Here is a 131914-nt window from a genome sequence, read left to right on the forward strand (position 1 = left end):
ACGGTAATAGTGACTTATGAGGCCTGCTTCCCTGCAACAAATAAGATGAGCAGTTTTCTTGTCAGCTTAATATAATCGTGGAGGCTTCATCAATGTTTTCTTTCTTCTTGTCAGCTTAATATGATTCTCCATAAGAGTTACCTTTACAAACATCTGTGGAGCCTTCATCAATTTTTTCTCTATTTTTCTTATATCTTTAATTTGCATCCATCATGCACCGGGCATGTTTGGGTAGTGCATGTTGAAAACTATGATAATAATAATAATAATAATAATAATAATAATAATAATAATAATAATAATATATCTCATCATGAGAAGGCTCTTCAGTTCAGTATAATCAGTTCAATGATCATACTTTTCTCTCCACACATACAGTCTTGCAATTTCACACGAAGAAACATTATTTTTAGTCTTGATCTGTGACAATGACATCATATATATATATATATATATATATATATATATATATATATATATATATATATACATATATATATATATATATATTTTATCCCTGGGGATAAGGGATGAAGAATACTTCCCACGTATTCCCTGCGTGTCGTAGAAGGCGACTAAAAGGGAAGGGAGCGGGGGGCTGGAAATCCTTTTTTTTTTTTTTTTTTTTCCAAAGGAAGGAACAGAGAAGGGGGCTGAATGAGGATGCTTCCTCAGAGGCCCAGTCCTCTGTTCTTAACGCTGCCTCGCTGACGCGGGAAATAGCGGATAGTATGAAAGAAAAAGAATATATATATATATATATATATATATATATATATATATATATATATATATATATATATATATATATATATATATATATATATATATATGGCCTGCTATCAAGATGAAAGGTTTATCATTCAAGATAAATAGCGTGGAATGTACTGTGGTGAGAGTAAGCTCACACAGTGTCAGACTGTGTTCACCTGGTGACACAGCAGTGAGTATCAAGTCTTGGCACGTCACAATGTGTTATTAGTGTTATTCCATGAACTACCTCTTACCATGAGACAAGGAGCCGCTCTTACGGAGGTAACCTCAGTCCAGAGGTTACATGGGGCTTGATACTCGCCTACATCACCACCTATATACTGGACCCGCTTTACATGGGGCTTGATACTCGCCTACATCACCACCTATATACTGGACCCACTTTACATGGGGCTTGATACTCGCCTACATCACCACCTATATACTGGACCCACTTTACATGAGGCTTGATACTCGCCTACATCACCACCTATATACTGGACCCACTTTACATGGGGCTTGATACTCGCCTACATCACCACCTATATACTGGACCCACTTTACACGGGCTTGATACTCGCCTACATCACCACCTATATACTGGACCCACTTTACATGAGGCTTGATACTCGCCTACATCACCACCTATATACTGGACCCACTTTACACGGGGCTTGATACTCGCCTACATCACCACCTATATACTGGACCCACTTTACACGAGGCTTGATACTCGCCTACATCACCACCTATATACTGGACCCACTTTACATGGGGCTTGATACTCACCTAGATCACCACCTATATACTGGACCCACTTTACACAAGGCTTGATACTCGCCTACATCACCACCTATATACTGGACCCACTTTACATGGGGCTTGATACTCACCTACATCACCACCTATATACTGCACCCACTTTACATGGGGCTTGATACTCGCCTACATCACCACCTATATACTGGACCCACTTTACACGAGGCTTGATACTCGCCTACATCACCACCTATATACTGGACCCACTTTACACAAGGCTTGATACTCGCCTACATCACCACCTATATACTGGACCCACTTTACATGGGGCTTGATACTCACCTACATCACCACCTATATACTGGACCCACTTTACATGGGGCTTGATACTCACCTACATCACCACCTATATACTGGACCCACTTTACATGGGGCTTGATACTCACCTACATCACCACCTATATACTGGACCCACTTTACATGGGGCTTGATACTCACCTACATCACCACCTATATACTGGACCCACTTTACACGAGGCTTGATACTCGCCTACATCACCACCTATATACTGGACCCACTTTACATGAGGCTTGATACTCACCTACATCACCACCTATATACTGGACCCGCTTTACACGGGGCTTGATACTCACCTACATCACCACCTATATACTGGACCCACTTTACATGGGGCTTGATACTCACCTACATCACCACCTATATACTGGACCCACTTTACACAAGGCTTGATACTTGCCTACATCACCACCTATATACTGGACCCACTTTACATGGGGCTTGATACTCGCCTACATCACCACCTATATACTGGACCCACTTTACACGAGGCTTGATACTCGCCTACATCACCACCTAAATACTGGACCCACTTTACATGAGGCTTGATACTTGCCTACATCACTTCCTATATACTGGACCCACTTTACACGGGGCTTGATACTCGCCTACATCACCACCTATATACTGGACTCACTTTACATGGGGCTTGATACTCGCCTACATCACCACCTATATACTGGACCCACTTTACACGAGGCTTGATACTCGCCTACATCACCACCTATATACTGGACCCACTTTACATGGGGCTTGATACTCGCCTACATCACCACCTATATACTGGACCCACTTTACATGGGGCTTGATACTCACCTACATCACCACCTATATACTGGACCCACTTTACATGGGGCTTGATACTCGCCTACATCACCACCTATATACTGGACCCACTTTACATGGGGCTTGATACTCGCCTACATCACCACCTATATACTGGACCCACTTTACATGGGGCTTGATACTCGCCTACATCACCACCTATATACTGGACCCACTTTACACGAGGCTTGATACTCGCCTACATCACCACCTATATACTGGACCCACTTTACATGGGGCTTGATACTCGCCTACATCACCACCTATATACTGGACCCACTTTACACTGGGCTTGATACTCGCCTACATCACCACCTATATACTGGACCCACTTTACATGAGGCTTGATACTCGCCTACATCACCACCTATATACTGGACCCACTTTACATGGGGCTTGATACTCGCCTACATCACCACCTATATACTGGACCCACTTTACATGAGGCTTGATACTCGCCTACATCACCACCTATATACTGGACCCACTTTACACGGGGCTTGATACTCACCTACATCACCACCTATATACTGGACCCACTTTACATGGGGCTTGATACTCGCCTACATCACCACCTATATACTGGACCCACTTTACATGGGCTTGATACTCGCCTACATCACCACCTATATACTGGACCCACTTTACACGAGGCTTGATACTCGCCTACATCACCACCTATATACTGGACCCACTTTACATGGGGCTTGATACTCGCCTACATCACCACCTATATACTGGACCCACTTTACATGAGGCTTGATACTCGCCTACATCACCACCTATATACTGGACCCACTTTACACGAGGCTTGATACTCGCCTACATCACCACCTATATACTGGACCCACTTTACACGGGGCTTGATACTCGCCTACATCACCACCTATATACTGGACCCACTTTACACGGGGCTTGATACTCGCCTACATCACCACCTATATACTGGACCCACTTTACACGGGGCTTGATACTCGCCTACATCACCACCTATATACTGGACCCACTTTACACGGGGCTTGATACTCGCCTACATCACCACCTATATACTGGACCCACTTTACACGGGCTTGATACTCGCCTACATCACCACCTATATACTGGACCCACTTTACACGGGGCTTGATACTCGCCTACATCACCACCTATATACTGGACCCACTTTACACGGGGCTTGATACTCGCCTACATCACCACCTATATACTGGACCCACTTTACACGGGGCTTGATACTCGCCTACATCACCACCTATATACTGGACCCACTTTACACGGGGCTTGATACTCGCCTACATCACCACCTATATACTGGACCCACTTTACACGGGGCTTGATACTCGCCTACATCACCACCTATATACTGGACCCACTTTACACGGGGCTTGATACTCGCCTACATCACCACCTATATACTGGACCCACTTTACACGGGGCTTGATACTCGCCTACATCACCACCTATATACTGGACCCACTTTACACGGGGCTTGATACTCGCCTACATCACCACCTATATACTGGACCCACTTTACACGGGGCTTGATACTCGCCTACATCACCACCTATATACTGGACCCACTTTACACGGGGCTTGATACTCGCCTACATCACCACCTATATACTGGACCCACTTTACACGGGGCTTGATACTCGCCTACATCACCACCTATATACTGGACCCACTTTACACGGGGCTTGATACTCGCCTACATCACCACCTATATACTGGACCCACTTTACACGGGGCTTGATACTCGCCTACATCACCACCTATATACTGGACCCGCTTTACACGGGGCTTGATACTCGCCTACATCACCACCTATATACTGGACCCACTTTACAAGGGGCTTGATACTAGCCTACATCACCACCTATATACTGGATCCGCTTTACATGGGGCTTGATACTCGCCTACATCACCACCTATATACTGGACCCGCTTAACATGGGGCTTGATTCTCGCCTACATCACCACCTATATACTGGAACTGCTTTACACGGGGCTTGATACTCGCCTACATCACCACCTATATACTGGACCCGCTTTACATGGGGCTTTATACTAGGCTACATCACCACCTATATACTGGACCCACTTTACACGGGGCTTGATACTAGCCTACATCACCACCTATATACTGGATCCGCTTTACACGGGGCTTGATACTCGCCTACATCACCACCTATATACTGGAACCGCTTTACACGGGGCTTGATACTAGCCTACATCACCACCTATATACTGGATCCGCTTTACACGGGGCTTGATACTCGCCTACATCACCACCTATATACTGGACCCACTTTACACGGGGCTTGATACTCGCCTACATCACCACCTATATACTGGACCCACTTTACACGGGGCTTGATACTCGCCTACATCACCACCTATATACTGGACGCACTTTACACGGGGCTTGATACTCGCCTACATCACCACCTATATACTGGACCCGCTTTACACGGGGCTTGATACTCGCATACATCACCACCTATATACTGGACCCACGTTACACGGGGCTTGATACTCGCCTACATCACCACCTATATACTGGACCCGCTTTACACGGGGCTTGATACTCGCCTACATCACCGCCTATATACTGGACCCGCTTTACACGAGGCTTGATACTCGCCTACATCACCACCAATATACTGGACCCACTTTACATGGGGCTTGATACTCGCCTACATCACTACCTATATACTGGACCCGATTTACACGAGGCTTGATACTTGCCTACATCACCACCTATATACTGGACCCGCTTTACATGGGGCTTGATACTCGCCTAATTCACCACCTATATACTGGACCCACTTTACATGAGGCTTGATACTCGCCTACATCACCACCTATATACTGGACCCGCTTTACACGGGGCTTGATACTCGCCTACATCACCACCTATATACTGGACCCGCTTTACATGGGGCTTGATACTCGCCTACATCACTACCTATATACTGGACCCGCTTTACACGAGGCTTGATACTTGCCTACATCACCACCTATATACTGGACCCGCCTTACACGAGGCTTGATACTCGCCTACATCACCACCTATATACTGGACCCACTTTACACGGGGCTTGATACTCGCCTACATCACCACCTATATACTGGACCCGCTTTACACGAGGCTTGATACTCGCCTACATCACCACCTATATACTGGACCCGCTTTATACGAGGCTTGATACTCACCTACATCGCCACCTATATACTGGACCCGCTTTACATGGGGCTTGAAACTCGCCTAAATCACCACCTATATACTGGACCCACTTTACACGAGGCTTGATACTCACCTACATCACCACCTATATACTGGACCCGCTTTACACGGGGCTTGATACTTGCCTACATCACCACCTATATACTGGACCCGCTTTACATGGGGCTTGATACTTGCCTACATCACCACCTATATACTGGACCCGCTTTACGCGAGGCTTGATACTCGCCTACATCACCACCTATTTACTGGACCCACTTAGCACGAGGCTTGATACTTGCCTACATCACCACCTATATACTGGACCCGCTTTACACGGGGCTTGATACTCGCCTACATCACCACCTATATACTTGACCCGCTTTACACGGGGCTTGATACTCGCCGACATCACCACCTATATACTGGACCCACTTTACACGGGGCTTGATACTCGCCTACATCACCACGTATATATTGGTCCCACTTTACATGGGGCTTGATACTCGCCTACATCACCACCTATATACTAGACCCGCTTCACACGGGGCTTGATACTCGCCTACATCACCACCTATACACTGGACCCGCTTTACACGGGGCTTGATACTCGCCTACATCACCACCTATATACTGGACCCACTTTACACGGGGCTTGACATTCACCTACATCACCACCTATATACTGGCCCCACTTTACACGGGGCTTGATACTCACCTACATCACCACCTATATACTGGACCCACTTTACACGGGGCTTGATACTCACCTACATCACCACCTATATACTGGACCCACTTTATACGGGGCTTGATACTCGCCTACATCACCACCTGTATACTGGACCCGCTTTACACGGGGCTTGATGCTCGCCTACATCACCACCTATATACTGGACCCACTTTACACGGGGCTTGATACTCGGTTACATCACCACCTATATACTGGACTCACTTTACACGGGGCTAGATACTCGCCTACATCACCACCTATATACTGGACCCGCTTTACATGGGGCTTGATACTCGCCTACATCACCACCTATATACTGGACCCACTTTACACAGGGCTTGACACTCGCCTACATCACCACCTATATACTGGACCCGCTTTGATCGAGGCTTGATACTTGCCTACATCACCACCTATATACTGGACCCGCTTTACACGAGGCTTGATACTCACCTACATCACCACCTATATACTGGACCCACTTTACACGGGGCTTGATACTCACCTACATCACCACCTATATACTGGACCCACTTTACACAGGGCTTGATACTCGCCTACATCACCACCTATATACTGGACCCACTTTACACAAGGCTTGATACTCGCCTACATCACCACCTATATACTGGACCCGCTTTACACGAGGCTTGATACTCGCCTACATCACCACCTATATACTGGACCCGCTTTACACGGGGCTTGATACTCGCCTACATCACCACCTATATACTGGACACGCTGTACATGGGGCTTGATACTCACCTAGATCACCACCTATATACTGGACCCGCTTTACACGAGGCTTGATACTTGCCTACATCACCACCTATATACTGGACCCACTTTACATGGGGCTTGATACTCGCGTACATCACCACCTATATACTGGACCCACTTTACACGAGGCTTGATACTTGCCTACATCACAACCTATATACTGGACCCACTTTACACGGGGCTTGATACTCGCCTACATCACCACCTATATACTGGACCCGCTTTACACGGGGCTTGATACTCGCCTACATCACCACCTATATACTGGACCCGCTTTACACAGGGCTTGATACTCGCCTACATCACCACCTATATACTGGACCCACTTTACACGGGGCTTGATACTCGCCTACATCACCACCTATATACTGGATACGCTTTACACAGGGCTTGAAACTTGCCTACATCACCACCTATATACTGGACCCACTTTTCATGGGGCTTGATACTCGCCTACATCACCACCTATATACTGGACCTGCTTTACATGGGGCTTGATACTAGCCTACATCACCACCTATATACTGGACCCACTTTACACAGGGCTTGATACTCGCCTACATCACCACCTATATACTGGACCCACTTTACATGGGGCTTGATACTCGCCTACATCACATATATACTGGACCCGCTTTACACGAGGCTTGATACTCGCCTACATCACCACCTATATACTGGACCCACTTTACACGGGGCTTGATACTCGCCTACATCACCACCTATATACTGGACCCACTTTTCACGGGGCTTGATACTTGCCTACATCACCACCTATATACTGGACCCACTTTACACGAGGCTTGATACTTGCCTACATCACCAGCTATATACTGGACCCCTTTACACAAGGCTTGATACTCGCCTACATCACCACCTATATACTGGACCCGCTTTGCACGGGGCTTGATACTCGCCTACATCACCACCTATATACTGGACCCACTTTACACTGGGCTTGATACTTGCCTACATCACCACCTATATACTGGACCCACTTTTCATGGGGCTTGATACTCGCCTACATCACCACCTATATACTGGACCCACTTTACACGGGGCTTGATACTCGCCTACATCACCTATATACTGGACCCGCTTTGATCGAGGCTTGATACTTGCCTACATCACCACCTATATACTGGACCCGCTTTACACGAGGCTTGATACTCACCTACATCACCACCTATATACTGGACCCACTTTACACGGGGCTTGATACTCACCTACATCACCACCTATATACTGGACCCACTTTACACAGGGCTTGATACTCGCCTACATCACCACCTATATACTGGACCCACTTTACACAAGGCTTGATACTCGCCTACATCACCACCTATATACTGGACCCGCTTTACACGAGGCTTGATACTCGCCTACATCACCACCTATATACTGGACCCGCTTTACACGGGGCTTGATACTCGCCTACATCACCACCTATATACTGGACCCTCTGTACATGGGGCTTGATACTCACCTAGATCACCACCTATATACTGGACCCGCTTTACACGAGGCTTGATACTTGCCTACATCACCACCTATATACTGGACCCACTTTACATGGGGCTTGATACTCGCCTACATCACCACCTATATACTGGACCCGCTTTACATGGGGCTTGATACTCGCCTACATCACCACCTATATACTGGACCCACTTTACACTGGGCTTGATACTCGCCTACATCACCACCTATATACTGGACCCGCTTTACACAGGGCTTGATACTCGCCTACATCACCACCTATATAATGGACCCACTTTACACGGGGCTTGATGCTCGCCTACATCACCACCTATATACTGGACCTGCTTTACACAGGGCTTGATACTCGCCTACATCACCACCTATATACTGGACCCGCTGTACATGGGGCTTGATACTTGCCTACATCACCACCTATATACTGGACCCACTTTACATGGGGCTTGATACTTGCGTACATCACCACCTATATACTGGACCCACTTTACACGAGGCTTGATACTCACCTACATCACCACCTATATACTGGACCCGCTTTACACGGGGCTTGATACTCGCCTACATTACCATCTATATACTGGACCCGCTTTACATGGGGCTTGATACTCGCCTACATCACTACCTATATACTGGACCCGCTTTACACGAGGCTTGATACTTGCCTACATCACCACCTATATACTGGACCCGCTTTACACGAGGCTTGATACTCGCCTACATCACCACCTATATACTGGACCCACTTTACACGGGGCTTGATACTCACCTACATCACCACCTATATACTGGACCCGCTTTACATGAGGCTTGATACTCGCCTACATCACCAGCTATATACTGGACCCACTTTACATGGGGCTTGATACTTGCCTACATCACAACCTATATACTGGACCCACTTTACACGAGGCTTGATACTCGCCTACATCACCACCTATATACTGGACCCGCTTTACACGGGGCTTGATACTCGCCTACATCACCACCTATATACTGGACCCACTTTACACAGGGCTTGATACTCGCCTACATCACCACCTATATACTGGACCCACTTTACACAAGGCTTGATACTCGCCTACATCACCACCTATATACTGGACCCGCTTTACACGAGGCTTGATACTCGCCTACATCACCACCTATATACTGGACTCACTTTACACGGGGCTTGATACTCACCTACATCACCACCTATATACTGGACCCACTTTACACGGGGCTTGATACTCGCCTACATCACCACCTATATTCTGGACCCGCTTTACACAGGACTTGATACTCGCCTACATCATCACCTATATACTGGACCCGCTTTACACGGGGCTTGATACTCGCCTACATCACCACCTATATACTGGACCCGCTTTACACGGGGCTTGATACTTGCCTACATCACCACCTATATACTGGACCCACTTTACACGGGGCTTGATACTCGACTACATCACCACCTATATACTGGACCCACTTTACATGGGGCTTGATACTCGCCTACATCACCACCAATACACTGGACCCGCTTTACACCACTGTACTACCTTGACTCTTGGTCTTGTGACTCAAGGTGTCAGTACCAGTCCTCAACACGACTGCTGACGTATTAGGTGTCAGTACAAGTCCCCTTACACAACTGCTGACGTATTAGGTGTCAGTACAAGTCCCCTACATGATTGCTGACATTTTATCTTCCTGGCAGGTTTACTTGACATGGCAGGTCCCACCATCCAGTAGTAAGACTCATTTCTCGACCAGCTACGACAACATTTCCTTTCCCAGTACATATAATGCTGCAGGTATTGTAGCTTCCACCAGTACATATAATGCTGCAGGTATTGTAGCTTCCTCCAGTACATATACTGCTGCAGGCATTGTAGCTTCCCCCAGTACATATAATGCTGCAGGTATTGTAGCTTTCCCCAGTACATATAATGCTGCAGGTACTGTAGGTTCTCCAGTACATATAATGCTGCAGGTATTGTAGCTCCCCAGTACATATAATGCTGCAGGTACTGTAGCTTCCCCCAGTACATATAATACTGCAGGTATTGTAGCTTCCCCCAATATATATAATGCTGCAGGAATTATGGCTTCCCAAGTACATGTAATGCTGCAGGCATTGTAGCTTCCCCAGTACATATAATGCTGCATGTATTGTAGCTTCCCCCAGTACATATAATGCTGCAGGTATTGTGTAGCTTCCACCAGTACATATAATACTGCAAGTATTGTAGCTTCCCCCAGTACATATAATACTGAAGGTATTGTAGCTTCCCCAGTACATATAATGCTACAGGTATTGTAGCTTCCCCAGTACATATAATGCTGCAGGTACTGTAGCTTCCCCCGGTACATGTAATGCTGCGGGTATTGTACCTTCCCCAATACATATAATACTGCAAGTATTATAGCTTCCCCAGTACATATAATGCTGCAGGTATTATAACTTCCCCCAGTATATATAATGCTGCAGGTGTTGTAGCTTTCCCAGTACATATTATGTATTGCAGCTTTCCCCAGTACATATAATGCTGCAGGTATTGTGGCTTGCCCCATTACATAAAATACTTCAGGTATTGTAGCTTCCCCCCAGTACATATAATGCTGCAGGTATTATGTAGCTTCCCCCAGTACATATAATGCTGCAGGTATTGTAACTTCCCCCAGTACATATAATGCTGCAGGTACTGTAGCTTCCCTCAGTACATATAATGCTGCAGGTACTGTAGCTTCCCTCAGTACATATAATGCTGCAGGTACTGTAGCTTCCCTCAGTACATATAATGCTGCAGGTATTGTAGCTTCCCAGTACATATAATGCTGCAGGTATTGTAGCTTTTCCCAGTACATATAATGCTGTGGGTATTGTAGCTTCCCCCAGTACATATAATACAGCAGGTATTGTAGCTTCCTCCAGTACATATAATGCTGTGGGTAATATGGCTTCCCCCAGCACATATAATGCTGCAGGTATTGTAGCTTTCCCCAGTACATATAATGCTGCAGGTACTGTAGGTTCCCCAGTGCATATAATGCTGCAGGTATTGTAGCTTCCCCCAATACATATAATGTGGGTATTGTAGCTTCCCCCAGTACATATAATGCTGCAGGTATTGTAGCTTCCCCAGTACATATAATACTGGAGGTTTTGTAGCTTCCCCCAAGTACATATAATGCTGCAGGTATTATAGCTTCCCCAGTACATGTCATGCTGCAGGTATTGTATCTTCCCCAAGTACATATAATGCTGCAGGTATTGTAGCTTCCCCAGTACATATAATGCTGCTGGTATTGTGTAGCTTCCCCCAGTGCATATAAAGCTGCATGTATTGTAGCTTCCCCAGTACATATAAAACTGCAGGTATTATAGCTTCCCCCAGTACATATAATGCTGCAGGAATTATAGCTTCCCAGTACATATAATGCTGCAGGTATTGTAGCTTCTCCAGTACATATAATGCTGCGGGTATTGTAGCTTCCCCCAGTACATATAATGCTGTGGGTATTATAGCTTCCCCCAGTACATATAATGATGCAGGCATTGCAGCTTCTCCCATTACATATAATGTATTGTAGCTTTCCCCAGTACATATAATGCTGCAGGTATTGTAGCTTCCCCCAGTACATATAATACTGCAGGTATTGTAGCTTCCCCAGTACATATAATGCTGCAGTTATTATAGCTTCCCCAGTACATATAATGCTGAGGGTATTGTAGCTTCCCCCAGTGCATATAATGCTGCAGGTACTGTAGCTTTCCCCAGTACATATAATGCTACGGGTAATGTAGCTTCCCCCAGTACTTATAATGCTGCAGGTACAGTACATATAATGCTGCGGGTGATGTAGCTTCCCCAGTACATATAATGCTGCGGGTACTGTAGCTTCCTCCAGTGCATATAATGCTGCAGGCATTGTAGCTTCCCCCAGTACATATAATGCTACAGGCATTGTAGCCTCCTCCAGTACATATAATGATGCAGGTATTGTAGCTTTCCCCAGTACATATAATGCTGCAGGTATTGTAGCTTCCCCCAGTATATAATAATGCTGCATGTATTGTAGCTTCCCCAGTACATATAATGCTGCAGGTATATTAGCTTCCCCAGTACATATAATGCTGCAGGTATTGTAGCTTCCCCCAGTACATATAATGCTGCAGGTATTGTAGTTCCCCATTACATATAATGCTGCGGGTATTGTAGCTTCCCCCAGTACATATGATGCTGCAGGTATTGTAGCTTCCCCAGTACATATAATGCTGCACGTATTGCAGCTTGCCCCAGTACATATAATGCTGCAGGTATTGTAGCTTCCCTAGTACACGTAATGCTGCAGGTACTGTAGCTTCCCCCAGTACATATAATGCTGCAGGTATTGTAGCTTCTCCCAGTACATATGATGCTGCAGGTACTGTAGCTTCCCCCAGTACATATAATGCTGCAGGTATTGTAGCTTCCCCACTACATATAATGCTGCAGGTATTGTAGCTTCCCCCAGTACACGTAATGCTGCAGGTACTGTAGCTTCCCCCAGTACATATAATACTCCAAGTACTGTACCTTTCCCAGTACATATGATGCTGCAGGTATTGTAGCTTCCTCCAGTACATATAATGCTGTAGGTATTGTAGCTTCCCCAGTACATATAATGCTGCAGGTACTGTAGCTTCCCCCAGTACATATAATGCTGCATGTATTGTAGCTTCCCCCTGTACATATAATGGTGCAGGTATTGTAGCTTCCCCAAGTACATATAATGCTGCATGTATTGTAGCTTCCCCCAGTACATATAATACTTCAGGTATTGTAGCTTCCCTCAGTACATATAATGCTGCAGGTATTGTAGCTTTCCCCAGTATATAATGCTGTATGTATTGTAGCTTCCCCCAGTACATATAATACTGCAGGTATTGTAGCTTCCCCCAGTACATGTAATGCTGCAGGTATTGTAACTTCCCCCAGTGCATATAATGCTGGAGGAATTGTAGCTTCCCCGATACATATAATGCTGCGGGTATTGTAGCTTCCCCCAGTACATATAATGTTACAGGTATTGTAGCTTTCCCCAGTACATATAATGCTGCAGGTATTGTAGCTTCCCCCAGTACATATGATACTGCAGGTATTGTAGCCTCCCCAGTACATATAATGCTGCGGGTATTATAGCTTCCCCAGTACATACAATGCTGCAGGTATTGTAGCTTCCCCAGTACATATAATGCTGCAGGTACTGCAGCTTCCCCAGTACATATAATGCTGCAGGTATTGTAGCTTCCCCCAGTACGTATAATGCTGCAGGTACTGTAGCTTCCCCCACTACATATAAGGCTGCATGTATTGTAGCTTTTGGCCTGTTTCATGAAATGTACCATCTTGTTTAAGGTGTATCCCTACCCCTCTCTCATATATACCACTCCAAAAACCCATGTACAACACTCACTAAAGTGTATTAATAGCAACTCCAACAACCCATGTACAACTCCCGCTAAAGTGTATTGCTGCCATAGTGTGTCAACAAGTCAGCCATCATAGTGTGTCAACAAGGCAGCCATCATAGTGTGTCAACAAGGCAGCCATCATAGTGTGTCACAACTTGGCCACCATTCTGTGTTAACAAAAGAACTGCCATAGTGTGTCAGCAACTTGGCCACCATTCTGTGTTAACAAGTGGATTGCCATAGTGTGTCAGCAAGTCAGCCATCATAGTGTGTCACAACTTGGCCACCACTCTGTGTTAACAAAAGAACTGCCATAGTGTGTCAGCAACTTGGCCACCATTCTGTGTTAACAAGTGGATTGCCATAGTGTGTTAGCAAGTCAGCCATCATAGTGTGTCAGCAACTTGGCCACCATTCTGTGTTAACAAGTGGACTGCCATAGTGTGTCAGCAAGTCAGCTATCATAGTATGTCAGGAACTTGGCCACCATTGTGTGTCAGAGTCAGCTGGCATAGTGTGTCAGCAAGTTGGCCACCATTCTGTGTTAAGTGGACTGCCATAGTGTGTCAGCAAGTCAGCCATCATAGTGTGTTAGCAACTTGGAAACCATTCTGTGTTAACAAGTGGACTGCCATAGTGTGTCAGCAAGTCAGCCATCATAGTGTGTCAGCAAGTCAGCCATCATAGTGTGTCAGGAACTTGGCCACCATTGTGTGTCAGAGAGTCAGCCGTCATAGTGTGTCAGCAAGTTGGCCACCATTCTGTGTTAACAAGTGGGCTGCATAGTGTGTCAGCAAGTCAGCCATTATAGTGTGTCAGCAACTTGGCCATCATTCTGTGTTAACAAGTGGGCTGCCATAGTGTGTCAGCAAGTCAGCCATCATAGTGTGTCAGGAACTGGCCACCATTGTGTGTCAGAGAGTCAGCCGTCATAGTGTGTCAGCAATTTGGCCACCATTCTGTGTTAACAAGTGGACTGCCATAGTGTGTCAGAAACTTGGCCACCATTCTGTGTTAACAAGTGGACTGCCATAGTGTGTCAGCAAGTCAGCCATCATAGTGTGTCAGCAACTTTGCCACCATTCTCTGTTAACAAGTGGACTGCCATAGTGTGTCAGCAAGTCAGCCATCATAGTGTGTCAGCAACTTGGCCACCATTCTGTGTTATTAAGTGGGCTGCCATAGTGTGTCAGCAAGTCAGCCATCATAGTATGTCAGCAACTTGGCTACCATTCTGTGTTAACAAGTGGGCTGCCGTAGTGTGTCAGCAACTTGGCCACCATTCTGTGTTAAGTGGACTGCCATAGTGTGTCAGCAAGTCAGCCATCATAGTGTGCCAGCAACTTGGCTACCATTCTGTGTTAACAAGTGGACTGCCACAGTGTCAGGAGGTCAACCATCATAGCGTGTCAGCAACTTGGCCATCACTCTGCATTAACAAGTGGGCTGCCATAGCATGTCAGCAAGTCAGCCATCATAGCCATTCTGTGTTAACAAGTGGGCTGCCATAGTGTGTCGGCAAGCAAGCCTCAGTGTGTCAGCAAGTCAGCCATCATTGTGTGTTAGCAACTTGGCCACCAGTCTGTATCAACAAGTGGGCTGCCATAGCATTCAGCAAATCAGCCATCATATTGTGTCAGCAGGTGAGCCACCAAAGTGTCAGCAACTTGGCCACCATTTTGTGTTCACTAGTGGGCTGCCATAGTGTGTCAGCAAGTCAGCCATCATAGTGTGTTAAGTGGACTGCCACAGTGTGTCAGCAAGTCGGCCATCACAGTGTGTTAGGAAGTTGGCCACCATTCTGTGTTAACAAGTGGGCTGCCATAGTGTGTCAGGAAGTGGACCTCCATAGTGTGTTAGCAAGTAGGCTTCTATAGTGTGTCTGCAAGTGGGCCTCCATAGTGTGTCAGCAAGTGGGCCTCCATAGTGTGTCAGCAAGTGGGCCTCCACAGTGTGTTAGCAAGTGGGCCTCCATAGTGTGTTAGCAAGTGTGCCTCCATAGTGTGTCAGCAAGTGGGCCTCCATAGTGTGTCAGCAAGTGGGCCTCCATAGTGTGTCAGTAAGTGGGCCTCCATAGTGTGTCAGCAAGTGGGCCTCCATAGTGTGTCAGCAAGTGGGCCTCCACAGTGTGTTAGCAAGTGGGCCTCCATAGTGTGTTAGCAAGTGGGCCTCCATAGTGTGTCAGCAAGTGGGCCTCCACAGTGTGTTAGCAAGTGTGCCTCCATAGTGTGTTAGCAAAAGGGCTCCCATAGTGTCATCAATAGGGTTTCCATAGTGTGTTAGCAAGTGTACCTCCATAGTGTGTCATGAAGTGGGCCACCATGGAGTGTTAGCAAGTGAGCTGCCATGGTGTGTGAGGAAGAGGACCACCATAGTGTATTAGCAAGTGAGCTGTCATAGTGTGTTAACAAGAGGACCACCATAGTGTGTTAGCAAGTGAGCTACCATGGTGTATTAGCAAGAGGATTACCATACTGTGTTAGCAAATGAGCTGCCAGAGTGCATTAGCAAGAGGACCACCATAGTGCATTAGAAAGTGAGCTGCCATGGTGTGTTAGCAAGTGAGCTGCCATACTGTGTTAACAAGAGGACTACCATAGTGTATCAGCAAGTGAGCTACCATGGTGTATTAGCAAGAGGACTGCCATAGTGTGTTTGCAAGTGGGGCTCCATAGTGTGCCAGCAAGTGAGCTATCACAGCATGTTAGCAAGTGAGCTGCCATAGTGTGTTAGCAAGAGGGCCACTTTTATGTTAGCAAGTGGGCCCCCATAAAGAGTGAGCAAGTGGGCCACTTTAATGTTAGCACGTGGGCCTCCATAAAGAGTGAGCAAGTGGGCCCCCATAAAGAGATAGCAAGTGGGCCCCCATAAAGAGTGAGCAAGTGGGCCACTTTAATGTTAGCACGTGGGCCTCCATAAAGAGTGAGCAAGTGGGCCACTTTAATGTTAGCAAGTGGGCCATTTTAATTTTAGCAAGTGGGCCTCCATAAAGAGTGAGCAAGTGGGCCCCCATAAAGAGTGAGCAAGTGGGCCACTTTAATGTTAGCACGTGGGCCTCCATAAAGAGTGAGCAAGTGGGCCACTTTAATGTTAGCACGTGGGCCTCCATAAAGAGTGAGCAAGTGGGCCACTTTAATGTTAGCACATGGGCCTCCATAAAGAGTGAGCAAGTGGGCCACTTTAATGTTAGCACGTGGGCCTCCATAAAGAGTGAGCAAGTGGGCCCCCATAAAGAGCGAGCAAGTGGGCCCCCATAAAGAGTGAGCAAGTGGGCCACTTTAATGTTAGCACGTGGGCCTCCATAAAGAGTGAGCAAGTGGGCCACTTTAATGTTAGCAAGTGGGCCATTTTAATTTTAGCAAGTGGGCCTCCATAAAGAGTGAGCAAGTGGGCCCCCATAAAGAGTGAGCAAGTGGGCCACTTTAATGTTAGCACATGGGCCTCCATAAAGAGTGAGCAAGTGGGCCACTTTAATGTTAGCACGTGGGCCTCCATAAAGAGTGAGCAAGTGGGCCACTTTAATGTTAGCACGTGGGCCTCCATAAAGAGTGAGCAAGTGGGCCACTTTAATGTTAGCACGTGGGCCTCCATAAAGAGTGAGCAAGTGGGCCACTTTAATGTTAGCACGTGGGCCTCCATAAAGAGTGAGCAAGTGGGCCACTTTTATGTTAGCAAGTGGGCCTCCATAAAGAGTGAGCAAGTGGGCCACTTTAATGTTAGCACGTGGGCCTCCATAAAGAGCGAGCAAGTGGGCCACTTTAATGTTAGCAAGTGGGCCTCCATAAAGAGCGAGCAAGTGGGCCACTTTAATGTTCGCAAGTGGGCCTCCATAAAGAGCGAGCAAGTGGGCCACCATAGTGTGTTAGCAAGTAAGCTGCCACAGTGTGTTAGTAAGTGGGCCTTCATAAAATGTGAGCAAGTGGGCTGCTTTACTGTTTGAGCAAGTGGGTCGCAATAGAGAGTCAGCAAGTGGGCCGCCATAGAAGGTTAGCAAATGTGTCTCCATAGTACAGCGTCAGCAAGTGGGCTGCCATAGTGTGTCTGCAAGTGGGCTGCCATATTGTGTCAGGGAGTGAGCTGTCATACTGTGTTAGCAAGTGAGCCTCCATAGGGTGTTAGCAAGTGAGCTGTCATAGTGTGTTAGCAATTGGGCCTCCAAAGTGTGTTAGCAATTGAGCAGTTATAGCATGTTAGATCATGGGTCTCCATAGTGTATCAGCAAGTGGGCCACCATGATGTGTTAGCAAGTGGGCATCCATAGTGTGTTAGCAAGAGAGCCATCATAGTGTGTTAGAAAGTGGGCCTCCATAGTGTGTCAGCAAGCGGGCTGCCAAATGTGTCAGCAAGTGGCCCTCCATAGTGTGTCAGCAAGTGGGCTGCTGTAGTGTGTCAGTAAGTGGGCTGCCATGGTGTGTTAGCAAGTGGGCTTTCATAAAGTGCTAGCAAGTGGGATTCCATAGTGTTAGCAAGTGGGCTGCCATAGTGTGTCAGCAAGTGGGCTGCCACAGAGTTAGCAAGTGGGCCACCATAGTGTGTTAGCAAATGGTCTTCCATTGAGTGTTAGCCAGTGGGCCTCCACAGTGTGTCAACAAGTGGGTTGCAATAGTGTGTCAGCAAGTGGGTTACCATAGTGTGTTAGCAAGTGGGCCTTCATAAAAAGTTAGCAAGTGGACTTCCATAGTGTGTTAGCAAGTGGGTCTTTATAAAGTATTAGCAAGTGGGCTTCCATAGTGTGTTAGCAAGTGATCCTTCATAAAATGTCAGCACATGGGATTCTATAGTGTGTTTACAAGTGAGCTGCCATAAAGTTTCAGCAAGTGGGTCGCCATAGAGTGCTAACAAGTTGGTCGCTATAGTGTGTTAGCAAGGGAGCTGCCATAGTTGTGCTAGCAAGTAAACCACCATAGTGTTAGCAAGTGTGCCTCCATAGTGTGTCAGAAAGAGACCTCTCTAAACCCTCCAAATATTGTCCCATTACTCTCACTTCTGCTAGTTCCACAGTCTTTGAAACTCTCTTAAACCCTCATTTTCTCAAACACTTAGAATCCTATTCTTTTATTTCAGACCAGCAGTATGAATTTTGCAGTAATAATCTGTGGTCCTCCTTCTCTTACTGATTTTGTTGAAACTTTCGTTGTAGTCCTTGACATCTCCAAAGCATTTGATAGGGTGTGGCTTTCTACTCTACACTCCCTTCTTTAGTTTCATTACTTCTCTCTCTTATCTAAAGCATAGTTTTCTCTTTTGTCATTCCATTACAGTAGTTGTTGATGGAGTAATTTTCCCCTATCAGTAATGGTGTTCCTCAGGGTTCTGTTCTAACACCTACTCTCCTCTCGGTAAATGAGTTTTTCTACTTCGTACCTTATTCACTCACATGCCGATGATTTCACTTTACATACTTCAATTCACTCTTCCTTCCCTTCTTCCTTTAACTCTCATTCTCTTTCATGTAATGATTATATTTCATTTCTCCATTTATACTTGTGCAATTCCTTGGAGTCGGGAAGCAGTAATCTTGAAAAGTTTAATAGTATTAAAACACAATTTATTCCCTTCATCTCTGCCTAAGAATCATTTGTTTCAAAACAACACATTTCTGCCTTGTAATATCATCATGTTAAGTATAACCTTATCTTCCACTTTATCCTTGAAATGCCACACAAGCAACATCACAAAGTCTGATTCCCAAAAGCTGGGAGTGTTGTATAAGTGCCATAATTATTTTTCTTGTGAGCAGTTATTTCATTTCTATAAGGGTTTTATATACCCAGGTATGGTATACTGCTCACACATCTGGTGTAGCATAGCCTTTACCTCTATCACCTATAGCAGATTCACAAACTTTCCATTTCATCAATTTTCCTGGCATCACCTCTCTGCAACCTCCCCTTTCCATATGCCATAATGTTGCTGCTCTCTCTTTATTCTGTAGGTCATACTTTGTCTGCATGTGTCCCCACCCACAAGATTTGGACCCACATCATGCACCTGTCCAATGCTTCCCAAGGTTTGTGTGTAGAGACGAGCCAATTGAGGCTTGTTGTTCCATTAAATGGCTGAGCTGTGGCATTTTCATCTTTACCTCTCCTTTTAAGCTTTCTCTAAGAGTCTGGTCAACAAACACATGCACAGCCCATAAATTTCTTTCTTTAAGAGTCTGGTCTACAAACACCTGCACAACCCATAAATTTCTTTCTTTAAGAGTCTGGTCTACAAACACCTGCACAACTCATAAATTTCTTTCTTTACGTGTCTGGTCTACAAACACCTGCACAACCCATAAATTTCTTTCTTTAAGAGTCTGGTCTACAAACACCTGCACAACCCATAAATTTCTTTCTTTAAGGGTCTGGTCTACAAACACCTGCACAACCCATAAATTTCTTTCTTTAAGAGTCTGGTCTACAAACACCTGCACAACCCATAAATTTCTTTCTTTAAGAGTCTGGTCTACAAATACCTGCACAGCCCATAAATTTCTTACTTTAAGAGTCTGGTCTACAAACACATGCACAGCCCATAAATTTATTTCTTTAAGAGTCTGGTCTATAAACACCTGCACAACCTATAAATTTCTTTCTTTTAGAGTCTGGTCTACAAATACCTGCACAGTCCATAAATTTCTTTCTTTAAGAGTCTGGTCTACAAACACATGCACAGCCCATAAATTTCTTTCTTTAAGAGTCTGGTCTATAAACATCTGCACAGCCAATGATTTTCTTTCTTTAAGAGCCTGGTCAACAAACACCTGCACAGGCCATAAATTTTTCTTTTTCTCTTACTTTTTTAATTCACTCAAGATTGACTTTAGTGGGGGCATGTTATGGAAATATTATGTCAGTCATAAAAAAAAAGTCATTATTAACTCTTATTAATATAGTCCTTCTTCTTCATTGAACTTCATAATTCTTCTGAGTTCACTAATCAAACACCAGCTCTACTTTCAGGAAAATCAATTCTGGTTACGAAGGGAAATGAGAGCCAGCATGGTTGTTGGGGCAAACAACTTTGCCCCCTCCTTGAAAGGTAACAACCCAGCAAAGCCTTGTCCCTCTCTTTTTTAACTTGTTAAAGAACCTACTAGAAAAACGAAACCTGCAGAGTGAAGCAAAATACATGTAGTTCATCATGTAATGACGAGCAAGTCAGGACGAGGATTTTCACTTAAAATTTCAAAAAAGTTGAGATGTGAAAAAAGAGAAGCTTGGATCTGGGCCTGCATGCCTTGATGATCCTGGTCCCAAGGTAATGACATCCCTTCCCCTGTTCCTTCTTCCCATCAGGCCTACTCGTTACTTTAGCCCTAAAAGCTTAACTTCTTTAAATTACAGTTTTAACTCTTTCCAGTGATCTTTGCCATATCTAGAAACCTACTTTTTTCTTCCAAACTGTACTTGCCATTTCCTGCACTATATTACTCAGAGCAACAGTAATTTACTTAACCTTCAGTACTTTCTGATATTTCTCAGGTTCCTTTACCCCATCAAATGTCATAACCAAGCTCTGTAAAAAAATTTGGGCTTCCAACTTGGCCATTTTCCAAATTCCTCTTTATGAACAACAAAATATTCCCCTGCGGAGAGCATCTGCTTTCACCTTGTTGCCATGCTTAAGACGATGTTATATCTATAGTAAATCTGTGATTAAAGCATGGATTTCACGAGCCTTCTCAATTTACATTTGTGCTCAGCAGTAAGAGACTTAAACCTATGTTAAACAAAACCTAGAAAATCAACAATTGCTCTTGCAACTTTAGAGTTTTTGGTATGCAATCAAAAGAAGGCTTCTCCATTCAGTTAAAAGTTCTTTTTATGTAGGTAAAATAAGGAAATGATTATTTTCTATCTATATTTTGTATGTGTGCTCAGTTCTTGCTAAACATGGAACAAATGTTTAAATTCCTACTTGGTAAACCGCAACACCAAAGAACATAAAACAACACAAGAAATGGTCCAGACAAAAATACCTGTTCTATCTTCACTACTGGCTTCGTAATCTAAAATCCAAATCGCTTAGCATGTAGACGTTCAACAATTACTCGATATAAAGACTCTCCACCAAGTGCTTGGTATATAGACACTGCACCGAGTGCTTGGCATACAGACACTTCACCAAGTGCTTGGTATACAGACAGTTCACCAAGTGCTTGGTATACAGACACTTCACCAAGTGCTTGGTATACAGACACTTCACCAAGTGCTTGGTATACAGACACATCACCAAGTGCTTGATACACAGACACTTCAGCAAGTGCTTGGTATACAAACACTTCAAGTGCTTGGTATACAGACACTTCACCAAGTGCTCAGTATACAGACAGTTCACCAAGTGCTTGGTATACAGACACTTCACCAAGTGCTTGGTATACAGACACTTCATCAAGTGCTTGGTATATAGACACTTCACCAAGTGCTTGGTAAAAACACTTCACCAAGTATTGGTGTACACACACTTCAGCAAGTGCTTGGTATACAGACACTTCACCAAGCGCTTGGTATACAGACACTTCACCAAGTGCTTGGTATACAGACACATCACAAAACGCTTGGTACACAGACACTTCATCAAGTGCTTGGTAGAAAACACTTCACCAAGTGCTTGGTATATAGACACTTCACCAAGCACTTGGTATAGACACTTCACCAAGTGTTGTGTACAGACACTTCACCAAGTGCTTGGTGTACAAATACACACCATGTGCTTGGTATACAGACACTTCACCAAGTGCTTGGTAGAAAACACTTCACCAAATGCTTGGTATGTAGACACTTCACCAAGCACTTGGTATAGACACTTCATCAAGTGTTGGTGTACAGACACTTCAAGTGCTTGGTATTCAGACATTTCACTATGCACTTGGTATATAGACACTTCACCATGTGTTTGGTATACAGACACTTCATCAAGTGCTTGGTAAACAGACACTTCATCAAGTGCTTGGTACACAGACACTTCATCAAGTGTTGGTGTTGAGACACTTCATCAAGTGCTTGGTATACAGACACTTCATCAAGTGCTTCGTAAACAGACACTTCATCAAGTGCTTGGTATACAGACACTTCATCAAGTGCTTGGTATTCAAACATTTCACTATGCACTTGGTATATAGACACTTCACCACGTGTTTGGTATACAGACACTTCATCAAGTGCTTGGTATACAGACACTTCATCAAGTGCTTGGTATACAGACACTTCATCAAGTGCTTGGTGTACAAACACTTCATCAAGTGCTTGGTATACAGACACTTCACCAAGTGCTTGGTAGAAAACACTTCACCAAATGCTTGGTATATAGACACTTCACCAAGCACTTGGTATAGACACTTCACCAAGTGCTGGTGTACAGACACTTCAAGTGCTTGGTATTCAGACATTTCACTATGCACTTGGTATATAGACACTTCAACATGTGTTTGGTATACAGACACTTCATCAAGTGTTTGGTAAACAGACACTTCATCAAGTGCTTGGTATAGAGACACTTCAACAAGTGTTGGTATACAGACACTTCATCAAGTGCTTGGTATAGAGACACTTCAACAAGTGTTTGGTATACAAACACTTCATCAAGTGCTTGGTATACAGACACTTCACCATGTGTTTAGTATACAGACACATCATCAAGAGCTTGGTAAACACACTTCAGAAAAAGCTTGGTGTACAGACACTTCAACAAGTGTTTGGTATACAAACACTTAATCAAGTGCTTGGTATACAGAAACTTCAAGTGTTTGGTATACAAACACGTCATCAAGTGCTTGGTATACAGATGCTTCAACAAGTGTTTGGTATACAAACACTTCATCAAGTGCTTGGTATAGACAGTTCACTAAATGTTTGGTATAAAGTCACTTTACCAAGCGGTTGATATACAGACACATCACGAAGTGCTTGGTACACGGCACTTTAACCATGTGCTTGATAAACAGACACCTCACCAAGTGTTTGGTATATAGACACTTCATCAAGTGCTTGATATACAGACACTATATCAAGGGCTTGGTATAGACACTTCATCAAGTGCTTGGTATACAGACACTTCATCAAGTGCTTGGTATACAGTCACTTCATCAAGTGCTTGGTACAGACACTTCATCAACTGCTTGGTATACAGGCACTTCATCAAGTGCTTGGTATACAAACACTTCATCAAGTGCTTGGTATACAAACACTTCATCGAGTGCTTAGTATATAGACACTTCATCAAGTGCTTGGTATACACACTTCATCAAGAGCTTGGTATATAGACACTTCATCAAGTGCTTGGTATATAGACACTTCATCAAGTGCTTGGTATACAGACACTTCATCAAGTGCTTGGTATACAGACACTTCATCAAGTGCTTGGTATAGACACTTCATCAAGTGTTTGCTATAAAAACACTTTATCAAGTGCTTGGTATACAGACACTTCATCAAGTGCTTGATATACAAACACTTCACCAAGTGCTTGGTATACACACTTCATCAAGTGCTTGGTATACAGACACTTCATCAAGTGCTTGCTATACAGACAATTTCATCAAGTGCTTGATATACAGACACTTCACCAAATGCTTGGTATACAGACACTTCACTAGGTGTTTGGTATACAAGCATTTTACTATGTGCTTGGTATACAAACACTTTAACCAAGTGCTTGATATACAGGCACTTCACCAAGAGTTTGGTATACAGACACTTCATCATATGCTTGATATACGAACACTTCACCAAGCACTTGGTATACAGACACTTCATCAAGTGCTTGGTATAGACACTTCACCAAGTGCTTGATATACAAACACTTCACGGAGTGCTTGATATACAATCACTTCATCAAATGCTTGATATACAGACACTCCATCAAGTGCTTGGTATACAGACACTTCATCAAGTGCCCGATATACAGACACTTCATCAAGTGCGTGATATACAAACACTTCATCAAGTGCTTTGTAGACAGACACTTCACCAAGTGCTTGATATACAAACGCCTCAAGTGTTTGGTATATAGACACTTCATCATATGCTTGATATACAAACACTTCACCAAGTGCTTGGTATAGAGACACTTCATCAAGTGTGCTTGGTATAAATGCTTCACCATGTGCTTGATACACAAACACTTCACCAAGTGCTTGGTATACAGACACTTCATCAAGTGCTTGATATACAGACACTTCATCAAGTGCTTGGTATACAGACACTTCATCAAGTGCTTGGTATATAGACACTTCACCAAGTGCTTGGTATACAGACACTTCACTAAGTGCTTGATATACAAACACTTCATCAAGTGCTTGGTATACAGACACTTCATCAAGTGCTTGGTATAGACACTTCATCAAGTGCTTGGTATACAGACAATTCACCAAGTGCTTGATATACAAACACTTCATCAAGTGCTTGGTATACAGACACTTCATCAAATGCTTGGTATACAGACACTTCATCAAGTGCTTGGTATACAGACATTTCATCAGGTGCTTGATATACAAACACTTCACCAAGTGCTTGGTATACAGACACTTCATCAAATGCCTGGTGTACAAACACTTCACTAAGTGTTTGGCATACAGACATTTCAGTATGTGCTTGGTATATAGACATTTTAACCAAGTGCTTTGTACATAAACACTCTCTAACTTCTGCTTGGTATACAGATCTTCACCATTTTAACATCATGTGAAAAGTACAAAAATACCTTCATAATTTGGGAAGAATATATATATATATATATATATATATATATATATATATATATATATATATATATATATATATATATATATATATATATATTTTTTTTTTGCTTTGTCGCTGTCTCCCGCGCTTGCGAGGTAGCGCAAGGAAACAGACGAAAGAAATGGCCCAACCCACCCCCATACACATGTATATACATACGTCCACACACGCAAATATACATACCTACACAGCTTTCCATGGTTTACCCCAGATGCTTCACATGCCTTGATTCAATCCACTGACAGCACGTCAACCCCGGTATACCACATCGCTCCAATTCACTCTATTCCTTGCCCTCCTTTCACCCTCCTGCATGTTCAGGCCCCGATCACACAAAATCTTTTTCACTCCATCTTTCCACCTCCAATTTGGTCTCCCTCTTCTCCTCGTTCCCTCCACCTCCGACACATGTATCCTCTTGGTCAATCTTTCCTCACTCATTCTCTCCATGTGCCCAAACCATTTCAAAACACCCTCTTCTGCTCTCTCAACCATGCTCTTTTTATTTCCACACATCTCTCTTACCCTTACGTTACTTACTCGATCAAACCACCTCACACCACACATTGTCCTCAAACATCTCATTTCCAGCACATCCATCCTCCTGCGCACAACTCTATCCATAGTCCACGCCTCGCAACCATACAACATTGTTGGAACTACTATTCCTTCAAACATGCCCATTTTTGCTTTCCGAGATAATGTTCTCGACTTCCACACATTCTTCAAGGCTCCCAGAATTTTCGCCCCCTCCCCCACCCTATGATCCACTTCCGCTTCCATGTTTCCATCCGCTGCCAGATCCACTCCCAGATATCTAAAACACTTCACTTCCTCCAGTTTTTCTCCATTCAAACTCACCTCCCAATTGACTTGACCCTCAACCCTACTGGACCTAATAACCTTGCTCTTATTCACATTTACTCTTAACTTTCTTCTTTCACACACTTTACCAAACTCAGTCACCAGCTTCTGCAGTTTCTCACATGAATCAGCCACCAGCGCTGTATCATCAGCGAACAACAACTGACTCACTTCCCAAGCTCTCTCATCCCCAACAGACTTCATCCTTGCCCCTCTTTCCAAAACTCTTGCATTCACCTCCCTAACAACCCCATCCATAAACAAATTAAACAACCATATATTAAACAACAATATATATATATATATATATATATATATATATATATATATATATATATATATATATATATTAGAATGACCAATATTCACAGTTGAAATTAAGAAAAGAACTAAGCCTGGCTATGTTTTAAAAGCCTAAATGCTTCCCAGAGCAATTCTTTCAGGTTACATCATTGACAACCTTCATGTTACAAGAAGTAACATAAATATCATTCTTAAATACACTTAAGTATATGAATGTATTTTTGAAAACAGTATTGAAAATTTCATTACTCTTTCTATAATAAATTCATCTAAAATGCCGTATTATTGATTATGCAATTAAATCATTTCTACACGCTCCCAAAGCTTTCTTTTCATATATGCTCACTTTTTCCGCCCCCAAGAGTCCCTTCTGTGGGTGTTTGTAATGGTGGAGGATTGGGTTGTGTCCAGAGCACAGATAGAAAAGAGCAACTTGTACGTATAATTACAGAGGACATCTGTTATACCTACACAAAGTCTAACCATGTGTCTACTGGATTTGGATATTATAAACTGCTATAGATCTAACTTGTACAATTATATTCACCTGTGAAAATTCTTTAACATTAGTAATGAGTATGAGCAAACTTTAAATCACTGTTGGTCCTTAGCAAAATTCTTGACAGGGTAATGATCCTCATACTCCAGGACGTGGGTTTCCATATACTCACACTGATCTCTGTAATAACAGAAGAAAATTACACAAAATATTGACAAGCTAATGCAGCATCTGTTAATGTAAAAGCACTTCTTGGATTTGAACTACAAAGTACCAAGTCACATTTACTCAATATCTACTCATGTCACAGCACTTTCTAAACTTTCATTATACAAAATAACAACAAAATTACAGTATCTTTTGATGCGATGGCACTTCATACATCCTTATCGACTTACTTCCTGTCCCAGGAGTCCCTTCTATCCTTATAAGGCTCCTGTAATGCTTGAAAAGCTGACCATGTCCACCAGTTGGGAAAACAGGTCATAAAGTGTGATTTTGTGTGTGTGCTATGTGAAGAAAATGCAGGGGAACTGAGTAGTAAGTGCTCGGCGTCTTCTTTATGGTAGAAGCACTGTGGGCATGGAGAGTCTTGGAATATGATGAAATGGTGCTTGTAGTCTTGTGATGGGTAATGTTAAAAGCATAGATGGGAGAGTGTGACTTGTTTCTCTGGGGAGTGTGGCTTATGTGGTGTATGTCTGGTGGGCTGGAGTTTAAGAATGAGTTGGAAAGTCAAATGTTTAGAACTTCTCTGGTTACTTCATTGCATATTTGTTTTGTCAGTGTTCTATTTGCTGAGGGTGGGGATCCATAAGTAAACATTACTAAGGTGTAAGGCAGAGATAAGCTTTCTATTTCTACGTGAAGGTAATGGTTTGTTATGGAGTGGTTTGGGTAGGAGGGATCTATTGCTACTGCAAAAAAACTAAGTACCAAGCAAGTTGATGTGGGAATGTATTGTGAGCATCCTTCTTTAATTGTGAAAATGTCAAGTGACTGTGGTTTTAAGCACCCATTGATTGTTTTAAGTATTCAAACTCTGTGGAAAAAATTATCTATAAAATGATGAAACAAAACAACCCACTGTCAGCCACACAGCATGGCTTCAGAGCATAACACTCTATCACGAAGCTAAACATGGTGATACTTAACACTGACCTCAACAACCAACCACAAACTCCCTCCTGTAGAGTATAAGTGGCAACAGACAATAACAAAGCATTTGAAACTGTCCCTCAACACCCTCCTGTAGAGTATAAGTGGCAACAGACATTAACAAAGCATTTGAAACTGTCCCTCAACACCCTCCTGTAGGTATAAGTGGCAACAGACATTAACAAAGCATTTGAAACCAACACCCTCCTGTAGAGTATAAGTGGCAACAGACATTAACAAAGCATTTGAAACTGTCCCTCAACACCCTCCTGTAGAGTATAAGTGGCAACAGACATTAACAAAGCATTTGAAACTGTCCCTCAACACCCTCCTGTAGAGTATAAGTGGCAACAGACATTAACAAAGCATTTGAAACTGTCCCTCAACACCCTCTTGTTGAGTATAAGTGGCAACAGACATTAACAAAGCATTTGAAACTGTTCCTCAACACATCCTCAAACAAAAAGTACTTGACATCAACCTCAACAACAATGACAAAAAAGGAAATGGTCAATTTCATAGCCAGCTGACATGTCAAAGCCACTCACAATGGCTTTTCCTCTAAAACACTTAAACTCAACAATGGAGCAATGGAGTTTCCAACTCTCTTTAATCTCATCTGATGTGACTGCCTACAGCCACAGGAAAGCTTCATTGTGAAGTTCCTCTTGTATGTAGATGACCTCACAATCACATTTTAACACCATGAACCACAGATGTAACACCATACATGTGGTAATGCAATGCCACATCTCCACAGGAGTCTCCAATTATTCTTTTAACCGGTAACACCAACACCCTGCATGGACACTCTCTCCTAATGAGCAAAAACTAACCATTCTAGGTATCACATACGACAAACACAACATACACTCCCCACACAAATAATGTGCATTGCAATGACAACTAAAGAATGGTTGTGAGCAAATTCAGACTCTGTTCACCTGTTCCAGGTGCTACCTCACAAATGTGAGGAATGGCAACCAAGGAGGAATCACTAGGCAATCATTAGGTTTAGAATGACAAGTTAATTGGGAGGAGAGTTTGAATGGAGAAAAACTGGAGGAAGTGAAGTGTTTTAGATATCTGGGAGAGACCTTAGCAGTGGACAGAACCATGGAAGCAGAAATAAGTCACAGGGTGGGGTACGGGGTGAAGGTTCTGGGAGCGTTGAAGAATGTGTGGAAGGCGAGAATGTTTATCTTGGAGAGCGAAAATGGGTATGATTGAAGGAATAGTGGTTCCAACAATGTTATATGGTTGTGACGCATAGGCTATATATAAGGTTGTGCACCCTCTCCCTCCCTGTGACTCACTTCTGCTTCCATGGATCCATCTGCTCCTAAGTCCACTCCCAGATATCTAAAACACTTCACTTCCTCTAGTTTTTCTCTATTCAAACTTACCTCCCAATTAACTTGTCCCTCTAACCCTACTAAACCTAATAACCTTGCTCTTATTCACATTTACTCTCAACTTTCTCCGTTCTCACACTTTACCAAACTCAGTCACCAACCTCTGCAGTTTCTCACCCGAATTAGCCATCAGCAAACAATAACTGACTCACTTCCCAAGCCCTCTCATTCCCAACAGACTGCATACTTGCCCCTCTCTCCAAAACTCTTGCATTCACCTCCCTAAGCACCCCATCCATAAACAAATTAAACAACCATGGAGACGTCATGCACCCTTGCCTCAAACCGATATTGTCTGGGAACCAATCACTTTCCTCTCTTCCAACTCACACAAATGCCTTATATCCTTCCTTCTAGCAACTTACCTCCCACGCCATGTACTCTTAAAACTTTCTACAAAGCATCTCTATCAACCCAATCATATGCCTTCTCCAGATCCATAAATGCTAAATACAAATCCATTTGTTTTTCTAAGTATTTCTCACATACATTCTTCAGAGCAAACACCTGATCCATACATCCTCTACCACTTCTGAAACCACACTGCTCTTCCTCGATCTGATGCTCTGTACATGCCTTTACCCTCTCAATCAATACCCTCTCATATAATTCCCAGGAATACTCAATAAACTTATGCCTCTGTAATTTGAACACTCACCTTTATCCTCTTTGCCTTTGTGCAATGGCACTATGCGTGCATTCCACCAATCCTCAGGCACTACACCATGATCCATACATACACTGAATATTCTTACCAGTCAACAACAGAGTCACCACCTTTTTTAATGAATTCCACTGCATTACCATCCAAACATGCCGCCTTACCGGCTTTCATCTCCTGCAAAGCTTTCACAACCTCTTCTCCGTTTATCATACTCATTTATCTATATTTGTTATACTTTGTCGCTGTCTCCCGCATTAGCGAGGTAGCGCAAGGAAACAGATGAAAGAATGGCCCAACCCACCCACATACACATGTATTTACATACACGTCCACACACACAAATATACATACCTATACATTTCAACGTATACATATATATATACACACACAGACATATACATATATACACATGTACATAATTCATACTGTCTGCCTTTATTCATTCCCATTGCCACCCTGCCACACATGAAATAACAACCCCTTCCCCCTGCATGTGCGCGAGGTAACACTAGGAAAAGACAACAAAGGCCACTTTCGTTCACACTCAATCTCTAGCTGTCATGTAATAATGCACCGAAACCACAGCTCCCTTTCCACATCCAGGCCCCACACACTTTCCATGGTTTACCCCAGATGCTTCACATGCCCTGGTTCAATCCACTGACAGCACGTTGACCCCAGTATACCACATTGTTCCAATTCACTCTATTCATTGCATGCCTTTCACCCTCCTGTATGTTCAGGCCCCGATCACTCAAAATCTTTTTCACTCCATCTTTCCACTCCAATTTGGTCTCCCACTTCTCGTTCCCTCTACCTCTGACACATATATCCTCTTGGTCAATCTTTCCTCACTCATTCTCACCATGTGACCAAACCATTTCAAAACACCCTCTTCTGCTCTCTCAACCACACTCTTTTTATCACCACACATCTCTCTTACCCTTTCATTACTTACTCAATCAAGCCACCTCACACCACATATTGTTCTCAAACATCTCATTTCAAGCACATCCACCCTCCTCTGCACAACTCTATCCATAGCCCACACCTCGCAACCTTATAACATTGTTGGAACCACGATTCCTTCAAACACACCCATTTTTGCTTTCCGAGATAATATTCTCAACTTCCACACATTCTTTAACGCTCCCAGAACTTTCGCCCCTCCCCCACCTATGATTCATTTCTGCTTCCAAGGTTCCATCCGCTGCCAAATCCACTCCCAGATATCTAAAACACTTCACTTCCTCCAGTTTTTCTCCATTCAAACTTACCTCCCAATTGACTTGTCCCTCAACCCTACTGTACCTAATAACCTTGTTCTTATTCACATTTACTCTCAGCTTTCTTCTTTCACACACTTTACCAAACTCAGTCACCAGCTTCTGCAGTTTCTCACATGAATCAGCCACCAGTGCTGTATCATCAGCAAACAACAACTGACTCACTTCCCAAGCTCTCTCATCCACAACAGACGTCATACTTGCCCCCTTTTCCAAAACTCTTGCATTCACCTCCCTAACAACCCCATCCATAAACAAATTAAACAACCATGGAGACATCACACACCCCTGCTGCAAACCAACATTCACTGAGAACCAATCACTTTCCTCTCTTCCTACTTGTACACATGCCTTACATCCTAAATAAAAACTTTTCACTGCTTCTAACAACTTGCCCCTCACACCATATATTCTTAATACCTTAATACCTTCCACAAATTAAACAACCATGGAGACATCACACACCCCTGCTGCAAACCAACGTTCACTGAGAACCAATCACTTTCCTCTCTTCCTACTTGTACACATGCCTTACATCCTAAATAAAAACTTTTCACTGCTTCTAACAACTTGCCTCCCACACCATATATTCTTAATACCTTCCACAGAGCATCTCTGTCAACTCTATCATATGCCTTCTCCAGATCCATAAATGCTACATACAAATCCATATGCTTTTCTACGTATTTCTCACATACATTTTTCAAAGCAAACACCTGATACACACATCCTCTACCACTTCTGAAACCACACTGCTCTTCCCCAATCTGATGCTCTGTACATGCGTTCACCCTCTCAATCAATACCCTCCCATACAATTTACCAGGAATACTCAACAAACTTATACCTCTGTAATTTTAGCACTCACTTTTATCCCCTTTGCTTTTGTACAATGGCACTATGCAAGCATTCCGCCAATCCTCAGGCACCTCACCATGAGTCATACATACATTAAATAACCTTACCAACCAGTCAACAATACAGACACCCCCTTTTTTAATAAATTCCACTGCAGTACCATCCAAACCTGCTGCCTTGCCGGCTTTCATCTTCCGCAAAGCTTTTACTACCTCTTCCCTGTTTACCAAGTCATTTCCCTAACCCTCTCACTCTGCATGCCACCACGACCAAAGCACCTTATATCTGCCAGTCTATCATCAAACACATTCAACAAACTTCAAAATACTCACTCCATCTCCTCACATCACCACTACTCATTATCACCTCCCCATTAGCCCCCTTCACTGAAGTTCCCATTGATTCCCTTGTCTTACGCACTTTATTTACCTCCTTCCAAAACATCTTTTTATTCTCCCTAAAATCTAATGATACTCTCTCACCCCAACTCTCATTTGCCCTCTTTTTCACCTCTTGCACCTTTCTCTTGACCTCCTGCCTCTTTCTTTTATACATCTCCCAGTCATTTGCATTATTTCCCTGCAAAAATCGTCCAAATGCCTCTCTCTTCTCTTTCAATAATAATCTTACTTCTCCATCCCACCACACTACCCATTCTAATCTGACCACCTCCCACGCTTCTCATGCCACAAGCATCTTTTGCGCAAGCCATCACTGCTTCCCTAAATACATCCCATTCCTCCCCCACTCCCCTTATGCCCTTTGTTCTCACCTTTTTCCATTCTATACTCAGTCTCTCCTGGTATTTCCTCACACAAGTCTCCTTCCCAAGCTCACTTACTCTCACCACTCTTTTCACCCCAACATTCTCTCTTCTTTTCTAAAAACCTCTAAAAATCTTCACCTTCACCTCCACAAGATAATGATCAGACATCCCTTCAGTTGCACCTCTCAGCACATTAACATCCAAAAGTCTCTCTTTCGTGCACCTATCAATTAACACATAATCCAATAATGCTCTCTGGCCATCTCTCCTACTTACATATGTATACTTATGTACATCTCTCTTTTTAAACCAGGTATTCCCAATCACCAGTCCTTTTTCAGCACATAAACCTATACGCTCTTCACCATTTCCATTTACAACACTGAACACCCCATGTACACCAATTATTCCCTCAACTGCCACATTACTCACCTTTGCATTCAAATCACCCATCACTATAACCTGGTCTCATACATCAAAACTACTAGCATGCTCACTTAGCTGCTCCCAAAACACTTGCCTCTCATGATCTTTCTTCTCATGCCCCGGTGCATATGCACCAATAATCACCCATCTCTCTCCATCGACTTTCAGTTTTACCCATATCAATCTAGAGGTTACTTTCTTACACTCTATCACATACTCCCAACACATCTGTTTCAGGAGTACTGCTACCCCTTCCCTTACTCTTGTCCTCTCACTAACCCCTGACTTTACTCCCAAGACATTCCCAAACCAATGTTCCCCTTTACCCTTGAGCTTGGTTTTACTCAGAGCCAAAACATCCAGGTTCCTTTCCTCAAACATACTACCTATCTCTCCTTTTTTCTCATCATGATTACAACCACACACATTTAGACACGCCGATCTGAGCCTTCGAGGTGGATGAGCACTCCTTCCGTGACTCCTTCTGTTTCCCCTTTTAGAAAGTTAAAATACAAGAAAGGGAGGGTTTCCAGCCCCCTGCTCCCGTCCCCTTTAGTCGCCTTCTACGACACATGAAGAATGCGTGGGAAGTATTCTTTCTTCCCTATCCCGTGGGATATATATATATATATATATATATATATATATATATATATATATATATATTATCCCTGGAGGAAGTGAAGTGTTTTAGATATCTGGGAGTGGATCTGTCAGCGGATGGAACCATGGAAGCGGAAGTGGATCATAGGGTGGGGGAGGGGGCGAAAATTTTGGGAGCCTTGAAAAATGTGTGGAAGTCGAGAACATTATCTCGGAAAGCAAAAATGGGTATGTTTGAAGGAATAGTGGTACCAACAATGTTGTATGGTTGCGAGGCGTGGGCTATGGATAGAGATGTGCGCAGGAGGATGGATGTGCTGGAAATGAGATGTTTGAGGAAAATGTGTGGTGTGAGGTGGTTTGATCGAGTAAGTAACGTAAGGGTAAGAGAGATGTGTGGAAATAAAAAGAGCGTGGTTGAGAGAGCAGAAGAGGGTGTTTTGAAATGGTTTGGGCACATGGAGAGAATGAGTGAGGAAAGATTGACCAAGAGGATATATGTGTCGGAGGTGGAGGGAACGAGGAGAAGAGGGAGACCAAATTGGAGGTGGAAAGATGGAGTGAAAAAGATTTTGTGTGATCGGGGCCTGAACATGCAGGAGGGTGAAAGGAGGGCAAGGAATAGAGTGAATTGGAGCGATGTGGTATACAGGGGTTGACGTGCTGTCAGTGGATTGAATCAAGGCATGTGAAGCGTCTGGGGTAAACCATGGAAAGCTGTGTAGGTATGTATATTTGCGTGTGTGGACGTGTGTATGTACATGTGTATGGGGGGGGGGGGTTGGGCCATTTCTTTCGTCTGTTTCCTTGCGCTACCTCGCAAACGCGGGAGACAGCGACAAAGTATAAAAAAAAAAAAAAAAAAAAAAAAAAAAAAAAAAATATTATCCCTGGGGATAGGGGAGAAAGAATACTTCCCACGTATTCCCTGCATGTCGTAGAAGCCGACTAAAAGGGGAGGGAGCGTGGGGCTGGAAATCCTCTCCTTTCTTTTTTTTTTTTGATTTTCCAAAAGAAGGAACAGAGAAGGGGACCAGGTGAGGATATTCCCTCAAAGGCCCAGTCCTCTGTTCTTAATGCTACCTCGCTAACGCGGGAAATGGCAAATAGTTTGAAAGAAAGAAAGATATATATATATATATATATATATATATATATATATATACAAAGGCAAAGGGGATAAGAGTGAGTGCTCAAATTACAGAGGTATAAGTTTATTGAGTATTTCTGGTAAATCATATGGGAGGGTATTGATTGAGAGGGTGAAGGCATGTACAGAGCATCAGATTGGGGAAGTGCAGTGTGGTTTCAGAAGTGGTAGAGGATGTGTGGATCAGGTGTTTGCTTTGAAGAATGTATGTGAGAAATACTTAGAAAAGCAAATGGATTTGTATGTAGCATTTATGGATCTGGAGAAGGCATATGATAGAGTTGATAGAGATGCTCTGTGGAAGGTATTAAGAATATATGGTGTGGGAGGCAAGTTGTTAGAAGCAGTGAAAAGTTTTTATCGAGGTTGTAAGGCATGTGTACATGTAGGAAGAAAGGAAAGTGATTGGTTCTCAGTGAATGTAGGTTTGCGGCAGGGGTGTGTGATGTCTCCATGGTTGTTTAATTTGTTTATGGATGGGGTTGTTAGGGAGGTGAATGCAAGAGTTTTGGAAAGAGGGACAAGTATGAAGTCTGTTGGGGATGAGAGAGCTTGGGAAGTGAGTCAGTTGTTGTTCGCTGATGATACAGCGCTGGTGGCTGATTCATGTGAGAACCTGCAGAAGCTGGTGACTGAGTTTGGTAAAGTGTGTGAAAGAAGAAAGTTAAGAGTAAATGTGAATAAGAGCAAGGTTATTAGGTACAGTAGGGTTGAGGGTCAAGTCAATTGGGAGGTAAGTTTGAATGGAGAAAAACTGGAGGAAGTAAAGTGTTTTAGATATCTGGGAGTGTATCTGGCAGTGGATGGAACCATGGAAGCGGAAGTGGATCATAGGGTGGGGGAGGGGGCGAAAATTCTGGGAGCCTTGAAGAATGTGTGGAAGTCGAGAACATTATCTCGGAAAGCAAAAATGGGTATGTTTGAAGGAACAGTGGTTCCAACAATGTTGTATGGTTGCGAGGCGTGGGCTATGGATAGAGTTGTGCGCAGGAGGATGGATGTGCTGGAAATGAGATGTTTGAGGACAATGTGTGGTGTGAGGTGGTTTGATCGGGTAAGTAACGTAAGGGTAAGAGAGATGTGTGGAAATAAAAAGAGCGTGGTTGAGAGAGCAGAAGAGGGTGTTTTGAAATGGTTTGGGCACATGGAGAGACTGAGTGAGGAAAGATTGACCAAGAGGATATATGTGTCGGAGGTGGAGGGAACGAGGAGAAGTGGGAGACCAAATTGGAGGTGGAAAGATGGAGTGAAAAAGATTTTGAGTGATCGGGGCCTGAACATGCAGGAGGGTGAAAGGCGGGCAAGGAATAGAGTGAATTGGATCAATGTGGTATACCGGGGTTGACGTGCTGTCAGTGGATTGAATCAAGGCATGTGTATGGGGGTGGGTTGGGCCATTTCTTTCGTCTGTTTCCTTGCGCTACCTCGCAAACGCAGGAGACAGCGACAAAAAAAAAAAATATATATATATATATATATATATATATATATATATATATATATATATATATATATATATTTTATATATATATATATATATATATATATATATATATATATATATATATATATATATATATATATATATATATATATATTTTCTTTCTCCCCTATCCCTGGGGATAGGGGAGAAAGAATACTTCCCACGTATTCCCTGCGTGTCGTAGAAGGCGACTAAAAGGGGAGGGAGCGGGGGGCTGGAAATCCTCCCCTCTCACTTTTTTTTAATTTTCCAAAAGAAGGAACAGAGAAGGGGGCCAGGTGAGGATATTCCCTCAGTGGCCCAGTCCTCAGTTTTTAACGCTACCTCGCTAACGCGGGAAATGGCGAATAGTTTGAAAAAAAAAAAAAAAAAAAAGATATATATATATATATATATATATATATATATATATATATATATATATATATATATATATATATATATATATATATATTATCCCAGGGGATAGGGGAGAAAGAATACTTCCCACGTATTCCCTGCGTGTCGTAGAAGGCGACTAAAAGGGGAGGGAGCGGGGGGTTGGAAATCCTCCCCTCTCAATTTTTTTTTTTAATTTTCCAAAAGAAGGAACAGAGAAGGGGGCCAGGTGAGGATATTCCCTCAGTGGCCCAGTTCTCTGTTCTTAACGCTACCTCGCTAACGCGGGAAATGGCGAATAGTTTGAAAAATATATATATATATATATATATATATATATATATATATATATATATATATATATATTTTCTTTCTTTCTTTCATACTATTCGCTATTTCCTGCATTAGCGAGGCAGCGTGAAGAACAGAGGACTGGGGCTTTGAGGGAATATCCTCACCTGGCCCCTCTTCTCTGTTCCTTCTTTTGGAAAATTGAAAAAAAAAACAAGAGGGGAGGATTTACAGCCACCTGCTCCCTCCCCTTTTAGTCGCCTTCTACGACACGCAGGGAATATGTGGGAAGTATTCTTTCTCCCCTATCCCCAGGGATATATATATATATATATATATATATATATATATATATATATATATATATTTTTTTTTTTTTTTTTTTTTTTTTTTATACTTTGTCGCTGTCTCCCGCGTTTGCGAGGTAGCGCAAGGAAACAGACGAAAGAAATGGCCCAACCCCCCCCCCATACACATGTACATACACACGTCCACACACGCAAATATACATACCTACACAGCTTTCCATGGTTTACCCCAGACGCTTCACATGCCTTGATTCAATCCACTGACAGCACGTCAACCCCTGTATACCACATCGCTCCAATTCACTCTATTCCTTGCCCTCCTTTCACCCTCCTGCATGTTCAGGCCCGATCACACAAAATCTTTTTCACTCCATCTTTCCACCTCCAATTTGGTCTCCCTCTTCTCCTCGTTCCCTCCACCTCCGACACATATATCCTCTTGGTCAATCTTTCCTCACTCATTCTCTCCATGTGCCCAAACCATTTCAAAACACCCTCTTCTGCTCTCTCAACCACGCTCTTTTTATTTCCACACATCTCTCTTACCCTTACGTTACTTACTCGATCAAACCACCTCACACCACACATTGTCCTCAAACATCTCATTTCCAGCACATCCATCCTCCTGCGCACATCTCTATCCATAGCCCACGCCTCGCAACCATACAACATTGTTGGAACCACTATTCCTTCAAACATACCCATTTTTGCTTTCCGAGATAATGTTCTCGACTTCCACACATTCTTCAAGGCTCCCAAAATTTTCGCCCCCTCCCCCACCCTATGATCCACTTCCGCTTCCATGGTTCCATCCGCTGCCAGATCCACTCCCAGATATCTAAAACACTTCACTTCCTCCAGTTTTTCTCCATTCATACTCACCTCCCAATTGACTTGACCCTCACCCCTACTGTACCTAATAACCTTGCTCTTATTCCCATTTACTCTTAACTTTCTTCTTCCACACACTTTACCAAACTCAGTCACCAGCTTCTGCAGTTTCTCACATGAATCAGCCACCAGTGCTGTATCATCAGCGAACAACAACTGACTCACTTCCCAAGCTCTCTCATCCCCAACAGACTTCATACTTGCCCCTCTTTCCAAAACTCTTACATTTACCTCCCTAACAACCCCATCCATAAACAAATTAAACAACCATGGAGACATCACACACCCCTGCCGCAAACCTACATTCACTGACAACCAATCACTTTCCTCTCTTCCTACACGTACACATGCCTTACATCCTCGATAAAAACTTTTCACTGCTTCTAACAACTTTCCTCCCACACCATATATTCTTAATACCTTCCACAGAGCATCTCTATCAACTCTATCATATGCCTTCTCCAGATCCATAAATGCTACATACAAATCCATTTGCTTTTCTAAGTATTTCTCACATACATTCTTCAAAGCAAACACCTGATCCACACATCCTCTACCACTTCTGAAACCACACTGCTCTTCCCCGATCTGATGCTCTGTACATGCCTTCACCCTCTCAATCAATACCCTCCCATATGATTTACCAGGAATACTCAATAAACTTATACCTCTGTAATTTGAGCACTCACTCTTATCCCCTTTGCCTTTGTACAATGGCACTATGCACGCATTCCGCCAATCCTCAGGCACCTCACCATGAGTCATACATACATTAAATAACCTTACGAACCAGTCAACAATACAGTCACCCCCTTTTTTAATAAATTCCACTGCAATACCATCCAAACCTGCTGTCTTGCCGGCTTTCATCATCCGCAAAGCTTTCACTACCTCTTCTCTGTTTACCAAATCATTTTCCCTAACCCTCTCACTTTGCACACCACCTCGACCAAAACACCCTATATCTGCCACTCTATCATCAAACACATTCAACAAAGCTTCAAAATACTCACTCCATCTCCTTCTCACATCACCACTACTTGTTATCACCTCCCCATTTGCGCCCTTCACTGAAGTTCCCATTTGCTCCCTTGTCTTATGCACTTTATTTACCTCCTTCCAGAACATCTTTTTATTCTCTCTAAAATTTAATGATACTCTCTCACCCCAACTCTCGTTTGCCCTTTTTTTCACCTCTTGCACCTTTCTCTTGACCTCCTGTCTCTTTCTTTTATACATCTCCCACTCAATTGCATTTTTTCCCTGCAAAAATCGTCCAAATGCCTCTCTCTTCTCTTTCACTAATACTCTTACTTCTTCATATATATATATATATATATATATATATATATATATATATATATATATATATATGGGAAACAGAAGAAGGAGTCACGCGGGGAGTGCTCATCCTCCTCGAAGGCTCAGAGTGGGGTGCCTAAATGTGTGTGGATGTAACCAAGATGTGAAAAAAGGAGAGATAGGTAGTATGTTTGAGGAAAGGAACCTGGATGTTTTGGCTCTGAGTGAAACGAAGCTCAAGGGTAAAGGGGAAGAGTGGTTTGGGAATGTCTGGGGAGTAAAGTCAGGGGTTAGTGAGAGGACAAGAGCAAGGGAAGGAGTAGCAATACTCCTGAAACAGGAGTTGTGGGAGTATGTGATAGAATGTAAGAAGGTAAATTCTCGATTAATATGGGTAAAACTGAAAGTTGATGGAGAGAGGTGGGTGATTATTGGTGCATATGCACCTGGGCATGAGAAGAAAGATCATGAGAGGCAAGTGTTTTGGGAGCAGCTGAATGAGTGTGTTAGTGGTTTTGATGCACGAGACCGGGTTATAGTGATGGGTGATTTGAATGCAAAGGTGAGTAATGTGGCAGTTGAGGGAATAATTGGTATACATGGGGTGTTCAGTGTTGTAAATGGAAATGGTGAAGAGCTTGTAGATTTATGTGCTGAAAAAGGACTGATGATTGGGAATACCTGGTTTAAAAAGCGAGATATACATAAGTATACTTATGTAAGTAGGAGAGATGGCCAGAGAGCGTTATTGGATTACGTGTTAATTGACAGGCGTGCGAGAGAGAGACTTTTGGATGTTAATGTGCTGAGAGTTGCAACTGGAGGGATGTCTGATCATTATCTTGTGGAGACTAAGGTGAAGATTTGTATGGGTTTTCAGAAAAGAAGAGTGAATGTTGGGGTGAAGAGGGTGGTGAGAGTAAGTGAGCTTGGGAAGGAGACCTGTGTGAGGAAGTACCAGGAGAGACTGAGTACAGAATGGAAAAAGGTGAGAACAATGGAAGTAAGGGGAGTGGTGGAGGAATGGGATGTATTTAGGGAATCATTGATGGATTGCGCAAAAGATGCTTGTGGCATGAGAAGAATGGGAGGTGGGTTGATTAGAAAGGGTAGTGAGTGGTGGGATGAAGAAGTAAGAGTATTAGTGAAAGAGAAGAGAGAGGCATTTGGACGATTTTTGCAGGGAAAAAATGCAATTGAGTGGGAGATGTATAAAAGAAAGAGACAGGAGGTCAAGAGAAAGGTGCAAGAGGTGAAAAAAAGGGCAAATGAGAGTTGGGGTGAGAGAGTATCATTAAATTTTAGAGAGAATAAAAAGATGTTCTGGAAGGAGGTAAACAAAGTGCGTAAGACAAGGGAGCAAATGGGAACTTCAGTGAAGGGCGCAAATGGGGAGGTGATAACAAGTAGTGGTGATGTGAGAAGGAGATGGAGTGAGTATTTTGAAGCTTTGTTGAATGTGTTTGATGATAGAGTGGCAGATATAGGGTGTTTTGGTCGAGGTGGTGTGCAAAGTGAGAGGGTTAGGGAAAATGATTTGGTAAACAGAGAAGAGGTAGTGAAAGCTTTGCGGAAGATGAAAGCCGGCAAGGCAGCAGGTTTGGATGGTATTGCAGTGGAATTTATTAAAAAAGGGGGTGACTGTATTGTGGACTGGTTGGTAAGGTTATTTAATGTATGTATGACTCATGGTGAGGTGCCTGAGGATTGGCGGAATGCGTGCATAGTGCCATTGTACAAAGGCAAAGGGGATAAGAGTGAGTGCTCAAATTACAGAGGTATAAGTTTATTGAGTATTCCTGGTAAATTATATGGGAGGGTATTGATTGAGAGGGTGAAGGCATGTACAGAGCATCAGATCGGGGAAGAGCAGTGTGGTTTCAGAAGTGGTAGAGGATGTGTGGATCAGGTGTTTGCTTTGAAGAATGTATGTGAGAAATACTTAGAAAAGCAAATGGATTTGTATGTAGCATTTATGGATCTGGAGAAGGCATATGACAGAGTTGATAGAGATGCTCTGTGGAAGGTATTAAGAATATATGGTGTGGGAGGAAAGTTGTTAGAAGCAGTGAAAAGTTTTTATCGAGGATGTAAGGCATGTGTACGTGTAGGAAGAGAGGAAAGTGATTGGTTCTCAGTGAATGTAGGTTTGTGGCAGGGGTGTGTGATGTCTCCATGGTTGTTTAATTTGTTTATGGATGGGGTTGTTAGGGAGGTAAATGCAAGAGTTTTGGAAAGAGGGGCAAGTATGAAGTCTGTTGGGGATGAGAGAGCTTGGGAAGTGAGTCAGTTGTTGTTCGCTGATGATACAGCGCTGGTGGCTGATTCATGTGAGAAACTGCAGAAGCTGGTGACTGAGTTTGGTAAAGTGTGTGGAAGAAGAAAGTTAAGAGTAAATGTGAATAAGAGCAAGGTTATTAGGTACAGTAGGGTTGAGGGTCAAGTCAATTGGGAGGTGAGTTTGAATGGAGAAAAACTGGAGGAAGTGAAGTGTTTTAGATATCTGGGAGTGGATTTGGCAGCGGATGGAACCATGGAAGCGGAAGTGGATCATAGGGTGGGGGAGGGGGCGAAAATTCTGGGGGCCTTGAAGAATGTGTGGAAGTCGAGAACATTATCTCGGAAAGCAAAAATGGGTATGTTTGAAGGAATAGTGGTTCCAACAATGTTGTATGGTTGCGAGGCGTGGGCTATGGATAGAGTTGTGTGCAGGAGGATGGATGTGCTGGAAATGAGATGTTTGAGGACAATGTGTGGTGTGAGGTGGTTTGATCGAGTGAGTAACGTAAGGGTAAGAGAGATGTGTGGAAATAAAAAGAGCGTGGTTGAGAGAGCAGAAGAGGGTGTTTTGAAGTGGTTTGGGCACATGGAGAGAATGAGTGAGGAAAGATTGACCAAGAGGATATATGTGTCGGAGGTGAAGGGAACGAGGAGAAGAGGGAGACCAAATTGGAGGTGGAAAGATGGAGTGAAAAAGATTTTGTGTGATCGGGGCCTGAACATGCAGGAGGGTGAAAGGAGGGCAAGGAATAGAGTGAATTGGAGCGATGTGGTATACCGGGGTTGACGTGCTGTCAGTGGATTGAATCAAGGCATGTGAAGCGTCTGGGGTAAACCATGGAAAGCTGTGTAGGTATGTATATTTGCGTGTGTGGACGTATGTATATATATGTGTATGGGGGGGGGGGGTTGGGCCATTTCTTTCGTCTGTTTCCTTGCGCTACCTCGCAAACGCGGGAGACAGCGACAAAGTATAATAAAATATAATATAATATATATATATATATATATATATAGGGTGGGGGAGGGGGCGAAAATTCTGGTAGCCTTGAATAATGTGTGGAAGTCGAGAACATTATCTCGGAAAGCAAAAATGGGTATGTTTGAAGGAATAGTGGTTCCAACAATGTTGTATGGTTGCGAGGCGTGGACTATGGATAGAGTTGTGCGCAGGAGGATGGATGTGCTGGAAATGAGATGTTTGAGGACAATGTGTGGTGTGAGGTGGTTTGATCGAGTAAGTAACGTAAGGGTAAGAGAGATGTGTGGTAATAAAAAGAGCGTGGTTGAGAGAGCAGAAGAGGGTGTTTTGAAATGGTTTGGTCACATGGAGAGAATGAGTGAGGAAAGATTGACCAAGAGGATATATGTGTCGGAGGTGGAGGGAACGAGGAGAAGAGGGAGACCAAATTGGAGGTGGAAAGATGGAGTGAAAAAGATTTTGTGTGATCGGGGCCTGAACATGCAGGAGGGTGAAAGGAGGGCAAAGAATAGGGTGAATTGGAGCGATGTGGTATACCGGGGTTGACGTGCTGTCAGTGGATTGAATCAAGGCATGTGTATGGGGGTGGGTTGGGTCATTTCTTTCGTCTTTTTCCTTGCGCTACCTCACAAACGCGGGAGACAACGACAAAGCAAAAAAAAAAAATATATATATATATATATATATATATATATATATATATATATATATATATATAGGGTGTTTTGGTCGAGGTGGTGTGCAAAGTGAGAGGGTTAGGGAAAATGATTTGGTAAACAGAGAAGAGGTAGTAAAAGCTTTGCGGAAGATGAAAGCCGGCAAGGCAGCAGGTTTGGATGGTATTGCAGTGGAATTTATTAAAAAAGGGGGTGACTGTATTGTTGACTGGTTGGTAAGGTTATTTAATGTATGTATGACTCATGGTGAGGTGCCTGAGGATTGGCGGAATGCGTGCATAGTGCCATTGTACAAAGGCAAAGGGGATAAGAGTGAGTGCTCAAATTACAGAGGTATAAGTTTGTTGAGTATTCCTGGTAAATTATATGGGAGGGTATTGATTGAGAGGGTGAAGGCATGTACAGAGCATCAGATTGGGGAAGAGCAGTGCGGTTTCAGAAGTGGTAGAGGATGTGTGGATCAGGTGTTTGCTTTGAAGAATGTATGTGAGAAATACTTAGAAAAGCAAATGGATTTGTATGTAGCATTTATGGATCTGGAGAAGGCATATGATAGAGTTGATAGAGATGCTCTGTGGAAGGTATTAAGAATATATGGTGTGGGAGGCAAGTTGTTAGAAGCAGTGAAAAGTTTTTATCGAGGATGTAAGGCATGTGTACGTGTAGGAAGAGAGGAAAGTGATTGGTTCTCAGTGAATGTAGGTTTGCGGCAGGGGTGTGTGATGTCTCCATGGTTGTTTAATTTGTTTATGGATGGGGTTGTTAGGGAGGTAAATGCAAGAGTCCTGGAAAGAGGGGCAAGTATGAAGTCTGTTGGGGATGAGAGAGTTTGGGAAGTGAGTCAGTTGTTGTTCGCTGATGATACAGCGCTGGTGGCTGATTCATGTGAGAAACTGCAGAAGCTGGTGACTGAGTTTGGTAAAGTGTGTGGAAGAAGAAAGTTAAGAGTAAATGTGAATAAGAGCAAGGTTATTAGGTACAGTAGGGTTGAGGGTCAAGTCAATTGGGAGGTGAGTTTGAATGGAGAAAAACTGGAGGAAGTGAAGTGTTTTAGATATCTGGGAGTGGATCTGTCAGCGGATGGAACCATGGAAACGGAAGTGGATCATAGGGTGGGGGAGGGGGCGAAAATTTTGGGAGCCTTGAAAAATGTGTGGAAGTCGAGAACATTATCTCGGAAAGCAAAAATGGGTATGTTTGAAGGAATAGTGGTTCCAACAATGTTGTATGGTTGCGAGGCGTGGGCTATGGATAGAGTTGTGCGCAGGAGGATGGATGTGCTGGAAATGAGATGTTTGAGGACAATGTGTGGTGTGAGGTGGTTTGATCGAGTAAGTAACGTAAGGGTAAGAGAGATGTGTGGAAATAAAAAGAGCGTGGTTGAGAGAGCAGAAGAGGGTGTTTTGAAATGGTTTGGGCACATGGAGAGAATGAGTGAGGAAAGATTGACCAAGAGGATATATGTGTCGGAGGTGGAGGGAACGAGGAGAAGAGGGAGACCAAATTGGAGGTGGAAAGATGGAGTGAAAAAGATTTTGTGTGATCGGGGCCTGAACATGCAGGAGGGTGAAAGGAGGGCAAGGAATAGAGTGAATTGGAGCGATGTGGTATACCGGGGTTGACGTGCTGTCAGTGGATTGAATCAAGGCATGTGAAGCGTCTGGGGTAAACCATGGAAAGCTGTGTAGGTATGTATATTTGCGTGTGTGGACGTGTGTATGTACATGTGTATGGGGGGGGGGGGTTGGGCCATTTCTTTCGTCTGTTTCCTTGCGCTACCTCGCAAACGCGGGAGACAGCGACAAAGTATAAAAAAAAAAAAAAAAAAAAAAAAAAAAAAAAAAAAAAAAATATATATATATATATATATATATATATATATATATATATATATCTTTCTTTTCTTCTTTCAAACTATTCGCCATTTCCCGCATTAGCGAGGTAGCGTTAAGAACAGAGGACTGGGCCTTTGAGGGAATACCCTCACCTGGCCCAATTCTCTGTTCCTTCTTTTGGAAAATTAAAAAAAAACGAGAGGGGAGGATTTCCAGCCCCCCGCTCCCTCCCCTTTTAGTCGCCTTCTACGACACGCAGGGAATACGTGGGAAGTATTCTTTCTCCCCTATCCCCAGGGAAAATATATATATATATATATATATATATATATATATATATATATATATATATATATATATATATATATATATATATCTTTCTTTCTTTCATACTATTCGCCATTTCCCGCATTAGCAAGGTAGCGTTAAGAACAGAGGACTGGGCCTTTGAGGGAATATCCTCATCTGGCCCCCTTCTCTGTTCCTTCTTTGGGAAAAAAAAAAAAAAAAAGAGGGGAGGATTTCCAGCCTCCCGCTCCCTTCCCTTTTAGTCGCCTTCTACGACACGCAGGGAATACATGGGAAGTATTCTTTCTCCCCTATCCCCAGGGATATATATTTTTCTTTTTCTTTCTTTCGTACTATTCGCCATTTCCCGCATTAGCGAGGTAGCGTTATCAACAGAGGGTGGGGGAGGGGCGAAAATCCTGGGAGCCTTGAAGGATGTGTGGAAGTCAAGAACATTGTCTCGGAAAGCAAAAATGGGTATGTTTGAAGGAATAGTGGTTCCAACAGTGTTGTATGGTTGCGAGGCATGGGCTATGGATAGAGTTGTGCGCAGGAGGGTGGATGTGCTGGAAATGAGATGTTTGAGGACAATGTGTTTAGTGTGAGGTGGTTTGATCGAGTAAGTAATGTAAGGGTAAGAGAGATGTGTGGAAATAAAAGAGCGTGGTTGAGAGAGCAGAAGAGGGTGTTTTGAAATGGTTTGGGCACATGGAGAGAATGAGTGAGGAAAGATTGACCAAGAGGATATATGTGTCGGAGGTGCAGGGAATGAGGAGAAGTGGGAGACCAAATTCCAGTTGGAAAGATGGAGTGAAAAAGATTTTGAGTGATTGGGGTCTGAACATGCAGGAGGGTGAAAGGCGGGTAAGGAATAGGGTGAATTGTATCGATGTGGTATACCGGGGTTGACATGCTGTCAGTGGATTGAATCAGGGCATGTGAAGCGTCTGGGGTAAACCATGGAAAGTTGTGTGGGGCCTGGATGTGGAAAGGGAGCTGTGATTTTGGGCATTATTGCATGACAGCTAGAGACTGAGTGTGAACGAATGGGGCCTTTGTTGTCTTTTCCTAGCGCTACCTCGCACACATGAGGGGGGAGGGGGATGGTATTCCATGTGTGGCGAGGTGGCGATGGGAATGAATAAAGGCAGACAGTGTGAATTGTGTGCATGGGTATATATGCTGTCAGTGGATTGAATCAGGGCATGTGAAGCGTCTGGGGTAAACCATGGAGAGCTGTGTAGGTATGTATATTTGCGTGTGTGGACGTATGTATATACATGTGTATGGTTGGGCCATTTCTTTCGTCTGTTTCCTTGCGCTACCTCGCAAACGCGGGAGACAGCGACAAAGCAAAAAAAAAAAAAAAAAAACATTGAGATGTATAGGTATGTATATTTGCGTGTGTGGACGTGTATGTATATACATGTGTATGGGGGTGGGTTGGGCAATTTCTTTCGTCTGTTTCCTTGCATTACCTCGCAAATGTGGGAGACAGCGACAAAGCAAATATATTTTTTTTTTTTTTTTTTTTTTTTTTTTATACTTTGTCGCTGTCTCCCGCGTTTGCGAGGTAGCGCAAGGAAACAGACGAAAGAAATGGCCCAACCCCCCCCCATACACATGTACATACGTCCACACACGCAAATATACATACCTACACAGCTTTCCATGGTTTACCCCAGACGCTTCACATGCCTTGATTCAATCCACTGACAGCACGTCAACCCCTGTATACCACATCGCTCCAATTCACTCTATTTCTTGCCCTCCTTTCACCCTCCTGCATGTTCAGGCCCCGATCACACAAAATCTTTTTCACTCCATCTTTCCACCTCCAATTTGGTCTCCCTCTTCTCCTCGTTCCCTCCACCTCCGACACATATATCCTCTTGGTCAATCTTTCCTCACTCATTCTCTCCATGTGCCCAAACCATTTCAAAACACCCTCTTCTGCTCTCTCAACCACGCTCTTTTTATTTCCACACATCTCTCTTACCCTTACGTTACTCACTCGCTCAAACCACCTCACACCACACATTGTCCTCAAACATCTCATTTCCAGCACATCCATCCTCCTGCGCACATCTCTATCCATAGCCCACGCCTCGCAACCATACAACATTGTTGGAACCACTATTCCTTCAAACATACCCATTTTTGCTTTCCGAGATAATGTTCTCGACTTCCACACATTTTTCAAGGCTCCCAAAATTTTTGCCCCCTCCCCCACCCTATGATCCACTTCCGCTTCCATGGTTCCATCCGCTGACAGATCCACTCCCAGATATCTAAAACACTTCACTTCCTCCAGTTTTTCTCCATTCAAACTCACCTCCCAATTGACTTGACCCTCACCCCTACTGTACCTAATAACCTTGCTCTTATTCACATTTACTCTTAACTTTCTTCTTCCACACACTTTACCAAACTCAGTCACCAGCTTCTGCAGTTTCTCACATGAATCAGCCACCAGCGCTGTATCATCAGCGAACAACAACTGACTCACTTCCCAAGCTCTCTCATCCCCAACAGACTTCATACTTGCCCCTCTTTCCAAAACTCTTGCATTTACCTCCCTAACAACCCCATCCATAAACAAATTAAACAACCATATATATATATATATATATATATATATATATATATATATATATATATATATATATATATATATATATATTTTTAATTTTCCAAAGGAAGGAACAGAGAAGGGGGCCAGGTGAGGATTTTCCCTCTAAGGCCCAGTCCTCTGTTCTTAACGCTACCTCGCAAACGCGGGAAATGGTGAATATTATGAAATATATATATATATATATATATCCTTATTCCTGGGGATAGGGGAGAAAGAATACTTCCCACGTATTCCCTGCGTGTCGTAGAAGGCGATTAAAAGGGGAGGGAGCGGGTGGCTGGAAATCCTCCCCTCTCGTTTTTTTTTTTTTTTTTTTTTTTTTAATTTTCCAAAGGAAGGAACAGAGAGGGGGGCCAGGTGAGGATATTCCCTCTAAGGCCCAGTCCTCTGTTGATAACGCTACCTCGCTAATGCGGGAAATGGCGAATAGTACGAGATATATATATATATATATATATATATATATATATATATATATATATATATATATATATATATATATATATCTTTTTTCTCAAACTATTCGCCATTTCCTGGGTTAGCGAGGTAGCGTTAAGAACAGAGGACTGGGCCTTTGAGGGAATATCCTCACCTGCAGTTTCTCACATGAATCAGCCACCAGCGCTGTATCATCAGCGAACAACAACTGACACTTCCCAAGCTCTCTCATCCACAACAGACTTCATACTTGCCCCTCTTTCCAAAACTCTTGCATTCACCTTCCTAACAACCCCATCCATACACAAATTAAACAACCATGGAGACATCAGACACCGCTGCCGCAAACCTACATTCACTGAGAACCAATCACTTTCCTCTCTTCCTACACGTACACGTGCCTTACATCCTCGATAAAAACTTTTCAATGATTCTAACAAGTTGCCTCCCACAGCATATATTCTTAATACCTTCCACAGAGCATCTCTATCAACTCTATCATATGCCTTCTCCAGATCCATAAATGCTACATACAAATCCATTTGCTTTTCTAAGTATTTCTCACATACATACTTCAAAGCAAACACCTGATCCACACATCCTCTACCACTTCTGAAACCACACTGCTCTTCCCCAATCTGATGCTCTGTACATGCCTTTACCCTCTCAATCAATATACATACATATATATATATATATATATATATATATATATATATATATATATGGGCTATGGATAGAGTTGTGCGCAGGAGGATGGATGTGCTGGAAATGAGATGTTTGAGGACAATGTGTGGTGTGAGGTGGTTTGATCGAGTAAGTAACGTAAGGGTAAGAGAGATGTGTGGAAATAAAAAGAGCGTGGTTGAGAGAGCAGAAGAGGGTGTTTTGAAATGGTTTGGGCACATGGAGAGAATGAGTGAGGAAAGATTGACCAAGAGGATATATGTGTCGGAGGTGGAGGGAACGAGGAGAAGAGGGAGACCAAATTGGAGGTGGAAAGATGGAGTGAAAAAGATTTTGTGTGATCGGGGCCTGAACATGCAGGAGGGTGAAAGGAGGGCAAGGAATAGAGTGAATTGGAGCGATGTGGTATACAGGGTTTGACGTGCTGTCAGTGGATTGAATCAAGGCATGTGAAGCGTCTGGGGTAAACCATGGAAAGCTGTGTAGGTATGTATATTTGCGTGTGTGGACGTGTGTATGTACATGTGTATGGGGGGGGGTTGGGCCATTTCTTTCGTCTGTTTCCTTGCGCTACCTCGCAAACGCGGGAGACAGCGACAAAGTATAAAAAAAAAAAAAAAAAAAAATATATATATATATATATATATATTTTTTCTTTTTTTGCTTTGTCGCTGCCCCCGCGTTTGCGAGGCAGCGCAAGGAAACAGACGAAAGAAATGGCCCAACCCACCCCCATACACATGTATATACATACGTCCACACACGCAAATATACATACCTACACAGCTTTCCATGGTTTACCCCAGATGCTTCACATGCCCTGATTCAATCCACTGACAGCACGTCAACCCCGGTATAACACATCGATCCAATTCACTCTATTCCTTGCCCTCCTTTCACCCTCCTGCATGTTCAGGCCCCGATCACACAAAATCTTTTTCACTCCATCTTTCCACCTCCAATTTGGTCTCCCACTTCTCCTCGTTCCCTCCACCTCCGACACATATATCCTCTTGGTCAATCTTTCCTCACTCATTCTCTCCATGTGCCCAAACCATTTCAAAACACCCTCTTCTGCTCTCTCAACCACGCTCTTTTTATTTCCACACATCTCTCTTACCCTTACGTTACTTACTCGATCAAACCACCTCACACCACACATTGTCCTCAAACATCTCATTTCCAGCACATCCATCCTCGTGCGCACAACTCTATCCATAGCCCACGCCTCGCAACCATACAACATTGTTGGAACCACTATTCCTTCAAACATACCCATTTTTGCTTTCCGAGATAATGTTCTTGACTTCCACACATTCTTCAAGGCTCCCACGATTTTCGCCCCCTCCCCCACCCTATGATCCACTTCCACTTCTATGGTTCCATCCGCTGCCAGATCCACTCCCAGATATCTAAAACACTTTACTTCCTCCAGTTTTTCTCCATTCAAACTTACCTCCCAACTGACTTGACCCTCAACCCTACTGTACCTAATTACCTTGCTCTTATTCACATTATATATATATATATATATATATATATATATTTTTTTTTGCTTTGTCGCTGTCTCCCGCGTTTGCGAGGTAGCGCAAGGAAACAGACGAAAGAAATGGCACAACCCACCCCCATACACATGTATATACATACGTCCACACACGCAAATATACATACCTACACAGCTTTCCATGGTTTACCCCAGACGCTTCACATGCCCTGATTCAATCCACTGACAGCACATCAACCCCGGTATACCACATCGCTCCAATTCACTCTATTCCTTGCCCTCCTTTCACCCTCCTGCATGTTCAGGCCCCGATCACACAAAATCTTTTTCACTCCATCTTTCCACCTCCAATTTGGTCTCCCTCTTCTCCTCGTTCCCTCCACCTCCGACACATATATCCTCTTGGTCAATCTTTCCTCACTCATTCTCTCCATGTGACCAAACCATTTCAAAACACCCTCTTCTGCTCTCTCAACCATGCTCTTTTTATTTCCACACATCTCTCTTACCCTTACGTTACTTACTCGATCAAACCACCTCACACCACACAGTGTCCTCAAACATCTCATTTCCAGCACATCCATCCTCCTGCACACAACTCTGTCCATTGCCCATCCCTCACAACCAAACAACATTATTGGAATCACTATTCCTTCAAACATACCCATTTTTGCTTTCCGAGATAATGTTCTCGACTTACACACATTCTTCAAGGCTCCCACGATTTTTGCCCCCTCCCCCACCCTATGATCCACTTCCGCTTCCATGGTTCCATCCGCTGCCAGATCCACTCCCAGATATCTAAAACACTTTACTTCCTCCAGTTTTTCTCCATTCAAACTTACCTCCCAATTGATTTGACCCTCAACCCTACTGTACCTAATAACCTTGCTCTTATTCACTTTTACTCTTAACTTTCTTCTTTCACACACTTTACCAAACTCAGTCACCAGCTTCTGCAGTTTCTCACATGAATCAGCCACCAGCGCTGTATCATCAGCGAACAACAACCGACTCACTTCCCAAGCTCTCTCATCCCCAACAGACTTCATACTTGCCCCTCTTTCCAAAACTCTTGCATTCACCTCCCTTACAATCCCATCCATAAACAAATTAAACAACCATGGAGACATCACACACCCCTGCCATAAACCTACATTCACTGAGAACCAATCACTTTCCTCTCTTCCTACACGTACACATGCCTTACATCCTCGATAAAAACTTTTCACTGCTTCTAACAACTTGCCTCCCACACCATATATTCTTAATACCTTCCACAGAGCATCTCTATCAACTCTATCATATGCCTTCTCCATATCCATAAATGCTACATACAAATCCATTTGCTTTTCTAAGTATTTCTCACATACATTCTTCAAAGCAAACACCTGATCCACACATCCTCTACCACTTCTGAAACCACACTGCTCTTCCCCAATCTGATGCTCTGTACATGCCTTCCCCCTCTCAATCAATACCCTCCCATATAATTTACCAGGAATACTCAACAAACTTATACCTCTGTAATTTGAGCACTCACTCTTATCCCCTTTGCCTTTGTACAATGGCACTATGCACGCATTCCGCCAATCCTCAGGCACCTCATCATGAGTCATACATATATTAAATAACCTTACCAACCAGTCAATAATACAGTCACCGCCTTTTTTAATAAATTCCACTGCAATACCATCCAAACCTGCTGCCTTGCCGGCTTTCATCTTCCGCAAAGCTTTTACTACCTCTTCTCTGTTTACCAAATCATTTTCCCTAACCCTCTCACTTTGCACACCACCTCGACCAAGACACCCTATATCTGCCACTCTATCATCAAACACATTCAACAAACCTTCAAAATACTCACTCCATCTCCATATATATACACACACACAGACATATACATATATACACGTGTACATAATTCATACTTGCATCCTTCATTCATTCCTGTCACCACCCCGCCACACATGAAATGACACCCCCCTCTCCCCCAGCATGTTTACAAGGTAGCGCTAGGAAAAGACAACAAAGGCCACATTCGTTCACATTCAGTCTCTAGCTGTCATGAATAATGCACTGAAACCACAGCTCCCTTTCCATATCCATGCCCCACAAAACTTTCCATGGTTCAATCCAGTGACAGCATGTCCACCCCTGTATACCACATTTTTCCAATTCACTCTGTTCCATGCACGCCTTTCACCCTCCTGCATGTTCAGGCCCCGATCGCTCAAAATCTTTTTCACTCCATCCTTCTACCTCTAATTTGGTTTCCCACTTCTTGTTCCCTCCAACTCTGACACATATATACTCTTAGTCAATCTTTCCTCACTCATTCTCTCCATGTGACCAAACCATTTCAATACACCCTCTTCTTCTCTCTCAACCACACTCTTTTTATTACCACACATCTCTCTTACCCTTTCATTACTTAATCAAACCACCATATACCAAATATTGTCCTCAAACATCTCATTTCCAACACATCCACCCTCCTCCGCACAACTCTATCTATAGCAAACGCCTCGCAGCCATATAACGGTGTTGGTACCACTATTCCTTCAAACACCCATTTTTGCTTTCCGAGATAATATTCTAGCCTTCCACACATTTTTCAACGCTCCCAGAACTTTTGCCCCCTTCCCCACCCTGTGACTCTCTTCCGATTGTTCCATCCGATGGTTCCATCCGCTGCCAAATCCACTCCCAGATATCTAAAACACTTCACTTCCTCCAGTTATTCTCCATTCAAACTTACCTCCCAATTAACTTGTCCCTCAACCCTACTGTACCTAATAACCTTGCTCTTATTCACATTACTCAGCTTTCGTCCTTCACACACTTTACCAAACTCAGTCACGAGCTTCTGCAGTTCCTCACCCGAATCAGCCACCAGCGCTGTATAATCAGCGAACAACAACTGACTCACTTCCTAAGCCCTCTCATCCACAACAGACTGCATACTTGCCCCCTTTTCCAAAACTCTTGCATTCACCTCCCTAGCAACCCCATCCATAAACAAATTAAACAACCATGGAGACATCACGCACCCCTACCGCTAACCGACATTCACTGAGAACCAATCACTTTCCTCTCTTCCTACTCGTATGCATCCTCGATAAAAACTTTTCACTGCTTCTAGCAACTTGCCTCCCACACATTATATTCTTAATACCTTCCACATAGCATTTCTATCAACGCTATCACATGCCTTCTCCATAACTGACTCACTTCCCAAACTCTTTCATCCACAACAGACTGCATACTTGCCCCTCTTTCCAAAACTCTTGCATTTACCTCCCTAATATCCCCATCCATAAACAGATTAAACAACCATTGAGACATCACACACCCCTGCCGCAAACCTACATTCACTGAGAACCAATCACTTTCCTCTCTTCCTACATGTACACATACCTTACATCCTCGATAAAAACTTTTCATTGCTTCTAACAACTTGCCCCCACACCATATATTCTTAATACCTTCCAAAGAGAATCTCTATCAACTCTATCATATGCCTTCTCCAGATCCATAAATGCTACATACAAATCCATTTGCTTTTCTATGTATGTCTCATATACATTCTTCAGAGCAAATACCTGATCCACACATCCTCTACCACTTCTGAAACCATACTGCTCTTCCCCAGTCTGATGCTCTGTACATGCCTTCACCCTCTCAATCAATACCCTCCCATAGAATTTACCAGGAATACTCAACAAACTTATACCTCTGTAATTTGAGCACTCACTTTTATCCCTTTTGCCTTTGTACAATGGCACTATGCAAGCATTCCTCCAATCCTTAGGCACCTCACCATGAGACATACATACATTAAATAACCTTACCAACCAGTCAACAATACAGTCACCCCCTTTTTTAATAAAATCCACTGCAATACCATCCAAACCCGCTGCCTTGCTGGCTTTCATCTTCCACAAAGCTTTTACTACCTCTTCTCTGTTTACCAAATCATTCTCTCTGTTTACCAAATCATTCTCCCTAACCCTCTCACTTTGCACACCACCTCAACCAAGACACCCTATATCTGCCACTCTATCATCAAACACATTCAACAAACATTCAGAATACTCACTCCATCTCCTCACATCACCACTATTTGTTATCACCTTCCCATTAGCCCCCTTCACTGAAGTTCCCATTTGTTCCTTTGTCTTACGCACCTTATTTACCTCCTTCCAAAACATCTTTTTATTCTCCTTAAAATTTAATGATAATCTCTCATCCCAACTCTCATTTGACCTCTTTTTCACCTCTTGCACCTTTCTCTTAACCTCCTGCCTCTTTCTTTTATACATTTACCACTCATTTGCATCATTTCCCTGCAAAAATCGTCCAAATGCCTCTCTCTTCTCTTTCACTAATAATCTTACTTTTTAATCCCTCCACTCACTACCCTTTCTAATCTGCCCACCTCCCACGCTTCTCATGCCACAAGCATCTTTTGCATAAGCCATCACTGCTTCCCTAAATACATCCCATTCCTCCCCCACTCCCCTTACCTCCTTTGTTCTCACCTTTTCCCATTCTGTACTCAGTCTCTCCTGGTACTTCCTCACACAAGTCTCCTTCCCAAGCTCACTTACTCTCACCACTCTTTTCACCCCAACATTCTCTCTTCTGAAAACCTCTACAAATCTTCACCTTTGCCTCCACAAGATAATCATCAGACATCCCTCCAGTTGCACATCCCAGCACATTAACATCCAAAAGTCTCTCTTTCGCGCACCTATCAATTAACACATAATCCAATAACGCTCTCTAGCCATCTCTCCTACTTACATAGGTATACTTATGTATATCTCTCTTTTTAAACCAGGTATTCCCAATCACCAGTCCTTTTTCAGCACATAACTCTACAAGCTCTTCACCATTTCCATTTACAACACTGAACACCCCATGTACAACAATTATTCCCTCAACTCCCACATTACTCACCTTTGCATTCAAATCACCCATCACTATATCCAGGTCTCATGCATCAAAACTACTATAATAATCACCCATCTCTCTCCATCCACTTTCAGTCTTACCCATATCAATCTAGAGTTTACTTTCTTACATTCTATCACATACTCCCACAACTCCTGTTTCAAGAGTAGTGCGACTCCTTCCCTTGCTCTTGTCCTCTCACTAACCCCTGACTTTACTGCGAAGACATTCCCAAACCACTCTTCCCCTTTACTCTTGAGCTTTGTTTCACTCAGAGCCAAAACATCCAGGTTCCTTTCCTCAAACATACTACCTATCTCTCCTTTTTTCTCATCTTGGTTACATCCACACACATTTAGACACCACAATCTGAGCCTTCGAGAAGGATGAGCACTCCCCGCGTGACTCCTTCTTCTGTTTCCTCTTTTAGAAAGTTAAAATACAAGGAGGGGAGGGTTTCCAGCCCCCCACTCCCATCCTCTTTAGTTGCCTTTTATGACACGTAAAATAAATAATTAAATAAAAATAATTACATATCACTTATTCATTCTAATTACATCAGAACACATCAATCTCTCAAACATGTCAGAGCATTTATGCATCCATAGAAATATAAAATTGGTACTAAGATACTAAAATAAGGCATACGTGTTGTTATAAGTTTATAAGATGGACTATGAGAGAGTTCAGGGAGATGTATTTACTGTTCACATATGTTTTTCTTGGCATAAAAAAAAATACAACCTATAAAAGAATTCGTTTGTTTGTAAACATAACAAAATCTAATGATAACACAGAATTACCTTAAAAAACTCCTATGAAGTACTGGTAACATATCCTGTGTGCCTGGGGGTTGGCTCTAACCTGTGTGCCACTCCTCCACCATGAGCATCAGACCAGGAAATCAGCATATCTTTAACTTTACTTACACCATTGACACTAGCATAAGGTAGATGAAGTATATGGAGGCTGTGGTTCATAGCACTTACGCTGTTCCATACTTTCCCTGGAAGGCGATCAGCAAATCTTCTACGAATACTTGGATGGTGCCAGGCTTCACAGTAATCCTAGGTGGCTCAATGGCTTGTTTCAGGTTGTTATCTTTAAATACCACTTGTCCCACTACCTGCACGGCTGCTCCTACCTCTGGGCTGGCCAATACAATTCTCAGTCCACACACCTGTCTGGTGTCAGTAATAATCATGGGGGTGTATGTAGTGATGGGCCGAGCACAAGATTGATGAGTCTCATCCTGAAGGTCATGAGATAATAAATTGGCCAGGTGGTTGTTGAACAGGATCCCAGGCTTGGTCATCACACGTGAGCCAAAATATGTCCCCAGTCCAACAATTGCTGTGACATACTGGTCATATGTATCAATAACAGATACAGATGAAGCACTTTGTTCAGGAAGGAGAAGAACACTGAGATTAGCTTGGGTCACTGAAGAGTCTTTGGCTTCATCTTTGGTTGACCTCAAGAGCATTTCTGTCAAATTTTGCAGACTTTGTTCATCTGAATAAGCTAATTTAATAAATCCTGCATAACTTCTTTGGATTGCTTCGGCAAAAGAATGATAAAGGATGGAGGGTGTGGTGGCATGCATAATTTTGGAGTTCTGCAGTAGCTGTAGTGCAGTCAGCAACTGAGGGCCTCCAAAGGGTGCAGAAGCCATAAATATGGACATGTTCTTCACAGATATGTGGATGCATGGGCGTTCACGAACCTTGTAATCTAGAAAATCTTTTACATGTACTTCTGCCCCTTCTGCTCGTAATGCTTTAAATTCCTCCTTACCAAAATCAACAGCATAAAAACTGTCAGCACCATGCTTGGCCACAATATCTAAAAATTCAGCAAAGTTTTCTCTCTACATAAAGGTGCCCTTCTGTAGCATGATGCCCTTGGGGAAGAAAGTCTTCTCAAATGGTGTAACACCATCTACTTTACTGATGTTAGACTTTTTGAGTACATTTTCAAGTTGTATTGATACACTGAATCCTTGCCTGGCTATCCTAATGCTTGGTTGAAACAGTGTTTGCGATGAAAGCTTTCCATATTTGCTATGAGCATACTCAAGTCCCCGTAAAAGACCTGGCACTCCAATGCTCTGTCCACCAATCTCATGGGGCTAAAGTTCATCAGGATGATGGCTGCGTGGGACACCACTCATGAAGTCTAGGACAGTTGATGTGTTGCTCTTATGATCATGTGCCAGCATTATGCCACTTCCTCCTGGCCCCACAGTATGTGGATGAATGACAGCCATTATGTATAAGCAAATATTCCAAAATCCAAGAAAATTTCCAAAACACTTCTGGCCCCAGGCATTTCGGAAAAGGGATGCTCAACCTGTATTACCAACTAATTCCTTGGCTACTCTTTTCAGAAGGTCAATGGCAATGGGGAAAGTTTCATAGTATTGAAAGTTTGCTAATGCAAAACTGTTATTCAAAAAATTATCTCTACCCACAAATCATGACCCACTTAGCTTGTTGTCTGTAGTTGGTAAACTTATGGAAACCATCATTCAGTATAAGAATGTAAATCAATTAGAGGACCATCACTTATCAAATGATTCTCAGCATGGTTTTTGAAGATACAGTACATATTTGACAAATCTGCTTGATTCCTTTTATGATATAATCAATATCTATGGTGTAAGTAATGTCACCTACTTAGATTTTCAAAAAGCACAGGGAACATTTCCACAACAAAGGCTACTAACAAAAGATAAAGTTACACAGCATAGATAGGGTTGTACTTCTGTGGTTATAACATTGGCTGACTTGTCATACACAGAGTACTGATTAATGGTTAAGCCTGAAAACGGTTAAATACAACAAAAGGTATGCCACAAGAATTAGTCTTGAGACTGGTTCTCTTTCTCATATATATTATTTTTTTTTTCTTTTTTTTGCTTTGTCGCTGTCTCCCGCGTTTGCGAGGTAGCGCAAGGAAACAGACGAAAGAAATGGCCCAACCCACCCCCATACACATGTATATACATACGTCCACACACGCAAATATACATACCTACACAGCTTTCCATGGTTTACCCCAGACGCTTCACATGACCTGATTCAATCCACTGACAGCACGTCAACCCCGGTATACCACATCGATCCAATTCACTCTATTCCTTGCCCTCCTTTCACCCTCCTCCATGTTCAGGCCCCGATCACACAAAATCTTTTTCACTCCATCTTTCCAACTCCAATTTGGTCTCCCACTTCTCCTCGTTCCCTCCACCTCCGACACATATATCCTCTTGGTCAATCTTTTCTCACTCATTCTCTCCATGTGCCCAAACCATTTCAAAACACCCTCTTCTGCTCTCTCAACCACGCTCTTTTTATTTCCACACATCTCTCTTACCCTTATGTTACTTACTCGATCAAACCACCTCACACCACACATTGTCCTCAAACATCTCATTTCCAGCACATCCATCCTCCTGCGCACAACTCTATCCACAGCCCACGCCTCGCAACCATACAACATTGTTGGGACCACTATTCCTTCAAACATACCCATTTTTGCTTTCCGAGATAATGTTCTCGACTTCCACACATTCTTCAAGGCTCCCAGAATTTTCGCCCCCTCCCCCACCCTATGATCCACTTCCGCTTCTATGGTTCCATCCGCTGCCAGATCCACTCCCAGATATCTAAAACACTTTACTTCCTCCAGTTTTTCTCCATTCAAACTTACCTCCCAATTGACTTGACCCTCAACCCTACTGTACCTAATAACCTTGCTCTTATTCACATTTACTCTTAACTTTATTCTTTCACACACTTTACCAAACTCAGTCACCAGCTTCTGTAGTTTCTCACATGAATCAGCCACCAGCACTGTATCATCAGCGAACAACAACTGACTCACTTCCCAAGCTCTCTCATCCCCAACAGACTTCATACTTGCCCCTCTTTCCAAAACTCTTGCATCCACCTCCCTAACAACCCCATCCATAAACAAATTAAACAACCATGGAGACATCACACACCCCTGACGCAAACCTACATTCACTGAGAACCAATCACTTTCCTCTCTTCCTACACGTACACATGCCTTACATCCTCGATAAAAACTTTTCACTGCTTCTAACAACTTGCCTCCCACACCATATATTCTTAATACCTTCCACAGAGCATCTCTATCAACTCTATCATATGCCTTCTCCAGATCCATAAATGCTACATACAAATCCATTTGCTTTTCTAAGTATTTCTCACATACATTCTTCAAAGCAAACACCTGATCCACACATCCTCTACCACTTCTGAAACCACACTGCTCTTCCCCAATCTGATGCTCTGTACATGCCTTCACCCTCTCAATCAATACCCTCCCATATAATTTACCAGGAATACTCAACAAACTTATACCTCTGTAATTTGAGCACTCACTCTTATCCCCTTTGCCTTTGTACAATGGCACTATGCACGCATTCCGCCAATTCTCAGGCACCTCACCATGAGTCATACATACATTAAATAACCTTACCAACCAGTCAATAATACAGTCATCCCCTTTTTTAATAAATTCCACTCCAATATCATCCAAACCTGCTGCCTTGCTGGCTTTCATCTTCCGCAAAGCTTTTACTACCTCTTCTCTGTTTACCAAATCATTTTCCCTAACCCTCTCACTTTGCACACCACCTCAACCAAAACACCCTATATCTGCCACTCTATCATCAAACACATTCAACACACCTTCAAAATACTCACTCCATCTCCTCACATCACCACTACTTGTTATCACCTCCCCATTTGTGCCCTTCACTGAAGTTCCCATTTGCTCCCTTGTCTTACGCACTTTATTTACCTCCTTCCAGAACATCTTTTTATTCTCCCTAGAATTTAATGACACTCTCTCACCCCAACTCTCATTTGCCCTCTTTTTCACCTCTTGCACCTTAATGATACTGATAATCAGCTGCATTGAAAAATATCAAAATTTACAGATAATACCAAGAAAATAAATCTACAACAGAAGCTGAATGTCTGCAGCTTTAAATGGAATAGAAACTGATAGACTGAGCTCCCAAGAGGCAAATGAATCATAATATTGATTAGTGCAAAGTTTTATAAATTGGCAGTAAAAACAAAACAGCAAGCTACAGTATGAGTTTCTGTTGAGGAACATAAAAGTGAATGAGGAAAAATATCCAGGTTTCATATTCTATGATAACCTAATGCCAAGTGAGCAGTGTACAGCAGTAGTAATGGCAATTGAACTTCTTGGATTTGTAGTTAAGGCTATTGAATTTTAAGTCTAGGGAACTTATCCTCACTCGTTTCTAGTCACTGGAGCTTTCTGAGCTTGAATATTGTGTTCAGTTTTGGTAACCCTACTTGAAAAATAACATAGACTGAATGGAGCAAGTGCAGAGGTATGCGGCCTAGATGATTTTTAGACTGAGAAAGAAATCCTATGAGTACATACTAAATGACTTAAATCTATTTACCTTAGAAAAGAGAGTCAAGCAGATATCTGATACAGGTATTCAAAATCAAAGGGTTCCATAATCTTGATCTAACAAGCTACTTAAGTATAGATTTGTCTGATTTCTCTTGTAATAAAAGATACAAACTCATGAAGAAACATTTAACCTCGAATGAGGTGAAGCACTTATTCTTCAACAGGACAGTTAATATATGAAATGACAGATAAGTCACAGTGTTTAAAAACAGCACCACAGATATATTTAAGGAGAGACCTGATAATCATCTCACCTCAGATCTATGACTGACATTATGTGCATCTCCATAATTACACAATTTTTTTTTTCTTTTGAAATATATGTATGTCTTTCTACTCTTACCACACTTACAAACAGCCTCATTAAGACGCAATGGTCTGTTGCTGCCTGAGTTCCTTTGGATAACTCAACTTCACCAAACGTGAATCTTCTCTTGTGGTGCAACCTTCTAAAGCTGGAGTCTCATAAAAAGTTAATATAAATAAGCTAGAAAGAATTAAGAAACCTTTTACAAGAAAAACTGAAGGTTAAGAACATCTGAAGTGCCTCAAAAGGCTAAGACAGTTGCAAAGTGATTGTTTTGAGAGAAAAACATATATGATTACAGAGGCATGGCAGCAAAAAGAAAGACATAAACCAAATGTAGCTGAATTAAAAGTCTCATGTATAGGGAAATGCAATGAAAACTGCAAGTCTTCCTAAGGATATACTAAAAACATAATGAACCTTTCCTTCACTTTACCATTCTGATGGTATGATAGCTGTATCTGCCATAGACAGATGAACTCTATAGTTTTTGATTCTCCTCTAACTAAATTGTATGACTATCATTCCTTTACCCCTTTATGCTCCTCTAATCCTATGCCCCTCCTATGCTTACAGACCTGATGGTAGCCATCCCCAGTACTGAAACAGTGTGTCTTCAAATTAGTGCCTGTGCCAACACGTCTGTTTCATTTCTGTTTAAAAACCAGAACTTTTCTTTCTTCTTGGAAGCCTGTTATTACATCCCATCCCTGAGAGGGTGACCATTCTAACACCTCCAGCTACTGTCCTGTTGCTTTGACATCTACTGTTTCTAAACATTTTGAATCCCCCTGAACTCCTATATCCTTAGACACCTTGAATCTCACAGTCTTCTCTCTGACTACCAGTATGGCTTCTGGGAGGTGAGATCCACTGGTGATATTCTTTCCTATCTCACTAATATATATTTGTCATCCCTGAAAGATTTTGGCAAATCCCATGCAGTTGCCCTTGAAATATCCAAGGCTTTTGAAAGGGTGTGGCATCCAAGTCATATTTCTAAGCTCCACTCTTTTGGCTTCCCTCCCTCACTTTGCTCCCTTACATCTAGCTTCCTCTTTGGCCGATCTATCTCCGAGATTGTTGGCGGATTAACCTCTCCCCATTTCTCCATCAATAGTGGTGCTCCTCAAAGTTCTGTCTTGATTTCCTTTCTTCTACAAATAACCAAAGGCACTCATTCCCTGATGATTCACCACTGCATTCCTCCACATCCTTCAATTCTGCTCCTTACTCTCTCACTTGGTGGGCATCTTGTTTTGACACAACTTCCTCAATAAACTCAGACTTGGACAGGATATCTCAGTGGGGTAAACAAAATCTGTTTAAGTTTAATAACTCTAAGACCTAGTTTCTGCCCATTGCTTTATCGAAAATTCCTCACATCTTTCCTCTCTCCTTTGATGGTTCTATAATTCCACCTCTTCATTCAATGAACATACTTGGTATTGCTGTAACATCTATACTATATTGGAAACCCTACATCACAGGAAAAGTTACATCTGCCTCTAAGAAACTGGTAGTCCTGTTTAGAAGTTGAAATTTCTTTTCTTCCAAACAGTTGCTCCATTTATACAAAGGGTTGAGCCGTCCTTGTACAGAGTACTGCTCTAACATCTGGGATGGTTACTGCTCTGCATCCTTACTTGATAGAGTTGAATTGCAAGCAGTCCAACTTATCAACTCTCCAAGGATAACTTCAAAACTTGACTCACTTGCCTCATGTCACAATGTTGGTTCACTTTCCCTCTTCAATAGGTATCACTTTGGTCTTTGCTCTCAAGAGCTGGCTGCTTGTAAGCCCCCACCACTAGTTAGACCACACAATACTTAGCAAGCAACTGCATAATGTGATTACAGTGTGGCCATTGGCGACTCAAGGGTGGGCTGTTTTGATGACTATTTCCTTTCCTACACCTTGAAGCTTTGGAACTCTCTACCCTCTCATGTATTTTCCAATAACCATGACCTGGCACTGTTTAAAAGACAGGTTTTTCACTTCCTCCAAAATTTTTACATACTTTTCTTTTCTCTCCTTTCTCCCTTTCATTAATCTCTATATTTCAATTAAGTCCCAACCTTCACTTGGACTTTTATCCGTGGCTGGAGCCTCCAACATTAAAAAAAAGTATAAAAGTAAATAGCCTGAAAGAAAGATGGAGAAGCTAATCAGTAATCCATTCATTGAAACTGGAAATACCTCTGGGGTAAGCATTGAAGTTTTTCAAAAGAGAATTTGATGGAAAATTTTTTAAAGAACCAAATCAATTAAGAACTAATGATTACAAAAGAAGTGTAACAGCAGAAAGCAGGGCAATAACACAAGCAAGACATACAGTGAGCAATATTTGCTGGCCTTTCCTCAGGTAAAATTTCCTCACAGGATATTCAAGGTAGAGAGATACCCTGGAGAGTATGTCTCTGCTTTCCTTTTGGTAATTTTGTATAGCAATACAGGAAGATCCTTTGACTAATGATAAAATCATTCTTTATGGTGACATCTTTTAGAATATCTGATGGTTATCAACTCTTTACTTAGTCTACACAAAACTGAATATCACTACTAAGAGTCCTGCCTGACACCTTGGGGTAAGCCAGAGTCCTACACTTATGATGTACACTGCTCACACATCTAAATGTCCTAAAATCTCTGTGATGACGACAGAATGTAAGCATCTGGGAATTATCGGGGTAAGTTTGGTGATATGGAAAGAGAGATATGGGAGAAAGCAGTACATGGTAGAAGAACCAATGGGTCTCTTAATTGAATGATGAAGGGTAGGTGTGTAAGTATGGAGGTGAAGAGAGGATTAAGGGAGAGCACAGTCCTCCCAACCCTGACCTATGCAGCTGAAACATGGACATAGGATGAGTTACAGAGGCCAAGGATCCAGGTTGTGGATATGAGTTATCTGAGAGGACCATGTGGTATGACTAGACAGAATGAAGGAAGTAGTAAGAGGGTGTAAGAGAGATTTGACATGGCAAGGAAAACAGTGGGAATGAATTGTGGGGCAGTAGGGTAAATGAACCGTAATAGTACTATGAGGTAGCTTATGCATGTGAAGAGAATGCACAACAGGGAGCTTACAATGAAAGTGTAGAATGGTCTGATTAAAGGGACTAGTGTGAGATGAAGACCACCTGTGATATGGGAGAAAGCAGTACATGGTAGAAGAACCAATGGGTCTCTTAATTGAATGATGAAGGGTAGGTGTGTAAGTATGGAGGTGAAGAGATGATTAAGGGAGAGCACAGTCCTCCCAACCCTGACCTATGCAGCTGAAACATGGACATAGGATGAGTTACAGAGGCCAAGGATCCAGGTTGTGGATATGAGTTATCTGAGAGGACCATGTGGTATGACTAGACAGAATGAAGGAAGTAGTAAGAGGGTGTATGAGAGATTTGACATGGCAAGGAAAACAGTGGGAATGAATTGTGGGGCAGTAGGGTAAATGAACCGTAATAGTACTATGAGGTAGCTTATGCATGTGAAGAGAATGCACAACAGGGAGCTTACAAGGAAAGTGTAGAATGGTCTGATTAAAGGGACTAGTGTGAGATGAAGACCACCTGTGATACGGGTCAATTGGGTGGAAGAGTACTGCAGGAAGAGAAATGGGTAAGAATGTGTGGAATGATGAATGCAAGGAAGGCATGTAAAGACAGGGATAAGTGGAAACTCGTTTGCTGTGATCATCCCTTTGATGGGAGGTCCTGGAGGGAATAGGGGTCAAAGATACAGATGAATAGATAGATAGCTAGATAGTCAAGAGATATAGATAGACAGACAGAGATAGATAAATTGATAGATGGTGATGAGAGAGAAAAAATTACAAGAAAAACTCAGTGGTTATGATTTACTAATGCATCCCATTTCACATACAATATTTTCCGAAAAACCACTATTCTCTCACTTATCCCAAATATCTGCTTGTAAGCTGTACTCACTTAAGGTGGCAGGGCATGTCATCATACACATCTGTGAACATTTCTCTCCAACTGGGCTTCTGACGGCGCTCAGCTCTAGCAAAGGACTGCATCACCTGTGGATGTAGCCAGTATGACTGTGATAAAATCATTTGTAATGGCATTAATGAAAACCCTGGGAAGAGAAAGAAAATTCTACCCAAGCAGGAAAAACCCAGGAAAAAAGGAAGAAAATTCTACCCAAGAAGTAAAAACCCAGGGAAAGGGAAGAAAATTCAATCCAAGTAGTAATTCTATAAAATTTGTCATTTATATTTGTTGTTTTCTGCATTCTGCATTAGTGAGGTAGTGCCATGATAGCATGGAGAAAAGGCCTCATTCGTTCACAAATGTTCTCTAGTTGTCACGTGTAATGCACAAAAATCATAGCTCCTTATCCAATAACAGGCCTCACAAACCTTTCTCAGGTTTTCTCCATACCTATTTGTGTATTTTCATTAACACAGGACCTATTTCTATTTGTTATGTCATTTTGGTTCTGCTTGCATGTAAAGGAAGTGTATTGTTGCTGACGGGGGTTTGTGTGTGTATTTGCTTTATGCCTTTTCAAATCTTGAGTTCATTCTCATTTTTTTGTTTCTTGTTTTTAAGTTTTGTTTTTCTTTTTGATGTAACAAAATGCCACTTTTAGTTATCACAATCTTGTGAGGGAGTGTAGGGTTTAGTGTGTGGCATGACACTTGGGCAGTCAACACCCGGCAGTATAAGAACGCTCTTCGGGCAGTTGGAGGCAGGAGTCAGACTGATAGAGGTGATGCCACCACTCTCCTCTGAAAGGGTGCTTCTTTATAATACAATGAGGACAGCCTACCTGCTTTCACTGCACCTCGTACAATCACTTGATGCCATTTTGAATTGTAAGGATTGAAAAATTATTTAACATATAATGTCACAATTCTGAAATAACAGAAATACACTGTATACAACCTGACTGCACGATAGCTCAAGGCAGACTGAGACCTAAACAAAAAAGGCTACCCCTTGCTACCAAAAATGAATGTGATATGAAATGCACATGGTGTCGTGTTTGACTTTTTTTTATTTTTCTATTTCTTAAATTATCATTAATTGATTTTTTACTTTGTCGCTGTCTTAATTGATTTTTTACTTTGTCGCTGTCTCTCACGTTAGTGAGGTAGCACAAGGAAACAAATGAAAGAATGGCCCAACCCACCCACATACACATGTATATACATACACATCCACACACGCAAATATACATACCTATACATCTCAACGTATACATATATATACACACAGACATATACATTGGGCCATTCTTTCGTCTGTTTCCTTGTGCTACCTCGCTAATGCAGGAGACAGCGACAAAGTATATTAAAAATATATAGGTCTAAGATAGGGCTGTGTGATGTCACCATGGCTGTTTAATCTGCTTATGTATTGGGTGGTGAGAGAGGTGAACACAAGGGTCTTGGACAGAGGAGCAGGTATGCCGTCTGTTGGAGGTGGAGGGGCCTGAGAGGTGAATCAGTTGTTATATGCTGATGACATGGCTTTAATGGAAGATTCAGGTCAGAAACTGCAGAAGTACGTGTCTGAATTTGGGTAAGTGTGTGGAAGGAAAAAGTTGCAAATAAATATGAATAAAAGCAAGGTTATTAGGTTTCGCAGTGAAGAGAAACAGGATACATGAAGCGTAAGTGTGATCTGAGAGAACTTGGAGGAAGTTGAGTGTTTCTGATATCTGGTTGTAGATATGGCAGCAAATGAATACATGAGCTGAGATAAAAAGGGTGGGTGGGGTGGTGGTGGTGGTGGTGGTGGTGGTGGGCGGGTTGGGTTGGGTTGGGGTGGGGTGCATACCAACCACCTCCTACAGTAGGAGATTATGTAATGATCTGAATCATCTGGGTAAAGAGCAATGGGAGTTTATGAAATAAGCCCATGGGAGTTTGGATGGTTGGATAGAAAGCTAAAGAATGTCAATATATTATGTAAGAGTTGGTAGAAACACCATCAAGATCTGAAGAATGAACACAATGAAAGATGCTTTACTGAAAGAAAACTGTGACCAGCAACAAAACAATGTCAAAAGGCCTCAAAGTATCCATTTTCTCAAATAAAATCAAGAAAAAACACTTATAAACATAATGAAATTAATCATCATGTACATATATAGGATGAAATACAAAAAAAAAGACTTCCAACAAAAGTCTGTCTCACCTGGCGCTTACATTCATCTTTCCACTGTTTTTCCTTAACCTCATCCCACCATCCTTGAGAAACCATATAGGCTCGTAGTCGGGCAATAGGATGCTGTGTTGAGTCCCAATGTCGCACCTCATCTACTGAGCGGTATGCTGAACTGTCATCTGATGTGCTGTGGTGGCCAATTCTAAAAGAAAAACAGAATACTTCTGCAGTATATACATTACACGAAATAACATATGCACAGTCAATGCATCCAGAAATCTAACAGTCTTCATGCTAAACCTATCATATATACATATTATTTAATTTTATTTCTTTTTTTATCATATTTTGTCACTGTCTCACACGTTAGCGAGGTAGCACAAGGAAACAGACAAAAGAATGGCCCAACTCACCCACATACACATGTATATACATACACGTCAACACACGCACATTTATATTTATCTATTTTGCTTTGTTGCTGTCTCCCGCATTAGTGAGGTAGCGCAAGGAAACAGACGAAAGAATGGCCCAACCCACCCACATACACATGTACATACATACACGTCCAAACACGCAAATATACATACCTATACATCTCAACGTACACATATATATACACACACAGACATATACATATATACACATGTACATAATTCATACTGTCTGCCTTTATTTATTCCCATTGCCACCTCGCCACACATGGAATACCAACCCCCTACCCCCTCATGTGTGCGAGGTAGCGCTAGGAAAAGACAACAAAGGCCCCATTCGTTCACACACAGCTCTAGCTGTCATGTAATAATGCACCGAAACCACAGCTCCCTTTCCACATCCAGGTCCCACAGAACTTCCCATGGGGATAGGGGAGAAAGAATACTTCCCACACATTCCTCACGTGTTGTAGAAGGCGACTAAAGGGGACGGGAGCAGGGGGGCCAGAAACCCTCCCCTCCTTGTATTTTGACTTTCTAAAAGGGGAAACACGCACATATACATACCAATACATTTCAACGTATAAATACACAGACATATACATATATACACATGTACATAATTCATACTTGCTGCCTCTATTCATTCCCGTCACCACCCCACCACACATGAAATGACAAACCCTTCCCCCCGCATGTGCACAAGGTAGTGCTAAGAAAAGACAATAAAGGCCACATTCGTTCACACTAAGTCTCTAGTTGTCGTGTATAATGCACTGAAACCACAGCTCCCTTTCCACATCCACGCCCCACAAAACTTTCCATGGTTTACCCCAGACACTTCACATGCCTTAGTTCAATCCACTGACAGCACATCACACCAATTCACTTTATTCCTTGCACGCCTTTCACCCTCCAGCATGTTCAGGCCCCAATCGCTCAAAATCTTTTTCATTCCATCCTTCCACCTCCAATTTGGTCTCCCACCTCTCCTCATCTGTGTATGTATATGTATGTATACGGTGAAATGTATAGGTACGTATATGTGCGTGTGTGGGCATTTATGTACATACATGTGTATGTGGGTGGGTTGGGCCATTCTTTCGTCTGTTTCCTTGCGCTACCTTGCTAATGTGGGAGACAGCGACAAAGTATAATAATAATATAAACAACTAAAGTTTTAGGCACTATTGGTGAATGGTCCATTTAAACATTATATAATGGGAAAAGCAACAATAACTTGGAAAATGGAATTGAAAGTTTACTGACTTCAAGAGTGTATATGAACCAGAACGATTACTTAGCGAAAATCATAAAGGTAATGCCAGCATAGTGCAGGAAGTGGGGGGGGGGGGATGCCCTTCAAACACAGGGATTTTAAGTATAAAGAAACCATTCGGGAACACACCTGGATTCACATGGGAAGAGAGAGTCAAGAAGATAAAAATTCTCAGATGCATATAAGAAAATCTCCTGCATCGATACGTCAATGAGCTTACTACAGAAGTTGATGTACCATCCCCATTGGATCTATACATTTGAGACCATGAAAACCATACTAATCAGTGACTGTAATACTTGAATCTGACTAAGTAATTAATGAGTACATAAAAAGTAGATCAGAAAGGAAACCAATCTCAAAAAGAATATATATAACTGTGCTTACTATACATGGTTAAAGAATTTCTGAGGAAACATAAACTAAGAAATGGAATTCTAATACTATAATAAACAACACTGTTAAAAAAGCTTCTGAGATTCTATAATATGGGGGTTAATACATGAACAGGCAGAGAGTTAAGAGAAAGGGTCAGAAAAAGAGAAAGACAGTTTATTGAAGGTTGTTAAAAAGCTAAAGAATGTGGGGATATACGGTGGAGAGGACAGAGGAACCTGAACAGCCAGCCACCACTTGACAGGTATAAAAAAGCAAGAAATGAGCACAGAAAGATAGGGAAGGGGGAGCAAGGCAGTGTTTTTGAAAAAGAAAAAAAAAATGTGGACAAGGCAAGTGAAAATCTAATTTGTTCCATAGATCCATCAAAAGTAAACCGACTGCTAAAAAAGCAGTAAAGCAATATGTGGACTTTGAAGGAAGAGCTGTTGAAGATGAGAAATTGTGTGAGCAACAGAATGATAAGTTCCAAAATATACTAACAATGGGGAAAATATAACCCAAACAAATCTAAGGGGTTGAAGGGAAGGCAAGGGAAAGTACTGAAACTCAGAGAAAAGACGTTAATTAAGGTACTAAAGGATCTTGATCAATATAATGCAATTGGTTAAGACAAAGTCTCTCTCACTATGAATTCAAAAAGAGTGTGGAATTCCTTGACAAGACAACTAAAATATTAAAAAGTTCTTAAGGGGTGAATTCAGTACAACAGGAGTGGAGCCAGCAAATGTCATGCCTGTTCTTCAAGATGGACCTCAGATACCTGCACTAAATAATGGACCACTATCCCTGATGAGTGTGGTTTGTACAATGCTGACATTCATCATCAGAAATCAAAGGGAAAATTATTACTTGCAAAGGAAAAGCTAGCTATGAGACAGGTAACGTAGTTTCAGAGAAAAGATGTCTTACATAACAAATCTTTTACATTTTCTTTGGAAGAAGGAATTCTGTTCTAATTAAGAGATAGACTGGTAAATTTTGAGTTCTTTGACTGCTACAGGGCATCTGACAGCATCCCACAAAAGAGGGTAGCTCTGAAGAAGCTAGATTTTTAGGCACAAAGAATCTCCAGTGATGGAGAGAAAATGATCAGAGTGGAAAGGAATATGGGATACAAGCCAGGGAAGGCTCTTTCAAGAAGGTTAAAGTTGCTAGTAATATGCTGATTATCTTGATCTTATGACAGCTGTTATTCTTGATCTATGTAAATAACTTACCAAAAAGACTGAATTTCTATCTATCTATATCTCAGATGCCTGTTCCCACCTGGAATTTCCTCAATGGGGTGCCCATGACAACAGTCTCTCCATAGACAGTAAACTGAAGTGCCACTTCTTTGTCTTTTGTGCCTCACCCTTAACAATCCACTAGCAGATGGCAATTCTAGCACAGTGTTTTCAGAAACTCCTATCTAATATTCCCACCAACTACTATTACCTTATGTGTCTGCCTAATGTTCCTTCCTAATGTTCCACCCTACTACTTTTACATTACGCTCCCAGCTAATGTTCCTAACTGCCACTTCTACCTAATACTCCTGTCTTATGTTCCTACCTACTAATCATATCTATTGCTCCTTCCATTTTGCCAAAAGGCAGGGCGAGTGCATAGGACTCACTGAAGAAAAATTTAGAAGCTAGGAAGAATGAGTTGTGTTGTCAAAGTGTTATGTGTGACAAGAGAGACTGTATATTTCTTAACAGAATGCCAGCAGTTCATGTGTGGGTGTAGCAAAAAGAAATGACAGCTACCTGGGTCAAAGAACTGCAGTTTGACAACCACTGAAGTGTAGGTTCACTCTGCAGCAGTCCCTAACCCTCCTGATACCCAGACTGGTAGTATCAATAATATACCTCCCTGGTATGTGGCTGTCTACCATCTACTCTCTATACCTTCTGTATCATGTAGGCAAAAGAATTTTGTGGTCCTCCATTTGTGTTTTGCATATGAATAAGAGTTTTTGGGTTATTTCTTATTCTACTGATGGCTTTTTCTTCTCTTCTGTCCCATATGACATCTAAAGTTTATGGTCAAGTCGAACAATTCAATTGATAGGTTTTCTTTCCTTTGCTGAGTGAGTTATGGCTTCTTTAGTAGTCTGCAATTCTTTTGTCTCTATCAAAGTGCTTGTGTTTTTCCTTCTAACCTACACCTGAGCTTTCTTCTCACTGGTATATGCTTGTTGCATGTTTGGAGTACCAAAGTGTTCATGTCATTTACACGTTATTCCTCTGTTTTGGTATTCAACAGGGTTTCCCAGTGTGTCACAGACATCTTGCAGATCACAGTTTCCCAATTCATCTGTTCATTATTAGAGCTGAAATTACTGAAAACACCCCCACTGTTACATGTTTTCTGACTAAGCATTTTAGCATCCAAAATTGTGTTAACATCAATTAGGTTGTGATCAGAGCATATTGTGTTTGAGATAGTAATGTCATTTAATCATTTTTTTTTTTATTATTATACTTTGTCGCTGTCTCCCGTGTTTGCGAGGTAGCGCAAGGAAACAGACGAAAGAAATGGCCCAACCCCTCCCCCCATACACACGTATATACACACGTCCACACACGCAAATATACATACCTACACAGCTTTCCATGGTTTACCCCAGACGCTTCACATGCCTTGATTCAATCCACTGACAGCATGTCAACCCCGGTATACCACATCGCTCCAATTCACTCTATTCCTTGCCCTCCTTTCACCCTCCTGCATGTTCAGGCCCCGATCACACAAAATCTCTTTCACTCCATCCTTCCACCTCCAATTTGGTCTCCCTCTTCTCCTCGTTCCCTCCACCTCTGACACATATATCCTCTTGGTCAATCTTTCCTCACTCATTCTCTCCATGTGCCCAAACCACTTCAAAACACCCTCTTCTGCTCTCTCAACCACGCTCTTTTTATTTCCACACATCTCTCTTACCCTTACGTTACTCACTCGATCAAACCACCTCACACCACACATTGTCCTCAAACATCTCATTTCCAGCACATCCATCCTCCTGCGCACAACTCTATCCATAGCCCACGCCTCGCAACCATACAACATTGTTGGAACCACTATTCCTTCAAACATACCCATTTTTGCTTTCCGAGATAATGTTCTCGACTTCCACACATTCTTCAAGGCCCCCAGAATTTTCGCCCCCTCCCCCATCCTATGATCCACTTCCGCTTCCATGGTTCCATCCGCTGCCAGATCCACTCCCAGATATCTAAAACACTTCACTTCCTCCAGTTTTTCTCCATTCAAACTCACCTCCCAATTGACTTGACCCTCAACCCTACTGTACCTAATAACCTTGCTCTTATTCACATTTACTCTTAACTTTCTCCTTCCACACACTTTACCATACTCAGTCACCAGCTTCTGCAGTTTCTCACATGAATCAGCCACCAGCGCTGTATCATCAGCGAACAACAACTGACTCACTTCCCAAGCTCTCTCATCCCCAACAGACTTCATACTTGCCCCTCTTTCCAAAACTCTTGCATTTACCTCCCTAACAACCCCATCCATAAACAAATTAAACAACCATGGAGACATCACACACCCCTGCTGCAAACCTACATTCACTGAGAACCAATCACTTTCCTCTCTTCCTACACGTACACATGCCTTACATCCTCGATAAAAACTTTTCACTGCTTCTAACAACTTTCCTCCCACACCATATATTCTTAATACCTTCCACAGAGCATCTCTATCAACTCTATCATATGCCTTCTCCAGATCCATAAATGCTACATACAAATCCATTTGCTTTTCTAAGTATTTCTCACATACATTCTTCAAAGCAAACACCTGATCCACACATCCTCTACCACTTCTGAAACCACACTGCTCTTCCCCAATCTGATGCTCTGTACATGCCTTCACCCTCTCAATCAATACCCTCCCATATAATTTACCAGGAATACTCAACAAACTTATACCTCTGTAATTTGAGCACTCACTCTTATCCCCTTTGCCTTTGTACAATGGCACTATGCATGCATTCCGCCAATCCTCAGGCACCTCACCATGAGTCATACATACATTAAATAACCTTACCAACCAGTCAACAATACAGTCACCCCCTTTTTTAATAAATTCCACTGCAATACCATCCAAACCTGCTGCCTTGCCGGCTTTCATCTTCCGCAAAGCTTTCACTACCTCTTCTCTGTTTACCAAATCATTTTCCCTAACCCTCTCACTTTGCACACCACCTCGACCAAAACACCCTATATCTGCCACTCTATCATCAAACACATTCAACAAACCTTCAAAATACTCACTCCATCTCCTTCTCACATCACCACTACTTGTTATCACCTCCCCATTTGCACCCTTCACTGAAGTTCCCATTTGCTCCCTTGTCTTACGCACTTTATTTACCTCCTTCCAGAACATCTTTTTATTCTCCCTAAAATTTAATGAGACTCTCTCACCCCAACTCTCATTTGCCCTTTTTTTCACCTCTTGCACCTTTCTCTTGACCTCCTGTCTCTTTCTTTTATACATCTCCCACTCAATTGCATTTTTTCCCTGCAAAAATCGTCCAAACGCCTCTCTCTTCTCTTTCATTAATACTCTTACTTCTTCATCCCACCACTCACTACCCTTTCTAATCAACCCACCTCCCACTCTTCTCATGCCACAAGCATCTTTTGCACAATCCATCACTGATTCCCTAAATACATCCCATTCCTCCCCCACTCCCCTTACTTCCATTGTTCTCACCTTTTTCCATTCTGTACTCAGTCTCTCCTGGTACTTCCTCACACAGGTCTCCTTCCCAAGCTCACTTACTCTCACCACCCTCTTCACCCCAACATTCACTCTTCTTTTCTGAAAACCCATACAAATCTTCACCTTAGCCTCCACAAGATAATGATCAGACATCCCTCCAGTTGCACCTCTCAGCACATTAACATCCAAAAGTCTCTCTTTCGCACGCCTGTCAATTAACACGTAATCCAATAACGCTCTCTGGCCATCTCTCCTACTTACATACTTATACTTATGTATATCTTGCTTTTTAAACCAAGTATTCCCAATCATCAGTCCTTTTTCAGCACATAAATCTACAAGCTCTTCACCATTTCCATGCTACTACATTTGTGAATCGGGAACCATTGCAACACAAACCTCTCCAGGTGGTAGAGTTTCCCGCAGTGTATCGAGACAGACTTCCCCAGAACTTTTTTTAAAGGGGAAGTAAATGTTTATAGTTGTGTTACTGGAGTGATAGTTTTCATACATGGTGTTTTGACAAGAAAATAGTGAAATTGGAGAAAAATGTAGCTTAGACATTGAAGCTTATTGATACAGTGGTTAAATTGATGAGAACTGCTATTGACGTTTGTGTAAATAAATTATACATTTCCTTTTTCCATAGCCAGAGGTTGAACCATTATGTGACATTCATTTTTTCATTCATTTCAAGCTAGAAGTTTCAGTTTTCTAAATTGTTTCTTACATTTTTCATATGTATATATATATGTATGTGTTTTATTTATATATTTTATTATACTTTGTTGCTGTCTCCCGCGTTTGCGAGGTAGCGCAAGGAGACAGACGAAAGAAATGGCCCAACCCCCCCCCCATACACATGTATATACATACGTCCACACACTCAAATATACATACCTACACAGCTTTCCATGGTTTACCCCAGACGCTTCACATGCCCTGATTCAATCCACTGACAGCACGTCAACTCCGGTATACCACATCGCTCCAATTCACTCTATTCCTTGCCCTCCTTTCACCCTCCTGCATGTTCAGGCCCCGATCACACAAAATCTTTTTCACTCCATCTTTCCACCTCCAATTTGGTCTCCCTCTTCTTCTCGTTCCCTCCACTTCCGACACATATATCCTCTTGGTCAATCTTTCCTCACTCATTCTCTCCATGTGCCCAAACCACTTCAAAACACCTTCTTCTGCTCTCTCAACCACACTCTTTTTATTTCCACTCATCTCTCTTACCCTTACGTTACTCACTCGATCAAACCACCTCACACCACACATTGTCCTCAAACATCTCATTTCCAGCACATCCATCCTCCTGCGCACAACTCTATCCATAGCCCACGCCTCGCAACCATACAACATTGTTGGAACCACTATTTCTTCAAACATACCCATTTTTGCTTTCCGAGATAATGTTCTCGACTTCCACACATTCTTCAAGGCCCCCAGAATTTTTGCTCCCTCCCCCACCCTATGATCCACTTCCGCTTCCATGGTTCCATCCGCTGCCAGATCCACTCCCAGATATCTAAAACACTTCACTTCCTCCAGTTTTTCTCCATTCAAACTCACCTCCCAATTGACTTGACCCTCAACCCTACTGTACCTAATAACCTTGCTCTTATTCACATTTACTCTTAACTTTCTTCTTCCACACACTTTACCAAACTCAGTCACCAGCTTCTGCAGTTTCTCATATGAATCAGCCACCAGCGCTGTATCATCAGCGAACAACAACTGACTCACTTCCCAAGCTCTCTCATCCCCAACAGACTTCATACTTGCCCCTCTTTCCAAAACTCTTGCATTTACCTCCCTAACAACCCCATCCATAAACAAATTAAACAACCATGGAGACATCACACACCCCTGCTGCAAACCTACATTCACTGAGAACCAATCACTTTCCTCTCTTCCTATGATATGTATGTGTGTGTGTGTGTATATGTGCGTATGTATGTGTATGTGTGTGTATGTGTATATGTATATATATATATGTATATTATCCCTGGGGATAGGGGTGAAAGAATACTTCCTACGTATTCCTCGCGTGTCATAGAAAGCGACTAGAGGGGATGGGAGCAGGGGGGCCAGAAATCCTTGTATTAACTTTCTAAAATGGGAAACAGAAGAAGGAGTCACGCGGGGAGTGCTCATCCTCCTCGAAGGCTCAGAGTGGGGTGCCTAAATGTGTGTGGATGTAACCAAGATGTGATAAAAGGAGAGATAGGTAGTATGTTTGAGGAAAGGAACCTGGATGTTTTGGCTCTGAGTGAAACGAAGCTCAAGGGTAAAGGGGAAGAGTGGTTTGGGAATGTCTGGGGAGTAAAGTCAGGGGTTAGTGAGAGGACAAGAGCAAGGGAAGGAGTAGCAATACTCCTGAAACAGGAGTTGTGGGAGTATGTGATAGAATGTAAGAAAGTAAATTCTCGATTAATATGGGTAAAACTGAAAGTTGATGGAGAGAGGTGGGTGATTATTGGTGCATATGCACCCGGGCACGAGAAGAAAGATCATGAGAGGCAAGTGTTTTGGGAGCAGCTGAATGAGTGTGTTAGTGGTTTTGATGCATGAGACCGGGTTATAGTGATGGGTGATTTGAATGCAAAGGTGAGTAATGTGGCAGTTGAGGGAATAATTGGTATACATGGGGTGTTCAGTGTTGTCATTTAATAGGTCCACATAATTTGTTAAGATTAAGTTCGGAGTGTTATTTCCTTTGGTGGTTTTATCATTTGTTGGCTAAGTAAAACTTTTCATATAGTTCGAAAGACTCATTTTTGCAGCTTTTTGTCAAACAACACATTTTCCAAAAGATGGTAGTGTTATGTAGGTGCCATCATCATTTTCCTTTTGAAAAGCTATTAGTATCTACAGGGGTTTTATTTGCCCAAGTATGGAATACTGTTCACACATCCAGGGTGGCTCACCCTCTACCTCTCTATTTACTACAGTTACATCAAAAACCTTCCATCACATCAATCATTCTGGCATCATCTCTCTTCATGTTTCCATTTCCATATGCTGCAATGTTGCTGCTCTCTCTTTAGTCTATAGGTTTATTTTGGCCATTGTTCTTGTGACCTCTGAATGCACATGTCCCCAACCCTACATTCTTTTTTTTATTTTGAAGGTTCCAGTCACAGACAAAAGTCCACATCAAGGTCAGGCATTAAATTGAAATATAGAGAATTATGAAATGGAAAAAGAAAGGGGAAAGTACTGCCAAATTTTTGAGAAAGTGAAAAACCAATCTTCTGAAATGTGCTAGATCACAGTTATTGGGAAAGACATGAGACAGTAGAGAATTCCAAAGCTTTGATATGTAGGGAAAGAAGCAGGTATCAAAACGGCCCACCCTTGAGTTGCTGATGGACACACAATAATCATGTGATGTAGAAGCTTAACAAGTATTGTGTGGTCTAGCTAGTGGTGGGGGCACAAAAGCAGCCAACTCTCAGAAGCAAAAACCAAAGTAATTCCTATAGAAGAGGGAAAGTGAACCAACATTGCAGTGTAGGGCAAGGGGCTCAAGTCTGGAAGTTAGCCTGGGACAGTTTATCACCCTAAATACTCCATACAATGAAAAATCAATCCTTTGTATAAACAAAGCAACTGTTCAGAAGAGAAGTTTCAACATCTAAGCTGGACATCCAGTTTCTTAGAGGTAGATTTAGCTAATCCTGTAAAGTGGGGTTTCCAAGAAAAAGTGGATGTTACAGTAATATCAAGTATGTTTATCACTGAGTCAAGAGGTGGAATTACAGAACTGTCAAAGGAGAGACAAGAGTTGTGAGGAGTTTTAAATAGAGAGATGGGTAGAAACTGGGTTCTAGAGGCATTAAACTTAACAAGATTTTGGCTACACCACTAAGATATGCTGTCCAAATCTGAGTTTACTGAGGAAGCTGCGTCAAGACGAGATGCAGATCAAGTGAGAGAAGAGGAAGCAGAGTTGAAGGATGTGGATGAATGCAGTGTTGAGTTGTCAGCATATGAGTGCACTGGATTATTTGTGGAGGAGAGAAAGTCATTGAAAAAAAAAGAGAAAAAGAGTAGGGGACCAGACAGAACATTAAGGGACACCACTGTTGATGGAAAAATGGGGGGATGCTGATTCATCAACAGCCCTAGAGACAGACTGGCCAGAGAGGAAGCTAGATATGAAGGAGCAAAATGGGGGAGGGAGGCCAAAAGAGGGGAGCTTAGAGATGAGACCCCAATGCCACACCCTATCAGGAGCCTTAGATGTGTCAAGGGCAACTATACATGATTCCAAAATCTTTCAGGGATGATGACTAGACAATAGTAAGATAGGAAAGAATATCACCAGCAGATCTCGCCTTACGGTGATCAGAGAGAAGACTGTGATTTTTGAGGAGTTTAAGGATATGAGAGTTGAGGAGGGATTCAAAGACTTTGGAAATGGTCGACGTAAAAGCAACTGGATGATAGTTAGACGAGTCAGAACTGTCATCCTTCTTAGGGATGGGATGTATCAATGGATGCTTCCAAGGAGAAGGAAAAGTTTTGGTTTTTAAGAAGAACAGAACAGACAAGCAAGCACAGGTGCAAGTTCAAAGGCACACTCAGTACACAGAGATGGATGACATCAGGACCATAATCCTTGCTTGTGTCAGGAGAAAGAAGCACTTTTTGGACCCAAGGCACATTTATGGCTGCTGCTTCCCACAGTTTGTGTGTGGAGCCCAGTCACTTGAGGACTGGCTGTTATGGTGCCTCCTCTCAAACACTTAAGCTGTGGACCTCCCTTCCTTCTGCCTTTCCCTCTTCATGTGAACTTCCTTCCTTTGTAAGTCAGGTCCAGAAACACCTGCAGAACCCCAATCAATTTCTTTCTCTCTCCTACTTTTTTCAACCCAAGATGGCCCTAATTGAGGTGTGTTCCCCCCCCCCCCAAAAAAAAGGGCTATATTATGACTGGAGAAAAAAAAAGAAAGAGCTCTCAAACAAATGTCTTTTTTCTTCAGACTAAAACTGATACATTTACTATTTCCTGAAGCATCAGAATAAATCAGTAAAAAATATATACAATAGAGACTGTAGGACCACATCACAACATTAGCTCAAGGGTTTCCAAACCAAAATTATCTTCTCAAAAGAATACCTGTAAGTCATAGCCTCTATAAGGACAGGCCGATTCTCTGTAACCGTAATGTGGCGTGCAGCTTTTGTGGCATTGTAAACCGCAAAGACATCGTTGCCATCAACACGAATAGTAGCTATGCCATAGGCTGGTCCTCGAGCAGCTACACCATCTCCACGATACTGCTCAGAGGTGGGAGTTGAAATGGCATATCCATTGTTACGACTGAAAAGGAATTGAATTCTAGTACAAAATTTTCAAATATCAGTGTGCCAGTACAAAAAAATTCACAGGTGTATAACATATTCAAAGTGTTACTTAACACAGTAGGATTCTATCTTACAGCTCAATGTTTATCATATATTCAAGAAAAGTGGTTCATATAATTTTTCACATGAAATACCCATAATAAAAAAAACGATCATAATTATCGTTACACTTAATTGCTGTTTCTGCATCATCGAGGTAGCGCCAGGGCACAGATGAAGAAAATATATACAAAAACGCCGATACACATACAAACACATTATTATCATTATCATTATTATTATTATACTTAATCGCCGTCTCCCACATCAATAAAGTAGCACAAGGAAACAGACAAAGAATGGCCCAACCCACCCACATACACATGTATTTACATAAACACCCATACACACATATTATTATTTTTATCATTTTGCTTTGTAGCCGTCTCCCGCGCCTGCGAGGTAGCGCAAAGAAACAGATGAAAGAAATGGCCCAACTCACACCCACACACATGCACACACACACACACGTCCACACACGCAAACATACACACCCACACATCCCAACGTACACACATATATACACACACAGACACACACATATACACACATGCACACAATTCACATTGTCTGCCCCTACTCACCCCCATCGCCACCCCGCCACACACGGAATAACATCTCCCTCCCCCCTCATGTGTGTGAGGTAGCGCTAGGAAAAGACAACAAAGGCCCCATTCACTCACACTCAGTCTCCAGCTGTCATGCAATAATGCCCGAAACCACAGCTCCCTTTCCACATCCAGGCCCCACACAACTTTCCATGGTTCACTCCAGATGCTTCACATGCCCTGATTCAATCCACTGACAGCACGTCGACCCTGGTATACCACATCGATCCAATTCACTCTATTCCTTGCCCGCCTTTCATCCTCCTGCATGTTCAGGCCCCGATCACTCAAAATCTTTTTCACTCCATCTTTCCACCTCCAATTTGGTCTCCCACTTCTCCTCGTTCCCTCCACCTCCGACACATATATCCTCTTGGTCAATCTTTCCTCACTCATTCTCTCCATGTGCCCAAACCATTTCAAAACACCCTCTTCTGCTCTCTCAACAACGCTCTTTTTATTTCCACACATCTCTCTTACCCTTACATTACTTACTCGATCAAACCACCTCACACCACTTATTGTCCTCAAACATCTCATTTCCAGCACATCCACCCTCCTGCGCACAACTCTATCCATAGCCCACGCCTCGCAACCATACAACATTGTTGGAACCACTATTCCTTCAAACATACCCATTTTTGCTTTCCAAGATAATGTTCTCGACTTCCACACATTCTTCAAGGCTCCCACAATTTTCGCCCCCTCCACCACCCTATGATTTACTTCCGCTTCCATGGTTACATCCGCTGCCAGATCCACTCCCAGATATCTAAAACACTTTACTTCCTCCAGTTTTTCTCCATTCAAACTTACCTCCCAATTGATTTGACCCTCAACCCTACTGTACCTTATAACCTTGCGCTTATTCACATTTACTATGAACTTTCTTCTTTCACACACTTTACCAAACTCAGTCACCAGCTTCTGCAGTTTCTCACATGAATCAGCCACCAGCGCTGTATCATCAGCGAACAACAACTGCCTCACTTCCCAAGCTCTCTCATCCCCAACAGACTGCATACTTGCCCCTCTTTCCAAAACTCTTGCATTCACCTCCCTAACAACCCCATCCAAAAACAAATTAAACAACCATGGAGACATCGCACACTCCTGCCGCAAACCTACATTCACAACATATATACATACATATACATTTCAACATGAGCTGTGGTTTCGGTGCATTACACATGACAGCTAGAGACAGAGTGTGAAATAATGTGGCCTTTGTTTTCTCCTCCTAGCGCTATCTCACGCACATGTGGGGGAAGGGGGGTGCCATTTCAAGTGTGGCAGGGTGGTGCCGGGAATGGATGAAGGCAGCAAGTATAAATGTGCACATATGTATATATGTACATGTCTGTGTATGTATATGTATGTAAAAGTTGAAATGTATAGGTATGTATACGTGCGTGTGTGGGTGTTCATGTATATACATGTGTATGTGGGTGGGTTGGGCCATTCTTTCATCTGTTTCCTTGCACTACCTTGCTAACACAGGAGACAGCAACAAAGTATAATAAATAAATATAAGCATTTCAATGTATACATACATACACATACACAGACATATACATGTATACACAAGTACATATTCATACTTGCAGCCTTCATCCATTCCCGTTGCCACCCCACCACACATGAAACAGCATCCCCCCCCCACCTGTGAGGTAGCACCAGGAAAAGACAAATAAGGCCACATTCATTCACACTCAGTCTCTAGCTGTCGTGTGTAATGAACCAAAACCACAGCTCCCTATCCACATCCAAAGCCCAAAGACCTTTACATGGTTAACCCAACGTTTCACGTGACCTGGTTCAGTCCAACGACAGCACATTGACCCCAGTATACCACATCACTCCAATTCACTTTATTCCTTTCACGCCTCTCACCCTCCTGTATTTTTAGGCCCTGATTGCTAAAAATCTTTTTCACTCCAAAAATATCATAAAAAGATATATAAAGAACAACACCAATCATAATGATTTTTTTTCATACACATTCGCCATTTCCCCCATCAGCAAGGTAGTGTTAAGAACAGAGGACTGAACCTAAGAGGGGAAAATCCTCGCTTGGCCCCATTCTCTATTCCTTCTTTTGGAAATGTCAAAACTGGAGGGGAGGATTTCCAGCCTCCCACTCCCTCCCCCTTTCAGTCACCTTTTACAATATGCAGAGAATACTTGGGAAGTATTCTTTCTCCCCCCTATCCCCAAGGATAAACAATAGTAATAATAGGATAGGTATAAGGGAGAAAGAATACTTCTCAGGCATTCCTCATGTGTCATAAAAGGCGACTAAAGGGGACAGAAGCAGGGGGGGGGATAGAAACCCTCCCCTCCTTGTATTTTAACTTTCTAAAAGAGGAAACACAAAAACAAGTCATGCGGGGAGTGCTCATCCTCCTCGAAGGCTCAGATTGGGGTGTCTAAATGTGTGTGGATGTAACCAAGATGAGAAAAAAGGAGAGATATGTAGTATGTTTGAAAAAAGGAGCCTGGATGTTTTGGCTCTGAGTGAAACGAAGCTCAAGGGTAAAGAAGAGTGGTTTGGGAATGTCTTGGGAGTAAAGTCAGGGGTTAGTGAGAGGACAAGAGCAAGGGAAGGAGGGGTGGTGGGAGTATGTGATAGAGTGTAAGAAACTAAACTCTAGATTGATATGGGTAAAACTGAAAGTGGATGGAGAGAGATGGGTGATTATTGGTGCATATGCACCTGGGCATGAGAAGAAAGATCATGAGAGGCAAGTGTTTTGGGAGCAGCTGAGTGAGAGTCTTAGTAGTTTTGATGCACGAGACCAGGTTATAGTGATGGGTGATTTGAATGCAAAGGTGAGTAATGTGGCAGTTGAGGGAATAATTGGTGTACATGGGGTGTTCAGTGTTGTACACAGAAATGGTGAAAAGCTTGTAGATTAAAGTGCTGAAAAAGGACTGGTGATTGGGAATATCTGGTTTAAAAAAAGAGATATACATATGTATATGTATGTAAGTAGGAGAGATGGCCAGAGAGCGTTATTGGATTATGTGTTAATTGATAGGTGTGTGAAAGAGAGACTTTTGGATGTTACTGTGCTGAGAGAGGCAACTAGAGGGATGTCTGATCATTATCTTGTGGAGGTGAAGGTGAAGATTTGTAGAGGTTTTCAGAAAAGAAGAGAGAATGTTGGGGTGAAGAGAGTGGTGAGAGAAAGTGAGCTTGGGAAGGAGACTTGTGTGAGGGAGTACCAGGAGAGACTGAGTACAGAATGGAAAAAGTTGAGAATAAAGGACATAAGGAGAGTGGGGGAGGAATGGGATGTATTTAGGTAAGCAGTGATGGCTTATCCAAAAGATGCTTATGGCATGAGAAGTGTGGGAGGTGGGCAGATGAGAAAGGGTAGTGAGTGGTGGGATGAAGAAGTAAGAGTATTAGTGAAAGAGAAGAGAGAGGGCATTTGGATGATTTTTGCTGGGAAATAAAGCAAATGAGTGGGAGATGTATAAAAGAAAGAGGCAGGAGGCCAAGAGAAAGGTACAAGAGGTGAAAAAGAGGGCAAATGAGAGTTGGGGTGAGAGAGAATCATTAAATTTTGGAGAGAATAAAAATATGTTTTGGAAGGAGGTAAATAAAGTGCGTAAGACAAGGGAACAAATGGTAATATCATTGAAGGGGGCTAATGGAGAGGTGATAACAAGTAGTGGTGATGTGAGAAGGAGATGGAGTGAGTATTCTGAAGGTTTGTTGAATGTGTTTGATGAAAGAGTGGCAAATATAAGGTGTTTTGGTCGAAGTGGTGTGCAAAGTGAGAGGGTTAGGGAAAATGATTTGGTAAACAAAGTAGAGGTAGTAAAAGTTTTGCGGAAGATGAAAGCCGGCAAGGCAGTGGGTTTGGATGGTATTGCAGTGGAGTTTATTATAAAAGAGGATGATTTTATTGTTGATTGGTTGGTAAGGTTATTTAATGTATGTATGACTCATGGTGGGGTGCCTGAGGACTGGCGGAATGCTTGCATAGTGCCATTGTACAAAGGCAAAGACGATAAGAGTGAGTGCTCAAATTACAGAGGTATAAGTTTGTTGAGTATTCCTGGGAAATTATATGGGAGGGTATTGATTGAGAGGGTGAAGACATGTACAGAGCATCAGATTGGGGAAGAGCAGTGTGGTTTCAGAAGTGGTAGAGGATATGTGGATCACATGTTTGCTTTGAAAAATGTATGTGAGAAATACAGAAAAGCAATTGGATTTGTATGTAGCATTTATGGATCTGGAGAAGGCATATGATAGACTTGATAGAGATGCTCTGTGGAAGGTATCAAGAATATATGGCGTGGGAGGTAAGTTGATAGAAGCAGTGAAAAGTTTTTATCGAGGATTTAAGGCATGTGTACGTGTAGGAAGAGAAGAAGGTGAGTGGTTCTCAGTGAATGTTTGTTTGCGGCAGGGGTGCGTGATGTCTCCATGGTTGTTTAATTTGTTTATGGATGGGGTTGTTAGGGAGGTGAATGCAAGAGTTTTGGAAAGAGGGGCAAGTATGCAGTCTGTTGTGGATGAGAGAGCTTGGGAAATGAGTCAGTTGCTGTTCAATGATGATAAAGCACTGGTGGCTGATTCATGTGAGAAACTGCAGAAGCTGGTGACTGAGTTTGGTAGAGTGTGTGAAAGAAGAAAGTTGAGAGTAAATGTGAATAAGAGCAAGGTTATTAGGTCAGTAGGGTTGAGGGACAAGTCAATTGGGAGGTAAGTTTGAATGGAGAAAAACTGGAGGAAGCGAAGTGTTTTAGATATCTGGGAGTGGATTTGGCAGCAGATGGAACCATGGAAGCAGAAATGAATCATAGGGTGGGGGAGGGGGTAAAAATTCTGGGAGTGGTGAAAAATGTGTGGAAGTCAAGAACGTTATCTTGGGAAGCAAAAATGGGTATGTTTGAAGGAATAGTGGTTCCCACAATGTTATATGGTTGCGAGGCGTGGGCCATAGATAAGTGTTGTGCGGAGGAGGGTGGATGTGCTGGAAATAAGATGTTTGAGGACAATATGTGGTGTGAGGTGGTTTGATCGAGTAAGTAATGAAAGGGTAAGAGAGATGTGTGGAAATAAAAAGAGTGTGGTTGAGAGAGCAGAAGAGGGTGTTTTGAAATGTTTTGGTCACATGGAGAGAATGAGTGAGGAACGATTGACCAAGAGGATATATGTGTCAGAGGTGGAGGGAACGAGGAGAAGTGGGAGACCAAATTGGAGGTGGAAAGATGGAGTGAAAAAGATTTTGAGTGATCGGGGCCTGAACATGCAGGAGGGTGAAAGGCGTGCAAGGAATAGAGTGAATTGGAACGATGTGGTATACCGGGATCGACGTATTGTCAATCGATTGAACCAGGGCATGTGAAGAGTCTGTGGTAAATATGGAAAGTTTTGTGGGGCCTCGATGTGGAAAGGTAACTGTGGTTTCGGTGCATTATACATGACAGCTAGAGACTGAGTGTGAACGAATGTGGCCTTTGTTATCTTTTCCTAGCACTAACTCATGCACATGCGGGGGAAGAGGGTTGCCATTTCATGTGTGGTGGGGTGGCGATGGGAATGAATAAGGGCAGACAGTATGAATTATGTACATGTGTATATATGTATATGTATATATGTGTGTGGACGTGTATGTATATACATGTGTATGGGGGTGGGTTGGGCCATTTCTTTTGTCTATTTCCTTGCGCTACCTCGCAAACGCGGGAGACAGCGACAAAGTAAAATAAATATAAATAAATAAATATGTATATGTCTATTTATTTATTTTGCTTTGTTGGTGTCTCCCGCATTTGTGAGGTAGCGCAAGGAAACAGACTAAAGAAATGGCCCACCCCACCCCTATACACATGTATATACATACACGTCCACACACGCAAATATACATACCTATACATCTCAATGTACACATATACATACACACACAGACATATACATATATACACATGTACATAATTCATACTGTCTGCCTTTATTTATTCCCATCGCCACCTCACCACACATGGAATAACATCCCCCTCCCCCCTCATGTGTGCAAGGCTAGTGCTAGGAAAAGACAACAAAGGCCACATTCATTCACACTAAGTCTCTAGCTGTCATGTAATAATACCCAAAACCACAGCTCCCTTTCCATATCCAGGCCCCACAGAACTTTCCATGGTTTACCCCAGACGCTTCACGTGCCCTGATTCAATCCATTGACAGCACGTCGACCCCGGTATACCACATCGATCAATTCACTCTATTCCTTGCTCGCCTTTCACCCTCCTGCATGTTCAGGCCACGATCACTCAAAATCTTTCTCACTCCATCTTTCCACCTCCAATTTAGTCTCCCACTTCTCCGCGTTCCCTCCACCTCCGACACACATATCCTCTTGGTCAATCTTTCCTCACTCATTCTCTCCATGTGCCCAAACCATTTCAAAACACCCTCTTTTGCTCTCTCAACCACGCTCTTTTTATTTCCACACATCTCTCTTACCCTTACATTACTTACTCGATCAAACCACCTCACACCACACACTGTCCTCAAACATCTCATTTCCAGCACATCCACCCTCCTGCGCACAACTCTATCCATAGCCCATGCCTCGCAACCATACAACACTATTCCTATAAACATACCCATTTTTGCTTTCCAAGATAATGTTCTCGACTTCCACACATTCTTCAAGGCTCCCACGATTTTCGCCCCCTCCCCCACCCTATGATTCACTTACGCTTCCATGGTTCCATCCGCTGCCAGATCCACTCCCAGATATCTAAAACACTTTACTTCCTCCAGTTTTTCTCCATTCAAATCCCAATTGACTTGACCCTCAACCCTACTGTACCTAATAACCTTGCTCTTATTCACATTTACCCTTAACTTTCTTCATTCACACACTTTACCAAACTCAGTCACCAGCTTCTGCAGTTTCTCACATGAATCAGCCACCAGCGCTCTATCATCAGCGAACAACAACTGACTCACTTCCCAAGCTCTCTCATCCCCAACATTATCTCGGAAAGCAAAAATGGGTATGTTTGAAGGAATAGTGGTTCCAACAATGTTGTATGGTTGCGAGGCGTGGGCTATGGATAGAGTTGTGCGCAGGAGGGTGGATGTGCTGGAAATGAGATGTTTGAGGACAATGTGTGGTGTGAGGTGGTTTGATCGAGCAAGTAATGCAAAGGTAAGAGAGATGTGTGGAAATAAAAAGAGTGTGGTTGAGAGAGCAGAAGAGGGTGTTTTGAAATGGTTTGGGCACATGGAGAGAATGAGTGAGGAAAGATTGACCAAGAGGATATATGTGTCGGAGGTGGAGGGAACGAGGAGAAGTGGGAGACCAAATTGGAGGTGGGAAGATGGAGTGAAAAAGATTTTGAGTGATCAGGGCCTGAACATGCAGGAGGGTGAAAGGCGGGCAAGGAATAGTGTGAATTGGATCAATGTGGTATACTGGGGTTGACGTGCTGTCAGTGGATTGAATCAGGGCATGTGAAGCATCTGGGGTAAACCATGGAAAGTTGTGTGGGGCATGGATGTGGAAAGGGAGCTGTGGTTTCAGGCATTATTGCATGACAGCTAGAGACTGAGTGTGAACGAATGGGGCATTTGTTGTCTTTTCCTAGTGCTATCTCACACATATGAGGGGGGAGGGGGATGGTATTCCATGTGTGGCGAGGTGGTGATGGGAATAAATAGAGGCAGACAATGTGAATTGTGTGCATGGGTATATATGTATGTGTCTGTGTGTGTATATATATGTGTACATTGAGATGTATAGGTATGTATATTTTGCGTGTGTGGACGTGTATGAGAATGGGTAGGGCCATTTCTTTCATCTGTTTCCTTGTGCTACCTCGCAAACGTGGGAGACAGCGACAAAGCAAAATAAATAAATGAATAATATTTCTTTTTTTCTTTTGCTTTGTCACTGTCTCCTGCGTTTGGGAGGTAGCGCAAGGAAACAGACGAAAGAAATGGCCCAACCCACCCCCATACACAATGTATACACACACACACGTCCACACACGCAAATATACATACCTATACAGTCACCCCCTTTCTTAATAAATTCCACTGCAATACCATCCAAACCTGCTGCCTTGCCGGCTTTCATCTTCCGCAAAGCTTTTACTACCTCTTCTCTGTTTACCAAATCATTTTCCCCAACCCTCTCACTTTGCACACCACCTCGACCAAAACACCCTATATCTGCCACTCTATCATATAAAAATATATCCCTGGGGATAGGGAAGAAAGAATACTTCCCACATATTCCCTGCGTGTCGTAGAAGGCGACTAAAAGGGAAGGGAGCGGGGGGCTGGAAATCCTCCCCACTCATTTTTTTTTTTTTTCCAAAAGAAGGAACAGAGAAGGGGGCCATGTGAGGATATTCTCTCAAAGGCCCAGTCCTCTGTTCTTAACGCTACCTCGCTAATGCAGGAAATGGCGAATAGTATAAAAGAATATTTATATTATTATTATACTTTGTCGCTGTCTCCCGCGTTTGCGAGGTAGCGCAAGGAAACAGACGAAAGAAATGGCCCAACCCCCCCCCCCATACACATGTATATACATACGTCCACACACGCAAATATACATACCTACACAGCTTTCCATGGTTTACCCCAGACGCTTCACATGCCTTGCTTCAATCCACTGACAGCACGTCAACCCCGGTATACCACATCGCTCCAATTCACTCTATTCCTTGCCCTCCTTTCACCCTCCTCCATGTTCAGGCCCCGATCACACAAAATCTTTTTCACTCCATCTTTCCACCTCCAATTTGGTCTCCCTCTTCTCCTTGTTCCCTCCACCTCCGACACATATATCCTCTTGGTCAATCTTTCCTCACTCATCCTCTCCATGTGCCCAAACCACTTCAAAACACCCTCTTCTGCTCTCTCAACCACGCTCTTTTTATTTCCACACATCTCTCTTACCCTTACGTTACTCACTCGATCAAACCACCTCACACCACACATTGTCCTCAAACATCTCATTTCCAGCACATCCATCCTCCTGCGCACAACTCTATCCATAGCCCACGCCTCGCAACCATACAACATTGTTGGAACCACTATTCCTTCAAACATACCCATTTTTGCTTTCCGAGATAATGTTCTCGACTTCCACACATTCTTCAAGGCCCCCAGGATTTTCGCCCCCTCCCCCACCCTATGATCCACTTCCGCTTCCATGGTTCCATCCGCTGCCAGATCCACTCCCAGATATCTAAAAGAAAGAAAGAAAAAAAAAAAAAAAAATATATATATATATATATATATATATATATATATATATATATATATATATATATATATATATATATATCACACAGAAGCTGGTGACTGAGTTTGGAAAAGTGTGTGGAAGAAGAAAGTTAAGAGTAAATGTGAATAAGAGCAAGGTTATTAGGTACAGTAGGGTTGAGGGTCAAGTCAATTGGGTGGCAAGTTTGAATGGAGAAAAACTGGAGGAAGTAAAGTGTTTTAGATATCTGGGAGTGGATCTGGCAGCGGATGGAACCATGGAAGCGGAAGTGGATCATAGGGTGGGGGAGGGGGCGAAAATCCTGGGAGCCTTGAAGAATGTGTGGAAGTCGAGAACATTATCTCGGAAAGCAAAAATGGGTATGTTTGAAGGAATAGTGGTTCCAACAATGTTGTATGGTTGCGAGGAGTGGGCTATGGATAGAGTTGTGCGCAGGAGGGTGGATGTGCTGGAAATGAGATGTTGAGGACAATGTGTGGTGTGAGGTGGTTTGATTGAGTAAGTAACGTAAGGGTAAGAGAGATGTGTGGAAATAAAAAGAGCGTGGTTGGGAGAGCAGAAGAGGGTGTTTTGAAATGGTTTGGGCACGTGGAGAGAATGAGTGAGGAAAGATTGACCAAGAGGATATATGTGTTGGAGGTGGAGGGAACGAGGAGAAGTGGGAGACCAAATTGGAGGTGGAAAGATGGAGTGAAAGAGATTTTGTGTGATCGGGGCCTGAACATGCAGGAGGGTGAAGGGAGGGCAAGGAATAGAGTGAATTGGATCAATGTGGTATACCGGGGTTGACGTGGTGTCAGTGGATTGAATCGGGGCATGTGAGGCATCTGGGGTAGACCATGGAAAGCTGTGTAGGTATGTATATTTGCGTGTGTGGACGTATGTATATATATGTGTATGGGGGTGGGTTGGGCCATTTCTTTCGTCTGTTTCTTTGCGCTACCTCGCGAACGCGGGAGACAGCGAAAAAAAAAAAGAAAAAAAAATATGTTTGTTGAGTATTCCTGGTAAATTATATGGGAGGGTATTGATTGAGAGGGTGAAGGCATGTACAGAGCATCAGATTGGGGAAGAGCAGTGTGGTTTCAGAAGTGGTAGAGGATGTGTGGATCAGGTGTTTGCTTTGAAGAATGTATGTGAGAAATACTTAGAAAAGCAAATGGATTTGTATGTAGCATTTATGGATCTGGAGAAGGCATATGATAGAGTTGATAGAGATGCTCTGTGGAAGGTATTAAGAATATATGGTGTGGGAGGCAAGTTGTTAGAAGCAGTGAAAAGTTTCTATCGAGGATGTAAGGCGTGTGTACGTGTAGGAAGAGAGAAAGTGATTGGTTCTCAGTGAATGTAGGGTTGCGGCAGGGGTGTGTGATGTCTCCATGGCTGTTTAATTTTTTCATGGATGGGGTTGTTAGGGAGGTGAATGCAAGAGTTTTGGAAAGAGGGGCAAGTATGAAGTCTGTTGGGGATGAGAGAGCTTGGGAAGTGAGTCAGTTGTTGTTCGCTGATGATACAGCGCTGGTGGCTGATTCATGTGAGAAGCTGCAGAAGCTGGTGACTGAGTTTGGTAAAGTGTGTGAAAGAAGAAAGTTAAGAGTAAATGTGAATAAGAGCAAGGTTATTAGGTACAGTAAGGTTGAGGGTCAAATCATTTGGGAGGTAAGTTTGAATGGAGAAAAACTGGAGGAAGTAAAGTGTTTTAGATATCTTGGAGTGGATCTGGCAGCGGATGGAACAATGGAAGCGAAAGTGGATCATAGGGTGGGGGAGGGGGCGAAAATTCTGGGAGCCTTGAAGAATGTGTGGAAGTCGAGAACATTATCTCGGAAAGCAAAAATGGGTATGTTTGAAGGAATAGTGGTTCCAACAATGTTGTATGGTTGCGAGGCGTGGGCTATGGATACAGTTGTGCGAAGGAGGATGGATGTGCTGGAAATGAGATGTCTGAGGACAATGTGTGGTGTGAGGTGGTTTGATCGAGTAAGTAACGTAAGGGTAAGAGAGATGTGTGGAAATAAAAAGAGCGTGGTTGAGAGAGCAGAAGAGGGTGTTTTGAAATGGTTTGGGCACATGGAGAGAATGAGTGAGGAAAGATTGACCAAGAGGATATATGTGTCGCAGGTGGAGTGCGAGGGTTAGGGAAAATGAGTTGGTAAACAGAGAAGAGGTAGTAAAAGCTTTGCGGAAGATGAAAGCCGGCAAGGCAGCAAGTTTGGATGGTATTGCAGTGGAATTTATTAAAAAAGGGGGTGACTGTATTGTTGACTGGTTGGTAAGGTTATTTAATGTGTGTATGACTCATGGTGAGGTGCCTGAGGATTGGCAGAATGCGTGCATAGTGCCATTGTACAAAGGCAAAGGGGATAAGAGTGAGTGCTCAAATTACAGAGGTATAAGTTTGTTGAGTATTCCTGGCAAATTATATGGGAGGGTATTGATTGAGAGGGTGAAGGCATGTACAGAGCATCAGATTGGGGAAGAGCAGTGTGGTTTCAGAAGTGGTAGAGGATGTGTGGATCAGGTGTTTGCTTTGAAGAATGTATGTGAGAAATACTTAGAAAAGCAAATGGATTTGTATGTAGTATTTATGGATCTGGAGAAGGCATATGATAGAGTTGATAGAGATGCTCTGTGGAAGGTATTAAGAATATATGGTGTGGGAGGCAAGTTGTTAGAAGCAGTGAAAAGTTTTTATCAAGGATGTAAGGCATGTGTACGTGTACGAAGAGAGGAAAGTGATTGGTTCTCAGTGAATGTAGGTTTGCGGCAGGGGTGTGTGATGTCTCCATGGTTGTTTAATTTGTTTATGGATGGGGTTGTTAGGGAGGTGAATGCAAGAGTTTTGGAAAGAGGGGCAAGTATGAAGTCTGTTGGGGATGAGAGAGCTTGGGAAGTGAGTCAGTTGTTGTTCGCTGATGATACAGCGCTGGTGGCTGATTCATGTGAGAAACTGCAGAAGCTGGTGACTGAGTTTGGTAAGTGTGTGAAAGAAGAAAGTTAAGAGTAAATGTGAATAAGTGCAAGGTTATTAGGTACAGTAGGGTTGAGGGTCAATTCAATTGGGAGGTGAGTTTGAATGGAGAAAAACTGGAGGAAGTGAAGTGTTTTAGATATCTGGGAGTGGATCTGGCAGCGGATGGAACCATGGAAGCAGAAGTGGATCATAGGGTGGGGGAGGGGGCGAAAATTCTGGGAGCCTTGAAGAATGTGTGGTAGTCGAGAACATTATCTCGGAAAGCAAAAATGGGTATGTTTGAAGGAATAGTGGTTCCAACAATGTTGTATGGTTGCGAGGCGTGGACTATGGATAGAGTTGTGCGCAGGAGGATGGATGTGTTGGAAATGAGATGTTTGAGGACAATGTGTGGTGTGAGGTGGTTTGATCGAGTAAGTAACGTAAGGGTAAGAGAGATGTGTGGAAATAAAAAGAGCGTGGTTGAGAGAGCAGAAGAGGGTGTTTTGAAATGGTTTGGGCACATGGAGAGAATGAGTGAGGAAAGATTGACCAAGAGGATATATGTGTCGGAGATGGAGGGAACGAGGAGAAGAGGGAGACCAAATTGGAGGTGGAAAGATGGAGTGAAAAAGATTTTGTGTGATCGGGGCCTGAACATGCAGGAGGGTGAAAGGAGGGCAAGGAATAGAGTGAATTGGAGCGATGTGGTATACAGGGGTTGACGTGCTGTCAGTGGATTGAATCAAGGCATGTGAAGCGTCTGGGGTAAACCATGGAAAGCTGTGTAGGTATGTATATTTGCGTGTGTGGACGTGTGTATGTACGTGTGTATGGGGGTTGGGCCATTTCTTTCGTCTGTTTCCTCGCGCTACCTCGCAAACGCGGGAGACAGCGACAAAGTATAAAAAAAAAAAAAAAAAAAAAAAAAGAATATATATATATATATATATATATATATATATATATATATATATATATATATATATATATATATATATTTTTTTTTTCATACTATTCGCTATTTCCCGCGATAGCGAGGTAGCGTTAAGAACAGAGGACTGGGCCTTTGAGGGAATATCCTCACCTGGACCTCTTCTCTGTTCCTTCTTTTGGAAAATTAAAAAAAAAAATATTTGTAAATTACTGAAAATAAGGAAAATACTTTCATTAAATTAAAACATATAATGTAAATGCCTTACTTCACCAAATGTTAAGCATCAAAAAACTAAGACAACCAGGAGAGACTGATTCTCTTGAAATTACTGAACTTTATCTTGCTTCATCTTCAGCACATCTTCCCAGTAATATGCTAATGTACAAGAAACATTATACATAGTTAGAATCTCTCATTACACTTGCAATATTTAACATTCATCACAAAGATCTGGATGATATTTATTGAGATAGTTTTGCAACAATAATTTGAATATAAGCTGCCTTCTCACTCCACAAAACCTGACATGAAGAAATGTTCTCAATTATGGGAAAGTCCCAGAGTTACTAACTGCACTGTTTACACTGGAGGAAATTCTGAGTCATCATCAAACTTAAGGACACTCTTTGGAGGCGATTCACAAGCAGTAGCCATCTCACTCATCTTGTCTGCTTCAACGCGCTAAGGTGGAGAGACAGTTCTTGTATCTGAATAGGCAATGTAGCAGGTGCGGGAGTTGGGCGGCCTCTCCTGGTGTCGACAGAGTGTGGGTGGGAGTGGGCGGCCCTGGATGTCACCACACCACACCGTTCGTCTGTATATGTCTGTGTGTGTATATATATATGTACGTTGAGATGTATAGGTATGTATATGTGCTGTGTGTGGACATGTATGTATATACATGTGTATGTGGGTGGGTTGGGCCATTCTTTCGTCTGTTTCCTTGCGCTACCTCGCTAACGCAGTAGACAGCAACAAAGTATAATAACTAAATAATATTTATCCATTTATATAAATGAATAGATCTTTTTTCTTTCATACTATCGCCATTTCCAGAGTTAGCATGGTAGCGTTAAGAACAGAGGACTGGACCTTTGAGGGAATATCCTCACCTGGCCCCCTTCTCTGTTCCTTTTTTTGGAAAATTAAAAAAGAAAAAAAAAAAAAAAAAAACGAGAGGGGAGGATTTCCAGCCTCCCGCTCCCTTCTCTTTTAGTCGCCTTCTACGACATGCAGGGAATACGTGGGAAGTATTCTTTCTCCCCTATCACCAGGGATAATAAATGAATAGATAAATAAATAAATAACTAAATAATAATAATAACAAGAAGCAAAAGAACAAAATGAAGAAGAATATATGCAATGAACCCTTTTCCTTGTTCCTGGTTCTACCTTGCTGCGCCAGGAAATGGTGAATAAGTAGAACAAGCATGAAAAAATGAATAACAATAATAATGATAAAAAAGTGGGGAATGGGAAACCTCTCCTTGTGTATCAATACTTTCCTATAAAGGAACTGAAGGAACCAAGTGAGTATTTTATCATCTAAGGCTCAGTCATCTATTCCTGATGGTGCATCACTAAGGTAAAAAGAAATTAATAATAATAATAAAGACAAAAATTATCATGATTTGGTAAACAGAGAAGGGGTAGTGAAAGCTCTGTGGAAGATGAAAGCCGGCAAGGCGGCGGGTTTGGATGGTATTGCTGTGGAATTTATATAAAAAAGGGGGTGAATGTGTTGTTGACTGGTTGGTGAGGATATTCAGTGCATGTATGGTTAATGGTGAAGTCCCTGAGGATTGGCAGAATGCATGCATAGTGCCATTGTACAAAGTCACAGGGGATAAACGTGAGTGTTCAAATTACAGAGGTATAAGTTTGTTGAGTATTCCTGGCAAATTATATGGGAGGTTATTGATTGAGAGGGTGAAGGCATGTACAGAGCATCAGACTGGGGAAAAGCAATGCGGTTTCAGAAGTGGTAGACGATGTGTGGATCAGGTGTTTGCTTTGAAGAATGTATGAGAAATACTTAGAACAGATGGATTTGTATGTAGCATTTATGGATCTGGAGAAGGCATATGATAGAATTGATAGAGATGCTCTGTTGAAAGTATTAAGAGTTTATGGTGTGGGAGGAAAGTTTTTATCGAGGATGTAAGGCATGTGTACGTGTACGAAAAGAGGAAAGTAATTGGTTCCCAGTGAATGTCGGTTTGTGGCAAGGGTGCTTGATGTCTCCATGGTTGTTTAATTTGTTTATGGATGGGGTTGTTAGGGAGGTGAATGCAAGAGTTTTGGAGAGGGGCAAGTGTGCTGTCTGTTGTCGATGACAGGGCATGGGAAGTGAGTCAGTTGTTTGCTGATGATACAGCACTGGTGGCTGATTCAAGTGAGAAACTACAGAAGTTGGTGACTGAGTTTGATAAAGTGAGTGAGAGAAGAAAGTTAAGAGTAAATATGAATAAGAGCAAGGTTACTAGGTTCAGTAGGGTTGAGGGACAAGTAAATTAGGAAGTAAGTTTGAATGGAGAAAAACTGGAGGAAGTGAAGTGTTTTAGATATCTGGGAGTGGATTTGGCAGCAGATAGAAACATGGAAGCGGAAGTGAGTCACAGGGTGAGGGAGGGGGCGAAAGTTCTGGGAGCGCTGAAGAATGTGTGGAAGGCGAGAACATAATCTCAAGAGAGCAAAATTGGGTATGTTTGAAGGAATAGTGGTTCCAACAATGCTATATGGTTGTGAGGCATGAGCTATAGATAGGGTTATGCGGAGGAGGGTGGATGTGTTGGAAATGAGATGTTCTAGGACAATATGTGGCGTGAGGTGGTTTGATCGAGTAAGTAATAAAAAGGTAAGAGAGATGTGTGATAATAAAAAGAGTGTGGTTGAGAGAGCAGAAGAGAGTGTATTGAAATGTTTTGGTCACATGGAGAGAACGAGTGAGGAAAGATTGACAAAAGAGGATATATGTCAAAGGTGGTGGGAAAGAGGAGAAGTTCGAGACCATATTGGAAGTGGAAGGATGGAGTGAAAAAGATTTTGAGTGATCGGGGCCTGAACATGCAGGAGTGTGAAAGGCATGCAAGGAATAGAGTGAATTGGAACAATGTGGTATACCGGGGTCAACGTGCTATCAATGGATTGAACCAGGGCATGTGAAGCATCTGGGATAAACCATGGAAAGTTTTGTGGGACCTGGATATGGAAAGGACACTGTGGTTTCAGTGCATTACATTTGTCAGCTAGAGACTGAGTGTGAATGAATGTGGCCTTTTTTGTCTTTTCCTAGCACTAACTCACACGCATGCATGGGGAGAGGGGGTGCTATTTCATGAGACAGGGTGGCAGCGGGAATGCATGAAGGCAGCATGTATGAATGTACATATGTATATAAAAAAAGTCTGTGTATGTATATGTATGTATACATTGAAATGTATTGGTATGTATATGTACGTGTGTGGGTGTTTATGTATATACATGTGTATGTGGGTGGGTTGGGCCATTCTTTCGTCTGTTTCCTCACGCTACCTCACCAACGCGGGAGACAGTGACAAAGTATAATCAATAAATAAAAATAAATCTTTTTTCATCCCAGGGGATAGGGGAGAAAGAATAATTCCCAAGTATTCCTGAGGTTTTGTAGAAGGTGACTAAAGGGGACAGGAACAGGGTGCTAAAAACCCCTCCCTGTATATGAATTTCTAAAATGGGAAACAGAAGTAGGAGGCAAGCGGGGAGAGCTCATCCTCCTCCAAGGCTCAGATTGGGGTGTCTAAATGAGTGTGGATGTAACCAAGATGAGTACGTTTGAGGAAAAAACTTGGATGTTCTGGCTTTGAGTGAAATGAAAATCAAGGGTAAAGGGAGAGTGTTTTGGGAAAGTTTTGGATGTCTGGGGTTGATGAGAGGACAAGTGCTAAGGAAGGAGTAGCACTGCTCCTGAAGCAGGAGGTGTGAGAGTATGTTATAGAGTGTATGTAAATTCTAGACTGATGTGGGTTAAACTGAAAGTGGATGGAGAGCGATGGGAGATCACTGGTGCCTATGCAACTGGTCATGAGAAGAAAGATCATGAGAGGCAAGTGTTTTGGGAGCAGCTGAATGAGTGTGTTAGCAGCTTTGATGAACAAGACTGGGCTATAGTGATGGGTAATTTATATGCGAAGGTGAGTAATGTGGCAGTTGAGGGTATAATTGATGTACAGGAGGTGTTCAGTGTTGTAAATGGAAATGGTGAAGAGCTTGTGGATTGGTGTGCTGAAAAAAGACTGGTGCTTGGGAACACCTAGTTTAAAAAGAGAGACATACATAAATATATGTATGTAAGTAGGAGAGATGACTAGAGAGTGTTATTGGATTACATATCAATTGATAGGCCTGTGAAAGAGACTTGTGGAAGCTCAAGGGTAAAGGGGAAAGAAAGATTTGGAAAAGTCTTGGAAGTAAAGTCGGGGTTGGTGAGGACAAGTACTAAGGAAGGAGTAGCACTACTCCTGAAGCAGGTGTGGGAGTATGTGATACAGTGTAAGTAAATTCTAGATTGATGTGTGTAAAACTGAAAGTGGGTGGAAAGAGATGTGTGATCACTGGTGCCTATGCACCTGGTCATGAGAAGAAAGGTTGAGAGGCAAGTGATTTGGGAGCAGCTGAATGAGTGTGTTAGCAACTTTGATGCACAAGACTGGGCTATAGTGATGGGTAATTTATATGCGAAGGTGAGTAATGTGGCAGTTGAGGGTATAATTGGTGCACAGGGGGGGTTTAGTGTTGCAAATAGAAATGGTGAAGAGCTTGTGGATTGGTGTGCCAAAAAAAGACTGGTGCTTAGGAATACCTGGTTTAAAAAGAGAGATATACATAAGTATACGTATGTGAGTGGGAGAGATGGTTAAGGGGCATCATTGGATTACATGTTAATTGATAGACATGTAAATGAGAAACTTTTGGATGTTAATGTGCTGAGAGGGGCAGCAGGAGAGATGTCTAATCACTATCTTGTGGAGGCGAAGGTGAAGATTTGTAGAGGTCTTCAAAAAAGAAGAGAGAACATTGTGGAGAAGAGAGTGATGAGAGTAAGTGAGCTTGGAAAGGAGACTTGTGTGAGGAAGTACCAGGAGAGATTGAGTGTAGAATGGCAAAAGGTGAAAGCAAATGATTTGAGAGGATATATGTGTCAGAGGTGGAGGGAGCAAGGAGAAACAGGAGACCAAATATGCATATGTACATATTCATACTTGCTTTTCTTCATCCATTCCTGGATCTACCCCGCCCCACAGGAAAAAGCAGAGCTACCCCCTGCTTCAGCAAGGTAGCGCAAGGAAAAAAGACTAAAAAGACCATGTTCATTCACACTCAGTCTCTTGCTGTCATGTGAAATGCACCGAAACCACAGCTCCCTATCCACATCCAGGCCCCACAGACCTTTCCATGGTTTACCTCAGACATTTCACATGCCCTGGTTCAGTCCACTGACAGCACGCTGACCCCAGGTACACCACATTGTTCCAATTCACTCAATTCCTTGCAGGCCTTTCACCCTCCTGTATGTTCAGGCCCCAATCCCTTAAAATCTTTTTCACTCCATCCTTCCACATCCAATTTGGTCTCCTGCTTCTCCTTGTTCCCTCCACCTCTGACACATATATCCTCTTTGTCAATCTTTCCGCACTCATTCTTTCCATATGTCCGACCATTTTAGCAAACCCTTTTCTGCTCTCTCAACTGCACACTTTTTATTTCCACACATCTCTCTTACTCTTTCATTACTCAATCAAACCACCTCACACCACATATTGTCCTAAAACATCTGATTTCCAACATATTCACCCTCCTCCGAACAACTCTATCTATAGCCCATACCTTGCAACCATATAACACTGTTGGAACTACTATTCTTTCAAAAATACCCATTTTTACTCTCCAATATGATGTTCTTTCCTTCCACACATTCTTCATCGCTCCCAGAACCTTTGCCCCTTCCCCCGCCCTATGACTCATTTCCGCTTTCATAGTTCCATTCGCTGCTATACATATTCATCTTTATATCATAACTGATTGCCATTTCCGGCATTAGTGAGATAGTGCCAGGAAGAGAAGAAAAGGGTATATGGCAGATTGCGAGACAGGAATGTACCAGTGGAAGTTTAGCAAACGAGGAGGGCAGAATATAAAATATGTAAGCAGAATGGTAAGAAGCTGATAGAGAAGCAAAGAAAGAGTAGATGAAGATTTTGGAAGAAGTCAAGTGAAAAGTTTCTGGATAACAAACTATAATGGAAGATGATAAAGGAAACAGGTGAATGTAAGAGTAGAAATGTTTATGTGAGAAGTAAGGAAGGGGAGTTGCTGAATTAAAAGGAGGAAGTGAAAGGAAGACTGAAAGAGCAGTTTGAAGAACTTATGAATGTGGGGGAGGGGGACGCAGCAGTTGTAACATGCAAGGGTATGGGGGATGGAAGGAAGAGGATAAAAGGGCAGGGACCTATAGCAAAATGGGAGGTAGGAAGGGCAATAATGAGGCCGAAGGCAGGAAAGGTACCTGGAGTGGATAGGATTACGGCCGAGGATGCTGAAGTATGGAGAAGAAAGTGTGATAGAGTGGATGCATCTCATATGTAATTTAGCATGGAAACAGAATTTTATGCCTGAGGATTGGGTGCAAGCTATTCTTGTTCCATTATTAAAAGGAAAAGGTATTAAGGATGCATGAAGCAATCATAGGGGAAAAAGTCTGTAAGTATACCAGGAAACGTGTATTCAAGAATGATAACTGAAAGAATGATGGAAGTGACTGAATGCAGAATAAGTGAAGCACAAAGGCAGGGAATGTGTGGATCAGATTATTGTAGTAAAGATAAGCATGGAGAAGTATTTAGTGAAAAGTCACAAGAAACTGTTCCTCAATGCAAGTTAACAATGAATAAGCCACTGCTGACAAAGCAAATGAGAACTTGTGGAAGCAGAACCCTTCATTGAAATGAGCTGATATTCAAGAGGGGCCTTAAAGATCTAACATAAGGAAGTTTATCAGAAGTTGCAGGAATCAGCATAGGAGACCAAAACAATTAACTTGCTTCATGACAACATGAAAGTCCTTCCACTACACTTGCACCTCAAGATGAAGACCTTTGTTCGCTTCATGCTGAAGTGATGATGATATTGGGGATATATTCAGCCACTAAGTTACCACCGTTTCTAAACACACCTTCAAGGAGGTTCCCCTCCTCACAAAATTCAAGAAACTCATTAATCACGGCAATTTTTTCAATAGTTAATCTTACATTTACATGACTTTCTCACATATATTCATTCTTATGTCACCAATACAGTGAAAAACATCATATAATCCTACTGGAAACAACATAAAGAAAATATACATTGCAAGTGGCATAAAGATTGATCGAAGGGGGATTGGTACATATCACCACTGAACCCACATAATAAATGACTCCAAATATGCAGAGGCAAAACACATAGACTTTTAAGAACTACCGTGTATTTTGAAATTTAGACATATATCAATATCCATCACAAAATCAGAATTGCAGAAATAGAAATACAGATAAAAATCAATAAAAATTATATCACCAACCAGAAAAATATCACAGGACATTCAAGTGTTGCAGAGAAGTTGAAGGCAGCATGGGCATCTCCTTCACTAGATGTTCCTTCTCCAAAGTAACAGATGACACACAGACCATTCTGGGCACGTTTGAAGGCATACGCAGTCCCTACAGCTGACCAAATAAAAACATTAACTATTCTTTTATGAGAGAAACAATAATCTGATTACATGTATGTCTGAGGACAATATGTGGCGTGAGGTGGTTTGATCGAGTAGGTAATGAAAGGGTAAGAGAGATGTGTGGTAATATAAAGAGTGTGGTTGAGAGAACAGAAGAGGGTGTACTGAAATGGTTTGGACACATGGAGAAAAAGAGTGAGGAAAGATTGAAAAAGAGGATATATGTGTCAGAGGTGGAGGAAAAGCAGGAGACCAAACTGGAGGTGGAAGGATGGAGTGACACATATATCCCCTTTGTCAATCTTTCCTCACTCATTCTCTCCATATGTCCAAACCATTTCAACGCACTCTTTTCTACTCTATCAACCACACTCCTTTTATTTCCACACATCTCTATTTCCCTTTCATTACTTACTCGATCAAACCACCTCACACCACATATTGTCCTTAAACATTTCATTTCCATCACATCCACCCTCCTCTGTACAACTCCATCTATAGTCCATGCCTCGCAACCATATAACATTGTTGGAACCACTATTCCTTTAACCATATCCATTTTTGCTCTCCAAGATAAATGTTCTCTTCTTCCACACATTCTTTATCGCTCCCAGAACCTTCGCCCCCTCCCCCATCCTGTGACTCACTTCTGCTTCCAAGTAATCTTACTCTTATTCACATTTACCTGCAACTTCCTCCTTTCACACACTTTACCAAAACTCAGTCACCAACTTCTGCAGTTTCTCATATGAATCAGCCACTAGAGCTGTATCATCAGCAAACAACAAGTGACTCACTTCCCAGGCCCTGTCATCTCCAACAGACCACATACTCGCTACTCTCTCCAAAACTCTTGCATTTACCTCCCTAACAACCCCATCCATAAACAGATTAATCATGGGGACATCAGGCACCCCTGCCACAAACCAATATTCACTGGGAACCAATCACTCTCCTCTCTTCCTACTCATAAACATGTCTTATATCCTTGATAAAAACTTTTCGATGCTTCTAGCAATTTACTTTCCATACCATATACTCTTAATACCTTCCACAAAGCATCTCTATCAACCCTATCATATGCCTTCTCCAGATCCATAAATGCTACATACAAATCCATCTGTTCTTCTAAGTATTTCTCACATACATTCTTCAAAGCAAACACCTGATCCACACATCCTCTACCACTTCTGAAACCACACTGCTCTTCCCCAATCTGATGCTCTGTACATGCCTTCACCCTCTCAATCAATACCCTCCCATACAATTTCCCAGGAATACTCAACAAACTTATACCTCTGTAATTTGAACACTCATCTATATCCCCTTTCCCTTTACAAAATGGCAATATGCATACATTCCGCCAATCCTCAGGCACTTCATCATGAACCAACCAGTCAACAACACAGTCACCCCCTTTTTTAATTAGTCCCACTGCAATACCATCCAAACCCGCTGCCTTGCCAGCTTTCATCTTCCGCAAAGCTTTCACTACCTCTTCTCTGTCTATCAAACCATTCTCCCTGAGCCTCTCACTTTGCACACCACCTTGACCAAAACACCCTATATCTGCCACTCTAACATCAAACACATTCAACAAACCTTCAAAATACTCACTCCATCTCTGTCTCCCTTCACCACTACTTGTTATTACCTCGCCATTAGCCCCCTTCACTGATGTTCCCATGTGTTCTCTTGTCTTATGCACTTTATTTACCTCCTTCTAAAACATCTTTTTATTCTCCCTAAAATCTAATGACACTCTCTCACCCCAACTCTCATTTGCCCTCTTTTTCACCTCTTGCACCTTTCTCTTAACCTCCTGCCTCTTTCTTTTACACATCTCCCAGTCATTCGCACTACTTCTCTGCAAAAATCGTCCAAACGCCTCTCCCTTCTCTTTCACTAACAATCTTACATCTTCATACCATCACTCACTACCCTTTTTAATCTGCCCACCTCCCACCTTTCTCATGCCACAAAGCATCTCTTACGCAAGCCATCACTGCTTCCCTAAATACATCCCATTCCTTCCCCACTCCCCTTACATCATTTGCTCTCACCTTTTTCCATTCTGCACTCAATCTCTCCTTTCCAAGCTCACTTACTCTCACCACTTTCCTTACCCCAACATTCTTTTTTCTGAAAACCTCTACAAATCTTCACCTTTGCCTCTACATGATAATGATCAGACATCCCTCCAGCTGCCCCTCTCAGCACATTAACATCCAAAAGTCTCTCTTTCACATGCCTATCAACAAACGCTCTCTGGCCATCTCTCCTACTTACATATGTATAACTATGTATTTCTCTCTTTTTAAACCATGTATTCCCAATCACCAGTACTTTTTCAGCACACAAATCTACAAGCTCTTCACTATTTCCATGTACAACACTGAACACCTCATAAACACCAATTATACCCTCGAGTGCCACATTATATATTAAAAAGCACGGTGACATCACACAGCATTATCTCACACCCAGATGTATCCCAGAACTTTTCCTCAGCTCTCCATCCACTCTTACATACATGTTTGCTCCTCTGTAGAAGGCTTTCACGCTATCCAACAGCTGTCCCACTAGACCATATATACTTAGCACATTCCATAAAGCTTTCCACTCGACTTTGTCACATGCTTCTTCCAGATCCATGAAAGCTGCACACAACTTCTTACCTTTCACTAAATACTTTTCCATGGTTATCTTTACTACAAAAATCTGATCCATACAACCCCTAGATTTGCTTTTCAATCATTCTGCATTCAGTCACTTCCATCATTCTATCAATTATCATTTTTTGCATACACTTTTCCCGGTATACTTAACAGACTTATTCCCCAAATAATTGCTTCATACATCTTTAACACCTTTTCCTTTGAATAAAGGAACAAGAATAGCTTTTTAACCAATCCTCAGGCACGACTTTCTGTTTCCATGCTAAATTACATATCAGATGCATCCACTCTATCCCACTTTCTTCTCCATACCTCAGCATTTCAGCCATAATCCCAACCACTCCAGGTACCTTTCCTACTTTCAGCCTTATTATTGCCCTTCCTACCTCCCCTTTTGCAATAGGTCCTTGCACTTGTATTCTCTTCCTTCCATCCTCCATATCCTTGCATGTAACAACTGCTGCTTCCCCTTCTCCCACATCCATCAGCTCTTCAAAATATTCTTTTCATCTTCTTTTCACTTCCTCCTTTTGATTCAGCAACTCCCCTTCACATAAACATTTCTACTCTTATGTTTCCTTTTTCTCCTCCTTCTAGTATACTTTGTTATCCAGAAACTTTTCACTTAACTTCTACTTCCAAAATCTTCATCTACTCTTTTTTTGCTTTCTTCTATTAGCTTCTTAACATTTTGCTTACATATTTCATATTCTTCTCTCCTCCTTTGCTGAACTTAGACTGGTACATTCCCATTGAGCAACTACCATATGTCTTTTTTTCATCTCTTCCACAGCATTTCTAATCTCTTCTGTTCACCATGCACTGACCTCTTTATCTTATATCTCATGACCTTGTATCGAACTACTAATTCTACAGCCTTTAATTGTATTTTGCTTAACATGCTAAACACCTCATTCAAATATGACTGCATTCCTACATTCACTGCACTTCCATCTAAACTTTCAGTAACCTTCCTTTCATACTCCTCCCTCCATTCTTTTATTCATCATCTTCCTTGCCAACACAGTAAAGGAAATGTGGAATAATTCTAAATACACACTACTCGAGATTAAAAAATAAACAAATTCCATAAATCACGAAGAGAACTTCCAATATTTCAAAACCATCATGGATAGATAGGATAATAGAAGGACTCCATTCTTTTATTCATCTCCCTTGCCAACATAGTAAAGGAAATGTGGAATTATTCTAAATACACACTACTCGAGATTGAAAATAAACAAATTCCAAAAATTAAGAAGAGAACTTCCAATATTTCAAAACCATCAAGGATAAATAGGAGAATAGCAGGACTAATCATCCCTGGGGATAGGGGAGAAAGAATACTTCCCACGCATTCCTCACGTGTCGTAGAAGGCGACTAAAGGGGACGGGAGGGGGGGGGGCTGGAAACCCCCCTCCTTGTATTTTAACTTTCTAAAAGGGGAAACAGAAGAAGGAGTCATGCGGGGAGTGCTCATCCTCCTCGAAGGCTCAGACTGGGGTGTCTAAATGTGTGTGGATGTAACCAAGATGAGAAAAAAGGAGAGATAGGTAGTATGTTTGAGGAAAGGAACCTGGATGTACTAGCTCCGAGTGAAACGAAGCTCAAGGGTAAAGGGGAGGAGTGGTTTGGGAATGTCTTGGGAGTAAAGTCAGGGGTTAGTGAGAAGACAAGAGCAAGGGAAGGAGTAGCACTACTTCTGAAACAGGAGTGGTGGGAGTATGTGATAGACTGTAAGAAAATAAATTCTAGATTGATATGGGTAAAACTGAAAGTGGATGGAGGGAGATGGGTGATTATTGGTGCATATGCACCTGGGCATGAGAAGAAAGATCATGAGAGGCAAGTGTTTTGGGAGCAGCTGAGTAAGTGTGTTAGTAGTTTTGATGCACGAGACTGGGTTACAGTGATGGGTGATTTGAATGCAAAGGTGAGTAATGTGGAAGTTGAGGGAATAATTCGTGTACATGGGGTGTTCAGTGTTGTAAATGGAAATGGTGAAGAGCTTGTAGATTTATGTGCTGAAAAAGGATTGGTGACTCGGAATACCTGGTTTAAAAAGAGAGATATACATAAATATACATATGTAAGTAGGAGAGATGGCCAGAGAGCGTTATTGGATTATGTGTTAATTGACAGGCGTGCGAAAGAGAGACTTTTGGATGTTAATGTGCTGAGAGGTGCAACTGGAGGGATGTCTGATCATTATCTTGTGGAGGCGAAGGTGAAGATTTGTAGAGGTTTTCAGAAAAGAAGAGAGAATGTTGGCTTGCGAGCAAAAAAGATGCTTGTGGCATGAGAAGCGTGGGAGATGGGCAGATTAGAAAGGGTAGTGAACGGTGGGATGAAGAAGTAAGATTATTAGTGAAAGAGAAGAGAGAGGCATTTGGACGATTTTTGCAGGGAAAAAATGCAAATGACTGAGAGATGTATAAAAGAAAGAGGCAGGAGGTCAAGAGAAAGGTGCGAGAGGTGAAAAAGAGGGCAAATGAGAGCTGAGGTGAGAGAGTATCATTACAGTCTATGAGAGAATAAAAAGATGTTTTGGAAGGAGGTAAATAAAGTGCGTAAGACAAGGGAACAAATGGGAACATCAGTGAAGGGGGCTAATGGGGAGGTGATAACAAGTAGAGGTGATAACAAGTAGTAGTGATGTGAGAAGGAGATGGAGTGAGTATTTTGAAAGTTTGTTGAATGTGTTTGATGATAGAGTGGCAGATATAGGGTGTTTTGGTTGAGGTGGTGTGCAAAGTGAGAGGGTTAGGGAGAATGATTTGGTAAACAGAGAAGAGGTAGTAAAAGCTTTGCGCAAAATGAAAGCCGGCAAGACAGCGGGTTTGGATGGTATTGCAGTGGAATCTATTAAAAAAGGGGGTGACTGTGATGTTGATTGGTTGGTAAGGTTATTTAATGTATGTATGACTCATGGTGAGGTGCCTGAGGATTGGCAGAATGCTTGCATAGTACCACTGTACAAAGGCAAAGGGGATACACATGAGTGCTCAAATTACAGAGGTATAAGTTTGTTGAGTATTCCTAGGAAATTATATGGGAGGGTGTTGATTGAGAGGGTGAAGGCATGTACAGAGCATCAGATTGGGGAAGAGCAGTGTGGTTTCAGAAGTGGTACAGGATGTGTGGATCAGGTGTTTGCTTTGAAGAATGTACGTGAGAAATACTTAGAAAAGCATATGGATTTGTATGTAGCATTTATGGATCTGGAGAGGGCATATGATAGAGTTGATAGAGATGCTCTGTGATAGGTATTAAGAATATATGGAGTGGGAGGCAAGTTGTTAGAAGCAGTGAAAAGTTTTCATCGAGGATGTACGGCATGTGTACGAGTAGGAAGAGAGGAAAGTGATTGGTTCTCAGTGAATGTCGGTTTGCGGCAGGGGTGCATGATGTCTACATGGATGTTTAATTTGTTTATGGATGGGGTTGTTAGGGAGGTGAATGCAAGAGTTTTGGAAAGAAGGGCAAGTATGCAGACTGTTGGGGATGAGAGAGCTTGGGAAGGGTGTCAGTTGTTGTTTGCTGATGATACAGTGCTGGTGGCTGATTCGGGTGAGAAACTGCAGAAGCTGGTGACTGAGTTTGGTAAAGTGTGTGAAAGAAGAAAGCTGAGAGTAAATGTGAATAAGAGCAAGGTTATTAGGTACAGTCAGGTTGAGGGACAAGTAAATTGGAAGGTAAGTTTGAATGGAGAAAAACTGGAAGAAGTTAAGTGTTTTAGATATCTGGGAGTGGATTTGGCAGTGGATGGAACCATGGAAGCAGAAGTGAGTCATAGGATGGGGGAGGGGGTGAAAGTTCTGGGAGCATTGAAAAATGTATGGGTGAGAATGTTATCTCGGAAAGCACAAATGGGTATGTTTGAAGGAATAGTGGTTCCAACAAAGTTGTATGGTTGCAAGGCATGGGCTATAGATAGAGTTGTGCGGAGGAGGGTGGATGTGCTGGAAATGAGATGTTTGAGGACAATATGTGGTGTGAGGTGGTTTGATCGAGTAAGTAATGAAAGGGTGAGAGAGATGTGTGGTAATAAAAAGAGCGTGGTTGAGAGAGAAGAAGAGGGTGTTTTGAAATGGTTTGGTCACATGGAGAGAATGAGTGAGGAAAGATTGACCAAGAGGATATATGTGTCAGAAGTGGAGGGAACGAGGAGAAGTGGGAGACCAAATTGGAGGTGGAAAGATGGAGATAAAATGATTTTGAGTGATTGGGGCCTGAACATGCAGGAGGGTGAAAGTTGTACAAGGAAGAGAGTGAATTGGAACGATGTGGTATACCGGGGTCGACGTGCTGTCAATGGATTGGACCAGGGCATGTGAAGTGTCTGGGGTAAGCCAGGGAAAGTTTAGTGGGGCCTAGATGTGGAAAGGGAGCTGTGGTTTTGGTGCATTATTCATGACAGCTAGAGACTGAGTGTGAATGAATGTGGCCTTTGTTGTCTTTTCCTAGTGCTACCTCATGCACATGCGGGGGGAGGGGGTTGTTATTTCATGTGTGGCGGGGTGGCGATGGGAATGAATAAGGGCAAACAGTATGAATTATGTACGTGTGTATATATGTATATGTCTGTGTGTGTATATACATGTATACGTTAAGATGTATAGGTATGAATATGTGCATGTGTAGACGTGTATGTATATACATGTGTAATTGGGTGGGTTGGGCCATTCTTTCATCTGTTTCCTTGCGCTACCCCGCTAAGCGGGAGACAGCGACAAAGTATAATGAAAAAAAAATACTATGATAAGAACACCAGAAATAAGCTGTATAAATGATATTGGTAATAGGGACACTAGGTTAACGTGCAGCAGCAGGGAGTCAGTTATAGCTTAAAAAACAACTGCTGAGCGGATTTACATTTTCTTGTAAAGTCAAAATCCTGTTTTTTTGTTTTTTTTATATGTATATATCAGACAACACAGTCATGGGCCAATCAAGCCTCCTGTTGTCTGTCTTTCTTATGTAAAGGCTTTTACCTCTTCATTCTTCCTTACACCATACTTCCACTTCTCCCTGATCCTTATCCCCACAAGAACTGCAAAATGGCCAGAGTCACCAAGAACTAATCCTCTCACAACTCTGGCACCTAGTACTGCCTTTCTCAATTTTTCATCCACTGCCACACAGTCAATCAAAGCCTTTTGCTTTTTTCTTCCACCATTCATCCATGTATATCTGTGGATCATCTTGTGCAAAAAAAAAAGATGTTTGCAAGGAGTAAACCCCTCTGAAGACAAATATCTAGAAAATAACTTTGATTTTCACTTCCTCCAGGTACTCCCCATTTACTATCTCACATATTTCATCATTTTTGCATTCATATCACCCCATATAATCATGTTTCTCTCATTCTCAAAACAGTCTATACAGTCATTCAAATTTCTTCAGAGAAGCTTCATTTCATCCTCACCTTGTAGAGTCTTCATATTTGCAAGCACATATACACATAACCATACATACTTTATAATTCCAATATTTCCTTTCACCCACACTAGTCTTGATCCATTCCATCCATGCTCTGTGACACCCTCCCACACTTTTGGTGATAGCAGAATTGCACATCCTTCTTTCCCTCTTCCCTAATAATTTTCACTCATTCCTGTCCATACCACACCTCCTTCCATGCCCTCCCATAACTTGCATTCATCATTTCCAATTTTACTCCACACACCTTGCCCAAGGATATGGGTTTCCCCAATCCCTAGCACACACTCCAACAACTGCTTCAGTAGCAGTCCTACTCCTTCCTTAGCTCTTTTCCCCTCACCAACTCTGACTTCACTCCTAGGATATTTCCAAAACTATTCTTTCCCTTTACTCTTGAGCTTTGTTTCACCCAGAGCCAGAATATCCAGGTTTCTTTCCTCAAGCATACCACCTTCCTCTCCTCTCTTCTCATCTAGGTTACATCCACACATATTTAGACACCCTACCCTGAGCTTTTGAGAAGGATGAGCAATTCTACTTGGCTCCTTTTTCTGTTCCATCTTTTAGAATAATGATCTACAAGAAGGGAAGGGTCTCCAGCACCCTCCTGCTCCTGCCCCTCTTATTCACCTTCTTCATGTGGTCAAGATTATTTCTAACTTCCTATAAGCAACAAGAGAAGGATGCTGGGCTGTACAAATCATGTTTGTGTGTGCTGTAATCATGATTTTCATTAGTTCTTAACCAATAACATTTTTGACACTTCAAAAACAATTCAATTGCATCAATGGTACACTGCTTTATCAAAGGTGAAAGTACTGAAGTATAAAAATCATACTATTTAATAATCAATTTTTATTGTTTCAAGCTGCCAATAAAATAGACTATCAAAACTGATTCTAGATCCAATGTTGGAATTTCTGCATTTAATGGGGCTTGTAGTTACCTCAATAAAATTTTATTTATAATGCATATGCTACAGTGTAACAATGGTTATCACATAAGGATACGCACTAGAGGCATCATATATCAAAAAACAATATAGTTTGGTCATATGGTACCTGATGCCAAACTTTTTTAGGTAGGCTCATGAGAACTGTGACTACCTACAAAGGGAGGCTCATGAGAATTGTGACTACCTACAAAGGGAGGCTCATGGGAATTGTGACAACCTACAAAGGGAGGCTCATGAGAATTGTGACAACCTACAAGGGGAGGCTCATATGAATTGTGACTACCTACAAAGGGAGGCTCATGGGAATTGTGACAACCTACAAAGGGAGGCTCATGAGAATTGTGACAACCTACAAGGGGAGGCTCATGAGAATTGTGACTACCTACAAAGGGAGGCTCGTGAGAATTGTGACTACCTACAAAGGGAGGCTCATGAGAATTGTGACAACCTACAAAGGGAGGCTCAAGAGAATTGTGACTACCTACAAAGGGAGGCTCATGAGAATTGTGACTACCTACAAAGGGAGGCTCATGAGAATTGTGACTACCTACAAAGGGAGGCTCATGGGAATTGTGACAACCTACAAAGGGAGGCTCATGAGAATTGTGACTACCTACAAAGGGAGGCTCATGAGAATTGCGACTACCTACAAAGGGAGGCTCATGGGAAGTGTGACAACCTACAAAGGGAGGCTCATGAGAATTGTGACAACCTACAAGGGGAGGCTCATGAGAATTGTGACTACCTACAAAGGGAGGCTCATGAGAATTGTGACTACCTACAAAGGGATGCTCATGAGAATTGTGACAACCTACAAAGGGAGGCTCATGAGAATTGTGACTACCTACAAAGGGAGGCTCATGGGAATTGTGACAACCTACAAAGGGAGGCTCATGAGAATTGTGACTACCTACAAAGGGAGGCTCATGAGAATTGTGACAACCTACAAAGGGAGGCTCATGAGAATTGTGACTACCTACAAAGGGAGGCTCATGAGAATTGTGACAACCTACAAAGGGAGGCTCATGAGAATTGTGACTACCTACAAAGGGAGGCTCATGAGAATTGTGACTACCTACAAAGGGAGGCTCATGAGAATTGTGACTACCTACAAAGGGAGGCTCATGGGAATTGTGACTACCTACAAAGGGAGGCTCATGAGAATTGTGACTACCTACAAAGGGAGGCTCATGAGAATTGTGACTACCTACAAAGGGAGGCTCATGAGAATTGTGACTACCTACAAAGGGAGGCTCATGAGAATTGTGACTACCTACAAGGAGGCATGAATGGTAAGGAGGCTCATGAGAATTGTGACTACCACAAAGGGAGGCTCATGAGAATTGTGACTACCTACAAAGGGAGGCTCATGAGAATTGTGACTACCTACAAAGGGAGGCTCATGAGAATTGTGACTACCTACAAAGGGAGGCTCATGAGAATTGTGACTACCTACAAAGGGAGGCTCATGAGAATTGTGACTACCTACAAAGGGAGGCTCATGAGAATTGTGACTACCTACAAAGGGAGGCTCATGAGAATTGTGACTACCTACAAAGGGAGGCTCATGAGAATTGTGACTACCTACAAAGGGAGGCTCATGAGAATTGTGACTACCTACAAAGGGAGGCTCATGAGAATTGTGACAACCTACAAAGGGAGGCTCATGAGAATTGTGACTACCTACAAAGGGAGGCTCATGAGAATTGTGACTACCTACAAAGGGAGGCTCATGAGAATTGTGACTACCTACAAAGGGAGGCTCATGAGAATTGTGACTACCTACAAAGGGAGGCTCATGAGAATTGTGACTACCTACAAAGGGAGGCTCATGAGAATTGTGACAACCTACAAAGGGAGGCTCATGAGAATTGTGACTACCTACAAAGGGAGGCTCATGAGAATTGTGACTACCTACAAAGGGAGGCTCATGAGAATTGTGACTACCTACAAAGGGAGGCTCATGAGAATTGTGACTACCTACAAAGGGAGGCTCATGAGAATTGTGACTACCTACAAAGGGAGGCTCATGAGATTGTGACTACCTACAAAGGGAGGCTCATGAGAATTGTGACTACCTACAAAGGGAGGCTCATGAGAATTGTGACTACCTACAAAGGGAGGCTCATGAGAATTGTGACTACCTACAAAGGAGGCTCATGAGAATTGTGACTACCTACAAAGGGAGGCTCATGAGAATTGTGACTACCTACAAAGGGAGGCTCATGAGAATTGTGACTACCTACAAAGGGAGGCTCATGAGAATTGTGACAACCTACAAAGGGATGTTCATGAGAATTGTGACTACCTACAAAGGGAGGCTCATGGTAATTGTGACTACCTACAAAGGGAGGCTCATGAGAATTGTGACTACCTACAAAGGGAGGCTCATGAGAATTGTGACAACCTACAAAGGGAGGCTCATGAGAATTGTGACTACCTACAAAGGGAGGCTCATGAGAATTGTGACTACCTACAAAGGGAGGCTCATGAGAATTGTGACTACCTACAAAGGGAGGCTCATGGGAATTGTGACAACCTACAAAGGGAGGCTCATGAGAATTGTGACAACCTACAAAGGGAGGCTCATGAGAATTGTGACTACCTACAAAGGGAGGCTTATGAGAACTGTGACAAACTACAAAGGGAGGCTCAAGAGAATTGTGACGACCTGCAAATGGAGGCTCATGAGAATTATAACAACCTATAAAGAGTTTTATAGATAAGCTCCAGCTTTAGTATGATACATAAGTGATGAAGTTCAACTTGGCCATTTGCAAAGTGGCGAAGATGGGACACAGTGAAAGGTGGCCTAGGTGACTATAATTTTGAAGGAAACAATATATATAAATGTGTGTGAAGGAACCTAGATAACCAGAGCACCATACTAGCAGCTTTTTGTTATTAGGATATATCAATTCATGGCCAATAAAAGAATTACATTTACAATAAGTAAATGGATAAGGGAATGTTTAGAAAAAATAATACAATATGTAACAGACTCAACTTAAAGAGTATGAACTAGTTTGGTAACCAAACTTGATGAAACTATACATTTGTGTGATATTGATGCTACTATGAATGTATCTGAGGTAAGGGGAACTAAGCCATGAATCTACTCAAGCTAAAAGAGGAAACTTTCAAGAGTTTGAATTAATTTGACAATGCAAATGGCAAGCAATTCTTCAAAATTATCAAAGATCAAAGACAGAATACAGTAACAACCAAAGTAATCAATAAATTAGAAAAAGTATTTGAAGAGGTGGTGGATAAATGGAATAACATAAGTCTACAGTGCTAAAAGGTTGATGAATGGAATAAGTAATGAAACTGCGAAGAAAACCCATTTGAACATACAAAAAAATTGATATACAATAATGGAGAAATTTTAAGCCTTTTTGACACAGAGCTCTTTTCTGTACCGTACACACAATATATACCTTGAGGCATCTGTGTAGCTAGAGGTGAAGATATTGTGACAAAGTTGTGTTCAATAGAACCATAGTGAACAGGCATTTGTCTCCCTTTTCCTGTATCCTTTTCATTGCCATAACACTGGTTCATGAAGCGATCCAAAGGGAACCCTCGCCACATCAGTACACCTACCGATATGAAAATGTGGATCAGCACAATATCACATGGTAGCAAGGATAAAACCAATGTCTTCATCTTCTGAATATAATATTTTCATACTTTTTTACCTTTTCCTGCACTTGGAGTAATGCCAGGAAAATATGATGAATGGCATTTTTTGCTCTTATAATCATAGCTCGTTAGTTGTCATGTATAAGCTACTGAAACCTAAGTCTCCTCTCTACAGCCAAATCCCACACACCATTCTGTGATTTCCCTTGACCACTTCATCTGCTCTGGTTCACCACATTTACAATGCTTCTTCACCCCTTGTATACAACATTACTCCAACTCTCTCTGTCTCATACCTCCCTCTCACCCTCCTACATATTCAGGCCCTAGTAATTCCATTCTTCCATCTTCTGTCTCCTCTTCCCTTGTGTTCTTCCATTTATGACATGTATATCATCTTAGTCAATATCTTTTCACTTTTCTACTCCATATGCAAAAAACCATTTCAGCGCACTGCTCAGCTCTCAATCACACTCCACCTACTACTTCTGAATGTTTAACAAGATAAATACATCCTGATGACCTCTTTCTAAATAATCTCATCTTAGCACAAGTCTATTCAGAATCTTTTAAGAACAATGTATGAAAACGTTGACTTTAAAATCAATATTTGTTTCTAATTCTCTCACCTGCTTCTCTGTATTGGCCATATACCAGATCTCTATCATCTAAAGCAGCAGCTGACCCAATGTGAGTTCCCTCCTCTCCATAGTTGGTCATGTAAAACGAGATACGTCCCTGTCGCTGGGATTCATACATAATGCGGTCCATGGTGTTTAGCAAAGTCATTCTATGATACATGCGTACAACTGTATCTTCATCGAGCTGAAATCAGAAAAACAAATTTGCATAAAAAATCAAGTAAATTATGTACTTGGTAAAAAGATAAACATTACATCATGTACATTACTTTACAAATGAGTTTGTATGTAGCATCATGAAGGTAACTAAAAATGTCACTGCACTGAGATATACATAAGAGGTACATGAAAACAATGTAGTTGCACAAATTAGTTCACTATAAGAATACTTTTTGAGAAAGTGTTAGAAAAGACAAAGTGTGCATGCTATCTATCTATCTATATCTTAGATGCCTGTTCCCTCTGGGGACTCCCATTAAAAGGAAGCCACAGCTAAACAGTCTCCATTTATCCCTGTCCTTACATACCTTCCTCACATACACCATTCCCCATATTCTTCCTCTTTTTTTCTCCCTCCATTATTCCTCCACCCTATTTGCCCATGTCACAAGTGGTCTTACACCAATCCCTTTAACTGTACTATCATACGTTCTTATAAACTCTCAAACTTGCATTCTTCAAACATGTCCAAACCACCTCAAAGTATTATGCTTCACCCATTCTACCACTCCACAATTCATTTCCTTTGCATTCCTTGCCATACCACATCTCATACACCCTGTCATTTCTTTCTTCATTCCATCTAGTCACACAACATGCCCATCTCAAATAATTCGTTTCCACAGCCTGGATTCTTGACCCCTGTGCCTCATTCCATGTCCATGTCTTGGCTGCATAGGTCAGGGTTGGGAGGACTATGCAGTCCCTTAATCCTCTCTTCACTTCCATACTTACACCTCTACCTTTCAACATTCTATCGAGGGAAACCAATGACTTTTCTACCCAGTACTGCTCTCTCCCTTATCTCTCCTTCCATATCACCACACTTACCCAAGACAGCTCCCAGGTACTTATCTTCCCTCACTTCTTCCAGTCTTTTCCCCCACATCAACAATCCAATTTAGTACAATTCCTTCTTTCACCCTATATGGTTTTACAAAATATATACTTTCACTTTGTTTCCTTTCAAACACCATCACTTTACTTTTACTTGCATTTACCTTCAATCTCCTCCACTTACACACATCATAAAGCATGCATACAGCCTTCTGCAACTCCTTTTCACTCTCTGCATACAACACAGTATCATCAGCAAACAGGCTTGCCACTAGCCATCATATCTTGCCATCACAATCCATCTCTGCATCCCTTTTCCCTAGTTCTGCTTTCATCTCCCTTATCACATCATCCATACGTATATCAAAAAACTACGGTGACACCACACAGCCCTGCCTCACCTACATGTATCCCAAAACTTTTGTTCAGCTCTCTGTGCCCTCTTACACACACATCTGCTCCTCTACAGAAGCCTTTTACACCATCCAACAGTTTCCTCCTATGCCAGATATCCTTAACACATCCCACAAAGCAATTCACTTAATTCTGTCATACGCCTTCTCCAGATCCATGAAAGCTGTATACAATTTCTTACCTATCGCTAAATACTTTTCCATGGTCATCTTTACAACAAAAATATGATCCACACATCCCCAACCTTTCCTAAAACCCCCTTGCTCTTCACTTATTCTGCATTCACTCACTTTCATCATTCTGTCAATTAATATTCTTGCATACACTTTTCCTGGTATACTTAATAGACTTATTCCCCTATAACTGCTTCATACATCCTAAGCACCTTTCCATTTGATTAAAGGAACAAGAATAGCTTTCCTCCAATCCTCAGGCACAACCTTCTGTTTCCATGCTAAACAAAATATCAGATGCATCCACTCTATCACACTTTTTCCTACATACTTCAGCATTTCAGCCATTTTCGCACCCACCCCAGGTGCCTTTCCTAACTTTAGCCTTATTATTGCCTTTCTTACCTCCCTCTTTGCTATAGGCACCTGCACTTGTATTCTCTTCCTTACATATCCATATCCCATGCATGTAACAACTGCTGCCTCCCCTTCTCCAAAATTCATCAGTTCTTCAAAATACTCCTTCCATCTTCCTTTCACTTCCTCCTTTTGATTCAGCAATTCCCCTTCTGTATTTCTCTCATCATTTCCTCTCTTACATCCACCTCTTTCCCTTTTCATCTTCTTCTAGTATAGTTTCTTTTATCCCAAATTTTTTTCAATTAACTTTCTTTCATAATCTTCATCTACTCTTTCTATGCTTTCCTCTATCAGCTTCTTAACATTCTGCTTACATATTTTGTATTCTTCCCTCCTCCTTTACTGAACTTTGACTGGCACATTCCTATTGCACAATGTACCATATTCCTTTTTCTTCTCTTCCACAGCATTTCTAATCTCTTCTGTCAATAACACATTGCTCTTTATATTTTTGCATCTCTTTACCTCGTATCCAACGACTGATTCTACAACCTTTATGAGTGTTTCTCTATTTTAAACACCTCATTCACACATGACTGCATCCCTATATTCACTGCACTTCCTTCTAAGCTTTCAGTAACCTTCCTTTCATACTCCCCCTTGAATTTTTCCTGATTCATCTTCTCGCTTGCCAACACTTTTACCTCTCCATTCTTCCTCACACCTTACTTCCACTTCACCCTGATCCTCATCCCCACAAGAACTGCAAAATGGTTAGTCTCTCCAAAGAATCCTCTCACAACTCTAGCTTCCACCACAGCCTTTCTCTATCTTTCATCCACTGCCAAATAAGTCAATCAAAGCCTCTTGCTCTGCTATTCCATCATTCCTCATCCATATATATCTGTGGATCACTTGTGCTGAAAAAAAGGGGTTCACAATGTTGGGGTGAAGAGGGTGGTGAGAGTAAGTGAGCTTGAGAAGGAGACCTGTGTGAGGAAGTACCAGGAGAGACTGAGTACAGAATGGAAAAAGGTGAGAACAATGGAAGTAAGGGGAGTGGGGGAGGAATGGGATGTATTTAGGGAATCAGTGATGGATTGCGCAAAAGATGCTTGTGGCATGAGAAGAGTGGGAGGTGGGTTGATTAGAAAGGGTAGTGAGTGGTGGGATGAAGAAGTAAGAGTATTAGTGAAAGAGAAGAGAGAGGCATTTGGACGATTTTTGCAGGGAAAAAATGCAATTGAGTGGGAGATGTATAAAAGAAAGAGACAGGAGGTCAAGAGAAAGGTGCAAGAGGTGAAAGAAAGGGCAAATGAGAGTTGGGGTGAGAGAGTATCATTAAATTTTAGGGAGAATAAAAAGATGTTCTGGAAGGAGGTAAATAAAGTGCGTAAGACAAGGGAGCAAATGGGAACTTCGGTGAAGGGCGCAAGTGGGGAGGTGATAACAAGTAGTGGTGATGTGAGAAGGAGATGGAGTGAGTATTTTGAAGGTTTGTTGAATGTGTTTGATGATAGAGTGGCAGATATAGGGTGTTTTGGTCGAGGTGGTGTGCAAAGTGAGAGGGTTAGGGAAAATGATTTGGTAAACAGAGAAGAAGTAGTGAAAGCTTTGCGGAAGATGAAAGCCAGCAAGGCAGCAGGTTTGGATGGTATTGCAGTGGAATTTATTAAAAAAGGGGGTGACTGTATTGTTGACTGGTTGGTAAGGTTATTTAATGTATGTATGACTCATGGTGAGGTGCCTGAGGATTGGCAGAATGCGTGCATAGTGCCATTGTACAAAGGCAAAGGGGATAAGAGTGAGTGCTCAAATTACAGAGGTATAAGTTTGTTGAGTATTCCTGGTAAATTATATGGGAGGGTATTGATTGAGAGGGTGAAGGCATGTACAGAGCATCAGATTGGGGAAGAGCAGTGTGGTTTCAGAAGTGGTAGAGGATGTGTGGATCAGGTGTTTGCTTTGAAGAATGTATGTGAGAAATACTTAGAAAAGCAAATGGATTTGTATGTAGCATTTATGGATCTGGAGAAGGCATATGATAGAGTTGATAGAGATGCTCTGTGGAAGGTATTAAGAATATATGGTGTGGGAGGAAAGTTGTTAGAAGCAGTGAAAAGTTTTTATCGAGGATGTAAGGCATGTATACGTGTAGGAAGAGAGGAAAGTGATTGGTTCTCAGTGAATGTAGGTTTGCGGCTGGGGTGTGTGATGTCTCCATGGTTGTTTAATTTGTTTATGGATGGGGTTGTTAGGGAGGTAAATGCAAGAGTTTTGGAAAGAGGGGCAAGTATGAAGTCTGTTGGGGATGAGAGAGCTTGGGAAGTGAGTCAGTTGTTGTTCGCTGATGATACAGCACTGGTGGCTGATTCATGAGAAACTGCAGAAGCTGGTGACTGAGTTTGGAAAAGTGTGTGGAAGAAGAAAGTTAAGAGTAAATGTGAATAAGAGCAAGGTTATTAGGTACAGTAGGGTTGAGGGTCAAGTCAATTGGGAGGTGAGTTTGAATGGAGAAAAACTGGAGGAAGTGAAGTGTTTTAGATATCTGGGAGTGGATCTGGCAGCGGATGGAACCATGGAAGCGGAAGTGGATCATAGGGTGGGGGAGGGGGCGAAAATCCTGGGGGCCTTGAAGAATGTGTGGAAGTCGAGAACATTATCTCGGAAAGCAAAAATGGGTATGTTTGAAGGAATAGTGGTTCCAACAATGTTGTATGGTTGCGAGGCGTGGGCTATGGATAGAGTTGTGCGCAGGAGGATGGATGTGCTGGAAATGAGATGTTTGAGGACAATGTGTGGTGTGAGGTGGTTTGATCGAGTGAGTAACGTAAGGGTAAGAGAGATGTGTGGAAATAAAAAGAGCGTGGTTGAGAGAGCAGAAGAGGGTGTTTTGAAGTGGTTTGGGCACATGGAGAGGATGAGTGAGGAAAGATTGACCAAGAGGATATATGTGTCGGAGGTGGAGGGAACAAGGAGAAGAGGGAGACCAAATTGGAGGTGGAAAGATGGAGTGAAAAAGATTTTGTGTGATCGGGGCCTGAGCATGCAGGAGGGTGAAAGGAGGGCAAGGAATAGAGTGAATTGGAGCGATGTGGTATACCGGGGTTGACGTGCTGTCAGTGGATTGAAGCAGGGCATGTGAAGCGTCTGGGGTAAACCATGGAAAGCTGTGTAGGTATGTATATTTGCGTGTGTGGACGTATGTATATACATGTGTATGGGGGGGGGGTTGGGCCATTTCTTTCGTCTGTTTCCTTGCGCTACCTCGCAAACGCGGGAGACGGCGACAAAGTATAATAATAAAAAAAAAAGTAATAAACATCTCTCATCACAAATATCCACAAGATAGCTTCCATTCTTATTTACTCCTGGCACTTCCTATTTACCAACTATCTCTACTTCCATCACATCCCACTTTTGCATTCACATCACCTAATACGACCATTCTCTAAAACAATTATACAGTTATCTAAATTCCTTGTGGGGATAGGGGAAAAAGAATACTTCCTACGCATTCCCCGCGTGTCGTAGAAGGTGATTAAAGGGGACGGAAACGGGGAGCTAGAAACCCTCCCTTGTATTTAAACTTTCTAAAAGAGGAAACAGAAAAAGGAGTCATGCGGGGAGTGCTCATACTCCTCAAAGGCTCAGATTGGGGTGTCTAAATGTGTGTGGATGTAACCAAGATGAGAAAAAAGGAGAGATAGGTATAATGTTTGAGGAAAGGAACCTGGATGTTTTGGCTTTGAGTGAAACGAAGCTCAAGGGTAAAGGAGAAGAGTGGTTTGGGAGTAAAGTCAGGGGTTTGTGAGAGGACAAGAGCAAAGGAAGGAGTAACACTACTCCTGAAACTGGAGTTGTGGGAGTATGTGATAGATAGAGTGTAAGAAAGTAAACTCTTGATTGATATGGGTGAAACTGAGAGTGGATGGAGAGAGATGGGTGATTATTGGTGCCTATGCACCTGGGCATGAAAATAAAGATCATGAGAGGCAAGTGTTTTGGGAGCAGCTGAGTGTGTTAGCAGCTTTGATGCACGAGACCGGGTTATAGTGATAGGTGATTTCAATGCAAAGGTGAGTAATGCAGCAGTTGAGGGAATAATTGGTGTACATGGGGTGTTCAGTGTTGTAAATGGAAATAGTGAAGAGCTTGTGGATCTCTGTGCTGAAAAAGGACTGGTGACTGGGAATACCTGGTATAAAACGAGATATACATAAGCATACGTATGTGAGTAGAAGAGATGGCCAGAGAGCGTTATTAGATTATGTGTTAATTGATAGGAGTGTAAAAGAGAGACTTTTGGATGTTAATGTGTTGAAAGGGGCAGCTGGAGGGATGTCTGATCATTATCTTGTGCAGGGAAAAGTGAAGATTTGTGGAGGTTTTCAGAAGAGAAAATGTTTGGGAGAAGAGAGTGGTGAGAGTAAGTGACCTTGGAAAGGAGACTTGTGTGAGGATAAACCAGGAAAGATTGAGTGCAGGATGGCAAAAGGTGAGAGCAAATGACATAAGGGGAGTGAGGGAGGAATGGGATGTATTTAGGGAAGTAATGATAGCTTGTGCAAAAGATGCATGTGGCATGAGAAAGGTGGGAGGTGGGCAAATTAGAAAGGGTAGTGAATGGTGGGATGAACAAATAAGATTGTTGGTGAAAGAGAAGAGAGAGGCATTTGGACGATTTTTGCAGGGAAGTAATGCAAATGACTGGGAAAGGTATAAAAGAAAGCAGCAGCAAGTCAAGAAAAAGGTGCAAGAGGTGAAAAAAAGGGCAAATGAGAGTTGGGGTGAGAGAGTATCATTAAATTTCTGGGAGAATAAAAAGATGTTTTGGAAGGAGGCAAATAAAGTGCATAGGACAAGAGAACAAACGGGAACATTGGTGAAGGGGGTAAATGGGGAGGTAATGACAAGTAGTGATGAAGTGAGAAGGAGATGGAGTGAATATTTTGAAGGAACTGTTGAATATGTTTAATGAGAGTGGCAGATATATGGTGTTTTGGTTGGGTTAGAGTGCAAAGTGAGAGGGGTCAGGAAAAATGGTTTGGTGAATAGAGAAGAGGTAGCCAAAGCTTTGCAGAAGATGAAAGCCAGCAAGGCAGAAGGTTTGGATGGTATTGTAGTGGAACTTACTAAAAAAGGGGTTGACTGTGTTGTTGATTGATTGGTAAGGATATTTAATGTATGTATGGATCATGGTGAAATGTCTGAGGATTGGCAGAATGCATGGATAGTGCCATTGTACAAAGGCAAGGGGGATAAAGGTAGTGTTTAAATTACAGAGGTATAAGTTTGTTGAGTATTCCTGGGAAATTATATGGGAGGGTATTGATTGAGAGGGTAAAGGCATGTACAGAGCATCAGACTGGGGAAGAGCAGAGTGATTTCAGAAGAGGTAGAGGATGTGAGGATCAGGTGTTTGCTTTGAAAAATGTGAGAAATACTTAGAAAAACAGATGGATTTGTACATAGCATTTATGGATCTGGAGAAGGCATATGATAAGGTGGATAGAGATGCTTTGTGTAAGGTTTTAAGAGAATATGGTGTGGGAGGTGGGAGGCAAGTTGCTAGAAGCAGTAAAAAGTTTTTACCAAGGATGTAAGGCATGTGTACATGTAGGAAGAGAGGAAAAGGATTGGTCCCCAGTTAATGTGGGTTTGTGGCAGGGATGCACGATGTCTCAGTGGTTGTTTGTTTATGGATGGGGTTGTTAGGGAGGTGAAAGCAAGTATTTTGGAGAGAGGGGCAAGTATGCAGTCTGTTCTGGATGAGAGGGCATGGGAAGTGAGTCAGTTGTTGTTCACTGATGATACAGCACTGTGGCTATTCATGAGAAACTCTGCAGCAGCTGGTGACTACTGAGTTTGGAAAAGAGTGTGGAAGAAGAAAGTTAAGATAAATGTAAATAAAGCAAGGTTATTAGGTACAGTAGGGTTGAGGGTCAAGTCCAATGGGGGAGGTGAGTGTGAATGGAGAAAAACTGGAGAAGTGAAGTGTTTTAGAGATCTGGAGTGGATCTGGCAGCGGATGGAACCATGGAAGCGAAGTGGATCATAGGTGGGGGAGGGGGCGAAAATCCTGGGGGCCTTGAAGAATTGTGGAAGTCGAGAACATTAACATCGGAAAGCACAAATGGGAAAATGTTTGAAGAATAGTGGTTCCAACAATGTTGTATGGTGCGAGGCTTGGGCTAAAATGGATATAGAGTTGTGCGCAGGAGGATGGATGTGCTGGAAATGAGATGCTTGAGGACAATGTGTGGGTGAGGGTGTTTGATCGAGGTGAGTAACGTAAGGGTAAGAGAAGATTGTGGGGAAGCTAAAAAGAGCGTGGTTGAAGAGCAGAAGGGTTTTTTTTGAAGTGGTTTGGGCACATGGAGAGGATGAGTGGAGGAAAGATTGACCAAAGGCTATATGTGTAGGAGGTGAGGGAACAAGGAAAGAGGGGAGACCAAATTGAAGGTGGAAAGATGGAGGTGAAAAAGATATTGAGTGATTCGGGGCCTGGAATGCAGGAGGGTGAAAGGAGGGCAAGGAAAAAGAGTGAATTGGAGCGAATGTGGTATACCGGGGTTGAACTGTGCTGTCAGTGGATTGAAGCAGGGCATGTGAGCGTCTGGGGTAAACCAAGGGAAAGCTGTGTAGTAGTATATTTGCGTGTGGGTGACGTATGAATAACATGTGTATGGGGGGGGGGTTGGGCCATGTTCTTTCGTCTGTTTCCTTGCGCTACCGTCCCTCGCAAACGCGGGAGACGCGACAAAGTATAATAATAAAAAAAAAAGTAATATACATCTCTCATCACAAATATCCACAAGATAGCTTCCATTTTATTTACTCTGGCAACTTCCTATTACCAACTATCTCTACTTCCACATCAACATCCCACTTTGCATTCACATCAAACCTAATACGTACCATTCTCTAAAACAATTATACAGTTATCTAAATTCCTTGTGGGGATAGGGAAAAAGAATACTTCCTAACGCAGTCCCCGCGTGTCTAAAGGTGATTAACGGGGACGGCAACGGGGAGCTAGAAACCCTCCCTTGTAATTAACATTCTAAAAGAGGAAACAAAAAAGGATCATGCGGGGAGTGCTCATACCCACAAAGGGCTCAGATTGGGGTGCACATGTGGTGTGGATGTAACCAAGATGGAGAAAAAAGGAGAGATAGGTATAATTGTTTGAGGAAAGGAACCTGGATGTTTGCATTTGAGTGAAACGAAACTCAAGGGTAAAGGAGAAGAGTGTTTGGGAGTAAAGTCAGGGGTTTGTGAGAGGACAAGAGCAAAGGAAGGATAACAACTATCTCCTGAAACTGGAGTTTGTTGGGGAGGATGTGATAGATAGAGTGTAAAGAAAAAGTAAACTCTTGATTGATATGGGTGAACTGAGAGTGGAATGGAGAGAGATGGGTGAATATTGGTGCCTATGCACCTGGGCATAAAAATAAAGAATCATGGAGAAGGCAGTGTTTTTGGGAGCAGCTGAGTGTGTTTAGCACTTGATGCACGAGACCGGTTATAGTGATAGGTGATTTCAATGCAAAGGTGAGTAATAGACAGCAGTTGAGGGAATAATTGGTGTACATTGGGGTGTTCCCGTGTTGTAAATATGGAAATAGTGAAGAGCTGTGGATTCTCTGTGCTGAAAAAGGAACTGGTGACCTGGGTATACCTTGATATAAAACGAGATATACATAAGCATACGTAATGGTGATAAAGAAGAAGGCCAGAGACGTATTAGATTATAGGTTAAATTGATAGGAGTTAAAAGAGAGACTTTTTGGATGTTAATGTGTTGAAAGGGGCAGCTTGGAGGATGCTGATCATTATCTGTGCAGGGAACAGTAAGATTTGTGGAGGTTTTCAGAAAGAAGGAAAATGTTTGGAGACAGCAGTGGTGAGAGCAAGTGACCTTGGAAAGAGACTTGAGTGGAGGATAACCCAGGAAAGATTGAGTGCCGGATGGCAAAAGGTGAGAGCAAATGACATAAGGGGAGTGAGGGAGGAACATGGGAATGTATTTAGGGAAGTAATGATAGTTGTGCAAAGAATGCAAAGTGGGGCATAGAAAGGTGGGAGGTGGGCAAATTAGAAAGGGTAGTGAATGGTGGGATGAACAAATTAAGATTGTTGGTGGACAGAGAAGAGAGAGGCATTTTTGGACGATTTTTTTTTATGCAGGGAAGGTAATGCCAAATGACTGGAAAGGTATACAAAAGAAAGCAGCAGCAAGTCAAGAAAAAAGGTGCCAGAGGTGAAAAAAAGGGCAAAATGAAATTGGGGTGAGAGAGTATCATTAAATTTCTGGAGAAATAAAAAAGATGTTATTGGAAGGAGCAAATAAAGTGCATAGGACAAGAAGAAACAAACGGGCAACATTGGTGAAGGGGGTAAATGGGGAGGTAATGACAAGTAGTGATGAAGTGAGAAGAGATGGAAGTGAAATATTTTGAAGGAACTGTTTTGATATGTTTTAATGAGAGTGGCAGCTATCGGTGATTTTGTTTGGGTTAGAGTGCAAAGTGAGAGGGTCACGAAAAATGGATTGACGCATAGAGAAGGGTACCAAAGCTTTGCAGAAGATGAAAGCCAGCAAGGCAGAAGGATTGATGGTAAAGTAGTGGAACTTACTAAAAAAGGGATTGACTGTGTTGTTGATTGATTGGTAAAGGATATTTAAATGTATGGATGGATCATGGAGAAATGTCTGAGGATTGGCAGAATTCATGGATCGTGCCATTGACAAAGGCAAGGGGATAAAGGTAGTAGTTTAAATTACAGAGGTATAAGTTTGTTGAGTAATTCCCTGGGAAATTATATGGGAGGGTAAGTGAATGAAGTAAAGGCATGACGAAGCAATCAGACTGGGGAAAGAGAGGAGATTTCAGAAGAGGTAGAGGAGTGAGGATCAGGTGTTCTGCTTTGAAAAATGTGAAGAAATACTTAGAAAAACAGATGGATTTGTACATAGCTTTAATGGATCCAGGAGAAGGCAAATTATCAGGTAGAATAGAAATGCTTGTGTAAGGTTTTAAGAGAATATGTGTGGGGGTGGGAGGCCAAGTTGCTAGAAGACCGTAAAAAGTTTTTTACCAAGATGTAAGGCATGTGAACATGTAGGCAGAAGGAAAAGGATTGGTCCCCAGTTAATGTGGGTTTGTGGCAGGTTGCCCACGATGTCTCGTGGTTTTTGTTTTTATGGAGGGGTTTGTTAGGGAGGTGAAAGCAAGTATTTTGGAGAGAGGGGCAAGTATGCAGTCCTGTACTGGATGAGAGGGCATGGGAAGTGAGTCAGTTGTTGTTCACTGATGATACAGAGGCTGGTGGTTGAATCAGGTGAGAAACTGCAGAATCACAGACATGAGTTAAGGTAAAGTGTGTGAAAGAGAAAGTTGAGAGTAAATGTGAATAAGAACAAGGTTATTAGGTTCTGTAGGTTGAGGGACAAGTTAATCGGAGGTAAGTTTGAATGGAGAAAAACTGGAGGAAGTGAGTGTTTTGATATCGGGAGTGGACTTGGGAGTGGATGGAACCATGGAAGCGAAGTGGATCATAGGTGGGGGAGGGGGCGAAAATCCTGGGGGCCTTGAAGAATTGTGGAAGTCGAGAACATTAACATCGGAAAGCACAAATGGGAAAATGTTTGAAGAATAGTGGTTCCAACAATGTTGTATGGTGCGAGGCTTGGGCTAAAATGGATATAGAGTTGTGCGCAGGAGGATGGATGTGCTGGAAATGAGATGCTTGAGGACAATGTGTGGGTGAGGGTGTTTGATCGAGGTGAGTAACGTAAGGGTAAGAGAAGATTGTGGGGAAGCTAAAAAGAGCGTGGTTGAAGAGCAGAAGGGTTTTTTTTGAAGTGGTTTGGGCACATGGAGAGGATGAGTGGAGGAAAGATTGACCAAAGGCTATATGTGTAGGAGGTGAGGGAACAAGGAAAGAGGGGAGACCAAATTGAAGGTGGAAAGATGGAGGTGAAAAAGATATTGAGTGATTCGGGGCCTGGAATGCAGGAGGGTGAAAGGAGGGCAAGGAAAAAGAGTGAATTGGAGCGAATGTGGTATACCGGGGTTGAACTGTGCTGTCAGTGGATTGAAGCAGGGCATGTGAGCGTCTGGGGTAAACCAAGGGAAAGCTGTGTAGTAGTATATTTGCGTGTGGGTGACGTATGAATAACATGTGTATGGGGGGGGGGTTGGGCCATGTTCTTTCGTCTGTTTCCTTGCGCTACCGTCCCTCGCAAACGCGGGAGACGCGACAAAGTATAATAATAAAAAAAAAAGTAATATACATCTCTCATCACAAATATCCACAAGATAGCTTCCATTTTATTTACTCTGGCAACTTCCTATTACCAACTATCTCTACTTCCACATCAACATCCCACTTTGCATTCACATCAAACCTAATACGTACCATTCTCTAAAACAATTATACAGTTATCTAAATTCCTTGTGGGGATAGGGAAAAAGAATACTTCCTAACGCAGTCCCCGCGTGTCTAAAGGTGATTAACGGGGACGGCAACGGGGAGCTAGAAACCCTCCCTTGTAATTAACATTCTAAAAGAGGAAACAAAAAAGGATCATGCGGGGAGTGCTCATACCCACAAAGGGCTCAGATTGGGGTGCACATGTGGTGTGGATGTAACCAAGATGGAGAAAAAAGGAGAGATAGGTATAATTGTTTGAGGAAAGGAACCTGGATGTTTGCATTTGAGTGAAACGAAACTCAAGGGTAAAGGAGAAGAGTGTTTGGGAGTAAAGTCAGGGGTTTGTGAGAGGACAAGAGCAAAGGAAGGATAACAACTATCTCCTGAAACTGGAGTTTGTTGGGGAGGATGTGATAGATAGAGTGTAAAGAAAAAGTAAACTCTTGATTGATATGGGTGAACTGAGAGTGGAATGGAGAGAGATGGGTGAATATTGGTGCCTATGCACCTGGGCATAAAAATAAAGAATCATGGAGAAGGCAGTGTTTTTGGGAGCAGCTGAGTGTGTTTAGCACTTGATGCACGAGACCGGTTATAGTGATAGGTGATTTCAATGCAAAGGTGAGTAATAGACAGCAGTTGAGGGAATAATTGGTGTACATTGGGGTGTTCCCGTGTTGTAAATATGGAAATAGTGAAGAGCTGTGGATTCTCTGTGCTGAAAAAGGAACTGGTGACCTGGGTATACCTTGATATAAAACGAGATATACATAAGCATACGTAATGGTGATAAAGAAGAAGGCCAGAGACGTATTAGATTATAGGTTAAATTGATAGGAGTTAAAAGAGAGACTTTTTGGATGTTAATGTGTTGAAAGGGGCAGCTTGGAGGATGCTGATCATTATCTGTGCAGGGAACAGTAAGATTTGTGGAGGTTTTCAGAAAGAAGGAAAATGTTTGGAGACAGCAGTGGTGAGAGCAAGTGACCTTGGAAAGAGACTTGAGTGGAGGATAACCCAGGAAAGATTGAGTGCCGGATGGCAAAAGGTGAGAGCAAATGACATAAGGGGAGTGAGGGAGGAACATGGGAATGTATTTAGGGAAGTAATGATAGTTGTGCAAAGAATGCAAAGTGGGGCATAGAAAGGTGGGAGGTGGGCAAATTAGAAAGGGTAGTGAATGGTGGGATGAACAAATTAAGATTGTTGGTGGACAGAGAAGAGAGAGGCATTTTTGGACGATTTTTTTTTATGCAGGGAAGGTAATGCCAAATGACTGGAAAGGTATACAAAAGAAAGCAGCAGCAAGTCAAGAAAAAAGGTGCCAGAGGTGAAAAAAAGGGCAAAATGAAATTGGGGTGAGAGAGTATCATTAAATTTCTGGAGAAATAAAAAAGATGTTATTGGAAGGAGCAAATAAAGTGCATAGGACAAGAAGAAACAAACGGGCAACATTGGTGAAGGGGGTAAATGGGGAGGTAATGACAAGTAGTGATGAAGTGAGAAGAGATGGAAGTGAAATATTTTGAAGGAACTGTTTTGATATGTTTTAATGAGAGTGGCAGCTATCGGTGATTTTGTTTGGGTTAGAGTGCAAAGTGAGAGGGTCACGAAAAATGGATTGACGCATAGAGAAGGGTACCAAAGCTTTGCAGAAGATGAAAGCCAGCAAGGCAGAAGGATTGATGGTAAAGTAGTGGAACTTACTAAAAAAGGGATTGACTGTGTTGTTGATTGATTGGTAAAGGATATTTAAATGTATGGATGGATCATGGAGAAATGTCTGAGGATTGGCAGAATTCATGGATCGTGCCATTGACAAAGGCAAGGGGATAAAGGTAGTAGTTTAAATTACAGAGGTATAAGTTTGTTGAGTAATTCCCTGGGAAATTATATGGGAGGGTAAGTGAATGAAGTAAAGGCATGACGAAGCAATCAGACTGGGGAAAGAGAGGAGATTTCAGAAGAGGTAGAGGAGTGAGGATCAGGTGTTCTGCTTTGAAAAATGTGAAGAAATACTTAGAAAAACAGATGGATTTGTACATAGCTTTAATGGATCCAGGAGAAGGCAAATTATCAGGTAGAATAGAAATGCTTGTGTAAGGTTTTAAGAGAATATGTGTGGGGGTGGGAGGCCAAGTTGCTAGAAGACCGTAAAAAGTTTTTTACCAAGATGTAAGGCATGTGAACATGTAGGCAGAAGGAAAAGGATTGGTCCCCAGTTAATGTGGGTTTGTGGCAGGTTGCCCACGATGTCTCGTGGTTTTTGTTTTTATGGAGGGGTTTGTTAGGGAGGTGAAAGCAAGTATTTTGGAGAGAGGGGCAAGTATGCAGTCCTGTACTGGATGAGAGGGCATGGGAAGTGAGTCAGTTTTTGTTTCACAACTGATGATAATAAACAGTGCTTGGTGGTGATTCAGGTGAGAAACTGGCAGAAGTTACAAACTGAGTTAGTTAAAGTGTGTGAAAGAAAAAGTTTGAGAGCAAATGTGAATAAGAACAAGGTTATTAGGTCTGATAGGGTTGAGGGACAAGTTAATATCGGGAAAGGTAAGCGTTTGAATGGAGAAAAACTGGAGGAAGTGAATGTTTTGATATCTGGAGTGACTTAGGGAGTGGATGGAACCATGGAATGCAGAAGTGAATCACAGGGTGGGGGAGGGGGGAAGGCTGGGGGCATGGAGGAATGTGTGGAAGGCAGAATGTTATTCTCATAGAACAAAAAATGGGTGTTTGAAGGAATAGTGGTTCCAACAATGATATATAGTTGAGGCACAGGCTATAGATAGGGTTGTGCGGAGGAAGGTGGATGTGCTGGAAATGAGATGTTCAAAGACAATATGTGGTGTGAGGTGGTTTGATCGAGTAAGTAATGAAAGGGTAAGAGAAATGCATGGTAATCAAAAGAGTGTGGTTGAGAGAACAGAAGAGGGTGTGTTGAAATGGTTTGGACACATGGAGAGAATGAGTGAGGAAAGGTTGACAAAAAGGACATATGTGTCAGAGGTGGAGGGAAGAAGGAGAAGCGGGAGACCAAATAGGATGTGGAAGGATGGAGTGAAAAAGACTTTGAGTTATCGGGGTAAGAACATAAAGGAGGGTGATATCATGCAAGGAATAGAGTGAATTGGAATGATGTGGTATACAAAGGTGGATGTGCTGTCAATGGTTTGAACCAGGGCATGTGAAGCATTTGGGGTAAACTATGGAAAGGTCTGTGGGGCCTGGATGTGGAAAGGGAGCCGTGGTTCAGTACATTTAACACAAAACAGCTAGAGACTGAGTGTGAATGAATGTGGCCTTTTGTCAGTTTTCTGAGGCACTCACCTTGCT

The 131914-nt window shown here is 42.4% G+C and overlaps 1 protein-coding gene and 1 pseudogene across 2 annotated transcripts; both read right to left on the reverse strand.

Moving 5' to 3' along the window:
- Positions 1-26470: 26470 nt before the first annotated feature.
- Positions 26471-116340, reverse strand: BckdhA (Branched chain keto acid dehydrogenase E1 subunit alpha). 2 transcript variants are annotated; one of them, XM_071686189.1, is made up of 7 exons: positions 116124-116339; positions 115290-115451; positions 102618-102762; positions 80964-81167; positions 69008-69179; positions 66785-66879; positions 26471-27949 (listed from the first exon to the last, which is right to left on the reverse strand). In XM_071686189.1, exons 1-7 carry the CDS (start codon positions 116293-116295, stop codon positions 27865-27867), a joined length of 1035 nt encoding a protein of 344 aa, XP_071542290.1. In that variant the 5' UTR covers positions 116296-116339; the 3' UTR covers positions 26471-27864. The 2 variants fall into 2 exon arrangements, with proteins under 2 accessions (XP_071542290.1, XP_071542291.1); XM_071686190.1 differs by having other exon boundaries at positions 27794-27949; positions 102618-102756; positions 116124-116340.
- On the reverse strand, positions 51257-61189 carry LOC139761752 (uncharacterized; annotated as a pseudogene).
- Positions 116341-131914: the final 15574 nt, after the last annotated feature.

This window comes from Panulirus ornatus, chromosome 41 (genome assembly GCF_036320965.1).
Source record: "Panulirus ornatus isolate Po-2019 chromosome 41, ASM3632096v1, whole genome shotgun sequence".
NCBI classification, from domain to species: Eukaryota; Metazoa; Arthropoda; class Malacostraca; order Decapoda; family Palinuridae; genus Panulirus; species Panulirus ornatus.

Coding starts and splice junctions, on each gene's coding strand:
- BckdhA (XM_071686189.1), bottom strand. CDS start 116,295: ATGTATCATAGAATGACTTTGCTAAACACCATGGACCGCATTATGTAT. Junction 115,452..116,123: donor TGGCCAATACAGAGAAGCAG/GTGAGAGAATTA, acceptor TCATATCGGTAG/GTGTACTGATGTGGCGAGGG. Junction 102,763..115,289: donor AGCTACACAGATGCCTCAAG/GTATATATTGTG, acceptor TTATTTGGTCAG/CTGTAGGGACTGCGTATGCC.